This window comes from Dermacentor andersoni, chromosome 2, assembly GCF_023375885.2.
Source record: "Dermacentor andersoni chromosome 2, qqDerAnde1_hic_scaffold, whole genome shotgun sequence".
In the NCBI taxonomy this organism is placed as follows: Eukaryota; Metazoa; Arthropoda; class Arachnida; order Ixodida; family Ixodidae; genus Dermacentor; species Dermacentor andersoni.
The window spans coordinates 234313094-234448848 of record NC_092815.1 but is presented as its reverse complement, the minus strand read 5'-3'; the positions used below and the strand labels follow the sequence as shown (position 1 = coordinate 234448848).

Genomic DNA, 135755 nt, shown 5'->3' with positions numbered 1-135755 from the left:
TTTTATATTCTGCTTTCTCTAAATTCAAAGTTCAGTAAAGTTAACTTAGAAAGCTACGGTGAAGCCATTGCTTCAGCCTGTATGGTGCATAACAGCAGCAATCGCCAGCCTAACTGCTTGGGTTTACAGTGCCTTATTTGTATTGGATACCTTCTAAGTGCTGAGCTACTGGAAGATTGATTAAGGTGACCAACATGCTGAACCAGTAGTTTACTGAGTAAAATACATGGAGAAGGGTGGAAAGATAGGACAGAGAACAGGGGATGTATTCTGTGTCCATCTAGTGGAAATGTCCATTTCATCCGCTCCTGAAGTTCTGATTGGCTGGGCTGGCATATGCATGAGAAGGAGACATGCTCCCCCAGCTAATTTGCACTTCAGCAGAAGAGGATATGGACATATCCACTAGATGAATACTTACAAAGCTATTTAATAAAGTACTTCTGTAACCAACATGCCTGCTATGCCATCCTTGCTTTCAATGTCTGTCTTAGTAAAAGTGTGAAAGAACCAGGCTTGGTGCATGAAAAGTTTTCCTGAGGGTGTGTGCCTTGAAGCCCGTAGTGGTAATCACAGGAAACGGGGGTGGATCCAGAGTAGCACCAAAGGGCAAGCCTTCATCGAAACAAATATGGAGGGAAGTGACTGCATGCTCAAACTTGTCAGCTCACAAGTTTGCCAAGACCATGTGATATCAGAGGTTGATGAAGCCTACATGGTTAATGTATAACCGCTCAGGCCAAAATTATTTAGATACTTTTTATGAGGACTACATATTTACTGGAAATCTCAAAATAATTATGTTAGTGCAGAATACCTTCCACTAGTTGTGACGTCCTTGAAAGAATGAAAATGTTTGAGTTGTACTTGTGTGGTGCATGAAGTTACTTTAAAAAACAACAACTCAGCAATGGAAACAAAATGCAAAGAGTAGTATTCGAAATAAATTGCCACCTCTTTAGGGCTAGATGAATTCAAATAATAATAATAAGCAAATGAAGATTGGGCATACAAGATAGATGTTTCGGCTCCCACTTGAAAGCCTTGTTCACAAAGATTGTGAACAAAGCTCCAGTTGAACCAGTTCTTATTTTTCATTTTTATGGTTGGCATCTAATTTTAAACTACTTACCGTGCCTCTTTTGACCTAACGAGACAGGCTGCCATCAAACTCTTCACTACTTCAATGCAAATAATTGGAGGTTGGCAAATACATTTTTCTAATAGGAATAGTAGGTAACGAATAGTCAAACACTGATGCATACAGTTACAGCAGGCATATTTATCTTGGAATTCAGCACCATGCTTATATTGTCTAGTAAAAAAAGGACAGCTATCAAGGAAGATTAGGATTATTTTTAAGCAAAAGTAATTATACCTCATATACTTGAAGCAGATGTAGTGCTTCTGAAGAATCACGTCCAAACTGCACACACTAAAACATTAAGCTGGGATATTCAAAAAGACAAGTACATGTTTTGCTCGCCAAGTGACTTTTAGTGTGCTCAATTATGTAAAGTGTGCTATTATATGATTAATGTAATTTGCTAATGTAAAGAAAGAACAAGCCAGGATCTCTTGCTTCATATATATACGCTGAATCAAGAAGGTAATTAAGGAAGAAGAACACCAGAAATAAACACGAATATTTGTGTGCTTTCTGGCATAAAATAATTCTCATGTAAGCCACATAACATGCTTTCCAAAGCATCCCCTACCTTAACTTACAGCTGCATCACATGAAGGCGCTTTCTAAGAACACACATGCTTCATGATCATTCACTGTGTTAGTGACTCCCACTGAAGTAGACTGAGAACATATCTGGGCATTGCATTCAATAACTGATGTAAAGTGAAAAGACTGCTGCTTGTAGGTATGAATGAACCAAGTGAATAAGAAATATATGTTCTCAAACTTCTAGTAGTAAGTGTGGCAGCACTTAAGAAAAACATATTGCAACTAAAAATTCCAACACATGATGAAATAACTGAAATAGCTAGGGAGAGTTTAATAGACCAATAAACAGGAAACTGCAAACTCCCAACATTTCTGAATGCTTTTCTTCACATGTACTCACCTCATAAGTATGACTTCCCTTAATGCTCGAACCTCTGCCTTAATTTCATAATTCCCCATTCTGACTGCTTCACTCATGCTGATTGACATTTAGCACAAAGGTTGGTGAAAGTAGCTGAGCATGTGCATGTGTTGTGAGGCAAGCTGCCCACATCTGGTAGCCGCATGCCAATTTCTCAGAGTAGATGAAAGGGAAGCCTTGAGGGTAAGCCATAGAGAAGACCTTGGTTCAATGATAACTGAAAACACCAACATGGAAAATTTGTACTGCCCACAGAATCAGCAGAATTGACATATAGCTTGGAAAAACTGAAAAGATGCATTATAATATTTATGTTACACAGGTTCCTGTCAAGTTGAAGATTTTCACTGTCTAATAAATTTATAAGACAATACATGACCAGCAATACTGTATGGAACCTAAACAATTTTAATAAAGTCACCTAGAAGTCAGGATGGAGAAGTGACTGAATTGAGGATGCTAAAATGGATGAGGTGGAGGCAGATTGTGAAGACAGGTCTTAAAAAATTAACATTCAACACACACTTAAGTTGGCAAAGATTGGACTCCATGTTCAAGAAGAAATTGACTAAGATAATTTATTGGTATACATACATGAGAGAGCAGCAACAATACAGCAGAGATAACTGTCATTCAAGAGGAAAGGACGTCCGTCTAAAAATTAACATTTGATCAGAAGAATGGTTATGCATGGGCTTAGGCTCATGTACAATTATGTATGGTACGCATGATGTCAGAGCTGCATAGCATAAGGAACTGTGGCCTTACATGCCTCGATTATGAAATGATGTGGGCCAAGAGTGGAACAAGGATAGCATCAAGAGGGGGCCTCCTCCAAAATGAGAACGGTAGGGAAACGGGACGAGAGAGATTTTCTGCGCAACAGATACAGAGTCACATGAGTCAGTCATATGAGTCATAGTCATAGAAACCATGACCCAAGGAGCTGCACAACAAGGTATATAAATTCAAATCTCTATACAGTTAAACCTCAGTATAACGAAATTCTCGATATAACAAAGTATTTAACTTTTCATAACCTCTTCTCCATAGAACACCATGCATTTAGAGCATCAATATAAAGAAGTGTGTTTGTGTGCAATTTCAATATAAAGAAATATCGCTTCTGCCGCAGAGGAGTGCCAATTGAGACAATCAATGGTAACTTCCGCGGACGCAGATAGTCAAATGACTGAATTACAAGCGGCTGCTTGCAAACGCACCTCTCAAACTGCGTGCAGCGCGACAAGAACAACAGCTTGGAGCCGCATCATGTTCCGTATAAATTAAGTCCAAGTGCGATCAGATCCTATCGCGCCCCGCGCACTTGTGCTTTAGGTGCGAGTGAAAGTGTGCGAGGGTGAGACAAGAAAGATGGTGGCTTCATAAGTGCGGCTTCCCCACGCGAGCAATGGCAAAGTGGGGAAGGAAAGCGAGCTCGCGGTAACGCGATCAAGCGCGCGCGAGGGGGCGGAGTGGGGGGAGGGGGGGTAAGTTGGCGCGCGTCTCGGCCATGACTGCGAGTAGCTGTAAGCGCGGCTGAGCGCATACGCAGCCGCGCACCCTGCTCTAGAGGTAATCTGCTGCGTGTGGAAAGAGCGGGCATGCCAACACGGGGTGGCATCATGTAAGCTGTTTTCCGTACGTTTAGTATTGAAGGTTGCGCAATCTCGAGTTTTGATGACCCGTTGGAACGAGAAGCAGACGAAGCATTCGCTCCCAGCTGCCGGCGCTTTTCATGATAGCGTCGTCGCAGTGCGACCGGGCGACGCTTTGGGGGCGGAGTGCACGCGAAAGCATGGCGTCACTTAGTTCGTACCGCTGATGCGAAGATATCGCACGACCGGCTTTATTACTAAAGCCGGTCGTGAGATATCAACGTGGCATGAAACCGTATCATTCATCGCTGACTCCTAAATTCGTCAAAATAAAATGTTTTCTCATTCAAACTTGCTTTTTTTTATTGCCCAATAATTCGGAAAATTGCATGCCCCTTTCCATGCAACAAAAATCGATCGGCGACTGTACTCATTTGCATAACAGATCGAATTTCAATACAAGGAAATTTCTATATAACGAAGCGAATTGCCGATTTTACCTACTTTGTTATATCAAGGTTTGTATAACGAAATTTCCTGTTCTCTACACGGGGGTGGCAATGTGGGCTTGTTGGTTGATCATCATGGAACGGCATGTAGTGTAGCGCAGCAAAAACACGAACACAAGAAGAAATGAAACACAGACACAAGCGCCTAATTATGTCTGTGTTTTGCTTTTACTTGTGTCCTTGTTTTCGTTGCATTACACTACATGACATTCAATACTTTCACTGTCACATTCATGAGCACTGAAAACCTAGAATCAACTAATATCTTGTCTGATTTGCCAGAATTAAAAAGAAAAATGTGGGTATAGTAGGTCTAATTGAGTTCTGGTGATTTTAGTATCACTGACATATAGCTTTTAAGAATGTTTAATCGTTTCTTCCGTTAAGGCAGAGTACATGCTCAACTGCTACAATAAGTGTGAACGTAGGCAAAAACGACATTTTTGGCTCTTGCATCAATTTTATGGCATGTTGCGTGATCTGATCAAGTGGTTTCAATTTGACGAAATTCTCGATTTAACAAAATAAAACCTCACATCCCAATAAAATTAATAACTAGACTTACTGTACTTTATAACCAAAGTACTGTATAACTATAAGCAGCTACAGCTGCCATGAGTGGCGAGCAGAATTTAAAAGAAATTGCTTTAGTCAAAACACGCCGAGCGCTGCTGCTAAAGTACGCGCCACATGCATTGGGCAACTGCGGGAACCACGGTACCACACGCAGTTATTCAAAGCAGCACATAAAAGTGCCGCGGACTCAATTTGGTTAGTAAATGCATTCGGAACCAGTCTTTCGATTACTCAATTAATACCTGTGTCACACGGGCATATTTGGAAGGCCTTCCAGTCGACGGCCTTCGAAATGCCACAACTTTATCGACTCAAAGGAGTTGTCGCGCTGCTACACGGCACTTTCGAAAGGCCGTTGAGTGGTTCAGGCGTTTCTCGTAAAATTGCGTGGCGCTGCAGATTTTCACTTTCGTTTTCATGTCACGAAAAGTTAAGCAACACTAAAACCACTTAAAAGCACCATAATTTCTTTTATGTTTGTTTATACATTTAAAGAAATGTTTATACATTGCCACACATAGATGTTTAGTTTTTAAGTTGTTGAGTAGCGAAACTGCGGCAACGTTTGCGTCGCTGCATGTCGCTGTTGTCGAGAGCAACGTTACTAGATTGTTTTCAGTTGTCAAACTCCGCCGCGGAACCTGGCCCCTTTCTGTCGCGCCCGCGGGGCGGCGCGCGCGACACTGTCGGCCCGAAGGCGGGCGGTGCGAGCAACGTTTGTGCGGGCGGACAGAGACGCTGATGCGTGCAGCAACATGACACGTTTTGCTCGTGTTTCTTATTTGTGTGTCAGGAAAATGCTGCTAGTGTTGTGAGCAAACATGCCTGCAATGAAACAATGAAACGGCAATGAAACCAGAAAAACCACGAGAAACAAAGTGATAGCTAGGGAGGGTGCAGCGCCCTTCCTATCACTTTGTCAGTTTTTACTCCTGTTTTTTTGTTTGTGTTAATAAAACCTTGCAAGCATTCTACAACGAAATAGTGTACCAGACCACCGCCTTTCAACTTCGTGCGCATTTCCTGAGGGCTATAAACTTGTTAAACTAATCATTTCAGGTCATCAAAGATTTTTTGGAACTGCTAAACTTGACAGAACAGAACGCAGTTCAAAAGAACCTGAAGCTTTTTGCATCATAAGAAACGACAGAGTCGCTGCGAGTAACTCTGATGTCGAGTTTAAACATTGTCGATAATCTGCTGCGTCAAGGTTCGCTCTATGTTTTGACAGCCAAGTTAAATCAAGATCCATTGGAGGTACACTGTTCACATTTGTTGCGACTGCATTCACATTACACTGTTTGCTAGGAAATTCACCCACTCATGTTTTTTTCAGTGACACTTTGGACTAGTGCGTTCCTTCGGTGGAGGTGAGTCCCATCCAACTATAAACAACTTCACGCAGATATTCCGCCTTCTAAGCCTGTATACACCTGTTAAAAGCTTGTATACACCTGGCGCTACGTGGGAGTGTGGAAGGTGTGCCAGGCTCTGTGCTCGTCGGCGTCAACGACACAATCAAGCAGACCAGAGAAGCCTGCAAGTCAAAACATAGTCTTCGCAATGCCATTGAGGCGACGTTGATAAGTTGCGTGGAGCCAAGCAGCTCACCAGAACGTGCTCGCAATGAGCACATTTATGCTCGAGGAAACAGAGGACAATGCTGGTTATTATCTGTGTGGATATGTCATTCATAAAGTCAGAAAGGGCACACCATGTGATCTATGCATAGTGGACATAAGCTCTGAAATCCCAGCAGTTGGCTGCGACAGTTACTTAATTGAGTACAGAAGTCTCAAGCAAGGTTCCTTAAATTAAGTACCCGACGCCGAAGATGCTGGGCTTTATGATGACAGCTAACAGAAGTGTGTCAGCTTCCCTGGATGAGGCAGGCCTTTACGGAGAGAGATTTTGGAAGGTTTTAGATCATCTAGAGGGGTGCTACCCCCCTCTTCTTGGTTGTGCAGAGCATATGTCCGCGTTCACGTGCGAAGTACTGAATTTCTTCATTGTTATGCGGATCCATTTTTACTCCAGGGATACAAACTGTCAACTAGAAAGCAGTAGCTGTAGCAACCAAGAAAGCGCATCTTTTGTGAATATCGATGCAGCATGCTCAGATTCATCAATCCGGCGTTGTACCGGTCCTATTCTTTTTTTCATGCGTACATAAAACAACATGCCACAAACGAAAGGCTTCGCTCTCCTCTTCATTCACCTATTAGCTGCTTTTTATAGAGTGCACAATGTAAAAAGGCTATTCTTTGAATAGTTAGCGCCACGAAAAGCAGCAAAAAAAAAAAAAAAAAACTGGCATTGAGTCGGCGGCGCGCTGCTGCCTTGGGAAGCTTCCGTAGCCAACCGGGCCAACCGTGGCGGCAGCGCCACCTCGCGAGAGGAGACGGCAGAGGGTCACGTTCTCGCGCCGCTCCCAGGCGGAGTTTTACAACTGAAAAGTATCTAATAGCGGTGGTAGAGAGTATGTGCAGTTCGCACATATCAAGTGGCAAAAATACTTTATTGAATAATTAACAACACTCATATATAGTATTTTAGAGCATTTTGGTTTGATTTGTTCTTTCTAACCGATAGTACGAGCACACTGTGAACGAGAGGGCATGTTCGCACTGTTTCCGTTTCCGTTGCTCAAAGGCCATCGAGATTTCGATAGAGTTGTGGGGTGCTCCGTTGACTCGATAGACTATTGACTCGGCGGCCTTCGAAACCACCCGTGTAGCAGCTCGAACTTGACCTTTGAGTCAACTGACTATCGGTTGGAAGGCCTTCCACACACTCGCATAGCACGGCCACGTGGCAAACGCAGCCATGCGGACGCTTCACTATGCGCGGATCAGCTGGTTGCAATATTGGGGCACTCTATGGGTGCATGTTTAAAGCACAGCGTTTTTTGCCTATCGCGTGATCGTTGCGGGTGCTCCATGGCTGAGTGTATTGCATGGTACAGAATTGGCCCCAGTACCAAAAGTACACAGGTAGGGCGGTCCGTGCAGATGAAGCGTGAACGCGAGCTCAACATAACCACGTCGTCATTATTCTGTAGTGATTATTTATGCGAAAGCGTCAAATGGCCCATTGAGCAAAAAAGCCGGCGTCTGTCGTCTCAGCGAAACAGCACCTCAAATCCCATTGGCTGCGACCACGTCACGAGCGCGCCTCTATGAAACAGAGTGGGTGAAAGAGTACACCTGCTGTCGCTATAGTGCACCAGGTGTTGCGTGTGGGGAGAGGGCGTCGCCGCGACGCCACGTCATCCTTGCTCTCGCAAGCCGCCGCCCGGTCCGTATCTCCCCCCTCCATTGGGCTTAGCTGCTGCGCGTGCCTGCCGGCCTTGGTGGCCACTGCTGTTTCCTGGTCTCTGGTCGTGCGGCACGTCGGTGGCATGCAGTGTTGGCACCGCAGGCTGCTGCTGCTTGCTAGCTCGGGCCCAATGTAGCTCTAGGGTGCATCACTTGCAGCGTAACACTCGAAGGACTGCTCAGCAGCGTTCAATTGGGCATTAATGCTTTCGCAATCACAACTCAGATAAGACATGCTTAGCTGTGCTCATATGTTTTTCTTTAGTTGCCAAATGGATGCATCATTGTTCACCATTCACAGTCTTCAATCTGTCGTCATCATTGCATTGTCATTTCAAATTAGTTGTAATATCACGCCGGCGGATGCTGCCGCCTTCACACTGTGTAGTAGATACGCAGTCATTGCCATGCATGCACTCATCATCCCAAAGTCGTTATGCCTCAATCGTGATGGCTCTAGAATTGTCATCCCATCGTCGATCATGCCATCGTTGTCACCGCATCAGCATCATACTGTTGTCGGCATTTGACAGATGCATTACACAGATTAGCATTACCTTTTCAGCTTCTAGAACAGAATGCACGCGGTGATCTACCGCAGTAATATTATGAGAGACACTTGGGCGGAACAATTGCTGGCCTCAATCGCCAAGCCTCCCTGTAACATCATTTATTTCAATCTCCATAATAATCCTAAATTGTGTCACAAAACTTCTACAACAAATGTCAACATGGTTGCCATAAGACCTTGTCTCTCATGAAAAACACAACTATATTGTCATGTTCACTAACTTGATCTCCTCCACTGAACTTAGTTCTTGCGTTGAATGGATGCTTTTAGCATTTTAAATTCTGCTACTTTGTGCCACTGCCTCCTTCTCCTGAATAAGCTAACTTAATATTGATCCACATGCAATTACTCAAATTCACTGAATGCTTTCTTCATGACTAAACACAATTTGTATGTTAACAACTCCAATTCACAAATCTGTCTTTTGTCACTTCTGGCATGCCACAATGCTGAGTGTTTAGGCCCTTGATTTTTCTCATTTTAGATCTCGCAAAGAACTTAACGTAGAAAACTAAACTTTCTGTTGATGACTGTGTGTTTTGTCGTGAAACAACCAAACTCTGGCAGGTCCGTTTCTGTTCAAACAGACTAAACAAATGGCCCACTGAGTAAAAAAGCCAGCGTCTGTTGTCTCAGCAAAATGGAACCTCAAATCCCATTGGTTGTGACCACATTGCGAGCGTGCCTCTATGGAGCAGAGCGGGTGAAAGGGTACATCTGCCGTCGCTCTAGCGTGCCAGGTGTTGCGTGAGGGGAGAGGGCGCCGCCGCAATGCCACGTCATCCTTGCTGCAAGCCGGCGCCCAGTCCTGCAACTGCAAGCCGGCGCCCAGTCCACATCCCCCCCCCCCCCCCACTGGGCTTAGCTGCTGCACGTGCTCAGTGGGGCAATGTCTCCACTAATGTCTCTCCGGAGTGCCATCATTAGTTAAAAACCTAACATCAGTACCCTAGCAAAAAAAAACTGATAGAAATTTCTACAAGTCTCTTAGGAATATGTATAGGTTGTACGGGTCCTTCTAAGAGTGATATATATTCCTACCTGACCCATAGAACTCTTTACCAGACTGGGAGGCAGCAGATAGATCTCACTGTGCTGCCTACAAGACCAAATAGCATGATGTATCAGTCTTTTAAACCCAGATAGAGATCATCATATGACATAGAGGAATCTGATTGAGGCACTGATAAAGCATGTTAGAAATAGCACGCATGCCGATGCCCACACGCCTGAAGAGACGTTTTTAAAATGAACTGAATATACAACCCTGAATGCATTGCCTGCCACGTGAACAGATTAACAAACACAGTTGGGATATTAGAGTATCAAATAAAAATGAAGTGTGTAAACTGTGCAATTATCATAACTTTTTACAGCTTGTATGCAGATATATTATCCTAAACATGTTTCAACATAAATTAAAGCACACGTTTTCAAAGTACAGCAGCGTTACTTAGCCTGTGAAACTACATTGGGGAAGTTGCATGAGAAAAGTATCAGTCCATCTTTGCAGCAGGTGTGCTCCAGTTCTTTTAATACAAAATTACATTTACAAATTTTGCGAGACGGATGTGCAACATTTAATGCATATCCAAAACAGGATTACTGTCATCATCATCATCATCATTATATTTATGTCCACTGCAGGACGAAAGCCTCTACCTTCGATCTATAATTACCCCTGTCCTGCGCCAACCGATTCCAACTAGCACCCGCAAATTTCCTAATTTTGGCGCACCACCTAGACTTCTGCCATCCTCTACTGCACTTCCCTTCTCTTGGTACCCATTCTGTCACCCTAATGGTCCAACTGTTATCTAATCTGCGCATTACATGACCTGCCCAGCGCCATTTTTTTCTCTTAATGTCTATTAGAATATCATCTATACCCGTTTGCTCTCTTGTCCAAACTGCTCTCTTTCTGTCTCTTAAAGTTATACTTAGCATTCTTTGTTCCATCACTCTTTGCATGGTCCTTAACTTGTTCTCAAGCTTCTTGTCAGTCTCCAAATCTCTGCGCCATATGTCAGCACCCGTAAAATGCACTGATTGTATACTTTCCTTTTCAATGATAATGGTAAGCTCCCAGTCAGGAGCTCACAATGTCTGCCGTATGCGATCCAGCCCATTTTTATTTTTCTGTGAATTTCCTTCTCATGGTCAGGGTTTCCTGTGATTAGTTGACCTGGGTAGACGTACACCTTCACAGACTCTAGAGGCTGACTAGCGATCTTGAACTCTTGTTCCTCTGCCGGGTTATTTATCATTATCTTTGTCTTCTGCATATTAATCTCCCACTCTTACACTCGCCCTGTTAACCCTTTGACGGTTTTTTCCGTACATGTACGGCGGCGGTTTTCTGTCCCGCAAGGTCTTTGCCGTACGGGTACGGTTTCGACCCTCCGTTTGAAATTTCGCGCCATAATGACGATGCACGCTTACTGGGAGGTGCTGCCACCTCTTAGGTCTTACAAGAAGCGTTTGAAATTTGTGCTACCTTCTTGGGGAGATAAACAGAACTGACTTCAAGCTTCAGCGCGTCGCGCAGACTGCGGCCACACCCCTTTTGCGGTTTCGGTTTCGCCGCGTGATCGCAACGGAGGCGCGCGAAACGCAATTTTTCTCTTTGTCGGCACTCTCTTGCAAATGCTGTGGAAGTTGATTTCTATCTTGATTGGCGCTGCTCTTAGCTTGTTTATAACCGCCGCTCGCGAGGTATTCTCGCTCTCAGCGGCAACGCGCTTTCGCGGTTTCGGTTCCGCCGCAACGGAGGCGCGTGAAACGTGATTTTTATCTTTGTCGGCACGCTATCGCGGGGGTGGCGGAAGTTGATTTCTATCTTGATTGGCACGGCTCTTAGCTCGTTTATCACCGCCGCTCATGAGGTATTCTCGCTCTCTGCGGCTGCGCGGAGACTCGTGTTTCAAGGAGTACCACACTCTAAAATACTATTGAACATATTGCAGTTCTGAGTGATGCCGACACCAAAATACTGTTCCCTAATTTTTTTTACTATTTATTCCCGACTTTATACATCTTGTACATTCAATATCCGGAATAAAATAATTTGACCACCCGGGAAAGTTTTCTTCAAAATAATTCGACCCTCAAAGGGTTAAGGTCCTCAATCATTTGTTGTAACTCGTCCGCAGTGTTGCTGAATAGAACAATGTCATCGGCAAACCGAATGTTGCTGAGGTGTTCGCCGTTGATCCCTACTCCTAAACCTTCCTAGTTTAATAGCTTGAATACTTCTTCCAAGCACGCAGTGAATAGCATTGCAGAGAATGTGTCTACTTGTCTGGCTCCTTTCTTCATAGGTATCTTCCTACTGTTGTAATAAAGGTTATTTACAAAAGCAAAACAAAGCACTTTCAAGACTGTGGATACTAACTGTAGCTCTAACATGTCAGGCTGAGTTTGTAAATGCCATAAATTAGACACTACCAACGTGATTTCATTAAAGCTACTTTCTGGGCTAGTGGGTGCATACTTGATTTGAAAATTATGACAACGCTAATGCATCCATCCACAAAGGAACAAGGACAAGACACAAGCAACATGACTACAAACATGACTAGGGTTTATTTTACACTCCATTATCTAAAGAATAAGCAAGCAACTTCAGCCACATTTAAACAAACACATAGAACAACACAGACTGAAGTATCAACTTCACCATGCCCATTTGTGCTCACAGATGCTGTATAGAACACCAGGTCTAATTGGCACATGCTTTTATAATATTACAACTTCATATGAAGCTATTTTCTCTAGACTATGCACTTTTGCATTCATCCCAAAAGTGTTGTGATATGTGACAGAACACAAGTGAGCTTGAGCAAAAAGAACAAACTGGCATGGCACACTTACAGGAAGCAAGGAAACAGGACAAGCATCGCTATTGGTACAAGATCTACAGCAATATATCAGAACATGACAATACAGCAATATTATTTAAGCAAAAGTGAGTACAGATCTGAGAACTTATTCAAGTAAGAACATGGATTTACCATTTTTAAAACCACACATTCATGAACAAAAACAGCTAAACATCAGTGAACATATTGCAAAATCAGAAGACACAATTCTTCACTGGGTGCTAGTTCAACCACCGCACGTCGAAATGTGTAAAAGTAGTTTAACCTGTGTAGCCTTCAGCACGTGACAGCAAAGAAGACTATCAGAACAGGCTTCATATATAGTGCTTGGAGTCTTTGATTCAAACCGTAATACACTGTTAAAATAAAATTTCACAGTTTGCTTGTTTCATTCAGAAAAAAGATAGTGTCTTAGTCATGCCGCCACAGTTAACGGATTAACTTGCACCAGCTACATTGAGTCAAAGGAGAAAATAAAGTGAGGAAGACAGATGCACGGTGTGAAAATGATGCTGTTGTATCAAGTAGCATAACTGCTCACTTAACATTCAGCTGCTTTCCATGCCTCTGCATACAGAGTGAGAAGCTTTACCTCTTCACCATCTGCTAGTGAAGCACTGTTTGTTCACTGTGATCACCCACTCAAGGCAGTCACTTGGTTAAGTAGGGTCCTTTGCTACATGTAAGGACACCGACCTGAAACTGTGCATACGTCCTGTAAAATATTGTCATGTTTTGGCTACTGCAACTGTTCATCAGCAGCTGCGTCACTATACTGCCAACATGCAGACAATTCAATTCCCCAAGCACTTAATTAACAAGAGTACAATAATGAAGAGTGGCAAATTGGGCTAGCTGGTTCATTAGGAAAACAAGAAGCTATCGCAAGAAAAAATAAACACTCTAGAATTTTGATGGCTCTGGCTTGTTTAATATATTCAAACATCAAAAAGCTGATTATTACAGAACGCCATAAAGCATGGTGCACTGTTACCAACTGTTGTTTTTTAAAGCTATAACCTGTTATAACCAGACATTCATGTACCATGGCTAAAGACATACTGTTCATCGTTGCCATGTCTTGAACACGGGAATTAGTCTCTTTCATAAAGGTTTCGTATTGTCCATTCAAAAATATTGTTGTCTATTTCTATAAACACATAAAGGCGCATAACTTCGCTGGGTGTTACATAAGCTAGTGGCTCCTCTCTCCTGACGCAGACTGAAAGGTGCTTTGCATGGAGAATTTCAACAGGAAATAGTTTCTTGCATTTCAGAATTATACAAGAATTCGCGCCAGTAAGAATTCTACAAATGAGAGAAAACACACCTGAGAAGCTGACAAATGCACTGTTTTTAGTCTTTATAGTTCAAGTGTACTGGAGAGAGTGGAATGTTTATTGGTTGACGACCATTCGGTAATACAGTCGAACACGGATATATCGAACCCACATATATCGAATTATTAATTGTCTGTATCGAACTCGTAAATTATCCCCTTGAAAATTCTGTGTTAAAGTATAGCAATCCGTACGTTTATATCGAACGATATTGTTACCCGCCATTCGATATATAGAACGCCGCGCGATCTCGGCACTCGCTGCACCCGCGAGCTCCGCGCCTCCCACGAAATGCTCGGAAAATGTGAGAGCGAGAGGGAGGGAGGCTCGGACTGTACTCCCGCTGCGCACGCTCTCCGACTTGCGGAACTGCTTTTTTTTTTTTTCTCTCTCTCAATGTCTCTCATCCTTCCCCCGCGTAACCATAGTGATCGGCTCGGAAAAGAGGAAAGAAGGTGCCGGCGGCCTCCTCCTTTTGCCTTTTTTTTTCTTGTTGCTTTTTCACGAGTTTTGCTCAGCCAACCACAGCTCGTGCCTTTCGTACGTCGCTGTTGCCCTCGGAGGTGACCGGTGACCATCGCGAGCGGTTTGTTGGCGGAGGCTGCGCACGTGAATTCTTGTGTTTTGTGCGCGTTCTTGTGTTTCGTGTTCATTATTGTTTTGCGTGCGTCTCACGACACGTGTGACTGGATCGTGGTTAGCTGACGCGGAAGCAATGGCCACAGCAAGCACAAGCAGCGTCAAGAAGCGCAAGAACCTGGACTTTGCGACAAAGCTGAAAGCCATTCAGCGTGTTGAGGCGGGCGAGAAAAGTGCGACGGTGGTAGACGACTTCGGGATTCCTCGGAGCACTCTAAGCACCTTGTTAAAAAACAAGGCGGACATAAAGTCGAAAGCGGCGGAGCAACGAACGTCGGGAGCTTGTCGTGTGCGCGCTCCTGCCCACGAGAAAGTTGAAAAGGCCCTCTATGCGTGGTTTTTAGAGGTGCGGGCTAAAAACATTACGGTGGATGGCCCAATGCTAATGGCTAAAGCTAAATGGTTTGCCGCTGCACTCGGTGATGACAACTTCGCCGACAATACAGGGTGGCTGCAGAGGTTTAAGAACCGCCATAAGATAGTTGGCAAAACCATTTCTGGGGAAAGCGGAGCCGTCATCAGCCAGGATATCCAGCAGTGGATTTCGAACGAATGGCCGGAAATTTGCGCGAAGTTTGCACCCGCGGAAATCTTCAACGCCGACGAGACCGGGTTGTTTTGGCAGATGCTGCCAAGCAAGACGCTCGACGTCCGGGGCAGCACGTGTCACGGGGGCAAGATGAGCAAAGTCCGCGTGAGCGTTCTGCTCGCTGCAAACATGGATGGCTCTCAAAAGCTCCAGCCCTTTGTGATCGGCAAAGCAAGGGCACCGCGCTGCTTCAAAAACTGTAAGCAGCTCCCCGTTCGCTACGCCTTCAATAAGAAGGCGTGGATGACGCGTCAGCTGTTTATAGAATGGCTGCAAGCGTGGGACGCCGAACTGGGCAAGTCGGGGCGTCACGCTTGCCTTCTCGTCGACAATTGCTCGGCCCATCACACCACCTGCGAGCTCAAAAACATCGCGCTCAAGTTTCTGCCGGCAAACACAACAGCGAAGTTGCAGCCGCTCGACCAGGGCATCATTAAGTCGTTCAAAGTCGGCTACAGGAGGCGACTCATTGATAGGCTTTTGGTGAACCTCCGCATCGGCACCGAGCTTAAGGTTGACCTGCTGGGGGCCATTCAAATGATGACGAGCGCCTGGAGAGACGTGAAGCAGGATACCGTGGCCAACTGCTTCCGCAAGGCAGGCCTCGTGACGGCCAAACTTCCCGCAACCTGCGAAGACGGCGACAGCGACAACGAGTGCATGGACGACGCGTTTCGCGAGTTGTCGTCCCTTTTCCCGGCTGCCGTACCAGCCGAAGTGTCTGCTGACGATTTTGTGAACGTTGACAGCAATGTTCAGGTTGTTGCGAGCCTCGCCGACGAGGACATTGTAGCTGCAGTCGCAGGGACCCAGGCCGACAGCTCGAGTGGCGACGAAGATCGTCCGGACGAGGGGGCGGCTACACGCTCGTACTCCGCCGCTGAAGTGGCGGCCGCGTTCAGCTTGATTCGCCGTTGTTGCGGCGACATGGAAGGAACCGGGCTTTCGCACCTGAACAGCCTCGATAAGATCGAGGCTGGCGTCTTTAATTTCATTTGCAAGGCGAAGAAGCAGACCAACATAAGCGATTTTTTTTCATGCAAATAAAGCATTACGTTGCGTCGTGTGTGCGGAAATAGTTGTCATTCTTGAATGCGCCGATCGGTAGGTCATCGTCCGCCACAGGTAGTCTCTGGGCCTGTATTTTTTTATATCGAATTAATTCGTGATCCCCTTCGAGTTCGATATATCCGTGTTCGACTGTATTCAGTGACACTTGTTGAGTCACAGCCACGGTTGTGGACTACAGCCTGTTTTTCACTTTCATCCAAGTTCAGGCACAGCTTTCCAGTGCCTAACGAAAGTGTCTGCTGATCAGCTCCCCTCTCCTGTGCACCAAAAAAACTCACTGCTTCTGGTGAAAGATTTAAACTAGCTTTAGCTGCCTGTAACTTACAAGCAAGTACATAACCTTCCAATATTTGTAAAGGAACATCATTAGCTCCACTGACCAATTTCAGAAGTTCATTTCCGCCTTCAAATACAAATGAACAATGCGACCAATGAGGTCCTAATTTAGCCGCACTTTTAGGAAGATGCAGGATTTGGTGTACATTGTATGCCATTGCACCCAATCCATACAAAGACTGTGCTCTCACAACAAACTCCGAGAGAAGAGCAGATGATCTCATTATGGTCATCTGAAGTGACGGTGTCTAGTAGAAGTATATAGACACCCTCCACAAGCAAACTGGAATGTCTGACATACTTATCCGGCAAAAAGCTATGAAGGCATGGTAATGAATAATGAAGAACCCACCACTTCCATTCACTAGCTTTCCAGATTGTGAAGTCTGATAATCTTCGTGGTGTACGTGTGAACCAATTCGGTGGCTTGATTGCCAATAACCTCCTGTTTAAAAAGGCTAAACTTTGTTGTGAACCAATTTAAACATCTTTTCTCTTTTAAACGTGATCACATTTTTATTCTTCTAAGCTGTTGTATGGTGTATATTTGTTCCAACAATCTTTCCTTTCTGAATCCTGGGCTTCATATTTGATTTATATGTACTGTTTTTTGTGATAATATAAATGCATTATTTCTGACTCATTTTTTGGGCAAATGAGGAAGCTTGCTTCTCCTTGAAACACATTACACCTATACAACACACATAGATACTGATAGACTATAGATCTGGCAAACTAATATGAATACACTATTACACTAATAAAAAGAATACACTAGTAGACTTGTACAAGCAGAATAGCACAGATACGTCCAGAATAGAACTAAAAGTAATTTTATCAGTGTATCAGTTGTATTGTTTCATAATGCAATAGAAAAAAACTGATATAATTTTTATTAGGTTGCCCTATCAGATTTTTTGCTAGTGATCTTTCAGCGTAAATGCATATCAACTTTTTGACTAATGCTAATAACTGAACACATGGCTTTTTGTGCTGCAATTTTTCCTGGACTCCTGCTTCCCTTAAACTTATACTGTATAATATGCTTGCAAGATCAAAAAACTGGAGTATGCTTCATCAATCCGGGATATACCTACAAAAAACACAACTCTCATATTTAGTTGAAGCCATACAAAACCAACATGTAAATTTTATTGCAGCTGCTTATTCCCATACCGTAAGCTTACCAACAATTAAAGCTTGCCTTGATTGGCCAGGCTTGTCAACAAAAAAACTTACCCATTTATTTCACAAATTCTCAATTGAAACATATGTTATTACCTCCTTGTATCTCATTCAGAATGAACTACAACCTCAAGGTACAGGTGCCAACTTGCCAAACCAATCTTTACTATTCCTGTAAAAGGCAGCCTCAGAACACACACACGCACACACATATATATCAATGAGCTACAAGGAGGTAATAAAAACATGTTTCAATTGAGAACTTGTGAAATAAACAGGTAAGTTTTCTTGTTGCCTAGCCAATCAAGGCAACCTTTAATTGTGGTATGGTATGCTTGTGGTATGGGAATAAGCAGCTACAATAAAATGTACAGGTTGGTTTTGTATGACTTCAACTAAATATGAGAGTTGTGTTTTTGTAGGTATATCCCGGATTGATGAAGCATATATACTCCAGTTTTGATCTTACAAGCATATTATACAGTATAAGTTTAAGGGAAGCAGGAGTCCAAGAAAACTTGCAGCACAAAAAGCCATGTGTTCAGTTATTAGCATTACTCAAAAAGTTGATATGCATTTGCATTGGAAGATTATTAGTAATATGAATACCTATGTACAAGGTGCTTAATAAGAACAGAGTGTTTAATTTTGTAGGTAAATGTGTTAAAAAGACTAGTCATGATGTGAAAATCTCTTCATTTTACTTTCACCACCCCACCTTACCACCATTCTACCTTTACACACACACACACGTACGCACGCACACACACACACACACATATACCATGGCACCCATTCCGTAACTCTAATGCTCCATACGATAGAAAATACGATAGAAAATTGGGCAAGTTGTTGAAGCTTCATGGCAGCTACTGCATGACAGATGCCGACAAAAGTAATAGAACGGGACAGGATACAGCACTATCAAATGAAGTTTATTGAAAGAAAACAACAAATATATAACACACATCACGTGACCAACACCCGGCCCCCTAGCATATGCAGATACATACCAAAACAACCTTCACATCACTGAATGAACATGTTTTGACGGCAACACACATGTCACGGCTGATTAATCAATGTAAAAAAACAATTACTAAGGCACAATGCAACTCAGTGGCTTTACTTAAGATCTAACACGGCAACCTCGCTATCTTGCAGCGAGATGGATGGCTGGCTAACACTTAGTGAGCTTTTCTTTCTAATGTGATAAGCCTCCATTAATTCTTGTGAGAGCTTTTCACACGTGTGTGAACAGCAGAATAGTACTTTCAAAAACTGGATGACGCCCAATGCTTCAACAATGCACAGAAAGGTGTGGATGCGCAAAAACCCTTAAAGAAACTATGGTACTTCCTTAGTCGAATGTTTAAGCACCTTCCAGCCTGACTGATATATATTTTGTAGGCTTCAAGAAAAAGGAATCGAATAAACAACATTTCGTGCGCAAGAGACAAACTGTATGCTATATTTCACTTTGAAGTCCTCCCTGCTCAGACACCTGTTGTGAAGAATGTGCTTGTTTATTGCTTCATATATTCCCTTCAGCTTATATTTAAATGAAAACCCAATCCTCTCCTGGAACTTAGAAGCCACCTTTTTCTGCCTGTGCGACAATTAATAGAGGGGATAATGGCAACTTTGTTCCGCTCTTGCTCCTTAAGCTTCTTCCACCCTGGTTGCACCTTAAGTTCCTTAATTAACGTGTTTCAATATAAAAAAGCCACTGAAACTGAATAACCTGCCTCACTAAGCCTTGTCACCAGATTCCTTACACTTTCAAGGATAAGGTGAGGATAGCTCTTGGTTGGGGCATCTCTAATTGTGTGAGTGGCAATACTGTACTTAATAAGTTTTGAATGGCTAGACCTATAATCAAGAAGGGGCTTAGAAGTTCTCGACTGATATCCCCAGCATACGTGAACCCACATAAAAGTAAGCCTGATATAAGAAGTTGCAGCACATATTTTTTCTGGAACTTCTAAAGTGAAGTTGAAACCTTGCTATTGTTCTCTAAATAGCTTCAGTACTTCGATGACAGCTCTGCGAAAGTTATCATTTGCTCATGAAAAACAAATAATCATCCACGTATTTGAAAATTTTAAGAGCAAGCCCACTCAGGTTTTGATTATTTTCTGGTCAACATAACTTAAAATATTACTGAGCACTGGTGCAACACCAGAACCTATGCAGATGCCAGCATTCTGGACACATATTTTACCTTCCCACTAGACCAAAATTGACCTTAAATAGAAATCAAGAAGCTCCAGAAAGTTTGCAACAAGAATTTTACACCTTTCAGCAAATTCCAGCTAACCTGTTTGATTGTGTATGCAGTCCTTAACAAACTGCAAGAGACGCACCTGCGGCAAAGAATTGTATAGAACTTCTGCATCTATGCTAAAGCCTGCCCATTTTCCCAGATTATGCTCCTGCAGGAAGTGTACAACAGTCTGAGAGCTGGCAGCAAGGAATTGGTCGTTGATTCCCAGCCTGTCAAGGTGTGTCTGCAGAAATTCTGAAACATGAAGCCATGATTTATATTCCGACACAATGGTTCTGAAATGGATTCCCTAAGCTTGTGTGTTTTGCACTGAAGAAGGCGCATAAAAGAAGACCTTTTTCCACCTTAACATCATTTGAGACTGTTGTCAAACCAAACTGATTCAACTTCGTGACAGCTCAACATTTTATGTCAGCTATATTGGTATAAATTTCATTAAAATTTATGTCAGTGGCTGACACACCCTCCTCCGGAAAAGTGCTTTCCAACATGACAACACAATGTCCTTTTTTGTCTCCAAGAAACCTCCAAGTTTCTGCCCCATACGTTAGCACAGGAAGTTGCACCACGATAATGTGCTGGCCCACAGTGCCTTCATCGTCACCGACCACCTGGTTAAAGCAGGGGTGCCAACGATCCCCCAGCCCCCGTACAGCCCAGGCTTGGCTTCCCCCCCCCCCCCCCGACTTTTTTATGTTTCCATGCCTCAAAACACCCCTGAAAGGCAATCATTTTGGGACAGTGGACGTGATCAAAGCAGCTAGCACCACAGCATTAAAGGCCATTCTGGAGGAGTACTACCGCAACGCATTTGAGAGCTGGAAGTCTCACTGGGGCCGATGTATTGACGCAAAAGGAGAGTATTTGAAGATTTTTAAACTTTTTGTAACAACAAATTCAATAAATGATTTTTAATCGCCTTACTGACATTACTCTCAGGACAGACCCTGTACATGCACCTTGAAGGTATGTATGTGGAAAGCATTTCAACCTCTGCTTGCTTTTCTGGCATGGAATAAAATGGCCTTTTGTCTCTAAACCACTTACTTTTAAACTATTCCATTTGATTCATTTTTCTAACTTCTCCAGAGTTGCATTCACAACTTTCATAGTTAACCGGCTCCGTTTTCATTCTTGCTTCCTAAATTATGCCCTCCTGTCATGCATAATTTGGAAGGCCTTCTGTTAGCAATGGGTATTGTATTTCAAGACTATCAGTGCAATGTTGCATGAAGAAACCTATTCTTGGAGTGAATTATTGTTCAGCTTGATATCATGATACTGCTGCATGGTTGTTATTTAACTCTGCAAGAGAATGGTCCTGCCATCCTACCAAGAGTGCATTTCATGGGTATTACTCTCTTTCTTTTGACATTAGTTTATGAGGCTCACAGATAGGTATCTGTGTCAACAATAACACCTGACATCTAATATTGTGCAACATGCACTACATTTAATCAGATAAAAGTTGCATGTTTTGTCTCTTGGACCAGTCTGCTCAATGGTAGGAGGTCGACACCACAAATGAGAATGGTTGGCCAAGATCTGTGGTGTATGTCCCGTGTTATGCATCTGACAAGATTTCATGGTGGCAAGAAGACATATCAGACATGATGTGATCTTTCTAATTATTGTGCACAGAGTTATCAGCATGATAATATCCTTAATGCTATAAAGAGTACCTCCAGCAAGCAGTCTATATGCTTATGCCTTCTTGCTGCTTATGGCAACAAAATCCAACATCCTTTGAAACATGCTCACTTGCTGTCTGATGCACAAAATGAAGAACGCTGCCTTCTCTAAATTTATTAGCACCAAGAAAGCCACTCTGGAAGCAATTATATACATACACAGCAACACACACTAAAACCTACAAATGGGAGAAACACACAAACTAGGCTAACAATAAAAGAAACCTGACACCAAACACGCGTTACACGTTACTCAAGTATGCACATTCAACCTGAGTTAGAGAGATAGATGGTCGACTCCCGCACTCCTGTGCATGCATGTGGATATGTTAAACCTCAGCTACACTTTCTATATCATAACTATCCCCATGTTTGTGAAATCTGGTGTACAACCGCAAGAACAATGATGGCTTGACAGGTGGTTCACCTTCCACTGAGTTCTATAAGGAGGATGCATCAACTCTTCCAGCCAATGTACACATTACCACATGAAAGCAGCAGCTTATAAACAGCGCAACATCATACAGCACAAAGTATATATTTGCCACGTGTTATTAAACTTACATCATTAAAGTACATTAGAAATGGTGCTAAGGCTGGTGCACAATATATGCATATACTTTAAGCAATCAAATAATGCAGGAGCTTGGAATATGATTGACTATTCTCAGAACTGCTTTGATAATACAAAAGTCAAGGCTTTGTTTTTGGCATCACCCACTCCAATTCGTTTTCTTTTTTTTTTTTCAATTGAAGCTTTGGCAAGGTTTGTGCCATGCGCATCGACCGTGATTTTTCCTTGTTCGTGCACGGCCATGACCATAATACAAGAAAATCGCCCCAGTAACGCAGTGGTCCCTGCCTACTTTTTCATATACTTTACAGCAATACATTACGTATGCTTCACCGCATATCATAACTGTATTGCGACAAAGCTGATTTTATGGAGCTGACATTATGTAACGGACCTTTTGTTCTTCTGCTGCTCGCATGAGCATAAGCTCAAAAAACCACAAAATACAGACTTGGCTTGCTGCTAGTTGATTTCTAGCTAACATTACGAGACGTCCACGTTGTTTACAAAAAAATCGGTGAAGTTTCTTGCGCTCGGACGCGCTTCAAAAAGCAGCGTGACCACCTATAATTAAGGCAGTCATAAGCGGCAACGAAATCCACACAAGGTACATCAACTTCCACAAAGCTACTGGGCAACGCCATCAATAACTGGCACAGGGGCCACCCAGGAGCTGGCAAAAGCTGCGATGACATCCACACAAACCACGTCGCTTTCCACAAAGCTATTGGGCAACACGATCAGTCACAGGCACAGGTGAAGTCTGCAAAACACTACATGGGCAGAACCACTACGGCCATACTCTATCACTTCGCACAAGCTCTCACATTTAACGACATCAAACAGCTACAATCACTTCTCTACAGCCACGGACACAGGCGAAGACCGCACGGGCAGAACGGAAGCACCGATTCAGGGCTCTCGTAGCGTTCATCGCTTTAGCGCCACCTATTTAAAAATAGGCCGGCGTTGCGCGTACCCGGTGGTTCGAACGGGTGCGTTGCGTTCACCGGGTTGCTGTAACGCCCTCGCTGCGTTCACCCAAATAGCCAACTATAGCTGATTTAACTTGGCTCCCGTTGGATTTTTAAAAGGCGGCGGTAGTGCGCTTTGTATGTACATGCTTTGGACATTTCTTGTGAGCGTCTGTGAAACAGGGTGTTGTAACCTTTCTCTATGGTGAAACCTTTTCGACGTGTTTCTGCGTTGTATCTTCGATTTAAGTGGTCTTCGCTGCCGTGGTTAGCTTGTTTGGCTGGTTAGTACATGTGCAAACGGTCTTTGCCTATGACTGTGATGTTCTGGAGTTGTGGAAGGTCGTCGCCCCTATTTGATGTACTTGCGTTGTCGCGACATCATTCGAACACTATACCATAGAGAAAGAATGACTATATGATCAGAGCAGAAACAAGTGCTATAACCTCCCCTGGTGGTCGTGTAGGCGTCAGCTCTTGAAGTATTGGGCAATGCACAGAGGGAGCCAGTTTTATTTGCGGATGTGTGCTTGCACCAACTTTGACAAAACTCTGATCATTCGGGACCTATAAAAGCAGTGCTGTATTGTTTTTGTTCCCTGCTTAGTTCGCCTGTTTACATACTCGCCTGAATGTGTGCTGTTGTGATTTGTATGTTTTCCGCCGTCGGTCTGTACCAGATACCTCGCATTCAGCTGCTTATCGCCTGTGGTCGTTTTATAACTTTGCTGCAGAATTTGTCCTTAAGTCGAATAAACTAGGGAAGGAAATCGTGAAGCTTTACTCCCGAAAAGCGCTTGTACGTCCATAGAATTTACAGTTCAAATGCAACACATATCCTCATTTAAATTTTAGAAGAATATGATTTCATTAAATTTAAATTGCAGATAAACAGAATTCAATAAATTGAAGGTTTCTATATGCACCCCAAATAAGTTCTGCAAAGTGAAACGGTTTGTTACATTAAAGTTCAATATATGGAGGTCTAATTGTACAAAATTGATTGATATAGGGGTTGATTGGATACAGGGTGCGCATATTCACACGCCTGCTTCCTTAGTCAGTCGTTACGTGCCGGTCTATTTGGCAATAAACCAAGCAACAATGTTAATGTTTTTGAACTGTTCATATATCGGGAGCACACCAAGAAGGTGATCTAAAACCTCCAGACATATGGTGACTATCTGTTCCAAGTAATAATGTGTACAGTGGCATAGCAGAGTAAACAAACAAAAAAGCTGTCTTTTTAAGACAGTGCTACATTTTTTTTCCTAATTACAGCAGCCGTGCAAGGTGTTCTAGATCAGTTACAATATTTGAAAATTCATTGTGATTGGCCAGTCTGTTTCCCCTAGTGTTATAATGGTCTCATATTCTTGCAAAGTTAATCATATTACTCCTGTTTCCTTACTACATTGAACTCCTGAAATGTTTTATCCCGGCCACTGCTCCTCATCCACCATGCTTTTTCTGCTTAAAAGTTCTCAAAGCAATTATCTTGCTCTCCTCTCCCTATTATTCAGGCAGAAAAACAGACCCACATGGCCATCACAAACTAATTTTCACTTACACATGTCCTGATGTTCAAAACGTTGCAGTTGAGTTGAACTTATGCAGCAGTTCATTGAGCAGCTCTACAAGTAAGCTTATGCATTCCACTCATCTTTGTGTATTGGAGTTGGAGCAACAAACAGATTCACAGGAAGATGTAAATACAAGTCGAATAAGGAATGTTTTGGGCTGGAGCCAACGTTGTGACAAACTCATCTTTGTCAACTAGTCCTCTTGTTGAAACACTGGCTGCAGGCAGAGGCCTCCCTTGTTTAGCTGATGTTGATCACTTGTAGAACAATCACTATTGTAAAAATAAACAGGCTATAGAATAAATTTTATGTACAGTAAGGTTTCAACATTTTCTGTTAATAACCCAACAGAACAAGACCATTAAAAAATTTTCAAAGCTCAAAAAGGCTTGCATTCAAGTGTAATACTGCATGCATACAGAAAAGCAAACTATTCAGTCAGCTCTCCTCTTGAAGCTGTACTTCACTATCGCAGCAGGCTAGCAAGCACCAAGTATGAAAGAATAAAAAACGCATTTGCACTTCTCGTCTGACGAAATTTACTGAGCTTTTACAGAAATGAAAATCATTGAAAAGGAAGTGGGTATTTAGGTTGAGATATGAGCACGTAATCTGTAAGCCTCGTAAGCTTATGTCAAGTAAAACAACATAAAATCCAGAGAGATTGAGCTTTTTAAGTACACATTTTATAATAGGAACACCAACCTAGCTTCTTCAGGGTGATAAAAGCACTGTAGATCAAGGTTCTCTACGTAGTGGAAACATTGCTAAATCTGTTAAGATGTGAATGTGGGCAAGTTCGTAACAAATTTCTAACTTGCTAAAGCACATTACTGTCCTCATCGAACAAATAACTATAGTTTCTTGTACATGTGCCTTGATCACGTTCAGCACAACATTATGCCTTTTTATCTTTCTTTAATACATTCTGTAGCCCTTCAATGAATTCAAGATGCTAGAAACCATGTTGAACTACAAAGTGCTTGCCACTAGAAAAGACAAGAAGTCAGTTCCTGTGTTAGAAATATTTATTGGTTAGAGAAAGGCTAAAATTTAGTAGGAACATTAACCATGTTTTGAAGTTTTCATCCTACTCATTTTACGGTTGAAGCTAGCTTGCTTCTCAGGTTACTTGTGCTTATAATTAAAGCACAACAAACAGATGAATGGCTTGCCAGGGGATTATCCACAGAAAGTGGTCACTTTTCTCACTCTCACCGTAGTGTTTGGGCTACTGCTGGTACTGTTGGCCGCATAGCAGCCAGTGCAGTGCCACTGAGTGTGCCGACGTGCCAGTTTTTCTTAGCATGTGGACATTCCTCCCACGAGTTTCTTCGATGTTGTTTTGACGAGGGCCGAACAGTGAATGAGCCAGCTAGTTCATCTTGAAATTTTGTAATTGGCGTAGAGTTTCCTTCAAGCATGCTACGAATGTTCCACGCATTTATGATGGCACTTCCAATGAGCAACTCAACAGCTACCTTTCTGTACCACTTGAGTCCTTTTCTAAGGCAGTTGTGGTATAACGTCATTTGTTCACTATAGTCGACGCCATTTTTTGCTGCATTGCAATCGAGACCGGCCTGATGTTTCATGATTGGTGCGCCGTCCCTTGTTTTCTTCCCACTGTCCACCAAAGTTGCTTCATATTTGGCGACAGATGTGAGTATCAGAACAGGCCTCTTGTCCATCCACTTCAGTGCCTTCACTCCATTTTTGGACTGAAGTCCGGTAGCACTGCCATTTGCAACCTTTACTTCAGTGAGATCTTTTGGCAGCCCTTTCCTCACTGAGCGAACTGTGCCACGAATGAAAGTGTCTTCCTTTAGAAGGCGAAGAGTGAGTGGCAAGCTCATGTAGAAGTTGTCTACGTACAGCGGGCACACGACTTCCTTGTAATTTTGCAGGAGTTTCAAGCATACATCTTCGGCATGTCCGATGCCAACTGTTCAGTCACACTTTCCGGCATATACATCAACCTTTAGCCTGTAACCGTCTTTGGTACATGCCTTGAACAGCCTGACTCTGTAAGAACGAAAGTCTGCCTCGCCATGGCACTATTGTTTCATCTATCACAACCTCCTTTCCCGGCTCAAGCACAGTGGCAAAAATTTTGGTTCAATTTCTCTACCAGAGGATGGATCTTAAAGACATGATCCTGCAACTCTGCAACCAGTTAATTGTCCGCAAAATGCCGGAACCTCAAAAGTAGGGAAAAGGCGGCCACGGCTCATATTTTGACGAATGAGTTCAACACCATACAGGTTACTTTTTGCCCAGTAGTGACTCAGATAGGAAGATGGACAAGATTAATACAAATTGGTATTCCAACAAATGCTTTCATTTGTTGGAGATTGGTTTCCATCCAATTTTTCAACTTTGATTTAGATTTGGGAGTAGGAAGACAGAGGAGACCAATACAAATCAGTATTCGAATAAATGCTTTAATTTCTTGGGCATTGGTTTCCGTCCAATTTTTCAACCGTGATTTAGATTTGGGAGTAGGAAGACAGAGGAGACCAGTACAAATCAGTATTCGAATAAAGGCTTTAATTTGTTGGGCATTGGTTTCCGTCCAATTTTTCAACCGTGATTTAGATTTAGGAGTAGTTGACTTCAACACTTGTTGTGTGAACCTGTTTGTCTCATTGACCATCATTTGCCAAATGTCATCCGTAATAAACAGTGAACATAAAGATGGGGCATAACGGCTAGATGGCAACTGAATGATAGTGGGCGGCCTAGAGTGCGGTGTCACACTAGGCGAAGTGGTTGTTGCCGGTGTCCATTTCTCTAGAGATGGGCTGAGGGAAATGAGAGCATCGTATCCTGAATCATTCACCTCAGAATCATCAGTCAGGTCTGACTCTCCATTCGACATGCTGGCTGAGGTCTGTGATGGTTCGTAAACACTATCGTTGTCACTGATTTCACTGTCTGTCCACTGCTGAACATCTGACACTGAAGCACTTGACTCATCCGCTGGTGATCGCGAAGTTGCTGGTGCATTCTTCTGGCCCAAAACTAAGTTTGTTTCCTCTGCATTGTGCTTTTTTTTTTTTTTGCATCCGGAAGGGGCATGAGGATCTATCTATTAGACACGCTGAAAAGTTTGGGAGTAGCAAGAAAAATGCAGGTACTTATTCCAACGGCACGTATTTCAAAAACTGCGGCGAAAGTTTGCAAGAAACCCAACTGAGAAATGCGCCGTTACTCGACTCTCCGAAACAAACTAGCCACCCCGTGTCCAATGCAATAAAAATATATGTTAGTTGCAATTTCAAACCTCAGATGGCAACACAAGAGCGAGAATTCTTGCGTGTGGGTCACTGGAGTCACGCCGCACACAGCATAAAAACGTTTTCATTGAGTGCATCGTGGATTGCCAGTGGGTCATAGCATTTAACATCAGACAAGTAGTCTACTGGCTATCTATAACCTCACACAACAAAAATCGTACCTCTGAGTTCAAGTGTGATAATGTTATCGCAGCAGCAAGCAGATGAATGCCCATAACTTTGCTGCTGCGTAGGAGCACAGGCTGTGCTGTGATGTCATTCAGAGTGACACGTGACTTAGATTCAAGGCAGCATCAGTTATTTGTTGAATCTGTACGTTGCTTCAGTGGACTAATTAAAGTTTAGAGAAATAATGAAAAATACAACCCGAATGTCTGGGTGCTTTTGTTTTACTTCGCACTGTAGCAATATGAATTTCCATTTCGTCTCCTTTTTCCGACGTTTGCACGCCCGCAGAGAACGAAACTATACGTCATTGTCTACTGTGTTCCAGCATTGCGATCATGCTCCTTCATCCCCTCGCGTTTGCCTCAGTGCTGGGGCACTGACTTATACCGCTAATCACGTGTTCTCGTGTAGAGCGCGCATTATCGTCCGCTACAGGAAACGAGACAAGCGCAACAGCTCGCACGACACCGTCACCGGAAGTGTGCCGGTGACGGTGAAAAAAAGAAGACGGCAGGGTATACCCGCCGCGCGACCCCTCGGCTCCGGTATGGGAGAACGCAGTGAAGGAAATTCGCTTACACAGGCGAAACGGGGAAAGTCGAGAGAGTGTTTATATAGGCGGCGACGCTTGCCTCCTGAAATCATGTGTTCGCGGCACTTCAATAATTCTCTCTCTGCTGTTAATGAACCAATTTGAAAAATGCTTGCGGTAGAACACTTCTTAGAGGGCACGTAACAACTTTCAGCGTATAACCAAAATTTGTTATGTAGCCTGTGAGGGGCCCTTTAAAACAAACGCGGTAAAAATCGGGTGTACCGTGGGATGTTGTTACAGCTGCGTCGAGCTTCACAGCCCCCTACACAAGCATTGCTGTGAAGCCTGTGGCAGAAATAGAGTTTTATTAAATGAAAGGACTGCATAGAGCGCGCTCTCGTGTTGTGCTACGTGAATTAAATCATTCGTTTCCTGCCTGCACAAACGTCTGCATCTCGAGTAGATTTCGAGCACACCGTATAATAATGTGCAGTTCCGTCGTGCTTCGCAGCACTATACACAAGCACTGCCGTAAAGCTAGTGGCAAAAGCACGATGTCATGAAACCAGATCAATGCATATACCACGCTCTTTTGGTGCGCTGTGTGAATGGAAACATTGCTTGCCTGCCTGCACAAACGTTTGCATCTCGAGTTAATATCAAACAAACCATATAATATATGTGCAGTTTTGTCGAGCGCTTCACCGCACTGCATGCAAGCATTGCCGTAAAGCCTGTAGTATAAATAGGGTTTCATGAAGTCAAATGAATGCGCAAACCTCGCACTTGTGGTGTACAAGGTAAACAAAGAATTCGTTGCCATGTCTCCACAGTAGTTGGTCACGTTGATTTGTGTGAGCATATAGGTTCATGTGCCCCATCTACCTCTGTCATGAGAAAATAAGCAAGAATATCAGCTGCTATGTGTCGATGCATATGCTTTTTATTACAAGGTGTAGGAGCAGTACATCTTACTGCATGAGTAAGCCACTGATGGAAACAGTACGTTCCTTGAACATTGTAGCTATTTAATAGCCTAGGAAGCACGCTATATTGGAAGTTGCAATTTTTTTTCTGTTCGCGAAATTCAATAACTCAGTGCATTTTCTAAAAGCAAATTTCGGAATGATACGTGTGCTGCGTCAGTAAGTTAAGTAGGCAGCACATAATTAGGCTAAACCAGAGGAATATCTGCAGGTAGGGATTTATACAAATGTACAGAGTATTTTTAAAAAAAATGTTTTCTCAAATGTTTTCAGTGTGGATCCAGTTGCATATGCGCCCAGCGCTGATTTCCAGCGCTTAATTTTTGTTGAACCTTGATGTAACAAAGACGTAACACTCAGCACTCTACTTTGTTACATCAAAAATTTTTTTACAATGGAACACTGCATTCTACTATACGTGCCGCTCATGCGCCCCAAAATTTTGGCCCCTCTAAGGAATTCACTGTTTTAAGTCACTGTTCTCTAAGTTTCGTCCGAAACTTGAATAACGCTACTTCCAACACTCGTGAAACCAGCAGCCACGTCGGCTTGCGGCCTTTACACCGGCCGCAAATTACTTTAAAAAATGTGGCACGCGCGGGCCGTGTATATGCACTCTGCTGCGCGCGGACAGCCGTATGCACGGGCACGGCCGGGCAAGAGACGTCGCGCGCTCTCCTACCCTAGCGCGCGCTTGATCACGGGACGTGGACAGCGCGCATAAAGCTGCCATCCTTCTCGGCTCACCCTCGCACCCTTTCATTCGCAATTAACCCCAGCACGTGGGATGCAACGGGGCACTATAATTTTTGTCACACTTGGACTTTAAACCAAACATCAGGGCGATGGCGAAAATTCGCTTAGGGTGTCCAAAAATTGCTATCGCAATACTATGGAGAAAGGTATTATGGAAATTATCTGTGGATGGGTCGAAACCCCCTAATTTCCCAAACACGCACCCATCCACTGGCACGCTGCACACCACGGATCCCGCGCGGCACGCTGCATGATTAAGGCGTATCGTTCTTCTCTAGCTCTATGATCATTTCTGCAGTAGTCACTTGGCGAGAAGCTTAATTTCCAACCTATGCGCAAGTGTCATACCTGAATTTCGAAAGTACACGGACCATATATATGTTGGCAAAATAATCGGAACTCACTATTTAGACTCGCCAAAATTATACTTAGCTGCTCACTTGAACTCATAAGAATATACTACTCAGCCGAGCTCACTCGGGCTCAAACTCGCCAAAATACTGCTCAGCTGGGCTCACTCAGACTCATGGGATGATCTGAGGGAGTTGACTAATCAGTGAGTTTGCCAGCGTATGATGTGTGCTGAACCACAAACCTGGCTTTCTTGAATAAAAACAGTTGGTCGCTGCAGCATATGGATGCACATAAGTGTAATTCAGAGAGCATGGCATTGTAAAGGCTGCCACAGTTACCATGCCATGCTGCAGCTCATTTCAATCATGTCAAATGCAATACCCCTTCCAGCTTTTAGTCAGTCGATCAAATGTGATTGCTATTTATCTCATCACAACACCTCATTTTCCTGCCTAAGGCTTTGGGTGAATTTTCCTTGGCATCCATTTTGTTACTCTAACAGGTTACCAGTTATCTGTTGCCTATGCGAAACTTGAAGTTGTGCACATTTCATGTGGACTCTATGCCAAACTCGTAGTAATGCATGCGTTTTTGCAGTTAGGTCTAGAGTTACAGAATCGCATGTGGGAGTTACTTTAGTTAGCAACTGTAGCTTTGGAACAAACATGTGCATGAGAGGGTGCTTAAGTGTTACCTGTCAAGACTGGGAGCACCAAGGCAACTTGTGCAGTAAAGGCATGGGCAGTACGAGCCCACAGATTTTTTAAGTGTGGCTGAGGTGATGCGTCTAGACTTCACTATGAAGAGAGCCAAATAAAAGGTTGCATCATACCTATTCATACCTATCATCATACCTATTCTGGAGCCTTTTCTTGAGCTTTTCTAAAACATTAAGCTCAGCCTGTACACTTTATCACAGCATAATTATTACATGTGATATAAAACATTGTATTGTGCAGTTTCTCCAACTCTTCGTGAAGGCATCTATCCATAGATTAAACAGGAATAGGCTCAATGTTGACATATCTCCACAGTAGCATCTCCAGGACCTCGTACTGTCACATTGCATCACAGACATTATTTAAGTGAACTCCAAAAGTGAAGCTCTTCGTTAACATTGGCTAAAATTGTATCTTTATATAGCAAAGTGATCATGCATAAATCTGTATGTCATGACAGAACACTTCGTTTCTCACGGACTTTAGTTTACAATTGTTTTCAAGTTCAGGAAAATTGTGCAGTGGGCTAGTTGGTTCGACATACTTAACACTGTTGTGCGGAGTGAAGAAGGGACAGGACTTGAGTGAGGAAACAACACACGACACCTGAGCACAAACTATCAACTGGTGATTATCACAAGACAATGATTCTGCTGAAAAGTAGGAACCAAAGGAAAAGAGAAGTCGTGGAAGCATACAACCTCAAGGTGGACCCACAGGGCTCATGTGTCAGCCCGCCGTCTATTTCACTCAGCAATAAAGAGATTAGCATAATCGCTGACAATAGAGGGTGTAGGTAGACCGGGAAGAGGACTCCTGTGCATGCGTGTAGGCTTTATGTACGCTTCACTTGCAGAAAAGTAAACCAGTTCGTAGTTTGCGCTCAGGTGTCGTGTTGTTTTCTCGCTCAAATCCTGACCCTTCATCGCTCTGCGCAACAGTGTTAAGTTTTCACGTTGTTCACTATGTGATGTAGGAAGGGTAAAATTGATGGGAAATCGCAATATTCTCGGGCATATTGCGAAAAATATGGCCCAAGTCAAGTGTCATTTTAGGCTTCACTGTCCCCTTTTATAGGGCAAATAGTAATAGTTTGAATTCTATGGACGCTGGTTGCTTTTTCTGACTTAACCTAGGCGGTGCTCAGCTCTCAGTTGAAAGGAACAGGTAAACAGGAGGACTTGCCACATAAGCAGGAGGTAGCACTCCACACAGACTTAAGCTTAATATACTGCGTGCTTCCACAGCCCTAGAATTGTTCATCCAGGTCATCCAGGTTCATCCAGCAGGCTCACGATGTGGCCGTGAGGCTTGGCCTTCCGATCCCGACGTGGGAGCGGCCCGCTTAGTGATTAATTATCACTACTTGCAGGACCAAATAAAGTTTTCCTTCCTTCCTTCCTTCCACAGCCCTAGGGGGCTAGTCTGTAAGTGTTGACTAAGTGGACTGTCCATTCCAGTACACGCTGAATGAATAGAGCACGAGAGCCCACGGTGACGATTGCCGCTTGCTCTACCAGCTTATAGCTCTACCTAATCAGTGTGTGCTGAAATAGTCCACTTAGTGGATCCTCACAGAATCCTTCCCGACTGATGTTTGTGTTGGTAGGTTGCAAGCATTGCACTTTCTTTCCTTTCATGTGGGCAGTTCCCACATATGGATGTCATTTAACATATTGTATTCATATTGCCTTTGATCTATAAATTTCTTATTCATGCTTATAACCAGGCCTACCAGCTCTTGTCCTGCATATTTATATAGCCTTCTCATTTCTGCATCAACACTGCACATATTTATAGCAAATTGGAGTCATTCTCCATTATACCCTCAAGCACTTGAAGTAGACACTGCAATAACCCCAAGGGAGGGGGGACAGTAACGCAAAAACCTTATTGGGCTTGTAGTGCTGCTGAAGGATGCACACATACCATGTATGCTAATATTCTCAGCAGACATTCCAAAGTTTGTACGAGTTCGACTTTAGCTGGCTAAACTGAATGATTTATATTGAAGGCAATTCTTGCAACACTTCGTCAAACTGAATGAAACTGGACAGCACAATTAGCTGTGTTCATCTACCATTTATACGACTGCTGCCCCGAGCATTTTGCCTGTTACTTTGCCTTTCGTTTCTGTACTATCAAGTTCAAGTACACATGTACTTTATCACTGTACAAGTAGAATGGCTTCAAGGCTTTTCCTGGGCATTCAACAGTCACTATTTATTCCTATAAACCTTCCTGCATGTGAAGACAAAAAAAACTTATTAATTCATGCTGGAAGTATAAAAAGACAGGTATTTGCACAGAAAATATTTATTTTGAGCACCGAGGTTCTTGCTGATGTAGATATGGTGCTGGCTCCCTCCTTGCCCGAAGCATGTGCTTGCTGTACACAGCACCAGATGATGGCTTCCTAGGTCAAAAGATCAAATTGAAATAAGAGGCATTTTGTTTTAGCTCCGGAAAGAGAAAGCAGGATTGAGACATTAACATGTATAAAAAATACTTGCCTAAAGAAAAATTAATACACAAGCAAATTCACTAAAGAGGTTCACTTTCAAGAGCAAAAGTATGGTTACGATGAAAATTACAAGGACGCTTCACTGCTCATTGAGGTTTCGGTTCAGTAGTTGTTGAGCCACGAGAGTTAGCATGCTACATCTTGCATATTATGTTTTGTAGAAGAATATTGCACTTTGAACAATGTTGTGCCTATTTAAATGTACTGACAAGGAATGCTGAAACTCCAGGCTAGTTTGGTCTGCACAAGATATGATACAGACACTGTACTGCATTCATTTAGTGTTTTTGTCACTGATCTCATGCACAAAGGTCATTCACACCTATCCTACATGAAATGCAGTTTCTTTGAAGCTTCATCTAGTCCTTGAATTTGCTGCATGCTTATGTCTAAGGGAATTCGTTTGGTTCCTTTAAATGTAGTACATCTAAGCAACTGCTATCAAGTGCCCATAGTGTTCCCTTGCATGTACAAAACATTTTTGGCCCTTTCAATGCACAATACTCATTACATTTGACACTTGGGACTCGTGCAAGGCGCCATTTAGTATTGTATGCTTGTCCACATCTGATAATACCTTCATAGCTGGGTCATTCCCATGCCAAATGCCTTGGTTATTACTGTGACCATCTCACACTTTTCCTTTAGAATCTTCTTGTCCACTTTTAAGGAAGCATCCCACGACACAATGTCTCCATCCTAGTGGTGCTATGGAGTTAACTTATGTGCTAGTTGTAGCAGATGACGTCAACTGAAGGCCACTGAAGATAAAACTCTCTGCGAGAATTCCTTTTGCACAATAAATGCAAACAATACAGAATAGTCAAAATGTAGTTATCTGGCAAGACTGGCTGCATCCATCATCTTTGTTTGGTGCAATTCTGAGGTGGCTCCATGTTACAAGATGCTTGGCGATTATTGCCATGTGACTGTTCGGGACTCTATAAAACACAAGAATTGCCTTACTCCGGCCTTTCTCTTTGTGCAGCAGCCAACGTTATTATTCGTCCAATCGCACCGTGTACTGTTCGTGTGTCCATAGACTAAATTCTTCACCACATTGTTTTTGCGGTATTTCGTGAGTGACCCATGAACTCATCTTGGGGTGGGACTTCTTTGGCGTCTGCTTCTATCTCTTGTCGTCAGCGCCTCACACAACTGGATGCCACTGGCAATTCTTTTCCTAACCACGAAGAATGCATTCGTCTCGTCACCTCTTCCGATTACGTTCTTTGGCCACCTAGAGGAGAGATTATAGGTGTCAACTCCTGTAACATTGTGGATGGCGGCGTACTCATTCTACCCTATGACCATACCCTATCTCGAGCCATTCTGATTACTCCTGGCCTTATTCGCTTCTCTGAGGGGTCGGCATTGCTTACTGCAATAAACCAAACTCTCGAACCCCAACTGTTGCCTCGTGGATCAACTGTCACTTGAGCTGTTGACACTCATGTCGTTGCAATTGTCACGAAGACAGCTCAGTGTGTTCTTGCGTCTATTACCGTGCGCTGAACAAAATCGTGCGCAAAGATGTTTACCCTGTGTCATGGATGGATGATGCACTAGATTCACTCCACGGTGCTGAATAATTTTCTAGCCTTGACTTTAGACCAGGCTACTGGCAAATACCGATGTACAAATCCGACAAAGAAAAAACGACATTTGCTACCCCTGATGGGCTCTACGAGTTCAGTGCGATGCCTTTTGGACTCTGCAATGTGCCTGACACATTCGAACGCATGATCGATAAGTCTTGTGTGGCTTGAAATGGAAAACCTGTCTGTGCTATCTCGACGACATTGCGTTTTCAACCATGTTCTCACAACATTTGCAACGTCTTGATGAAGTCCTTGCCTCTCTTGCAAATGCTGGTTTGCAGCTCAACACACGCAACACACACACACACACACACACACACACACACACACACACACACACACACACACACACAAATGCAGTTTCGCCAGCAAGGCCATCAAAGTTCTGGGGCACATAGTCAGCAAAGAAGGTATTCGACCGGACCCCGAGAAGCTTACTGCCATCCTCGAATTTTGTGTCCACTGCGTCAAAAAGACATTCACAGTTTTCTTGGACTTGCTTCTTCCGGCACTTCATACGCAACTTCGCTACGCTTACGTCCCCGCTCCATCAACTCCTCGCCAGTAATGCGCCCTTTGTTTCGTCCGACGAATGTGAACATGCTTTCCTGCTTTTGCAACATGCCCTGACGTCAGACCCAGTACTGTGCCACTTTGATCCGACCACGCCCACCATCTTTCACACCGACGCTAGCAGTCAGTCTCGGTGCCATTCTACTGCAATGTGACAACACATTCCGCGAACGAGTAATTACTTATGCTAGTCGTGCACTAACCAGTGCAGAGAATTACTGCAGGAGTGCCTTGCTGTTGGGCAGTGCAAAAATTTCGCCCATATCTTCATGGCCGCCATTTCACAGTCGTTACCGACCATAACACACTGTGCTGGCTTTCATTGCTAAAGAATTTATCAGGTCACCTGGGTTGCTGTGTGCTTCACCTACAGGAGTACGATTTCAATGTCACCTACAGGGCTGCAAAGAAGCATCAAGACACCAATGCTCTCTCTTGCTACCCTCTGAAGAATCATGACGATTCACCATAACCTCTCCGTGATTCTGTACGTCCCGAGTCCTCTTCATTGGCTTTACCCATTGTAACCCTCGAATGGCTAAGACACGACAGCCCATCTGTCCTTGTGTCCCACCAACGCATCGACCCATACTGCTGAACTATTCTCCAACACATGGAAGATTCTTCGTCACCTCCAAACGCCTGACTTCGTCGACAACTTAATCAATTCAAGCTGCACAATGAGGTTTTACATCGCAACATTTATCACATCGATGGCAACAAATGGGTCGCGGTCATACCATGTTCTCTGCAATGTGAGGTGCTTGAAGCCTTTCACGATCATGCGACGACTGTTCATCTAGGCTACCACAAGACTTACAACAGAATATGAAGTCGCTGCACCCTGCGTTCATTGTCAAAGCCGCAAACGACCAACAGCTCCTTCTGGCTCTTTACAACCTCTGCCTTGTCCCGCTTCGCCTTTTGAAGTAGTTGGAATAGACTTGTACGGTCCTCTTCCCACGACCTTACATGGCAATCGTTGGATTATAACGGCCATAGACCATCCAACACGCTATGCGGAGACAGCATCTCTACAATCCGGGACTGCTGCTGAAGTCGCCGATTTCTTTCTACACAACATTATCTTACACCGCAGCGCTCCGCGCGTTCTCCTCAGTGACCGCAGCAGTCTTCCTCTCTTCTATCCTTACCGAAGTTCTGTGCGCCTCTAACACAATTCGCAAGACGACTTCCAGTTACCATCCGCAGACCAACAGCTTGACGGAGTGTTTTCACCATACCCTCTCTGACATGATTGCGATGTACATCCGCCCTGGCCACACGAACGGGGATGCAATCCTGCCGTTCATGACATTCGCCTATAACATGGCTACGCAACGTACTACTGGCTTTTAACATTCTTTCTTCATCTATGGCTGTTCACCAAGTTTCATTCTTGATGTATCATTCCTTTCGACTCCTGTACCCCCATCAGTTCCTTTCTTGGAACAGTTTGTGTCTCGCCTCGCGGAGTGCAGTCGCCTCGCCCCGCTTAACACAGGCGTCTCCCAGGACGCTCGCAAGTTTCGTTACGACTCGACCCACTGTGCTGTGACTGTTTCTCCTGGTGACGAAGTTCTTTGGACTCCTGTGTGCGTTCCTGGCTTATGCAAAAAATTTCTGGTGTTTTATTCGACTTTCCGCGGTCGTTGAGCAGACATCACCTGTCAATTACCATGTCAATGTGCATGTCTCCCGCTTAAAACCAAATACTTGACGCATTTTATAGTACTTACGCGCAGCCAGGCGGCCGCTTCCACAGCGAGAGAGAATTAGCATGGGCACAACACATGCCTGACTTTCAACTTCATCATCTGCACATCTTTTTCATCTGCATATATCATCACTAGCAGCACAGTTTAATCCTCGAGGTAGTAGTCCGAGCTTGGCTGGAATAAAGCGGTTCCTTACGATACATATATATATATATATATATATATTTCTTGCACTTCAAGAAACTTCGTTTGACCTCGAAGACTTGAGCACTGAAGTAACGGCGCTAAGTATATACAAGACCTCATAGTAGGAGACAGTTCAATTTCACAGCCTGAGTCCCCTTGCTGGTGTAATCTTCCTTCGTGTAATTGTCGCATACTTGGCTATCACTAACACTGCTTCGCCTTTCTGCAAAACTGCAGCCTCTTTTTTTTTTCTGCTAGTCCGAGCATAAGTGCTGCCGCACATGACTGCTGTCGATTCTGATTTCGAGTGAATCTGGCTTGGCCTCATTATGGTTACTGAGTGAATTATAGAGAGAGAGAAATAGAAGAGAGGAAAGGCAGAGAGGTTAACCAGACGCATGTCCGTTTTTCTACCCGGCACAGGAAAACGGGGTATAGGGATGAAGAGAGAGAGTGTTCCACAGCTATCATGCACTAAGATTTAAAAAAAAAAAAAAAAAAGTTCCGTTACTTGAAGAAAACCTAGTGCATATTGTTTCCAGTAAAGTGGAGTAGTAGCCAGTAATTCTTTCGTTACTGAGATTTAATTTGGTAATTACAATTATCTAACTCGAGAAGTACTCTCATAATTTTCAAAGTGTCAATGAGGCATTTGTTGGCATCCCAAAATGACATCTAACTGCAGTGTTTTCAGCGACATACTAATTGCGTACAATTTTACCGACTGGAAAATAACCTCACGAACTATGAAAAATACCATGTGAGTGAACTCTCACCCGCATCATAAAGCAGTGCCCTCAAATAAGCTGATTGAAAGTAACTGCATTGCCTATCGCAAACCCGAAGAGACAGCGCACCACCTTGATAATGGTACGGAAGGAGCCCCAACAGCAGGTTTCGCAGCTTCTCCTTTCTCTCTACGTCACACTTATCCCTCTCTCAAGGCCGACTGATAAATGATAACAAAAGCACCTTGATAACGCAGCCAAAGTGCAGCTCTGACCACCCACGAAATGTGAAGAGCAATGTAATAGGCACAGAATGTTTCAAAATCCAGACTTTGCTCGCACCGCATCGAAAGAGTGCGGGCGAAGTTATATTTCGCACCAGAAACTTGCTTCGGACCAAAGCCAATATAAAGTGAGCGTTTTATTTTTCATGAAAGTGTACACGTGCTGCAAAAACAGGTTCGTGTCAACAAATAAAAGCGAAATAAACACACTGGAAAGCGACCAACTTGTAGAGAAAAGGCAAAACCAATGCGTTCACGAAATTAAATATACCACTTCTATGAGCCGAACTGGCAATCAGAATGTCGGCACACACACACACACAGACAAAAAAAAAACTGTGTGCTCTTACTATCTATTAATTCGTAAGCTGCGTTGAACATCAGCCTAGAGGACGTGTTCAAATAGGTCTCCTTTTGCAGCTACGCAGTACTGTCTATTTTATCACACCTTTAGTGGCTTTCTTGATGACCGATGCCGGAATTCTATGGCAGACATCCGTTATCCTTACCTTGAACTAATGTGACGTCCGTCTAAGCTGACGTCCGGCACAATCTTTCACATAACCCCAAAGAAAGAAACTTAACGGAGAGGTCAGGTGACCTAGCCGGCCTCTTTACAGGCTCGTGCCTTCCAATCTATTTGAAAAGTAGCACCCAACCAGTTTCGTGCTCGGCTGCTGCTGCATGCAGGTGGCCCATCTTGCTGATACAGCAGAAGTGGAAGATGTGACAGCGGGACTTTACTGAGAAACTCATCAACCACTCCTTCAAGGATTTCGTTCACATAACGCTGTCCAGTCAGTGCGTGATTGAAGATGGTACTGATTATTGCACTGGCGTAAATTCCAAACCACACATTGAGCGACCACTGGTACTGGCGCCGATTGCACTGTACTTAATGTAGATTGGAGTCCCTCCAATAGTGTGCGTGAATGACAATGAATGTATATATGATGGCACCTGCACTGTTCTTTTGCGCAAACTCATCATGCCACAGGTTCTTAGTGTCAAGATGTAAAACTTACCAGACCCAGCTTATTGTCAGTTAACAATATACACTACAGAATTAACGTCTAAGGTGATCACTAAGATGAGTGCTAAAACCCCTTAATGCTTACATAGGACCAGAATTCACAAGTGGCTGTAATAGGGTTCCTGAAGCACTCTTGAGCACATGAACATAACTTCCAGCCGGGATATACACGTGCGATGGGAGACAATGACTCGTTACAAAGCCATACACAACACCCTTTCTCACAAAACCTTATAACACTAGTAAAATTTGTTGGCCAAGTTACGATTTATCCTACTTTGAAGCAAGCGCATAAAGAGAACATCCCAGCCTTCATCCACGATTAAATCACCAGTATTAAATGGACCCACCTTAAGGGTTATTTGGCAACAGCATGTGTATGTCCATGCTTGTATCGTTTATTGATTGTCCCGCTCTAGTAGAATGGACGACCACGCAGCCCGATCATGCACTTTGTAATGAAGCTTCTTTCTAGAAAATCACAAATACCGACCGCACACACAACCTTTGTCACATCTGCATAGAGCACTCGAGCGTTACGCTGCGGAGAAAGGTTACCAGAGAATGGCTGTTGACAGCGCAGCGATATTGCTATGTAAAGGCTCATATTACTATGTAAACAAACGCTGTTTCCCGCGCGTTTAATGACGCCGCAAAGCACTCATTTAGCGACTTCATTCACTACCGCCCTTAGTCGGCGGACGGCAGACCTGAACCATGTGTCAGGAATGTGCGTTTACATTGCGAGATAAATGATGAATACTCCTTATTTTCTCTAAACAAGTGCGCGCACATGCCGCACTTGGGTCATCTGCCATTTACACATTCTGCCGTGTAGCAGCACCGTAACCAGGTAATGTTACGTTTAAGTGATTGTGAAAAAGGCTCTTAGAAGTTTGAAGGAACCTAAGATAAACAGTGTCGTCTAATATGCGTTCTCGGCGCTAGTACACTGTAGCACTGGCTGATCGGTGCGGCGGTCCGCGGGATGCGTCACAAGGAAAATAAGCTGGTAAGGAACCTGGAAATGAAGTATCAGGCAGCCGAAAGCGTAGCTTTGCATAGTAGAGGCACATCGAATGGAAAAGTGAAGTACTTACGATAGCTTACGCTAGCACAAGCCCCAAAAAATAAACGATCCACATCTTTGACCAGTTGTTTGAGCGTAGCTCACCTTTGAGCTTGCCATTCTGCCGCCAAAACCAAAGACGGATGTGACATCACGGACGCGAAAAACAAAGAATGAATGCGACATCCCGGACGTGACGTTTGGGTGAACCTAACGCCTGCGTTCCGTCGACCGGGTGAACGCAGACACTTTCTTAAAAAATATACGGAGCCAAGCCAAACCATTATTTGGGCCACAATGGCGGCGTTGTTATGGTTTTGAGCGCTCACACGTGTTGCTCAGGTAGGTTTCGGGCCGTGGCAAAGGCGCTGAGTGGGCGGGTTTGCGTTAGTCACCGTGTCTTGTTGCGCTGTGTTACCTGCACCGTGCTCTGCCAGATGTTGCGCGAGCGCGCGCGCTCCGCGCGCGACACCACGCGCAGCGCGGCGTGGTTTCGCGAAAGATGTAAACAAGCGAGGAGGGTGGCCCAAAAGGCGGAGCATCGCCATGAGCAACGCCAAATTCCGGCTTCACTTTTGCTTCACAAAGAGTGACGTCAGGGCCTCTCCTTAGTTTCCTTCCTCCGTGCCTAGAATGTATGTACTGGCTAGTGTGCCGTGCACCCGCTCTTTTCGGATGGATAGATGGATGTTATGACTCATGAGCGTTCCCTTTGGAACGGGGCGGTGGGTCGCGCCACCAAGCTCCTGCTACTATGCTGCTCGATATCCTACCTAGGTTAACCAATGAAAAAAGAAAAAAAAACACTATAAACAACCACGTCCAAACTTTCTGATCCCCTATTGCGAACTGTGCTTTTGTACGTCTCCGTCTTTTGTCGTTTCCCTACTTTTCATCCACCAATCCTCCAATCGCCTCTTACTAGTGTCTATTACGGACCTGATTGCTTTACCACTGCTCCCGCTGAACCCAAGGGCTTCAAGGAGGCCCGTGGTGCCTAAATCGCCCGCTGGGTAGACGTCTTCACATTCTAATAAAATATGCTCCGTCGTTTCCCTAGCTTTACCGCAGCAAGCACATGCTTCTTCTTCCTCCTTATGTCTCGCTTTATAGGTGCGTGTTCTAAGGCATCCCGATCTCGCTTCGAAAAGTAATGAGCTTCCCTTTGAGTTATCATAAATGGTTTCCTTCCTGATTTCGTTTTTTCCTCGTTACTCATGGCAGGTTTCTTTTCCATTGCCGCCACCCATGAGATTAATTCAGCCTCTCTGACTTTCCGCTTGACCTTCCTTGTTGCTGTGTTGCCCACCCCACAGGCCGCATACTTGCTGGTAAGCTTCCTAGTTCTTTTCCTCCACTGTGAATCAATGTTTTGCCTGTACAGATACCTGAACACTCTCCCAGCCCATTAACTTTCTTCCATATTCCTCAGCCGTTCTTCATACTCAATTTTACGGCGAGCTTCCCCGACTTCACAACTAGTCCAGCCCATATCCCCCTGCAGAGCTTCATTTGCAGTCTTCCCGTGAGCGCCCAATGCGAAACCATTTATGATAACTCAAAGGGAAGCTCATTACTTTTCGAAGCGAAATCGGGATGCCTTAGAACACGCACCTATATAAAGCGAGATATAAGAAGGAAGAAGAAACGTGTGCTTGCTGCGGTAAAGCTAGGGAAACGACGGAGCATATTTTATTAGAATGTGAAGACGTCTACCCAGCGGTCGATTTAGGCACCACTGGCCTCCTTGAAGCCCTTGGGTTCAGCGGGAGCAGTGGTAAAGCAAACAGGTCCGCAATAGACATCAGTAAGAGGCGATTGGAGGATTGGTGGAAGAAAAGTAGGGAAACGACAAAAGACGGAGACGTACAAAAGCACAGTTCGCAATAGGGGATCAGAAAATTTGGACGTGGTAGTTCATAGTGGGTTTTTTTTTTTTTTTTTTCCATTGGTGAACCTAAGTAGGATATTAGGCAGCATAGTAGTAAGAGCTTGGTGGCGCAAGCCACCGCCCCGTTCCAAAGGGGACGCTCATAACATCCATCCATCCATCCATCCATCCTTTCACGTGACCTCTGGCCTGGATTTAAAATTTTTACCGGTATTTTCGAGTGCACGGCGGCACGGATTCATTCGTCCTTACACTCAGACTGGTTGCTTCTTTGTTTCTAAAACTAGTTTCTTGCGCTTCGATGGCTCGCGTTATTTAACTTGGGGTGAAGTTACGTGTTTGCAAGCGGACATGTAAGCCCGGAAGTTGGGTTTTGGTAAGCCCGGAAGTTGGGAGCTGGACTTTGCTGCGGCTCACAACGGCAATAACGACTCAAAACCTAATAATCTTTTGGTAAAATGAAATGAAAGTACAGAATTTAATGTATTAAACAGTTGCAAGTATGATGATTCACCCATATTTCGTACTTGTTGGTTCCAAATGTTCTTGCTGTTCAGTTTGGTTTACCGTAGAGCATTTATTTTGCAGTACGTAGTGAAGCGGTGCATCGTTCGTGCAGAAAAATAATGCATCAGTTCTAATAGCTTCATGACTTTCATGCATTTGCTTGTGGAACCAGCAGTGTGATCTCTTCTAGTGTATAAATGAACGCAGAAATGTTCTCATTTGTGATCTTAATAATACTTAAGCTGTTGACATGCATTGTAGTTAGGCAGACATCAATTTTATGGACAGTAGCAATATTTATTTAACACGCTGCTTAAGCACCCTAGAACAGACAGTGTACATTTGCATGTGTTCTGTAGTCGCAAACCATTACAATATATATGTCACACCTTTTTGCATTTCATATTGCAAAATTTTGCTTTTTCAATTTCTGATTCAGTCAAAATTTCTGTTCCAGACATGCTGCAATGAGGACGGCACCAGTATAAAGCAACACACTCCACGCACTAAAGAGAAGCTGCTGCCTGCTACAACAAGGTCATTGTGTGGACGTTGGCTACTACTACAAGGTAAACAACACATGGTTCAGAAATAAATATGCTTGTTATATGCTGTATTGGCTTGCTGTTTGCAGCAGATATGAATGTTTGTTCATATTTATGGTTCAGTATAATTGGTTCGAACATAAAAGAAAACACACATCAGTTTGGCTAATCTGTGCTGTATCTCATGTGTCACCGTTCTGCCCCAACAGAGTCTATGCCAAGCATATCTTGGTCATCACAGGAGCTCCTATCTGCGCCAACAGGAAGGGGCTGGAGCCGAATTTGCAAGGCTTTTACACCAAGAACAAAGAAGTACATGCAGAAGAATATGGATGAGATATCAAGTCTGCAGAGGACTGTGTCAAGACTGAAAAGAGCTTCAGCCACCATTCCACCAGCACGAACATTTGGCTGAGTCACCCAGGTAACTGAAAAAGGACTTTCTAGACATTCTTCGTCTTCAGATGCACCTTGTTACGTTTCGCCTACGACGCGCGGTATAGCCGGCGCGGATGCAACGGACGCCGGGGCTTCGTTCAAAGCGGCGGACATTTTGGCCCGTTCGGAGCTCCCGCAAAGCCTCCCCGCCAAGCGCGTCCAGGCGTGTTTCAGTGCCACGTGTCTTCGTGTGTGCGTGTGTGTGTGTGTGCCCACGCTTGTCAAAGCGCGGCAGCCGGAGAGAGGAGCTCCCCAAGTGTGAAGCGAGGAGGTCTGATCGGCGTCGGGTTGGCGGATGCGTCACTACACTCGTCTCAACCTGTCTCTCAGCGTGTCCGTGCCCAGTCACGTGCGCATCTGACGAGACGTTCCTCCTTGCCCTCAGCTGCGAGACTATAAAAGCAGCTGCCCCCCGGACGCCGAGGGAGGCTCCGATTTCCTCTGTCGAGTAACGTGCTCTCCCGTCTCTCCACTTCGGTCGACCTGACCGCCCGCTCTTTTGCGATGCTAGAATAAACAAGTTGTTCTGTTACCAGTCGACTCATGCTTTGCCGGGACCTTCGGATGCGTCCAGTTGTGCCCCAGGCCGCCAGGCCAACGCTACCCTTGGGGCTTGCGACCCATTTGCAACAACGGGCGTCAGCACTGAGGTTTCCAACACTCGTGCCAGCGCCGAGATTACAACAACTCGTGCCAGCGGTGCGATTTCCAACAGCTGGTTGCCAGCGGTGAGATCGCGACAACGGAGGCCAGCAGCGAAGGTATGCGGTTGACTGTATGCTGAGCAGCACAACGACCATCCGGGAGCAGTGCAACGAGCCCTGTGTGATGACTGGTTGCCTGCAGCGGAACGACTGCGCTGAATTCTTGGCTGCGAGGTTTGGTGAGTGCGGGACTTTCTTCTTCTGAGTTTTGCCAGGCTTTTGTTAGTGTCAGAAACAGAGCTGGTAATTGTGGTTGTCGTTGCTGCCGGGTTAGTTTGCGGCAAGACAATAGAAGGCAGTAGAGAAAGCAGCATTCAGAGCAGCCATGTATTTGAAGTCGTTGCGCAAACCGAAATTGCTGGAGCTTGCAAGAGAGTTGGGTCTGGATGTCTCAGACAAACTCAGAAAACCAGAACTGCTAAGGGCTATTCTTGAGTTAGAAGCTGAGGATGACGAGCTGTCGGAATGCCTTGAGACCATTGAGGAGAGGGAGACGGCAAAAAGACAGGAGCGCGAACGAAAAGAACAGAAAGAAAAAGAAGAGCGTGAACGTAAAGAACAGATAGAACGAGAGCAACAAGAGAAAGAAAGAGAGCGCGACCGTCAACACGCTTTGGAAATGAAGCGTCTCGAGTTAGAGATGGAACGCGCTCGTAATGGAAGTCAGGCACACGGTGCAGGAGAACGAGTATTGTTCAAAATGACTGACCTGATGCGGCCGTTTAAGCTTGGAGAGGACATTGGTTTGTTCCTGGTTAACTTTGAGCGAACGTGCGAGAAGCAGGGGTTCTCTCGGGAAACGTGGCCACAGCGCTTGCTCACTTTGTTACCCGGCGAGGCGGCCGACGTAGTCGCTCGCTTGGAGAGAGAGGAGGCAGAGGATTTCGACAAAGTGAAATCGAGTCTGCTAAAAAAGTACAGGCTGTCAGCGGAGGCGTTCCGTCGGAAGTGCCGGGAAAATGAGAAAGGCAGAAGTGAGTCGTATACAGAGTTTGCCTACAGGCTAATGTCAAACATGCAGGAGTGGCTCAAAGAAGAGAAAGCGTTTGGTGACCACGAGAAAGTTCTGCAGTGTTTCGGGCTGGAACAGTTTTATAGTCGGTTACCTGAGAACGTGCGGTACTGGGTCTTGGATAGGCCAGACGTTAGTACGGTGGCTAGAGCCGCTGAGCTAGCCGAAGAGTTTGTGACGCGTCGGGCTCGTGGAGCTAAGGACGGTCAAAAGGGTGAATTTGGCTCCAAGTTTGAGAGGCCGAAGTTCACGCCCATGAGAGCACAGGGGGACAGACGTAGTGCGGATGCGAGTGAAAGCACTCCGACCGAACGTAAGGAGATGGCGGCAACCGAAGCCGAACGCAGAAAGCGGTTCGAGACGAGGCAAGCGCGCGTTTGTTATACGTGCCAGAAGCCGGGTCACTTTTCGGCGCAGTGTCCAGAAACAAAAACAAAAGTCGTGTTTTTGTCATTATGCAGCTCTGACGAGAACATGAAGCTTCTCGAGCCTTACATGAGAGACCTCCTCGTGAACGGGAAAGAGTGCCGAGTGCTTCGCGATTCCGCAGCTACAATGGATGTAGTTCACCCCTCTTACGTAGAACCCGATATGTTCACGGGCGAGTGCGCATGGACCAAGCAAGCAGTGGAAGCTCATAGCGTGTGTCTGCCCGTAGCAAAAGTGCTTATTGAAGGACCTTTCGGAGCACTTGAGACGGAGGCCGCAGTGTCATCTATGCTGCCCCCCCAGTACCCGTACCTATTTTCGAACAGGTCCGATCACCTCCTGCGCGAGAAGGGGCTTTTGTTTGGTGAGGCTAGCGTTCAGGCCTTAACCAGATCAAAGGTTCGCGAGCTCGCTGCAAAGGCGGTAGTTGCGGGACCGACGTTGTCGAACAATGAGAAAGGGTCAGAGGCGCAGCAAGCTGATATTCAGAGCGCGTCCGAACTGAATAAAATTGAGCCTGTAGCGTTAAAGGCACCAGATACTGGAGAGGAAATTCCCGATGCGGGAAAGTTAGAAGAGCTATCTGCAGATTTGCTCATCGCGCCTACGTCAGATGGACTTAATAGGTTGCTAAAAGTCAGCCGGTCGGCTTTGATAGCCGAACAAAAGAAGGATGGCAGCCTAGAAAACATCCGCTGCATTGTCAAGGAAGGTATCGCCAAGAAAAATGCTCGCTTTGTGGAAAGAGGTGGAGTCCTGTACCGGAAGTATCTAGACCGCAGGGGAGTGGAGTTCGATCAGCTGATCGTGCCTCAGTGCTACCGTCAGGATCTGTTGCGCTTGTCGCATGGGGGTTCGTGGTCCGGACACCTAGGAGTTAAGAAAACTAAGGACCGTCTCTTGCAAGAGTACTATTGGCCAGGGTGTTTTCGGGACGCAGACCACTTTGTGAAGACATGTGACACCTGTCAGCGGGTGGGCAAACCAGGGGACAAATCGAGGGCGCCGTTGAAGTTGGTACCTATCATTACGGAGCCTTTTAGACGGCTCGTTATTGATACAGTGGGACCTCTGCCGGTAACAACCACGGGGTACAGACACATTTTGACTGTGATCTGCCCAGCGACAAAGTTCCCTGAAGCAGTGCCGCTTAAAGAACTCAGCTCAGTTGAGATAGTCAATGCACTACTGTCCATATTTGCGCGAGTTGGTTTTCCTGCGGAAATCCAATCAGATCAGGGCACAGTGTTTACTAGCGCTTTGACGACAGCCTTTCTCGAAAGGTTCGGGGTAAAGCTGTTACACAGCTCAGTGCACCACCCCCAGTCGAATTCCGTTGAGAAGCTCCACTCCGTCATGAAGCGCGTGTTGAGAGCATTGTGTTTTGAACATCAAACTGACTGGGAGCTGTGTCTGCCTGGGGTGATGTTTGCATTATGGACCGCGCCGCATGCGGCTACGGGGTTTTCGCCAGATGAGCTGGTGTACGGTCGCTCGCTGCGATCTCCGCTTCGCATGCTTCGAGACGGATCACTGCCCTCTCCAATGGCTGCAGACCATCTCTTCCACAAATGGCCGCCTCCTGCGCTGGAGCCTCGCTTTGCAACAACATTCCTTTGAGGTGCGTTACAAAAAGGGGAGTCTCAACGGTAACGCCGATGGCTTAAGTCGAAGCCCCTAACGTGGGAATCAGCCTCAAAATTGTTTGTTACTGATGTTTTTCTTCCTGAGGCAGGATTTTTAACATATTGCTTTTGTGTAGTGTTTCAAAGTGATGATGTGCTTTCTAGTGCAATTTTCCGATTTGTGGACGCGTTCTGAGTGCTGCTAAACTACTGTAAGGAACTAGGCAGTAGTATAAAAGGGGAAAGAGCCTGGCAGGGCTTAGTGAGGGTTGTGCCGTGCTTGCTGACTGAGCGGTTGAGTTTCGGCGTAGTTCTAACGCTTGCCGGGAACGAGAACAAAAATGTCAACTCTCCCGAAGTCACTTTGCAGTGTCCTGTGTGAACCTGAACGAGGCCTTCTCTGTGCGCTGCGCTCAAGAAACGCCGAAGGACGACCGACTTCGGTTATGAGCATCATCAAGCGACATCCCTCCGGACAGCGGATGCAGTCCCCTGACCATCGGGATCTCCTTCCCCCGGCGGGGCGGTCGGTTACGTTTCGCCTACGACGCGCGGTATAGCCGGCGCGGATGCAACGGACGCCGGGGCTTCGTTCAAAGCGGCGGACATTTTGGCCCGTTCGGACCCACGAAACACAGAACCTCTTAAAAACTTCTTGAAACGGCTACAAACGGCTATAGACGTCTTGGTCTATGACAAGACTGAAGATAGAATTTCTTCTAAACATAACCTCCGCACTTGGAATATGCTAGTATATATTCTATCTGCGGCAAAACCCACTACTGGTGTCACTAGAGTGTGTTTTGGTAAACACATTCAGAATGTCTAACTCAAGAACTTTTCTAGATCTTTTTGTCTAAAAGTGCATAAAATGCCAAACGACGTGTTAAAAGTGCGGTTACCGTCGGCCGTCGGCGTTAGCGAATAAAAGACGCCACAGACAAATCGAACTCGTTGGAAGCAACATAAGTTAATTGGCTTTGATATTAAATAATTTCGCATCAGAACTTCAACAATCAAGGGAGTGTTATTGTTTTCCATACGGGGCGCGCACACGACGCCAGGAAGCCATTCTATGCTCGCGCAGCAGGTATACTGATAGCAGCAGGAGCGAAACGCCGGCGTTGCACAGCGGTGTCACAGAGCCACCGCGCTGCGATCACTTCGGCGACACAATCCAAATTTGTCGGACATCTGATTCTGTGCTGGAAACACTGGGAGGCAGGAAGTTTGAAAAAACGGCCACTGCCGCTCCCAATGTCTCGGTCGTGGGTTCGTTATGCCACTTGTGCGTCATTCAAAGCCGTTCTGTACATTTATACTGGATATTAATTGGAGTCATTTAGCTGTGCTGATTCTGCTTGCCGTGTGTTTTGCATCAGTGCTTCGTGACATCGGCTGTATTGCGTGTTTTCGCCGACGGCTTACTACCACAATGGCGTGATCTGCGTTCGCCGCCTTCGTGTCTCGGTGCGTCTTTGTATACGTCGCACGTTCGGACAACACTTTTTCCGGTAAGTGAAATACATTGCACTTCGTTTTTCGTCAACAATGTGAATATTTTTAGGTGTTACCCGCGACAATTCTTGATATATGGGCTCTTCTGCCCTGCGAGTTTTCGTCATTACTTTTATGTGAGGGTTCATCTTGTGTTTAGCCGTTCAGCACTACCGCGCTCCACGACTTTCGCAACACCAGTCAGAACTTTGCCCTGCTTGTTAGTCTTTGTGGTTAACGTAGCACGAACCAACCGAAAGGAGTGCATTCGAAGACGACGCGCTGGCTGTAATGCTGAACCAGACTGAACTCGCCCTATTTTGTGTCTTTTTGTTCTTGCGTGTGCGCGCGTGTGTGTCAGTGACTGCAGTTTGTAGCGTTCCCACTTTATAGCAAAACAAAAATATAACGGCAATGTTTACTTCATCTATACAATTCCAAATTAAATCGTCTGCTGATGTACAAATTTCACTTGTGTTCTAAATAAGCAGCAAAACCTTTAACCTAGTAGGTGCTTCATCTGGGAGTGAAAACACGACAACTTGGCATTTATTAATGAATGACTGTGACTGGGTCACCTTATTTGTAATTGCAAATCTGCCTTTCAACTGACTTGATGCTATCTTATTTTGTTCCTTTCACTATATAGACGGCTGGACATCCTTCTTGTACCTTGGCGCTAGCTGGATGACGGGACCTCATCATGATAAGCCAATGTACTGTACCCTCTCTGGTCCTCCCAGTGCTTTTTATATGGGTTAAGGCCAGGTAGCGCTTCGTGGTAAAATAGCTAGTTGGTGTCTCACAAATGGGCATTTTTTTCTTTTTGCATTGGTCCATTATAAACTGCCACTATTATAACCAATTTCTCAGTGCCAGTGTACATACGCAGTTCTAGTAATAATTAGTTTCCCTAAGCCTTACAAAATGTACCTGTAGGTAGTCATTGCTATGTAAGAACTCAAAAATTAAGTCTGCTGTGTCATACAAGTATACCATACATAAGTAAAAATTTGCTACAGCAGTGTACATTACACCTTGCTTCCCTAATGCACAAATGTTTTCAAGCCAGTATTTGATTAGATTGGTATTCTAAATGTTTTCTGTGTGATTTAGTTTCTTTACGGGAATTTACTGTACAGCATCAGCAAGCAGTCTAATTTAAGATTTATGTGTGCTGTAAAAGGTGTGCTTTGCCGCTAGAATTGATAAAACATGGGTCGAGGCTTCCATACAAGGACAAACTTCAATTTCGCTCTACCACCATCAGCACTTGGCTGGCGCTTGCAAAATGAATCACATCAGGTAGCTTGTGCCAGACTGTTTTTAACCTTATTGTGAGGAGATCACAAAGTGATGTGTGGAGGCGCCTGCGTCTGAGATGTAGATTGCGCTGCAACATATGTGCATGTAGAACAGGCATGATGCTGAGGGTTCCAGCAGTTTGCTGAGGTGCTTTTAAAATTTTTTCATAACTGCAATTTTACCTGTGCTGTTTTTTATCACCTATTTCAATAATATCATTGGAGGTGTTATCAGAATTTAGCAATCTATTTGCCCTAGCCCATTAGCCTGCCACATTTGCCTTTTCACTAGGTGGGAAATTATTCAGCATGGACCATTACTTGAATACACCTTTTTGTGTGCAGTGGCTTCTCAATTGCGAGTCAACATAGATTCTCAGAATTACCTGAGGCTATAGATGCACTGATGAATTTGCTACCTATATGAATAACTTTACACTTTCTTGCGCAAACAGCATGTTAACACTTCCAAGACAGTGGGCAATGTTATCGTTTGATCACATCATGAGATACTTTCAATTTTGTATGACGCATCATCCAAGGTGTTGCATCATTTGTGTGAGGTATTGCCCTAATCCAATTAGGGTCACATGAAAATATATCAACAAAAGTGATTGATCCAGCTAGGAGTGTTGCTTTGGAAAAATACTTTATCACCAGTCCTCCTTTGCACGCTACCTGCTTACTGTGTACTGTGTCATGTTTAAGTTTGAAAGAAAGGCAACAGCTAGGCAGCGCAAAATGCCAAACTTGCTTTTAGTTCAACAATTTAAAACGCTATTTAACTTTTTAATTAAGTTAGTATCTCATTTACCTGCAGAGTGAATTACTGTTTTAAACTGATCATATTTTGCAGGAAGCTTCTCAGAATTGTGTGACAGGTTGATGAGTGGCTTTTTAGCCACAAAACAGCATAAAATAATTTAAAGGCTGACTCTGCTATGCAACTTAATGACTATATGCCAGGAACAAGGTCTCCGAGTTGTGGCGCTGGCTGACATTCCCAGGGTTCTACTAGAACACATAAATACCCAAGAAAGTGGATGGGAAAACGACGCCGCTGTAGCTCAATTGGTAGAGCATAGCACGCGAAATGCGAAGTTTGTGGGTTCGGTTACCACCTGCGGCAAGGTGTTTTTTCATCCACTTTAGTTTTCATTAATTTATCGTTTCTTTATTTCATTTATTAAGCACAAGTAATTTCCCCTATGTTGTCCTTGGTGTCAGTGTTTGTTGGCTTCTTATGATAGGAAATATACTAGTCATTTTAAACATCATCGCAAACATACCTTAAGATACCCGTAATTTAAGAGAAAGGAGTGCTTAAATTTATTTTTATTGTGAGCCAGACTTCTTACTTAGCACATATTACTAATTGAAGTTCCAATTTCAATATTCCCATTTCCTCCCTCACCTTTTTTCCCCTCTTCTGTGCAGGTATTGCTTGCCTATGTCTACAAGAACCGTCACGCGTGGCCTGTGACAGCAAGCTTTTGTGGGCAGCAAGTGCTCTCCTACGAAGGCTGGCCTACTCTGGCAGCGGCAGCAATCATCTTCAAGATTTATCCATGATCACCTTTGCTGCTATTTGTCACTCTTGTTGATTACACTTTCTGCATCTTTTCTAATTTATTAGGTAATAAAGTATGAGTATGTGACATGGCGTGAAGTTGATGTCTTGCTGCATTTTCGCGTGCAATCATCTTTTATGCATGAAAAGCTCATCATACAGTTTATGAAAAAAAATAACAGCATATTATGATTTATCTTTCAGTTCTGGTAACATGCAATGTACAAGGAATTCACTAATGGATGGTATGCCAAAGAACGGGCCATTATTTCTGCGTGATGCTGTGCAAGCATGTGGCGTTACTTACAAGAGGCACCCACAAAGTAAGTTACAATTTACATTTAAATGAAGCATGGACATCAGAAAAAATATATTTATATTCCTAGTTAGAGTGGTTCGCAGAGTTTTTCCAGATGTGTACTATCCATTATTTTTTAACTCATTGCAGCACAGTGTTCTGTTTCGTATACTGGTGTAAGGCTATTGTGCCCCCTGTAGCTGAAACCAGGATGTAATTTTTGCCTGAACTGCAGCATCACTGACAAAATGTTTCTTTGCTAGAACCTATTTCAATTTGGTGGAGACCCAGCAGGGCGAAGTTTTGTCAATAATGACGTGTTTCACGCAGAGATGTTCTTGTTTAGGTCAATGGGTGAACATCGGAATGATATCAGCATACAACACAGATCTTGTTTTATTTGCAAAATAATTCTGACAGGCGGCATTCAATTAATTGGTCTAATTAAAAAGCACTAATTGACCAATGAGACTGTACTACACCATTCCCATGGTTCACATCTGGAAAAACTACCTGTGCATCACTCTATCCGACAACATAAACTTTTTTTCTGATGTCCATGCCTCGTTTAAAATAAATTGTAACTGTGGGCAAACGTCGTGCTACTGTAACAGCTGCCGCAAAAATTTGAGGGAATGTCTAATAAAAGTCTTCAGTTGTTCTTGCCAAGCTGTCCATTAGCCAACTTTTAGCGTAACGTTAGCAGGGCTTACTGAAGTACTTCTAGACGTCCATGGCTACAAAATGTCTTGATCAAGACAGCTACTAGGCTTTTGAATTAGCCGTTCAAGACATCTTTTAGACATCAAATAGCTGCTTGCGTGTTTCGTGGGGAGCTCCCGCAAAGCCTCCCCGCCAAGCGCGTCCAGGCGTGTTTCAGTGCCACGTGTCTTCGTGTGTGCGTGTGTGCCCACGCTTGTCAAAGCGCGGCAGCCGGGGAGAGGAGCTCCCCAAGTGTGAAGCGAGGAGGTCTGATCGGCGCCGGGTTGGCGGATGCGTCACTACACTCGTCTCAACCTGTCTCTCAGCGTGTCCGTGCCCAGTCACGTGCGCATCTGACGAGACGTTCCTCCTTGCCCTCAGCTGCGAGACTATAAAAGCAGCTGCCCCCCGGACGCCGAGGGAGGCTCCGATTTCCTCTGTCGAGTAACGTGCTCTCCCGTCTCTCCACTTCGGTCGACCTGACCGCCCGCTCTTTTGCGATGCTAGAATAAACAAGTTGTTCTGTTACCAGTCGACTCATGCTTTGCCGGGACCTTCGGATGCGTCCAGTTGTGCCCCAGGCCGCCAGGCCAACGCTACCCTTGGGGCTTGCGACCCATTTGCAACAACGGGCGTCAGCACTGAGGTTTCCAACACTCGTGCCAGCGCCGAGGTTCAAACAACCTGCAACTTCTGACCAAGCATGGGCGACGCTGGCCAAAAGATCGAGTTCCGTCAGTTTGCCCTTAATCAGGTTCCTAGCCATGTCAATTCCATTTGTGCCAAGTGTAATTTTTCTTCTATAAATGCAAGCTTTTTCATTGCCCATTTTTATTATTAGAGATCATTCATCCTCATGCAAACAAAGGTCAACCGATTCTTCGCTGATACTTAATACCAGTCACTGTCTAGTAACCTAACATATCTGTAGCAGTATCTTCTAGTGTATGTTGACATGCACAATTCATCTCCTGAAATAGCTGATGCAGCATCGGCATGTGTCTTGCATTAATTTATGCACCATTTTACTTTTCTTGATGTTTTTAGCCTTCAATGCTTGCAGAGCAGAGTGGCTTCTCTCTTGAATGAAAGCTTTCTCATTTTCCATATTCCTAGTCTCGTTGATGATTGCTCTTCTTCCTCGATAGCCTGGGTCTTTGCGCAAGCTACACTGAAGTGATTGATTGCAGAATCTGGTTTTGCTACCCCACTTGGTTGTGGTAACTGTGTTACGTTTGTCGGATGTGGGGGCCTGGTCAGTTGCATTGGTAAGCAGTCCCTCGAGGTAAGCATTTGCTCCTACAGTCCGCAAAGTGACATAGACTCCCAGTGAACACACACCGCAACTGGTGCTCCCCGTTCGTACTGGCCTGCTGCAGCCATAGGCAAATTGTGCTTGTGGCCTACCTCGGCCATGATTTGCTCAAAACGGAGACCAGCATATGTGCTTACATGGTTTGAAGTGTATGAAGTTGATAGCCGTATGGGTGGAAAGGCCCACAAGAATGGCATGCCGAAAGTGATGCCTACAAAAACGACTTGTCCACATTGAGACAAAGTGGGACACAAAGTGTGAGCCACACATTAGCGGCCTTCGAAAGAAAATAAATGTGCAGGTTGGAAAGGAGTTAACGCTAAAATGCCGGGTAGTCCATGTCGCTGTGTTGGTTGCGGCAGCAGATGCCTGCATCACCTGATTGCTTCGCAATGGAAGTTGCTCATCTTCAACGGCAACTGTTGGTTCGAACAGGTGCGAGGCTCTGTCCAATCTGTTTGTACCGCTGGTTCTCGCTCGTTACCAGACCACCACATGCGACAAAGGCAAGCATTACGCCTGTAAGATGGTTCATAGCCAATGTATTGTCTGAGCCTCATGCGGTGACTGATTGCTGTTTAATTTTGCTGTTATGTCACTTGGTTACGGTCACATTGTTATGTTTTTCGAATATTGCGGCCTGGTCGGTTGCACTGGGAAGCAGTCTCTCGAAGTAAGCATTCGCTCCTGCAGCCTGCACAGCGACATAGACTCCCAATTTTCATTCACCGTGATTCGTGCTCCTCGTTCGCCCTTTCCTGCTGCAGCAATGGGCTAATTGTGCCTCTGGCCTTTCTTGGCCCCGATTAGGCATGAACGGAGACCAGCATACGTGCTTACATAATCCGATGCGTGAAGTTGATAGCCAGATGGTTGGAAAGGCCCGCAAAAGTAGCTGATGAAGGCGATGCCCACGATAGCGACTTGTCCATATTGAGACAATGTGAGACACCAAGTGTAAGCCACACATTAGCGGCCCCCGAAAGAAAAGAAACGTGCAGGTTGGAAAGGAGTGAACGGCTAAAATCCGGGGTAGTCCATGTTGCTGTGTAGGCTGCGGCAGCAGATGCCTGCGTCACCCTTGCTTCGCAATTCAATTTGGGCATTTTTAACGGCGACTGTCGCTGCGAACAGGTGGCACACTCTGTCCAATCTGCTTGGCCGCTGCTTGTCGCTCGTTAACCTGACCACCACGTGCGACGACGATGGTGAGCCGTTTACGAGCTCGCGTCAATGATTCCAGCGTATCTCGACATGCAAATTTTATTTCTGCTATTGCACGAGAATGTACACTGCTTGTCTTCTGCCAATAAAGTCGCACGTTCTGTACACTCACTTGTGGCTTGTTTGTATGGGCGTCAGTAGAGGCTCTTGGCAATTAGAACGCACCAGCTATGCGGCAGCGAAGGCATTGAGGCATGCTCCATAGCCGGCAGGGCAAGCACGGCGCGTACCAGGGTACGCGACCGACAAAAAACGGCCATATTAGATTGTGCACTTCCACTTCCGGATTGAGCTACGTCATCTGGCGTCCACCTAAGTTTCATGCGCTGCCGCTGCTTATTTTCGAACCACTGCGGAAGGTACAGTTTCCCTTCTCTAAGTTGGTTCTTTATTCTATGGTGACTCGTTAGAGATTTCCGAGCACTAATCTATCTCTTCAGCTTTACTTACTATTTGCAACTTAGGAGGGTGATGATCTGAGCTAGTTGGTTCTCCATTTTAGACTGTGTGGTGCAGTGTGAAGCAGGACAGGGGACACAGGAAAAAACGAGGACAAAACGCTTACTGCAGACTCAAATTTTATTGTCTGATACAAGGTGTCATATAGAAGAAACAGAGGGGAAACGACGTCAAAATATATATGTAAAAAACAAACAATAAAGATGAAAAACATTATAACGATGCCATCACCGCTCACTGTTCGCACTGCCATTGTCCAAGAATGCCAACTGATGGCTTACTTATGCACGGGCATACTTCACGTGGCATGCTAGCTGATTCAATGATGATGCGCATTCGATCGCCCATATGGGTGAAGATTACTTTTGTTTTTCCAAACAGAGGGGTACATCCGCATGTGCTGCAATGCAGGGCTTCCTTTCCATTCTTAACATTATTTGCATGTTCATGCAGATGATCGTTTGGACACCTGCCTTTCTGACCAATGTAGCATGCGCCACATTTCAAGGGGATTCCGTATGCAACGCTCAGCACGCGATCCACGTAACGGTTGCGGTGCTTGACTTCACACGGCTTTTTCTTTCTTGATAGGGCTGCTTTTCTTCGATATCAAACAAAGCTTGCATGGGGCAGAAAACACTACACGTACACCAACCCGCTCACCAACTTTTTAAGTCGATGGGAGATTTGATGCTTGTATGGAATCACCCCAACCTTACATTCCTTTTCTGTGGGCTGCTTTTCGGTGACCATGGCTTCTCTGTTAGGTTTTCTTCTTTTTCTGTGGATTGCCTTAGCTACTGAGACGAGTAATCCATCAAGATAGCCCAGGGCTTTCAGGTGTTTAGTCTGTGGTGGCAGGACTGGTCTAATGCATTAGAGAAGCAGGCCTGAACAACAGACCTCTTTGCCAGTTTACTGTGTGCTGTTGAAAAGGGCAGGAGTGGCTTGTGCGCTCGGGGTTCATATGTCCAGCAAACATGATCATTAGAACACACAAGCTTGAGGTCGAGGAAACGAAGGGAATCATCTTGTGGCATTTCATGTGTTAAGACCAGGGCGGATAGACATTCTTATACCATCCAGTTGTGATGAAGTGGAGAACTCCAAGGCACCACACTGTAAAACTACCAATAAGTCGTCCATATATCTGAAGATTCTGAGAACCTTAGTTCCTTCTAATTGTTGCTGCAAAGCTCTGTCTGATTTTGCCAAAAACAGGTCACTCAACAAATGCACAACACAATGGACACTCCTTTGTTCTGAAGATATATTTCGTCATTGCATTCCACGTATATGGATTCAAAGTAAAACTACACCAGAGTGAGGAAATTTCCTGTGCTTAACCCTGCTCGGTCTTGAAAGTCAACCTTACCGAAATCTTCAATGCATTCGCCGATGCATTCCAACAGCCTACTGTGTGGGAACGAGTAATAAAGGTCCTTAATGTCGATCGAGAATGCAACAAGCTTACCACATTCATTAAGCTTAAGAAAATTAATCAAAAACAGGTTCTCTGTGGATAATGACTACAGATTTTGTTGCAGGAACAGCCCCACTTCTTTCTACCATGCTCCTCTTTCTGAAACGATGATGCGGAAGAGAAAACCAGATTTTCTAGTTTTTGCCGAAAAGAACATCTCTGAACCCGCGTTCTTGCTTTTCTTGATTTGTTTTTCCAAGGCATGTAATTCTAAATCCTGGCAAATTTGCTTCGCCCTAGCCTTCACTTTCAATAAATTCACACCAGTACGAGTGAAATACTGAGCTAATGGCATTCCGAAATTTTCTTATTTTTTATGTCATTTTCCCTCAGTTTTTTTCTATATAACACCTCGTATCAGACATTAAAATTTCAGTTGGCAGTAAGCGCTTGTCGTTTTTTCCTGTGTCCCTTGTGCCGCTTTGCACTGCTCCACACAGTTTACTATTTGCCTTTAGTGTCGCTTACAACACAAAGGCTTAGAATATGTGGTATAATTTAGATGTAGTACCTATGCAGGCATGAATATGACAAGACACTTCTTGAATTGTAAACAGAGTGATGCAGCTGCTGGAGCAGCCAGCATTTCCATAATGATGATTTTCTTCCCATTGTGTGCCACATGTGCACCTACATGTGGTCCAGCTTCAAAGTCCAACGCTCAAAAGTAACTGACACTAGCATTCCAATTTACGAACCAGTATAGCAGCATGCAGCTAACTTGGGAGCGACTAGTGATGTGTTGTCGTGTTTAGTAACGTGCGAGCAATGGCCAGGCTGCTTTCTAAGATGAGATGGTGATGCTAACAAGCGATGCAACAGGAAAAAAAAGTGAAGACTGTTTTGCCATTCCAGCAATATACATGCACCCTTACATCTTCCACTGTCTGCTTTCTTTGGATGTGGAGCGCCTTTAACCTAAAAAGATAACACACTGACCCATTAAGGAGTGCAGCGGGTCACTAAGGAAGTCTATATTCTGGGTTGGCCATTTATACTGCTATCGCTTCATGATACACATGCCACATCGATGGAAAGCAGACGACAGAATGCACAGGGTTTGATGTGCTTTGTTGGAATGGCAGAACCATCTCCACTTGCTCCTTGACTGTGTTACTCGTTATCACTAGCTCAACCAGGAGAGCACACCAGCCACAACTTGATATTCATATCGAACATATTACATAAATACACAGGCGTACCCTTTACAGAGTGACACACATGCTTCACAGGTTCATTGCGCACAGCCTTAACTTGCAGACTTTGAAGTCAAAACAGCACAAAAACATGGGATGAAGCAAAAAGACTGACAACACAGTGTTGACCTGTGCCTAATGTTTATTGAGCATTGTGTAGAGAATATACATTTACACTGATAAGTGGGCTAGACAAGTGTAAGGGCAATCTGCACATGCGATTCCATATAAAATGCCACTAACCTAGCTGTGCACTTCGAGATAGTACATCCAAAAGTTTGGCCTCTTTATATCAAACAGATTAATTTAAGTTGTGCTAACCCATCTTGTGCCTTTATTTGTTATCCTATATGCTTAGTATACGCCATTCATTCTCTGGTTTTTAGACTGTCATAGAATGTTTATGTTATCCTTAATGAAGTGCACATGATAACAAAGAAGAACATAGCATGTGTTTGCATCCCTTCAGTAAATCTGTTCAACAAATTGGCCACATTTTTTTACTTCGAATTCAATCTAATCCCCTTCTCAAAATCGCCATTGCCTTGTGTTGCCCTTCTTTCCAATCCTGTTTGATAAGGTACCGACCATTTCTCAGCTTTGGTCAAGTTCTCAGAGTGCATCCTCTCGCCGATGTTTACCAATTGTGGTACGCAGGTGCGCGTCAACCGTGTTACCAGACCCGCCAGACAGGCTGGTTAGTCTGTCCTCGTGTGTCATGCGGGGAGCTTTTGTCTGCCCCCTTGTGTGGCGATTCCCCGAAAGTGCACATGTAGTTTCAGCATGTTTCGAGGTGGTTTACCTTAGTCCCGAGAAAAGTTGCTGCGCAACAGTGAAAGTCGTTCGGGGACGAACAGACGAGGAGGCAGTGTGGGACGGATGCAGTCATCGGAAGGTAAGAGCCCAGTGAGTGTCCCCATTGGCCGAACGTGATGAAACTTGTACAGGCTGCCGATTGGACGAAAATGACGAGACCTGTACTGGCTCGACGATTGGCTGAAAGCGATATGACCCCGACGGACTGAAGGGCTTATAAGCCAGTGAACCATTGGAAAGGGAGAAACGTTCAGAGACATGCTTCTTGCCGCGGGCCACAGCGCACGATTTGCTGCCGGCCAATGATGACTTCTCTTTTATTTTACTTGTTTCTAAGTCCTGTACTTAAAGTAAATAAATCTTTCATTCTTAAAGTCCACCTTACCGTCGGCCAGCTCCTGCACTCAATGGATGCATACTTCACATGTAGCACGCAATAAATATCAACTGCAGGTCGTTGCTCTGTTCATCTTGTTTCGTGTCATACTTTTACGCTGTTTTTGCTCCAAGATGCACCAGATAGCCCACTTTAACACCTTATTTCTAATGTTTAAAATACTTGTTTAGATTGACTCTTCTCTACTTAGCCCAGCATGACATACAATCATAATTGTTCAGTTAAAAGGGTGTGAGAACCTTGAATGTTGCTCACAAATTTCAACATCTGCACAACTCAGTACAAGTGAAGCACAGTTAAGTGGGCTTCCAATATCTGAAACTAGTTGTGAATTTTCTGCCAATGTATTATTTTCTTTACTCAGCTGTTTGCTCTTGTACTGCAGCATGCGGTTGCTAGATCAGCACTGACTACTATTCCACTACATAAACAATGCTGTCACCTTTACACTTTAGGCACCATAAAGGAAGATGCTGCACCCTGCTTGAAACTTGACTTCCACTAATTGGACCCCGACAGGACCAATGAAACTGATCGAATTATCTGGCGAAAAAATGTCGCAGTCACAGCCAACAGGTGAAGCATCAATTGTAATGGCAAATTAGTAGACAGCTATACGAAGTAAGGATAGTAGCTTTATCGGCCATATAAATTCGCAAACATTCGCTTACTAACTAAATTAACAAGCGTGGTGCCAAGTGCACACAGACATAAACACATGTCACTCGATGATTGCGGACACTCGCTCAGGAGAGGCAGCAGCAGCAAGCGAATTGACCTTTGTGCTGTCTCTCGGTTTAATGTGAACTAAGCAGCAACAACACAGCGTACAAGAAGCTACGAGCCCGCAGTGCAGCTAGACTAATCTGTCTCCATTACAGATTCCTTTCAAGATAGGACTCACGTGGCAGTGCTCAGCCAAGTTATAAGCAGCTGCCGCTGGAGTAAAACTCCCCCGTCCAGTTGCCTTGCACACAGTGAAAGACAGCGTGTATCCTCCCCCCCCCCCCCCCTTCCTCGTCCGAGATCAAGCCACCGCCCTTGGCTCACCCTCCCGCCCTTTCAGTCCCACCTACAGCATGCAGTGTGGGACCATGATGTTATCACAATTAAGACTATGTACAGAACATCACGCTGACAGTAGAAATGCACCTGGAAGTGTCCATATAGTTACTATCATAATAAAATGCCAAAACGCACCTCTGATTCATCTAGCAGTATTGGCCCAATTCTAACGCCCCAGAATCAAACGCGCACCCACTTTCTATGTGCCCAAAGTGTAAAACAAACATAAAAATGACATTCAAGCTCCTAAATAAAGCCAACACCAAATGCACACCTAACCTTTTATCAAGTAATATAGGCAAGGTTATAATATGCATTACACAATGGCAATTGGTTTCCTAAATCGCCGCATTTCATCATGCAGTAAAGCACACGAATGCCGCAAAGCATTTTTTTTTGTGTGTGTGTGTGTGTGTGTGTGTGTGAGTGCATCCATCTGCACCGCATACCAATTTTAGGCCCAATTTTCTAGAGAAGGAAAGGTGCATGCGAGAATGGGGTAAATACCATAGACAGACATTGTGAGCTAAGGCTGAAAATAGGTGTTTTCAATGATGCATGGCATGTGTTGAATGCATTTACTTTCCTCTAAGCTCCGTCGAGACTGATGCTGCCGCTATAAGGTGTTGCTACTGGGGTTACTAGGGATAAGGCGGGTGTGTGCTGATAGGTCAAGTTTCAATTATCTGGCAAAGGCCAATTTTAGGATCGAACTAACGAAAGATTGGGCCAGTGAAACGAGTGGGCGCTGGCCAGGACCTTCGGCCTGGATGGAATTTCAATGAAGCAGAGTCGAATTAACAGAATTCTATTGTATTTTATTATGCAGTTTCTGGTCCATCAAATGTCTATATAATATGTACAAATATAAGTAATCATGTAATGTACCTCCCTTGGCAAATTTCGGTAAAAGAAGTATACAAAATAATCTATTAGAAGAGTTAAGTGCTGGGCTAGTTGGTGATTCATACTGAAAAGATTTTGCGCCAAAAAACAACAAACACAAGAAAGACGACGACACCACGGGCGCTACTTCAACTGTTTAATGAGGGTGAAAGCACTCGACATATATAGCCCTCCACAACACCGCGCATGCGTACAAGGCAACATGGAGTACAAGGTTTTATCAGAGTAGGCGTGATAGAAACTTCAGCTCAGCATCGTAAAGAAAAACCGACGTATCACTAACACAGTTCGGACCCGCTTTCTTGATGTAGAAGGCTTCCAATGTTTCACGTGATCTCTGATGCTTGCCTCTACCCAAAATCCTCGCATCGCGGAACCGTGGTAAACAATTGGCGCAAGCCCTGCAGTGATCCACAAGTCGCTCACCTTCATTATTCTTTATAGCTTTTGCATGTTCCCTAAGTCGGTCGTTGACACAACGCCCCGTCTGTCCAATGTAGGATTTCCCGCAGGACAGAGGAATTTCATATACCACGTTTGTGGCACACTTTACGAAACGCTGACCATGTTTCTTCTGACAGCCAGGCATTTGGCTTTCGCAAGTTATGCGACGGCTTAGCTGGGCAAGCTTTTGGGGAGGGGAGAACACCACCGGTACATTATACCGGTTAGCCACTTTTTTCAGGCTGTGCGTGACTTTATGGATGTATGGGACCACTATAGGCCACTCTTTTTTCTTCGGCTCTACCCTACTTACCCCAGCCTTCAACTTCTTCAAAAGCGTTTCTGCCACAGGGACCAAGACCGACTCAGGGAAGCCAGCTGCAACGAGCCTGCCCAATTGGTTGTCAAAACTTGCTTGCATCTCATGGACACACGACTTCCGGAGCGAAGACTCTAGGCAGAGGTTCGCAATGCCTCTTTTCACTACCTTTGAGTGGGCCGAATTATACGGCAAGAGCCCTTTTTGCGCAAGAGGGGAGTAAGCCCAACAAATGTGCCCATCTGAAAACTTTAACTGTAAATCTAAAAACTGGAGCAAACCATTATGCGGTAACTCATAAGTAAAACAAAGCCCTTTCCCCAGGTTTCTAAAATCATCTAAAACACTGCTCACTGTAGCCTCATTCGAAACGGAGCTCTGCTTGTTTAAAACCACTAAAAAGTCGTCAATGCAGCGAAATACTTTAAGGACTTTGTCATTAATAAAATGATTAAAACTATCGTGTAAAGAGCGATCGATAGATGGTAAAAAGATATTGCAAAGTATAGGGGCTATGCAAGAGCCTATGCATATGCCTTTCTTCTGCAGGTAAGGTTGCTCGTCAAACAAGATAAAAGTACTTCGGAGATAAAATTCTAAAAGGACTAAAAAGTTATCAACAGTGACAACAGTGATGATTTGTTGTTTTTTGGCGCAAAATCTTTTCAGTACAAAATAATCATTAGCAAAATTCGTAGTTGTTTGTTAAGTATATCAAGAAGCAGCACTTATTTCTTTCTCTCTGACTCATGCACTATGACTGTGCTGTACTATGTAAGGGTTAATGAATAATAAGCAATAAGGAAGACCTGACTAGTATTCCTCAATTATTTGTTCAGGTATCACTTGACTAATACAATTTTTTTTCCCTGTTTCATAATACTCTCGAAGACACTCTACATTACACATGATTTTTATGTGTAATGACAAATGTGAAAAAGGGAGCAACAGTTACAAAATCCCTTGCACCGCCGTATCGAAGCATCTACGTGTCTCCGCACTGTTCAGTGGCTCCCGAGAGACCTTCAGCTTTTCTGCACAGTCCCGGCACATCTTGAGTGTCCAGGTGCAAGCGGGCACCACCCTCTGCTGGCACCATGGTGGTCTTGTTGCTCATTGCAGCTGCTTGCTGAGCCACCTCCTCAATGCTCCGCAGCTTGGCTCGTAGTTGTTCTCGCAAAACATCTTGTCGGGCCAGCTCTTCCTTAAGGGCCTGCTGTCGTGCAGTCTCCTGAGTGTACACACAGAATTTATAGCAGTATTTGCGGAAAAAAGAAATTCACCCAGAAAATACATAAACAAAATAGCACTGTTTCTAGATATTACCATGATGTTCATGGACTATCTAGCATTCTGGCATTACTTGCAGACATCATTTAATCAGTGCTAAATTTTTTTCTCTAAGCATTCAAAAGTTATAAAAATGGTATAGCTGCATCCTGCCTCAAGTCCCTTGAGTAAGTCATGTGCGCAGAATGAACATTGGCAGAACAGAATGAACCAGCGAGATCGTGCATTTAATTACAAGCATGTTTCTCTATCGTTGCCACTACCTGTGGATGTGGGAAAAGGGTACTACTACACCACATCATCTAGTTCATGCAAAGGTCGCACCAAGCAAACAGCGCAAGGAGAACATAGTGTCACGAGCATACCTTACATTCACTCTTTGTCACAGACTTAAAAAAAGTAAGCAGTCAATCTGAGGTCAACATGTTTACAGTTGGCAGTAAGCTACGAAAGATATGCACCTCCATGCAGAACATTTGAAGTCAACATGAAAACTTGACAGGTGTTATGAAGGCACACAAAGAAGTTTATAGTATGCCATATCAGAGAAGTGTATAAAATTACATTTAGTTGCAATGAACGAGAAGAAGAATGGGATTGAGATCTGAGAGACTCAATTTTTTGTTTATCGCAACAATATGAAGTGACAAAGGTCCACGGAAGCCATAGCAGACGTTAATTGGTATGTTTAAATTAAATGTATAAACAATAAAGTGAAGTGAAATAAAAGTGGCTGAAAAGAAATCTTGCCAAAGCTAGGGGTCAAACACACATCCTTCACATTGCACACGCGATGCTCTTATCAATTAAGCTATTGGGGCACCATCCTGCGCCCATTTTATTCGGTGCTTGTGTACGACATTAGCCCTGGACATACAGAATGTAGCCTCAAAAACCTATCGAGTGAGTCGTTGACTGGCAGAATGCTGTCTGACCACCAGTACACTGTCACAGATGTCATGACAGTGTAATGCAATCCCAATTTCAAAGACAGAAACGTTCCATGCTGTCACAGGAATGAAGAAGTGCATCTTACAGTCAAAGCATGCCATATAAATAATTGTGGTAGCATGAGCGTAAGTCAGCCTTCGATTATCTTCTGTAGAGAACTGTCATGCCTTTCAAGAGTGAACATATGGCGTCCATGGTTGACAGCTCAGTGCTGCCTTCCCTGGGGCACGTGCAAACATTTTTTCTTGTTGTCCTTCACATCCACTACAGTGCGGCCTTTTAGTTCATAGCAGGCATTTATGCCACCCTTTTCATTCATCTTGTGTCCACATTTTCCACTGCTGCCTTTTTAAAATCACGTCTAAAACAACATTCTTCGGGATGCCGTGAAACAAACCACTGCTGTCAATGATAAGGAAGCTTTTTCCTTCATTACCCACAAAAAATAAAAGCTAAGGTATCAAGACACTTTTGAAGTAACAATTTCCTTCAAAAAATTGAATTTTTCTTTTAATTTTATGGTTTTATGCAATCAAATGTACTCCTCTACCTATCGCCAAAAGAATATTGGCTCTACCTTATGCCGTTCAAAAGTTACGGGCTAATTTGCAGTATATACCGTAATTTGTGGAACTTAAACTGACAGATTTCAGTTGTACATTTCTTACCTTTATATTCTAGATCGATAATATGCAAGTATAATTTTCTCGCAAACATCAATTATATGATGTGAAAAACGTAATAGTTTACAATATTTCGGTAATATATTGCTTAACGGGCCCCTCACTAGGTCTGGCCATTTTGAGCTGACAAGCACAGAGAACACAATGCACGATAACGATCATCTGGAAAGTATTACATCGCTACGCGCCATGGAAAGGCCTGAAATTTCAAGCCGAACACCATTTTCCCTTCTCCTCGTGGTCACCTTGATCCAAGCCAGAGGATGATGTACACATGCTAGTGCGCCTACGTACATATGTTTGAGCTCTGACATCCCTCATGGAGACACTTCAAGAATTATTCAAGGCAACATCTGTTATTTGAGAAATATGTTGCTTGAACAGATGAATTAAAGCTTAGCGAAATAATAAAATATACAAACTAAATGTCTTCATGTTTTTGTTTTACTTTGCATCGCAGCAAGAGAGATGTACTTCCGTTTCGTCTGCTTGTTCCAACGTCGCGTATGCAGACGCCGAAACAGTCATTTTCTAGCGTGTTCCAGCATGGGATCATGCTCTGTGATTCGCTTATGTCTGTCTCAGTATTCGTGTAGCACTGACTCATACCGCTAGTCAGGTGTCCTCGTGCACAGCGCGCAAAATTGTGCGCTGCGCGAAACGAGACAATCACAACAGCTCGAGCACGACGTTGTCAGTGGAAGTGCACTGCACCACAAAAAGCGAGGTGAACAAAAGTATGAAGGCGGGGCTCGTGACGTGCGCGTCGCGCAATCCTCGAGCTCCGGTATAAGAAAACGCAGAGAAGGAATTTCGCTTGCACAGGCTAGACGAGGCAAGTGGAGAGAGCGTATGTTTGCAGTAAAGCTCGCCTCTTGAAATCATGGGTTCGTGGCACTGAAATATTTCTATCTAGGCATTAATGAGCCGATTTGAAAAATTTTTGCGGCAGAACGCTCCCTGGAGGACACGTAACAACTTCCAGCGTATAACCGAAGTTTGCCGTGTGGCCTGGTGAGGGGCCCTTTAAATTTCACATAAGAAGGCACTTCACTGGCCTGATCTGGCAATAGCCGTAGGAACAGTCCACATTTCAGAAGCGCCAGCAATCAGAGCATATGGAAGCATTTACTGGTGAGCAGTTGAGATAAGCAAGAGATGGTTTAGAGCATCGATGGGGGGAAAAGGAAGAAAGAGATGGACAGAACCAGAATCGTTACAGGCACAGGTAGCTAAAATTTGTATATAGGTTTAGTGAAGAAAGAAAAAAATCAAGGAAAGACAGGCAATACGCTAGACTGTGGTAGATGTAAAACCTGTTTAGATCAAGTAGGCTAGGTGAATATTTGTTGCATACCCTCCCCCCTGCCCCATATATCTGCCACTTTCACAGCAGGAACCACACAACTTTAGATGCATTCCAGGAAATTTAATTGAGCTCCACTTTCTTTTCATGAAGGCATCTTGTCAGATATCTGATTGAGCAAAGCAGCCCGGAAAGAAATATGAGGTTATAAATGGGTAAAACACGACGAGGAGGATGCTCAAGAAGAGGCTTGTTACATCTCTAAAGAGTATTAGTCCTCGGGCGCTTTGCTTTATTCCTATCATTCAACTTATAATTCTCATTCTCGTTTTTCTTGAAACGAAAATTTGACAATTTTTCCACTGCAATATCATTTATGGACCTTTACTCGAGGAAAATTTTCTAAGGAAACTTGGCAAGCTGTCTTATTATGTATCAAGGTAAGTGATCAACTAGGATTATTAAATTCCACTCATTTTATATTATTGCCAGTTTTCTCAAAGTATTGCTTTGTCAAAAGGCAGTTTTTCTTTGTGTTTTCAGTTTTTTTTCTCGATAATTCCACAAATATGCATCACATGTTTTTTATTCTGGTTTATTGCACAGCTCATAGGTAGTCCTTAATTAACTCTAAAGCATCTTGGGATAGAGCAATTGGTTTCAAAGGTACCAATGCTCGAGTGCTGGACAATTTATTTATTGGCACCTTTTAAAGAAAGCAATCGAAATAAAAAATGACATTTTTTTAGAACATTAAATGCATAAATAGCATTAAAACAGTCTTTTTGACAAGGGACACCAATACCATAATTTTATCTACTACATAAAAATTTTGTGTCTCCTCGTACGTTAAATGAAGAAGGCTTAGCAAGCAATAGACCACCAACAAACACAAAGCTAATAACTAAATTGGATTGGCTTGACTCTTCAAATGCAATGACCTTGTGGATAGACAAAGTCCAAGAGGCTTAGCCAGAAATGAAATTTGTGGCTTTTAAGCACTTCGTGAAGACTAAAGGCTTTCAAGGCCATTCAACCCTTTCAGGGTAAATTTCTCTCGCCACATGTGACCACCCAGGGTCGATATTTTTTATTGCAGATTCCAATTCTGAGGGACCTATGTTGAAAAAAATTTACCGTAATTTTTCTAGGGTGACCGTAAAGTGAAAAAAAATATTTCACGTTGGTATATATGTACTGTTTATTCATGAATAACAATAAAGAAAGCAAATGAACTTGTAGGAATTAAAAAATTAATGCATTGTTATACATATAGTTCAAGGCTTAGAAAATGTGCACACGAGAATATTCCGCAAGTGTCAAATGTTCCTGCTCTTACACTAACATTTACGTTCATAGTGTAATCAAACTGCGTAGGTGAATGCACTCAAGAAAACTCTGTGGCTGTGCGCCTGTCAGAAATGCAATACGTGTGACAAACTTCCGCTAATCTTCATGCTATTGCCAACCAGAGGCGATTTGTTTTCGCGAGTATCAAAAAAAAAGAAGATGTGGAAAAGCATGCACGGCGGCATTCTTCCTATGCGCACCCTTGTGAGCACTAAACGAGCGAGAAACAGGTGGTCACCCTTTGAGCGATTAGTAACGAGATAGCCATAAGTTTTGCAAGCGCAAGAAGCCGAAACCGCCCGCGGAGCAAAACCTGTACTGACGCCCACCCACGCAGGCGCCAATAAAACAAACCATGCAACGAAAACTGAAAGGGAGGTGCAAGAAAAAAATTCTCTGTATTCCCATATAGTCGCAGCATATGCCAGAAAAGAAAAAAGGAAATTGGCACGCTCTTTAAATGTACAGACGACGCCGTAAGTATACGGCATCGCCCATTTTGGACATGTTTGTGGTGCCTTATACTGTATTTACGTCATTGGCCTTGAAAGGGTTCAATGAAACCAGGACTGCTGCGAACCCCACAAACACTTGCACACAGACAGAGCACATCACCACATTGTTTACCTAGGCATGACAAAAGGCAAGAGGTGTGGCTGAATCAACGTGGTAAGAGATAGCTGGAGGAAAGGCAATGGCTTAGTGCACAAGTCAGTAAACTGCGAAGCGCAAGGTGGAGAACAATGTATATTTGGCCTGCAACTGGGGGTGGAGCATGGAAATGCCTATGTGCAGGGATTCCAATGTGCATAGTGCCCCTACCTATCTATTAGCGTTACACAACAGCCCTTCATGACGCACCCACAGCCCAGCAGCAGTGATCAACCGTCAAGCTTGAGCTTCCTTCAACACTTGTGCCTTGCTTCGTCAGTTTGCCCTCTTTCATCGCTGTAGATGTGAGGACATTACACGCTATAAGTTGCCTACCCGAGTTGACGTAATGGTGAAATATGGTGAAGTAGGTTTACACGTCACACGAGCTCACATTCACTCAAAAGTACAATCTGCTTTTCAAGAAAAATCATTTCTCCATTAGCATTAGTGCTTTAGTGCAAAAGCAAAATAATTTCTCCATTAGCATTAGTGCTTTAGTGCCTTCCAGTTTTCTTTTTTTAAATGAAAATAAAATAAAGATGTTTTGCGTGTGAACTACAAAGAGCTAGGTAGTTCCAATATGCGACACTGCTTCTGCTCCATGCAGAGTGCTACAACAGCAGTCCATCACCCAGAGTGATGAATCCAAGTACCTTAACAGCAGATGTAGAAATATGCATGTTGTTGAAAGATGTACCATGATGCCATAAAGTATGGTAACGTACGGTTGAACTTGAATTTTATTTTTGTATCTATACAACGTGCACATGACAGGGGCACAGACAAAAAGCCATAAAATCGGCCTGACTAGGTCCGTGTCCCTTGTTGGTTTCTTTTGGCATCACATAGCAATGCGTGCATAAATACAAGATGAACAGATGTATTGGAAAAACAATATAAATATAAACAATGTGTGGATAAATGGGACTATTTGTACAAAGTTACTTTTGCACAGCGGCGAAAAATTGACATGAATGCTGAAATTGTAATTGTCATACAAGTTACGAAAAACAGGAATAGGAAAACAACAAAATGCAGACAACATAAATCACTTTTCATTTACGGGTAAAATTCACAGAAATACAAAACTAAATAAGTCACTGTGCAATTACAGCTTAGAATGCCTGTACATCAGAACAAAACACAAAGAAGAGCACTAAGCATACACGTGAATGACAATATGAGTAGCAAGTTTGGCACCTAATTGAAATAATCAGTATGGCGATTAATGAAGAGAGTTTAGAGATGGTAGTTCATGGTGCAGCATTTGATTCCCATAGTTAGTTCTTGAGTGTGGAATATGCCAAGTTTCTCTGTGACGTATACGGAAACTGCTTGTATTTAATGTTAGCCTTGACATGTGCACGAGAAAATTAGTGCTACCGTTCTGTTAAAAAGCATTTTGGCAAAATTTTATTGTAGACCGATTTTATCGGCGTTATATCTAATTGACAAAAAAGAGGATCAGTATGTACATCAAATGAAGAGCTTGAAATTGCATGGATGGCTTTCTTTTGCAATAAATATAGAATGTTTACATTATTGTAAGTCTTGTTGCCCCATACGAGGTGACAATAGTTAACATGAGATAAAAAAAGAGAATTATAAAGTAGGAGCTTCACTCTTAATGGTAAAAGGAAGCGTAATCTTATTAGTATTCCAACAACTCGTGCAAGTTTTTTAGCAATAATGTTAACATGGTCATTCCACAGCATATTCTCTTGGAATATGACACCTAAGGTTTTAACCGATAGTAAAATGTCTATGAAAGAAGCACCTATTCTTAGATGTCCGTCAATGCTATGCCTTTTGTTTTTTGGCTGAAAAAGCACGCCTTTTGTTTTGGTAGTATTAATAGTTAATGAGTTGAGTTGAATAAACTCCACTGGTTTCTTTGGGCTAGTGTATCATTAGCAACACACAGCAATTCTTTCACGTCCTTAGAAGTTATGAATAAACTAGTGTCATCGGCATAGATAACAGATTGTGCGCCAGTATTGATATTAGCTATCTCATTTATATACAGGTTAAACAATACTGGTCCTAGTACGCTTCCTTGAGGAACTCCAGAGAATATAGGCAAATCTTTTGAACAGTTGTTACCTACGACAACGGTCTGATACCTGTACTGCAAATAACTTCTAATTAAGTTCAGGAAAGTTCCCCTAAAGCCATAAATGTCAGTTTTGTTAGTAGAGTATTGTGACTAAGGGTGTCAAAAGCCTTCGAAAAATCAATAAATATACCGAGAGTAACTACATTGTCTTCAAAGCCTCGCAAAATTATCTCTTTTTGCATCAGTAAAGCTATTTCTGTTAAACAACCTTTTCTAAACCCATACTGGTAATCTGTATTTACATTGTGCTTTTTACAAAAAGGGGTCACTCTTGTATTAATCAATTTCTCGAGACATTTAGAAAAAATAGGCAGGATAGATATTGGCCTATAATTTGAAAGCTCGTTTCTGTTGCCAAATTTGAAAAGTGCTGTTACCTTTGCTATCTGCATGCGCCGAGGAAATATACCATTTGCCAATGAAAGATTGTACACGTGCTCCAAGACAGGACAGACTAGGTCTAGAACATGCTTAGCTGGGCGAATCTGCAAATCATCAATATCGCAACTTTTGCTATTTGGAAGGCTAAGAAACGTGCTGTTGATTTCATGAGTGTCATTGGGGCTTAGGAATGCACTTTCGACGACTTTTGGTTTTACATATTCTGTGCAACGAGGATCGTAGAAACTATTCACCAGCGATACAAAATGATTGTTAAAAGCGTCAGCCAATGCCATGCCTGACGTCGGCTGATTATTTATTTCTAACTCTGCTGCATTCTCTGGCTGATTGTTTACACGAAGTAAACCGTTTAGTTTTTTTCCAGGTGATATTGGTTCGCATTATTGTTTCTTCATTAAATAATTTCTCGAAATATTGCGATTTTGCTACCTTCGAGTACCATTAACGTTATTCCAGAATTTTTTGAACTCGGCTAAATCTTTGCATTCCTTGTGCCTAGGAATTGCTTGAAAAGAGCATCTTTTTGTTTGATCAACTTCAACCTACTGTCGGTAATCCAAGGTTTCCTTGCTTTTTTCGCTTTTGTTGTTTTGCCTTTAGATGACTTTCTGTAAGCGCTCTGAAAAAAGGATAAAAACAACTCGTCCGCTTTGCCACAGTCTTTTTCGTTATACACGTCTTGCCAGTTTATGCGCAATATTTCGTTGTGAAATTTCTCAAGCGTGAATGGGTTAATATCCTGAAATGTGAAGTGTTGATCTTTAGAAAGATGCGAGGGCAACACAGGTGAATTAACAAGTAGAAAAACAGGCAAGTGGTCACTGACGTGAGCAGTGATGACGCCTGATTCAATGCCTTGTGTGTCAAAATTTGCAATGAAAACATCGAGTAAACTTTGGCAGTCACCTTGAATACGAGTAGGAGCAATAATTGTATTAATGCAAGCATTTGATTGAAGTACCCGCAATGTGTCTCTGTGAAGTGGGCTATTGTGTAACATGTTAATATCAATATCACCACCCAAAACTAAACTGTAGTCGTTATCGTTAACCCAGGATAGCGAATTGTCAATGTATTTAAGAAAATTAACCACATTCCCTCCCGGTGGGCGATATACCACAGAAAGAATGCTGTGACCATGAAGAACAGTCAAAATTTCAAAGTCGGCAGTAATTTGAGTAAAGTCTTTCAACAATTCACAACGCAAGTTAGTCCTAGTAAGCAACAAAACACCGCCGCCCTTTTTATTGCACCAATTCAGATAATGAGAGACATAGTCTGATATTTGCAGCGCTTCTTCGTTGCGATACCATGTTTCGCACATCATGACAATGTCGAATAAAAAAAAACAAAAAAAGACAGCAATGCATTGAGATCATCGTCCTTATTGCGTGCAGATTGCGTGTTTAAATGTAAAAAGGATGTGCACTAATTTCTCTTAGAAAATATTTTACCAACGTCGGTTGGTGTGAACAGTCTTTCAGCCATGTTTAACCCTTTCGCTGTCACGTACGTACCGGTACGTCATCGCGCTTCCCCCCCACAGTGTCACTGACGTACCGGTACGTTCTCTATCGCGCGTTCAAAATTTCGCGCCTGAGCCCTAAGCTGGCACTCCCGGACTTGGCCACGCCATCTGTTGACTCTTCCTACAAGTTCGTATTTTCGCCCCGACCTGTGTTAGTACACGTATCGAAGAGTACGGTGCGACTGCCACGCCCCCCTCTCCTTTTGCCGAGTGGCGCGGTGGCTCCGCGTTCGCTGGATCATGCGTTGCGTGCGTGTGGTTATGGGTTCAAGGGTTGTTGTTTTTATTTTTCTTCTGTTGGTGTGTCTGCTACGGCGCGTCAAGTTCAGGCGCACGCGCCGCCGTTGCCTCTCCGAAAAGGGTGACTCGATTGCTGCTTTCGCTCTCTCGCCGCACCCTCGCTTTCGACTTGCAGCAGTAAACGTAAAGCCCTTCGAACTTTGTTTTAGCCTTTTTCCATCTCCCTCTTCTTGATCACACAACGTCCCATTTATCTCCGTTGTGCGGGCGACTGAAAGCGCATCCTCCCTGCACGCGGTTACTTTCGGATAGCTGAGCGGCGCGAGACCTTCGTCTGCTCATTGGAGCGGTGGCTCTTACGATTCAGAATACGAGCCAAGCTCGGATTTGGACTCGGACAGCGTCCAATGCGACGAAGAGATGAGTTCCGCATCGTCAGATTCGGATGTTGAACGGATGTTATAGTCAGGCTGATGATGATGATGATGTTTCCTAATAACAGCTGCAGAACATTGAAATGTGCATATTGCATTGACTATGTTATTTGTATACCAATCATAATCAAAAATAAATTGCTATGTTCATTCCCTGTTATGCTCGTTCCCTGAAACTAAGCCGACACTGGAGGTGCGTCACGGCCAGAAAGGTCCGACAGCGAAAGGGTTAACTGCTGCAGTAAGGACGACGTCTGATGCACACTTGCAAGCGCTTACTCCATTTTATCAAGGTTTTGAACTGCAGATATGCGTAGCGCCCGTGACGTGTCAGTTTCCTGCGCGAAAATTTTACCATCTCAAGTCCGTGCGTACTTCCACCGTTTGTCTTTCTTTCGCGCAACAACTTGCCCAAGAAGCTTCTTTAGTGTTGGGCACAGGTGCTCATTTACGAAAATAGAAGCATGACCAGATTGACCGAGATCAGTGGCAGATATAAGCTTTTTTCGCGCCTTTTCAATGAGCCCATCACACTTTGAACGCAAACGAAACTGAAAGACAATATTCGGACAGCCACCGTCTTTCCGCGGCACATGGTGACAAACATTGACATCTGTGTCACAGATAGGCTCATTGACCAGGCTGCCGAGCTTCGCTACTACTGCAAAAAGATTTTCATTTTCAGTGAATGGCACACCTTTAATTTCAACGCTTCTATTTCCTGAGTACTGTTCCTGGGTTGTCACCCTCTCCTCAAGGCCAGACACTTGCTAAGCAGTGTTTTCCTTCTTTAAAGAAGCTTTTCCTTTTTCAATTGCAGCACACTGTCTTGTCATTGCATCAAACTGGTTGCTGAAGAAATCAATAGAATGCTTCATATCTTTGAATTCCTTTCGGAGTTCTTTTTCAATAGCACTTCACATGTCACACATTTCTTGCCGAATGTCTTTTAGGAACTTGGCTAGTTTAGGCATCACTTTAGTACCGGACATTTACACTTCACATTTGGCAGCAGCGACGGAGTAAGTAAGAAAAGGAAACATACAAGATTCTGCACAAACCTGTGTGTAGGATGATCAAAGTAAGTAAATATGTCAGCTCCGCCCCCACTGCTGCCAAAGTGCCGGTCAGGTAGAAGATGCAGGTCCCTTATAGCCAGGGGCAGTGCCAGTCGAAGGTCACGGGGCGCTGATTTCACTCGAAAAGCTACGTCAGCCGTAACTGTGTATGCCACCCAACCGAAGACGGTATGATGTGGCAAAATGGGAACAATCCTGCGCAGACGCAGCCGTGAAGCCCCCAAGTGGCAGGCGACATTGTTGTGCCTCGAGGCAAAACCTGTGTGTAGGACGATCAAAGTAAGTAAATATGCCGGCTCCGCCGCCACTGCTGCCAAAGTGCCGGTCAGGTAGAAGATGCAGGTCCCTTATAGCCAGGCGCAGTGCTAGTCGAAGGTCACGGGGCGCTGATTTCACTCGAAAAGTTACGTCAGCCGTAACTGTGTATGCCACCCAACCGAAGACGGTATGATGTGGCAAAATGGGAACAATCCTGCGCAGACGCAGCCGTGAAGCCCCCAAGTGGCAGTCGACATTGTTGTGCCTCGAGGCAAAACCTGTGTGTAGGACGATCAAAGTAAGTAAATATGCCGACTCCGCCGCCACTGCTGCCAAAGTGCCGGTCAGGTAGAAGATGCAGGTCCTTTATAGCCAGGGGCAGTGCCAGTTCAAGGTCACGGGGCGCTGATTTCACTAGAAAAGCTACGTCAGCCGTAAGTGCATATCCCACCAAACCCGAAGATGGTATGATGTGGCAAAATGGGAACAATCCTGCACAGACGCAGCCGAGAAGCCCCCAAGTGGCAGTCGACATTGTTGCGCCTCGAGGCAAAACCTGTGTGTAGGACGATCAAAGTAAGTAAATATGCCGGCTCCGCCGCCACTGCTGCCAAAGTGCCGGTCAGGTAGAAGATGCTGGTCCTTTATAGCCAGGGGCAGTGCCAGTTCAAGGTCACGGGGCTCTGATTTCACTAGAAAAGCTACGTCAGCCGTAAGTGCATATCCCACCAAACCAAAGACTGTATGATGTGGCAAAATGGGAACAATCCTGCGCAGACGCAGCCGTGAAGCCCCCAAGTGGCAGTCGACATTGTTGCGCCTCGAGGCAAAACCTGTGTGTAGGACGATCAAAGTAAGTAAATATGCCGGCTCCGCCGCCACTGCTGCCAAAGTGCCGGTCAGGTAGAAGATGCTGGTCCTTTATAGCCAGGGGCAGTGCCAGTTCAAGGTCACGGGGCTCTGATTTCACTAGAAAAGCTACGTCAGCCGTAAGTGCATATCCCAGCAAACCGAAGACTGTATGATGTGGCAAAATGGGAACAATCCTGCGCAGACGCAGCCGAGAAGCCCCCAAGTGGCAGTCAACATTGTTGCGCCTCGAGGCAAAACCTGTGCGCAGGACGATCAAAGTAAGTAAATATGCCCGCTCCGCCGCCACTGCTGCCAAAGTGCCGGTCAGGTAGAAGATGCAGGTCCTTTATAGCCAGGGGCAGTGCCAGTCGAAGGTCACAGGGCGCTGATTTCACTCTGAAAGCTACGTCAGCCGTAAGTGCGTATGCCACCCAACCGAAGACGGTATGATGTGGCAAAATGGGAACAATCCTGCGCAGATGCAGCCGTGAAGCCCCCAAGTGGCAGTCGACATTGTTGTGCCTCGAGGCAAAACCTGTGCGTAGGACGATCAAAGTAAGTAAATATGCCGGCTCCGCCGCCACTGCTGCCAAAGTGCCGGTCAGGTAGAAGATGCAGGTCCTTTATGGCCAGGGGCAGTGCTAGTCGAAGGTCACGGGGCGCTGATTTCACTCGAAAAGTTACGTCAGCCGTAAGTGCATATCCCACCAAACCGAAGACGGTATGATGTGGCAAAATGGGAACAATCCTGCGCAGACGCAGCCTAGAAGCCCTCAAGTGGCAGTCGACATTGTTGCGCCTCGAGGCAAAACCTGTGCGCAGGACGATCAAAGTAAGTAAATATGCCGGCTCCGCCGCCACTGCTGCCAAAGTGCCGGTCAGGTAGAAGATGCAGGTCCTTTATAGCCAGGGGCAGTGCCAGTTCAAGGTCACGGGGCGCTGATTTCACTACAAAAGCTACGTCAGCCGTAAGTGCATATCCCACCAAACCGAAGACGGTATGATGTGGCAAAATGGGAACAATCCTGCGCAGACGCAGCCGAGAAGCCCCTAAGTGGCAGTCGACATTGTTGCGCCTCGAGGCAAAACCTGTGTGTAGGACGATCAAAGTAAGTAAATATGCCGGCTCCGCCGCCACTGCTGCCAAAGTGCCGGTCAGGTAGAAGATGCAGGTCCCTTATAGCCAGGGGCAGTGCCAGCCGAAGGTCACGGGGCGCTGATTTCACTCGAAAAGCTACGTCAGCCGTAACTGTGTATGCCACCCAACCGAAGACGGTATGATGTGGCAAAATGGGAACAATCCTGCGCAGACGCAGCCGTGAAGCCCCCAAGTGGCAGTCGACATTGTTGTGCCTCGAGGCAAAACCTGTGTGTAGGACGATCAAAGTAAGTAAATATGCCGGCTCCGCCGCCACTGCTGCCAAAGTGCCAGTCAGGTAGAAGATGCAGGTCCTTTATAGCCAGGGGCAGTGCCAGTTCAAGGTCACGGGGCGCTGATTTCACTAGAAAAGCTACGTCAGCCGTAAGTGCATATCCCACCAAACCGAAGACGGTATGATGTGGCAAAATGGGAACAATCCTGCGCAGACGCAGCCGAGAAGCCCCTAAGTGGCAGTCGACATTGTTGCGCCTCGAGGCAAAACCTGTGTGTAGGACGATCAAAGTAAGTAAATATGCCGGCTCCGCCGCCACTGCTGCCAAAGTGCCGGTCAGGTAGAAGATGCAGGTCCCTTATAGCCAGGGGCAGTGCCAGCCGAAGGTCACGGGGTGCTGATTTCACTCGAAAAGCTACGTCAGCCGTAACTGTGTATGCCACCCAACCGAAGACGGTATGATGTGGCAAAATGGGAACAATCCTGCGCAGACGCAGCCGTGAAGCCCCCAAGTGGCAGTCGACATTGTTGTGCCTCGAGGCAAAACCTGTGTGTAGGACGATCAAAGTAAGTAAATATGCCGGCTCCGCCGCCACTGCTGCCAAAGTGCCAGTCAGGTAGAAGATGCAGGTCCTTTATAGCCAGGGGCAGTGCCAGTCGAAGGTCACGGGGCGCTGATTTCACTCAAAAAGCTACGTCAGCCGTAAGTGCATATCCCACCAAACCGAAGACGGTATGATGTGGCAAAATGGGAACAATCCTGCGCAGACGCAGCCGTGAAGCCCCCAAGTGGCAGTCGACATTGTTGCGCCTTGAGGCAAAACCTGTGTGTAGGACGATCAAAGTAAGTAAATATGCCGGCTCCGCCGCCACTGCTGCCAAAGTGCCGGTCAGGTAGAAGATGCAGGTCCTTTATAGCCAAGGGCAGTGCCAGTCGAAGGTCACAGGGCGCTGATTTCACTCTGAAAGCTACGTCAGCCCTAAGTGCGTATGCCACCCAACCGAAGATAGACATTTAGACATTATTTATTTCATCATAAATTTGTACATCAACATAAGCAAACAACTGTTGGGCCCATAGCCAAGGCTAGTGTGGGCCCATGTGGTACACATGCGTTTGTGCTGCGGCGATCAGGACAGTGATGAACAAATGCGTATTGATTATACATAATTGTACAGGATGAGAAAAAAGAGGAAAAAAGGAAAACATACATCAGTGCAACAATAGAATAGTATTACTGAAAAAATATCACCACAAAGACAAAGCAACATTCTTAACTAATTTTTAAGAGATATAATCTTTTTATGGAAAATAAAAAGTTACTGGCACTCTTCACTTCTATTGGTAAGGTGTTCCATATCTTTGTACCATGATACTGAATTATACTTTGACCATATGTGTTTCGGGTAACTGGTAAATTGAAATTTATGTTAGTGGCGTGTCTAGTATTTCGTGTAGGAATCACAAATATACTAAACGACAATGAGTGATTGCGACATATTATGTTATTCAATAAAATAGCAACTTTCATTTCGGAGGATAGGGTAAAGGGAAGTACTTTCAACCTGCAAAATAAATGACTGCTGGATTCAAATGGACTAGAAAACGTCATTATCCGCACCACTCTCTTTTGTAAGCACGAAATTGGATCCAAATATGTTTTAAATGTGGACGACCATGATTCGCAACAGTATGTCATATGACAATGAAAGAGAGAAAAGTAGATTATTTTCAGTACCGAAATATCGAAGCATGCCCTCGCCTTTAAGAGCCCATAACACGCTGACGCTAGCTTCGAACATACGTTATCAATGTGTGGTTTCCAGTTTAAACTACTGTCTAGTGTCACGCCGAGATATTTAATTGTGTTCACCTGCTCCAGAATGCTATTATCAAGATATATTTTCAGAGGTGCACTGTTAACATGACTATGCCTAGAATGAAAAATCATGTAGTGAGTTTTAGCTTTGTTGAGTGTAAGGGTTTTTTTTATAGGATTATTATAGGGTTATGTATGATGTGGCAAAACGGGAAAAATCCCATGCAGATGCAGCCGTGAAGCCCCCCAAGTGGCAGTCAACGTCGTTGTGCCTCGAGGCAGGCAAAACCTGTGTGTGGGACGATCAAAGTAAGTAAATATGTCGGCGTGCTGTACCACGGTTACAGCACGTGGTCCCGACCCACTTGCAGAAGCGTAACCAACCAGCCCTAGCCACATAATGGACTACATCCCTGATGTTATTACACTACACGTGTCTGACAACGCACTTGGAGAGCTACAGCAGCAGTGAGTGAGCCAAGCGATCACACAATGCCTATACTAGTCAGTTACAACCTAAAAACTACAAACAAATATTGTCTGCCTGCAAAAGTGTACTGCACATGCCTGCGTGCCTCCGTGCTACAAAAAGTGTAGTTCCTGACAAACGTGAGTATTTTCCAACTATGGGAATATGTGTTACACTGCTACATTACAAATGAATGTCACAAATGTCACAATGTTACAAAAGGTCAAAAAAAAATTCACAAAGCTAATGTAAGTCAGTTGTGAATGCACAGAGTTCAGTCAATAAAGCTATAGTATATGTGTTGCTTAAAGGAATCCTGAAATTATTTTCACAATTTTGTGCAAACGTAACGAGTCATTAGGGTAGGTCCTTCTGATCATTAAGTGAGACATCTAAGCGTTCCGCATAAAGCATGTAATTAATTATAGAGTTTTAAGAATGTGCATCGTTAACCAATCGCAACAGTGCCGCTCTTGGGAGTTTTCAGCCGTCCCATTACCTGCTTTGTAGAGACGTCAGTCGAGCGAGCTATTAGATTGGCTAACCAAGTTGCATCATTGGGAATGTTTGAGACATGCTGCCTTAAACTCATTTTTAATAGCACTCATATGCATAGTAATTTATGTGCCCTTAAAAATAAGCAAACAAATGTAATAATCCTAGGCGTTCCTTGCAGCTCATCTGCTATTGCTCTGGCAATGGGGCAGCACGAAGGGGTTTTCACATGAAGATAGTAGCAGCAATGTCTTCTTTGGGAGCAGGAACGTGAATGGTACCAGCGCTGCATTATGCCAGACTTGCCCTGCAGGTATGTACAAGGAGTTAAGTGCAGCGACTACATGGTGTAGTAGACGACAGCGCTGCCCGTCAAGGTCAACATCAACTGAACTTCACCTTTCACGCTAATAGCATTTGCTGGACCTACCAGCCACGAAGTAACAAACCTGTGCTGCCATATCATTCCGCGCACTCAAAACTTGTAAAAAGAGCTATTGTCAGCACGTGTTTCCAAAATTTCTCTCCGAAAATCGTGCACACACATGATGATAAACAGTTTTAAACAGCAGTCAAAGAGGCTGACTAATCCTGGTTACCCAACGCATTTTCAAGTGTCTGTTGCCGAGAAGCTTCTCTGGCAACTAAAATCAGAAATACAATGTCATCCGAATCCGGTGCTTGGTGAACAGAAGCATTTTGTTGTATTGCCTTGCATGCATAAGATTTCCCACAATCTGAAAAGAATTGGACAATGGGCGAATGCAACCGTCGTATTCTCGGCCTTGAAGAAACTTGCCACAATGTGCAAGACAGGAAAAGCTGACAAAAGTGCGAGAATGCATGGTCAAGCATCAGAAACCTTACGTCACTTGCGATGAAGGTGTCATGTACCGAATTCCCTTGTCATGCGGGAACCACTATATCGGACAAACCGGTGGGTGCTTGAACAAACACCTTATGGAACATGCTCGCAATATCAGGTATGGGCGAAGGGAAATACTTGCTGATCACATCCTCTCCTGTTAGTCAAAGACGTACAAGCCGTTCCTTGATAAATGTGTTGTCATAGGAAGGAGCAAAGACAGGGTAACTCGAGAAATCATTGAAGCTGAAAAGATAAACAGAGCAGGACGCACATGTGTGAGCACATCTTCTATTTTCCTCTGTGATAAAGAGCTAGCGTTTCCGAGACACTGATACCGGTTGTATAAGCGATAGGTTTTTCTTCGGGCTTATAAAAGTTATGTATGTAAAAATATAATTTGTTGGAAGTTAGCGCTCATACTGTTAGTGTGTGTTTGAATTTTTACTGTCCCGTACTCTGCACGCTATTCAGTGCTATTCAAATCATGCACCAACAAGCCCAAAAAGCTACGCTGCTGAACATCAACTACTTAGTCAACATAGTGGTCACCTGCAGCTTTGAAGAGAAAGGTGCTTTCAGCAGTAACCACAGGTTCTGCATTTGTCAGAGCCAAGTTTTCTAGATAATTTGCCAAGAATGATAGCTGAGAAACGCCCTAACAAGCCAATATAAAAAAAATTGCAAAGGAGATTGCCTGTACTTTATCACGTGTCAAAACATCCATCAGAAAGCCGCAATTTTGAGTTAGACTTTGGTGTAGTGACTCCAAGTGGTTGAGCCACCATTTTGGTACAGCATTTTGCTATCTATATATTTCAAAAAATCTTGCTTGAATGCTTAAAAAAATTTTGAAACTTCTGAATCAGACAATGATTGGCTGCATGTGTAAATGTCTCTTAATATTTATAAGGAAATAAGAGTGAGACGACCTGTTTAGTCTGCCTTTTAATGAACTTCCTCTTCTTCTCTTCCTGCACCCCAAGTCTCGGTCGTCGTCTTTTTCTTATCTTCACGGAGATTCCGCTTCAGGCACTTCACAATATTGTAAATATTGTGAGCGTAACACATGCTTGACTTTCAACTTCATCTCCACATATCCTCATCCATTGTACATCTTCATCTGTATATATCATCAGCAGCAGCACAGCTTGATCCTTGTGGTAGTAGCATGAGCTCGGCTGGAATAAAGCAGTTCCTTAGAAGTGGTGGACAGTGCTTTTCAAGGAGTTAAGTGCCTGTCACAAGTTCTCACTGGAGCTCCGCTCGGGTCGCCGCATAACACCTCCGGCCATACTCGCTTCATCGAATCCGAGCACTCCGAGGCCACTGCTCCACAGAAGCCTTCGCCTTCCGTCGTGACCATCAACAGTCACCAGCGCGACCCCCAAATCTTCACTGGTGTATGCGGGCATGACATGAGGACTGGCTCAAAAACTACGACCTTGTCAGCGACTTCAACAAGTGAGACAGTTCACAGAAGTTACGGAACGTCCCGGTCTACCTGTCCGATGTCGCAAAAACCTGGTTTTGGAACCATGAGCCCGATCTTTCCGACTGGGTGACGTTCACGCAACAGCTTCGGCAGATTTTCGGTGCCCCAGCTGTTCGTGCTGGAGCCATGAAGAAGCAGCTTGGTGAGCGCATCAAATTCGCTGGGGAATTGTACAGCTCATACGCTGAGGATGTGCTTGCATTGTGCAAGCGTGTGAATGCCACTATGTCCCAGAGTAACCAAATATGCCACATTATTAAAGGCATAAGCACTGTTGCCTTCAATGCCCTTGCTACGCTAAATTCTGCTACCATCCAGGATGTGATAACTACTTGCTAGCGACTTGAGGAGCACCAGTCCCTTTGGCTATGCACCGATACCTCCAACGTTCATCTCCCTTCAACCATAGACTTGCGAATGCTTATCCGCGGCATTGTCTGTAAAGAGCTTCATGGGCGATGCTCTTCCTGCACTCCACAAAGTACCATCCCTTCTCCACTGACTGCCTTGCGTGGCATCATTCGGCAGGAGATCACGTCTGCATCACGTCTACCGTGCTCCGACGGCCCCTGCACTCATCAGGTACCAACATATGCCGATGTTGCGGTGCTCTCTCCAGCCATCATCGCCCCTTCGCCTACACCAGGAGACCACCCTCCAGTGGCTTTGTTGTCCCTTCCAGTGCATGTACAGCGTCACTACGCTCCACGTCCTGCTAGGCCCACTTGCTACTACTGTGGCTATCGAGGAAACATCTCCCGATTTTGTCGAAGGCGTCAATAAGATGTGCAACGTGGCTACGCTCCCAAGGATCGTACAAGCGCCCATCCAACATTGGGCTATCAGCGCACATCTTACTGCTCCTTTTATCACCAGTCAGTGTCAGTATTTCAACAGTGCCACCTGAGTCAGGGTCGCTGCCAAGTAATGCCTCTTCTACACCATTGTTGGCAACCATGAGCCCTGACCTAACACCTGCCCAAAGTCAAGATCTCCTCCCATTATTGAACAAACACCATTCCTTGTTCGACATCAATTCACCCGTCCTCCGTATGACTACCGCCGCTAATCACCAAATACCGATTGGTGGCTCCCGCATTGTTCAGCGGCACCCATATTGCGTGTCTATTACAGAGTGCAAGATCATCGAGGAAAACATATCAGCCATGCTTAGACGAAATGTAGGTCCTTCCTCGAGTCCCTGGTCTTCCCCAGTTGTTCTAGTGCAGAAGAAAGACAGCTCAGTGAGTTTTTGCATTGATTACCATGCGCTGAACAAAATCCCGCATGAAGATGTTTACCCCCTGCCATGGATTGACAATGCACTAGATTTGCTCCATGGTGACGAATATTTTTCTAGCCTTGACCTTAGATCAGGCTACTGGCAAATACCGATGTCCTAATCTGACGAAGAAAAATGGCGTTTGCTACCTTTGATGGACTCTGAGTTCAGTGTGATGCCTTTTGGACTCCGCAACGTGCCCACCACCTTCAAATGCACGACCGATAACGTCTTGCGTGGTTTGAAATGGCAAACCTGTTTGTGCTATCTCGACGACATTGTAGTGTTTTCGACCACGTTCTCACAACATTTGCAACGTCTTGAAGTCCTTGCCTGTCTAGAAAACCCTGGCCTACAGCTCAATAAAAAAAAAGTGCAGTTTCGCCAGCAAGACCATCAAAGTTCTGGGGCACATATTCAGCAAAGAAGGTATTTGACCGGACCTTGAGAAGCTTGCCGCCGTCCTCGAATTTTGCGGTCTACTGCGTCAAAAAGAACTGTGCAGTTTGTTTTGGACTTGCTTTTTAGTTCTGGCGCTTCATACGCAACTTCGCTGAGCTTGCGTCCCCACTCCATCAACTCCTCGCCAGTAATGCGCCCTTCATTTGGTCCGACGAATGTGAACATGCTTTCCTGGCTTTGAAACATGCCCTTACGTCAGACCCAGTACTGTGCCACTCCGATCCGAGCACGCCCACCATCCTTCACACTGACGCTAGCAGTCATGGTCTCGGTGCCATTCTCCTGCAACGTAATAACACCTTCCGCGAACGAGTAATTGCTTATGCTAGTCGTACACTAACCACTGCAGAGAAGACTTACACTACTGTATAACCAAGCAGAAGTGCCTGGCTGTTGTTTGGGCAGTGCGAAAATTTTGCTTAGATCTTCACGGCTGCTATTTCACAGTCGTTACCGACCATAATGCACTGTGCTGGCTTTCATCGCTAAAGAATTTATCAGGTCGCCTGGGTCGCTGGGTGCTTCACCTACAGGAGTACGATTTCGATGTCACCTACAGGGCTGGAAAGAAGCTTCAAGACGCCGCTGCTCTATCTCGCTACCCTCTGCTGAATCATGACGATTCACCATCGCCTCTCCGTACTAGCATACGTTCCGAGTCCTCTTCATCAGCTTTACCCATCACTACTGTCGGTTGGCTAAGACCCGACAGTCCATCTGTCCTCGTGTCCCACCAACATATCAACCCATACTGCCGAACTATTCTCCAACGCATGGAAGGTTCTTCGTCACCTCCAAACGCCCGACTTCGTCGAACACTTAATTCAAGCTGCACAATGGGGCTTTACATCGCTACATTAATCGCCTCACAATGGCTACAAATGAGTCCTGGTCATACCATGTTCTCCGCAACGTGAGGTGCTCGAAGCCTTTCACAATCATCTGATGGCCGGTCATCTAGGCTACCCCAAGACTTACGACAGAATACGAAGTCGCTGCTCCTGGCCTGGCCTGTCTTCAACCGTTGTGAACTACGTTGCATCCTGCGTTCATTGTCGTAGCCACAAATGCCTGACAACAGCTCCTTCTGGCTCTTTACAACCTCTACCTTGTCCCGCTTCGCCTTTCGAAGTAGTTGGAACATACATTCTCCTCAGTGACCACGGCAGAGTCTTCCTCTCTTCTATCCTTACCAAAGTTCTGTGCACCTCTAACACAATTCACAAGACGACTTCCAGTTACCATCCGCAGACCAACAGCTTGATGGAGCGTTTTCATCGTACCCTCTCTGACATGATTGTGATGTACATCTGCCCAGACCACACGAACTGGGATGCAATCCTGCCGTTCATGACATTCGCCTATAACGTAGCTACGCAACGTAACATCGGTTTTTCACATTTTTTCCTTGCTTATGCCGTTCACCAAGTTTCGTTCTTGATGTATCTTCTTTCGACTCCTGTACTCCCATAAGCTCCTTTCTCAGAGCAATTTGTGTCTTGCCTCGCGGACTGTTGTCACCTTGCCCGCCTTACCACCAGCATATCCTAGGACACTCGCAAGTTTCGTTACGACATGACCCACCGTGCTGTGACTTTTTCTCCTGGCGATGAAGTTCTTCTTTGGACTCCTGTGCGCATTCCCGGCTTATGCGAAAAATTTATCATGCATTTTATTGGACCTCACATAGTCATTGAACAGACATCAGCTTTCAATTACCGCGTCTCGCCCCTTAGAGCGCTGCCCGATTCCCGTTTCCGTGGGACAGAGATAGTGCATGTCTCTCGCTTAAAACCACATACCACATTTCATAATACTTCCGCACGGCCAGGCGGCCACTTCCACAGCGAGAGGGAATTAGTGTGAGCGCAACATATGCCTGACTTTCAATTTCACCATCTTCACATATCATCATCCAATGTACATTTTCTTCATCTGTATATATCATCACCAGCAGCACAGCTTGATCCTCGTGTTAGTAGACGAGCGCGGCTGGAATAAAGCGGTTTCTTACAATATCACTGCATTCTGAGCAAACGCAGGCAATGAAAAAAAAGAGAGCGGTGTAGTAGTAATGTCTCTGCCTTCCACGTAGAAAGTGTGGGTTCGATTCACAATGGATGTTCTTTCTTGAATGCTAATGGCATTCTTTGCCTACTTCAGCTGTTTTGAGCCTGTCCATCAGTCCGTCCATCCGTCCATCTATCTATACTCTTACGCCGACTCAGTGTCTGAAGTTTGTTACCTGCTTGGGCCGCTTGCTAGTTATGTGCTCTTGGTCGTGATGCCATCATGGTTGTTCCATTGCATCATTCCAGCTGCATGATTTTACTCTCGTCATGCCATCGTTGTCATGCCTTCTATGCTTACCCAATGGCCCAAGTTGTCTAATAGCTTGGGCCAGTAAGTATGGGCTCCTGGTTGTGACGCCGTTGTAGCCGTTCCAGCTTTGTCATCCAACACTCGTCTTGTCGTTGTAATAGTCGTCGCACAGTCGTCATGATTCATTGCCACACTGCCATAGCGATTTTATCATGGTCATAATCATCATCATTCCAGCTTTGTGATCTGACTCTTGTCATGCTCTCATCATCACACCTTCTACTTTGACCCAGTGGTCCAATAGCTTGGGTCAGTAGGTATGTGTTCAGGGTCAAGATGCTGTCATGGTCATTGCACCATCACCATTCCAGCTTTGCCATCCGACTCTTGCCATGCCCTCGTCTTCACAACGTCGTAGTCGTCATGCTGTCAATTTATCTTTGACATCACTTCTGTAACGTCATCCCATCATCACGCCACCTTCGTTTCTCTATCAACGTGAATCTTTCTTCATCACTGATTTGTAATCATACTGTCATCATTAAACAATGATTATGGCGCCTTAGTCATGTCATGATCAGACCATCGTCGTGATGCTGTCATGGTTGTGCCATCATCATCACTTTAATCTCGTCATATCACCGTCAAGCAATCTTCGCCATACAGGTTTCATGATACAGTCATCATACACTTGTCATCCCATTGTCCTCATGCTGTTGTCTTGCCATCGTCCCTGCAACATTGTCATACCGCTGTTGTCATGCCATCATCATCATGTTGTCATTTCATCATCGTCGTCACTTCAGTATTGTCACCTCATTGTCATCATGCCATCGTCCTCATACCATCTTCGCTGATAAATTGGTGCATTCCTTGTTTGCATTCCATTGTAATCATGATGCCGTCATTCAATCGTGATTTTGCTGTTATTGTCATGCCATCGTCGTCCTTGTGTCACGGTCACACAGACACTATCATGCAACCCTTGTCATACCATCATCATCATGCCGTCTTGGTCATGTGATCGTTAATTTTGTTTCTTCATCCGGCAGCTGTCATACCGTCTATGTCACACCTTCATCGTCATCTCATTGTCGTCATGCTGTCGTCATTATATGCCTTCGTCGTTCCATAAATATCATCACTTTTTCCTCATTCCATCATCACTGCATCAGTCTCATTCAGTCATTGCGGTGATGCTACTGGCCCAACCCATTTCGGAGCAGCTTATGGAGCAGCCAAAAATGCATTTCGGAGCATTAAAATTTACTTTCAGTGCAGGTTTACGAAAGTGATTGCAAACTATATTATATTAGGCTTTTACATTGACAATGCACACAAAAGCAGTAAGTTGTCACTTGTTCATAAATTCAAAGAGTAAAAATGACCCCCCCCCCTTCTTTTTATCACAGTCCTTGCTGTGGACTGCAATGGGCGGTGGTGTCCTCAGATGTGCTTAAAGCATGGAAGCACTTGGACGTGCTACATGCAGAATTCAGAAGCATTTCAATAACATTCAGGGTGATCTTGCTCCTATAAATGTATTCTTTAGGATGGAGCACTCTTTTGAGAAAAGTCACTGCCAGTGGCATGAAATATTTACTTATTTTTCCCTGTGCTGTGATTCACTGACAACCATTTACACGAAATACTGCGATGGCCGACACTATTGGAGCAGTTCACTTTTGCTCGTCATGCAGCTCGATGTGCACCGCATCCCGTCGCAAGGTGCACACATATGCGCATGACCTTTAACTTTGCACTGCAACGCTGTCAGATTAGGCTGCGATCAGTGAATTCAGTTTAGTGCTTTCTGACTACACGCGAACTTTCCCCATTCTGTCAAGTAAGCGCAAAAGCAACTTTGCGAAAGTGTTTGCTGCCATTGCCAGCCTGTCACTCGTAGCCTGAATCTCGGCTTCCGAACACCAGTTCAGCCCGCGATCTCACGCCCAATCAACCAAGTGGTTTACTGGTTCGAACAAAGTGGAGGTCATTTCACCGCAATGACCTGCCTGCCACTGTGTCAGCTGGCAGCGGATTTTGTCAGGGCCGTATACAATACAGCAAGGTTTAGCCGGCGGCGCTTCGTCATTACCCAATGGTGAAAGTTGCTGTTTGGTGCCGAGTCGACCAAGTTCTCGGCAGCAGCTGTACGCCATTCTTACGCCGTGAAATCGCCACTCCAAGAAAAACGGCGGACAGACGACAAATTGAAGAGCGGTAAAGTTGTTCATGGCTGCCATGTGCACGCCAATGTGTGCGTTATGTTCGAAAAGTTGAGCGAGACTCCACACAGCGTCCGAAACTTTAGTCACCATTTTACATTGGTCATACAGAAGCACGTGGTCTGGCTCAGCGCCAACGCAATTGCTTGCTGCTGCCAGAAACTCGAGGTTGTCCCGTTGCCTGAGTAACCCTCATGCATCGGGTTGGAAGGTATTGAATATAGATAGCAACCCACGGGAGAAAGATCAGTAGAATCCCTTGACTCGGCCCACCGCGACGCGCAGCCGTTGGTCAAGGCGACGCTACTTTACATTGTGCGGTAAAACAGCACTCAAGGACATAGTTCCTTCTTTTTTTTTTTGAAAGCATGAGAAACCCTTTTGGTGCAGAGTGGGCGCAGATTTCTCACATTTTGCTCAAATTTAGAAGGATGTAGCAGAAGTTGCCTCTCAGGGCAGTTCGGCGCAATTGGCGCAGCAATAGTATCACTGTCATTGTCATGCTTCCATGCTCATGGGAGTGGAGGCACGGGCGTGAAAGCCATTGGCAAGCGAGTGCCATAGCAAAGTGGGATGACATCAGAGTATGTGGTATACAGCTGAGACAACGGAAGTCTCAGCGAGTTTCAGCGAGGAAGTCTCACCATTACAAGTGTCAAATAAGCAGTACTTCAGAAATAAGGTCTGTCAGCACATTGTCCGACTGCTATTTTCATTACCGTCGAATGACGTGATCAGACGAGTTCTGCCATAATATGTTTTTGTTTTGCTTTCCTCCTCAATTTCTTTCTTTCTTTTTATTCTAGAGCATTGAAAGTTTCACAAATGGATAATTTCACCACATTCACAAGTTGGAAGCAGTGCTTTCTTTTTTCTGCTGACGGCTACAACTAAATCTTACAAGTGCAATATAGAAACAATCATATTAAATATTTTCATGTTATTAAGTGATTATCCAAGTGAATACCAAAAACAGCTACGTTATAGTGTATACATTGCATGTAGGCTCACAGCAATGCAGTGAACTCCCACGGCAGCATCCGTCTGTTTTCGCTTAACGTAGAATTAAAAAAAAAGATAGCCACCGAACATTGTGCGTAGTGTCGCTGTGTCTCCATGCAGACTGCGCACAGTTTGTCCTTAAACTTGGCGTCATGTATGTAGCACAGGCGTAGGGTAAAAAACTGCCTAGGAAAGAGATGTGGGAACATGCTCATTTCAAATCAACCGCAAGTAGACAACACTTGCATCACCGCTTGAAGGAGGCAGGATATGGTGATGGCTGCATGGTGCAAAAGCTTAGGGGAAATGCCACGGCTTGCAGGGAGGGTCACATTTAACCACTTGAACTGGTGTTATTACAGCACACTGATACAGAATTCTTGAGAGGTACCCTTTGTGCCTAGGTGTACGACAAAAGCCATTTTAGGGACCCTCAAATGGCACCTTCCACAGATGGCAAACTTGGAGTTTAGGAAAAACGAAAGCAAATTTCAAAGGCAATGCTTTTCAAAACTATTCATCATAATCATCATCAGCCTGTTTCACGTCCACTGCAGGCCGAAGGCCTCTCCCTGCAATCTCCAATTACCCCTGTCCTCCGCCAACCGGTTCCAACTAGCACCCGCAAATTTCCTCATTTCGTCGCACCACCTTGTCTTCTGCCATCCTCTACGGCACTTCCCTTCTCTTGGTACCCATTCTGTCACCCTAATGGTCCAACATGACCAGCCCAGCACCATTTTTTTTCTCTTAATGTCTATTAGAATATTGTCTATACCCATTTGCTCTCTGATCCAAACTGCTCTCTTTCTATCTCTTAAAGTTATGCCCAGCATTCTTTGTTCCATCACTCTTTGCACGGTCCTTAACTTGTTCTCAAGCTTCTTTGTCAGTATCCAAGTCTCTGCCCCAAATGTCAGCACCGATAAAATGCGCCGATTGTATACTTTCTTTTTCAATGATAACGGTAAGCTCTCAGTCAGGAGCTCACAATGTCTGCCGTATGCGACTCAACCCATTTTTATTCTTCTGTGAATTTCCTTCTCATGGTCATGGTTCCCTGTGGTTAGTTGATCAAGGTAAACGTACTCTAGAGGCTGACTTGAGATCTTGAATTCTTGTTATCTTGCCCGGTTATTTATCATTATCTTTGTCTTCTGCATATTAATCTTCAACCCGTCTTACACTCTCCCTGTTAAGGTCCTCAACCATTTGTTGTAACTCTTCCGCAGTGTTGCTGAATAGAACAATGTCGTCAGCAAACCGAAGGTTGCCGAGGTATTCGCCGTCGATCCTTACTCCTAAACCTTCCCAGTTTAATAGCTTGAATACTTCTTCCAAACATGCAGTAAATGGCATTGCAGAAATTGTGCTTCCTTGTCTGACCCCTTTCTTTATAGGTATCTTCCTACTTTTCTTGTGTAGAATTAAGGTGGCTGTGGAATCTCTGTAGATATTTTGCAGGGTATTTACGTAAGCAGTTTGTACTCCTTGATTACGCAATGCCTCTATGACTTGCTGGTGTCTCTACTGAATCAAATGCTTTTTCGTAATCTATGAAAGCCATATAGAGAGGCTTACTGTACTCTGCGGATTTCTCGATAACCTGATTAATGACATGGATGTGATCCATTGTAGAGTATCCCTTCCTGAAGCCCGCCTGTTCCCTTGGCTGACTAAAGTCCAGTGTTGCCCTCATTCTATTGGAGATTATTTTGGTAAGTATTTTATATAATACTGGGAGTAAGCTAATGGGCCTATAATTTTTCAGTTCTTTAACATCTCCCTTTTTATGAATTAGTATAAGGTTTGCATACGTCCAGTTTTCTGGGACCCTTGCAGTCGATAGACACTTGGTGCCTTGCCTCCCACCTCAATTGCTGCCTCTGAAGCCAACCTAGTTACAGTTTCATTCATTAGCTCTATGTCATCATCTCTCTGTTCTAAGGCTGCATATTTGCTTGCAAGTACCAGCCTGAATTTGTCTGCTTTTACCCTTACTGCCCCTAGCTTGACCTGTTTCTTCTTGACCAATTTCGCTCTTTCTTCAAATTGAGGTGAATTGTAGCCCTCACTAACCTATGATCCCTGCACTTTACCCTACCTATCACTTGTACATCCTGGACTATGCTGGGATCGGCAGAAAGTATGAAATCAATTTAATTTCTCGTTTCACCATTAGGGTTTTTTCAGGTCCACTTTCTGTTGTTATGCTTCCTGAAAAAGGTGTTCATTATTCGAAGCTTATTTCTCTCTGCGAATTCTAGCAGCATCTCTCCTCTAGCTTTCCTAGAATTGATGCCGTAGTTGCCAAGTGCTTGTTCTCCAGCCTGCTTTTTCCCCACTTTTGCATGGAAGTGCGAAAATAGTATAAATTTCTTCCTTTCTTTGCAGTTTGTCGCTGTGATTATAGCATATTACAACAAATGATCACAGCTGATAATGTTTGAGATACGAGTTCTTAGATTTGGTACGGTTTGAAGATTGCATCGACTTTATCGATGTTACCAGTGGGAAAAAAATAGTATAATTCACGCATCCCGTACAGCATTTCTTTTCGCTTTATTTGAAAAGTATGCGTTGAGATTTTGAATTCAGACTTCTAATTTCTCATCCAAAACCTCAGCTTCGTAGCTTCAGTACCTTCCCGCAAAAATGGGCAAAAGGACGACAAGAATTCTAAATATTGCTTAATTTCAATCGCATTATTAGGAAAACTAATAAAGGTACATGAATGAAATTTTGCGCCCTAAATGGAAATTCCTTGAACTCTACTAACGTATCCAAAATTTAGCTTCCATGAGTGTGTAGTTGGCGGGCTGTTTACAACAGAAGTTGCAATATTTGGCAATCTTCAAAAGCAAATTATCCAAAAAGTAAAAATTCAACATTAATTTGCTGTGTCTAGGAAAGAGATAAATATGTACTAAAGCTACAGAGAAGCTGCAATGCAGTAAATGCAGTGGTTTCTTCTAAATATGGTCACAATTGGGACAGAGTTCGCAAAAACTATGTATCTCATGCTTGTTCTTGAACATCTATTTCTAAATCACATTAATCAATTTCTTTATATTACATATAGTTGGAATCTACAAGAATGAAGCTTTTTTATGGTATATACAACAACTTTATATCCTAAGCAGAAGAGCCACCACGGTTGCTCCAAAAGTACTAAAAACAGGGGGGGGTTCGTGCAGCCGGAGTGGGACCGCCACCTTAAGGTCCCCAACAAGAAGGTACGACTCTGGTAGTTGTTTTAGAAGTGATCCTAAGTCAATAAAAGTAACATTTAGGTGTGGTTCAAGACATACAGAACATACTGTGATTGTTTAGAACAAAGCACAGTGACTTCGACAGCTTCATATTTGGTTTTAAGCTTCACTTTGCGAGTTGCAACATCTATGCCCACTATAATCGTGGCACCTCCAGAGAGCTTACCTGCTTGCTCTCAGTCGCACCAAAATACTTTGTACTTCTTTAAAATGTTCTTGAGCGACCACAAAAGAAAGAAGGTTTGGGCCACACTCATAGCAGAAATTTCCCAGCCAGTGCCACAAATGCGCCTGTGGAGGTGGGGCCGCCTCCCCAACCTGGAGCACCACGCCGGAGGTGTGCTTGTACCTATATTACCAGCAGGCACCCGGCGGCAGCCCTTGCCTCCCACAGACACAGCGAATACTCTTCAATGAGGCTGTCTGTGGTTGGATAAAGGCGCGTTCACAGCGGCGGGAAAACGCGCAACGCAGAATGTTTTCCGTGCGCCGCTTCCCGCACAAACCGGTTTTTCTCCCGCAGACAGGCTGCTGTGCCGTCCCGCAGAGCGATGGGTGCGGTAGCTATTTTTCCCGCACCGCTGACGAGAACAGCCAATGGGGGCCGACCGTGAACCGTGATGTCGGTCCCAGTTCAGTGACCCCGTTGGCGGAGGCTGCGCGCGTGCTGCGGGACACTCGGCGGTTTCTTTGCCAGCATGAACATGCGACTTCAGGCGACGGTGCAGAAGCAGCGAACAAGCAAGTATAGGTACATTTACCGTAGCCAACAGCTCATCGTTCGAACCAGCCATCCTCGTGACAAAAAGGGCGACGGGAGGAGAGGTAGCAGACGATCAAGACGACGACGCTGGAAAAGAGCGCGCTTTCCAGTCTTCTCTGGTGTCACGTGACTATCCCCTTCTCTCTCTGCTCGTTAGGGTCCTCCCTCAATGCCTCCTCTCTCGACATTCCAAGACAACCGCAGTGAGAAAACACGCGCAGTGTGAGCGTCATTCCGAGGAGCTTCGAGGCAGCGTCGACGTTGACGCTGTGCCGCTGCGAGAAGTCTCCCGCTAGTGTGAGTGCGCCTTTAGAGGCACCCAAAGACCGTGCATGAAATCTCTATAGAACCTTCTCACAGTGATCCCGAGGGCGCCACCATGTTTTATCGCGTGGTGAGGCATCCATTGATTGCCTCAGCTGCTCCATATTTACAACGGATGTGCACGACGCCCCGGTGCGGTTCAGCAAACGCCTCTTTTGGCAGATATTGTAAACGGTGTATGGGTGAACGACACAAAGCTTTGGCCATAGCTTCAGAGTACGATGTAAGCGCTCTCGGAGCTCATTATGCCTTGTCCAAATGCCGCACGCAGCGCATATGGTGCTTGTTCTAAAAGCAGCACTAGAAATGTATTCCAAGCTGTCGAAACTTTCCATTTATGAGTCAAATCAGGATCAGTGCATTTTGCTCTTCTTTCTTTATCTGGCAAACACTTCAAGGCAGTGGCTTGTCATTTTTCTGACTCAGTAAAGTTCCTTGGTGCGGTCACTATGGGATTGTTTATTTCCTGCCCAATCACTCGCGGGTGTGCTCAGTTCTGATAGATTTGTTCTTGCTGCGCACAAGGCTTGGTACAAAGATGTGTACTTTGTAATACAGATGTATTCCAACATTTGTGTTGTCAAGCTGGAACCGCATGGCGACGCGGTTCCAAAACGCGACGCGACAGCACCCGTCAGAAAAAAACAGAGCGGTGCTTTCACGCCACGTTTTCCGAATTGCCAGACAACCTAAATCCCAACGACATGAATTGTATCTTTTACTGCATATTTTATATGCCCTTAAACTTACAGAACATTACAATAAAACAGTCCTTGGGTAATTAGACCGACATTTTTTTCGAAGTGTATTTATCAAGCTTCATTGCAAACAGCAAGATTGTAGAATTGTGTGCGAAACTGCGACTATGTACCTTCCGCATCGCGGTTGCATGTGTTTCCGTCGACACGTGCGCCAGTTCTGCAGAGAAAAAAAAAATGCGCAGAGAGCAGGGCCATCTGGTGGCAAAACCAAAAAACCAAAATGCCATGTGACCAAACACCACGTGACTTACCCGAACTCTTATTGGCGGACGCACTGCGCGATGCGTTTTTGTTTTTCTACTCCGAGCAGCAGCACACGGCGGCACGATTTCGTGATGGAACATGCTGGGCATGCGTCAAAATGATGCACACGTCCCACCATCCGCGTGTCAATCGCACCTGAAATCGTGCCATGCGGTTCCGCCTACACAGAGTAGCCACCGTCACCCTTGCTTCGATGCCTTGATTCAAGTATACGCCCACGAGTAATTTCTTGATATGTTGGCGATAGAGTGGGCCTAAGTTTGCATGCGAGTTGGGGTGGTTGGGTACAGATAACGTGGAAGAAGCTTAATTTGCCAGGATGCGCCGCTACTGCCTTTGTCACTGTGTAACCAGCGTTTCTCACTAATTCTGACGTTCTGGGGTGAAAGTCTTTTCTTTGGAGATTAGCAATACTAAGCTGGCAGATGAGTGCTTTTTCTTTATCCTTGAGGAAAGCCATGCATCATGAAGACCTGGCAATACAGGCAGTCCCTATGTAGCAGCGATCTGTGGTCTCGGTCACACAAGTTCATTCCATTCCTTGATACGCCAGTCACTATTTTTGCAGCCAATTACGGCACATGTCTTCCCTCTACTGTGCATTTTGCAGCATGAATGGAGCACACTGCGTTAACGAACACCCGGTTGGATTTCAGACAGCCGATCGCACAGTAACAGGGCGGAAGCATTAACGGTTTTGTGTTCCTGCGCTTTTGTCGAGGCAACAAGGCGGCGAACCACCGAAAGTCCCATCTCGTACCTCTTCAGCAAACCTGTTCGCGAGAAGGGTCTGCTGGGTCCCCTTTAGAGGTGCGAAACCCCACAAGGAGCCGAGCACCAGACCAGGAGACATCTCTGCCCACTGGAAGAAAAAAAACGGTGGGTTTCCTGCAGCACTGGGATTTCAACTCAGTGCCTCCCGCACGTGAGGGGGACGCTCTACCGCCAGGCCACCATTGTGGTGCCTAGGTTGGAATCGGAGGGCCCCTCTTACCACTGGCGAAAAGTGGCACAGAAAAGGCATCGCACAAAATCGCAGCCCTGTTATGTTGCCAGGGATTGAATATTCGGTGCAAGCATTGGTTGTAGTTTCATCTATCTGTGGTGACAGCCCCACAATGGTCGAGATGCGGACTAATCCGATCATAGGCAAGCATATATGTGCGCAGCAGCATGTTCGCAAATTCGGCAAAGACCAGTTTTAGGACCTAAGTAACGAATGTTTGGGCCCATATAAATGCAGGGGCGTTTGCCGGGACCGTCGGCCGGGATCGAATTGCAACGAAAAATCTAAACTGGAGAAGAACTAACAGAATTTTACTCTACTGTAATAAGACATTGTCATCATCATCATCATCATCATCATCAGCCTGATTACGCCCACTGCAGGGCAAAGGCCTCTCCCATACTTCTCCAACTACCCCGGTCATGTACTAATTGTGGCCATGTTGACCCTCCAAACTTCCTAATCTCATCTGCCCACCTAACTTTCTGTCGCCCCCTGCTACGCTTCCCTTCCCTCGGAATCCAGTCCGTAACCCTTAATGACCATCGGTTATCTTCCCTCCTCATTACATGTCCTGCCCATGCCCATTTCTTTTTCTTGATTTCAACTAAGATGTCATTAACGCGCGTTTGTTCCCTCACCCAATCTGCTCTTTTCTTATCCCTTGACGTTACACCTATCATTTTTCTTTCCATAGCTCGTTGCGTCGTCCTCAATTTAAGTAGAACCCTTTTCGTAAGCCTCCAGGTTTCTGCCCCGTACGTGAGTACTGGTAAGACACAGCTGTTATACACTTTTCTCTTGAGGGATAATGGCAACCTGCTGTTCATGATCTGCGAATGCCTGCCAAACGCACCCCAGCCCATTCTTATTCTTCTGATTATTTCACTCTCATGATCTGGATCAGCAGTCACTACCTGTCCTAAGTAGATGTATTCTCTTACCACTTCCAGTGCCTCGCTACCTATCGTAAACTGCTGTTCCCTTCCGAGACTGTTAAACATTACTTTAGTTTTCTGCAGATTCATTTTTAGTCCCACCCTTCTGCTCTGCCTCTCCAGATCAGTGAGCATGCATTGCAGTTGGTCCCCTGAGTTACTAAGCAAGGCAATATCATCAGCGAAGCGCAAGTTACTAAGGTATTCTCCATTTACTCTTATCCCCAATTCTTCCCAATCCAGGTCTCTGAATACCTCCTGTAAACACGCTGTGAATAGCATTGGAGAGATCGTATCTCCCTGCCTGACGCCTTTCTTTATTGGGATTTTGTTGCTTTCTTTATGGAGGAGTACAGTGGCTGTGGAGCCGCTATAGATATCTTTCAGTATTTTTACATACGGCTCGTCTACACCCTGATTCCGCAATGCCTCCATGACTGCTGAGGTTTCGACTGAATCAAACGCTTTCTCGTAATCAATGAAAGCTATATATAATGGTTGGTTATATTCCGCACATTTCTCTATCACCTGATTGATAGTGTGAATATGATCTATTGTTGAGTAGCCTTTACGGAATCCTGCCTGGTCCTTTGGTTGACGGAAGTCTAAGGTGTTCCGGATTCTATTTGCAATTACCTTAGTAAATACTTTGTAGGCAACGGACAGTAAGCTGATCGGTCTATAATTTTTCAAGTCTTTGGCGTCGCCTTTCTTATGGATTAGGATTATGTTAGCGTTCTTCCAAGATTCCGGTACGCTCGAGGTCTTGAGGCATTGCGTATAGAGGCTGGCCAGTTTTTCTAGAAAAATCTGCCCACCATCCTTCAGCAAATCTGCTGTTACCTGATCCTCCCCAGCTGCCTTCCCCCTTTGCATAGCTCCCAAGGCTTTCTTTACTTCTTCCGGCGTTACTTCTGGGATATCGAATTCCTCTAGATTATTCTCTCTTCCATTATCATCGTGGGTGCCACTCGTACTGTATAAATCTCTATAGAACTCCTCAGCCACTTGAACTATCTCATCCATATTAGTAATGATATTGCCGGCTTTGTCTCTTAACGCATACATCTGATTCTTGCCAATTCCTAGTTTCTTCTTCACTGCTTTTAGGCTTCCTCCGTTCCTGAGAGCTTGTTCAATTCTATCCATGTTATACTTCCTTATGTCAGCTGTCTTACGCTTGTTGATTAACTTCGAAAGTTCTGCCAGTTCTATTCTAGCTGTAGGGTTAGAGGCTTTCATACATTGGCGTTTCTTGATCAGATCTTTCGTCTCCTGCGATAGCTTACTGGTATCCTGTCTAACGGAGTTACCACCGACTTCTATTGCACACTCCTTAATGATGCCCACAAGATTGTCGTTCATTGCTTCAACACTAAGATCCTCTTCGTGGCTTAAAGCCGAATACCTGTTCTGTAGCTTGATCTGGAATTCCTCTATTTTCCCTCTTAGCGCTAACTCATTGATCGGCTTCTTATGTACCAGTTTCCTCCGTTCCCTCCTCAGGTCTAGGCTAATTCGAGTTCTTACCATCCTGTGGTCACTGCAGCGCACCTTGCCGAGCACGTCCACATCTTGTATGATGCCAGGGTTAGCGCAGAATATGAAATCTATTTCATTTCTAGTCTCGCCGTTCGGGCTCCTCCATGTCCACTTTCGGTTATTCCGCTTGCGGAAGAAGGTATTCATTATCCTCATATTATTCTGTTCTGCAAACTCTACTAATACCTCCCCCCTGCTATTCCTAGTGCCTATGCCATATTCCCCCACTGCCTTGTCTCCAGCATGCTTCTTGCCTACCTTGGCATTGAAATCGCCCATCAGTATAGTGTATTTTGTTTTCACTCTACCCATCGCCGATTCCACGTCTTCGTAGAAGCTTTCGACTTCCTGGTCATCATGACTGGATGTAGGGGCGTAGACCTGTACAACCTTCATTTTGTACCTCTTATTAAGTTTCACAACAAGACATGCCACCCTCTCGTTAATGCTATAGAATTCCTGTATGTTACCAGCTATATTCTTATTAATCAGGAATCCGACTCCTAGTTCTCGTCTCTCCGCTAAGCCCCGGTAGCACAGGACGTGCCCGCTCCTTAACACTGTATATGCTTCTTTTGGCCTCCTAACTTCACTGAGCCCTATTATATCCCATTTACTGCCCTCTAATTCTTCCAATAGCACTGCTAGACTCGCCTCACTAGATAATGTTCTTGCGTTAAACGTTGCCAGGTTCATATTCCAATGGCGGCCTGTCCGGAGCCAGGGATTCTTAGCACCCTCTGCAGCGTCGCAGGTCTGACCGCCGCCGTGGTCAGTTGCTTCGCAGCTGCTGGGGACTGAGGGCCGGGGTTTGATTGTTGTGTTCATATAGGAGGTTGTGGCCAAGTACTGCACCAGGGTGGCCAATCCTGCTCTGGTGAGGGAGTGTGTTACCGGTTCTGGTCACCGGCATCAGGCCACACTCCAGGCCTGTTTATGCAATTTTATCAACACGCGGATTTTTTTTTTTTTTTTTTTAATCCGGTGGAAAATTGCGCGGCACCGGGATTCGAACCACGGACCTCTTGCACGCGAGGCGGGTGTTCTACCTCTACGCCACCGCTGCATATAAGACATTGTGCGCAACGGCTATTGCTTGAAAATAGTCTTGGCTGTGCTCACACTTGGGAAGCGAAAAGAGAGTGGAAACGTCGATGCGGGTAGAAAATAAGATGTCCACATTTGTTTTGCCACAGCCACTGCCACTCTCGCCAAATCTACCTCCGCGTGGTGGCGCTTGTCACCACGCCATTTTAAGCAATATGTTCATTCATTGATCTATTGGTCATACATAGGAGTAATTGCATACCTCTGATTGCGTGCAACTTCACCTGCACTGATTTTACCTATGCATATAACAGACAAATAAATAGTTTTAGTTTACAATAAACAGATTGCACATTACATTCATATACATACAATCATTACAGCTTGAGGTCGGAGGTCTGATCTCGGCCATGGCAACTGTATTTCAATGGGGACCAAATGCAGAAATGCCTGTGTACTTAGATTTAGGTCACAATGAAGAATTCCAGGTAGTCAAAACTAATCAGAAGTGCTGTACTATGATGTGCCTCATAATGAAATTGCAGTTTTGCCACATAAAATGATAGAATTCAATTTTCTAATTTATCATACTTTTAATTGTATCGAATGCACAATATCACCATTGTTTTACAGTGTTATTGATGCTGCCCGAGTGTGTTGTAGAGTCCCCTTATTGCACTGAGCCTGTTCTTTTTCCTGTCAATGACACTGGGACAATGAGGCACACGTGGTGTTCCCCACATGAAGGTACCAGGTGTGCACTGTTACTGAGAAAAAACACACATGCCATAATTGATTGCAATTATTGTTGTGGCAACATTGTACCCTAAAGGGAGTAAAACATTCAAGCATAGAAATGACTGAAAGCCAGGTGTGCAAAGACGTACACAGGCAGGAACTTAAGGGCATCACAAATACCAACTATCAACTGAAAGGATGCACAGCAGTGGAAAGAGAAGGAAAACACAAAGACTATCTTCTCCTTTTTCTGTTACTGTGCACCCATTCATTTGAAAGTTGGCATCGGTGATACCCTTAAGTTCCTGCCTGTGTACGTCTTTGTAACCCAGTTTAGAAACAGGAATCCCAGCGAACTTGCTTAAAGGGACCCTAAAACGATTTTGCCAATTTTGTACAAACATATTGAGTCGTTAGAGTAGGTCCTTCTGATCATTAATTGACGCATCTAAGTGCTCTGCGTAAGGTGTGTAACTTATTAAAAGGTTTTAAAAATGTACATTGCTGCCGATCACAGCACACTGCTCGGCAGAATTTTCAGCCGCCCCTACCCATATGCCGTAAATCACCCAATTGACTTCAGTAGGGCAAGCTATTCGAATTGCTGCCCAGGGCGCGTCATCTATAATTTTTCCACCTTTATGGTGAAAAAATGATGGTTGTAACAGTTGGAATGTTAGTTCATCTGTTTCTATAAAAAGAAAGTAACAGAAGAGAATGCACAAGAACAATTTCTCACTACACTTAAGCATCTCCGGCACACAGCAACCTTTGTCTGCTTGTGTTACAACATGCTCCATTTTGGCAAGAGCTCTGCGGTCAGAGTCGGTCTCAGTCTTTTCGCGAGCACTATGATTCGACTTTGTTGCGTTATGGACTGCAAATGTAGCGACTGGCAATATGTTAAGCTGCGACATCGTGTCCCTCTGCAAGGCAGCAGACGAGCAGACTGGCTGCAGTGCATCGGACTGCCACTATCTGATGGGCACCAGGATTTGTGCGTTTGTAGGCGTCACTTTACACCGGAAGATTACTAACGCAATAGAATTTCGCGAGTCCAGTATTAGGGTAAACGCAAGTGCAAATGTGAATGGTCTGCACAGTGCAGCCACCTCGTGGCAGAGCTCAACCACACACAGTAGTAGTAATGAAATGTATTCTTCTTTGCTGCTGGCATAAATTTTTTGCAGGAGTGTAATCGTTAACACATTGTTTTTGTAAATGTTTAAAATGTTTTACACTTGGTTAGAGCAATATTAGCACTTTGTTTGGTGGCTCTGCGCCAACAGGTGGCTGGACCGTGCAGACCGATCAGGCCGCTCACGTACATCTACGCTGAAGTTCCTTCATCAGCTTGAGTTTATGCCTCCAGCCATCCGTCAAAACGGCCAGCTTGCCTGTGGTTACAGGAATAGTACCAGGCACGTGCAGCGCTGCGACAGAATGCTCACAACACACGCTGCTTTGATATCTCTCGCTTGGGATCGGCTGCCAAGCAGCTGGCAGAGAGTTTGGAGAGGCTTTGCACGCTAGCCCGCTAGCTCCTAGAGAACCGGAAGTCGACGACACGATGTGCCGCCATGACGCAGAGCCAGTGAAGGCAGAGCTTAGCCCTGATCACTCGGTGAAGGAGTTGAGGAGAAAATGCATGACTATGGAGGAGGGTAACTTGTAATCATCCCTAGCTCTCTTAATATGAGACGTTTCACACAAATTGTGGTGCAAATTATTTACTATAGCTGTACCCTACACACTTACAAAATTTGTCCCAACCGTTTCAGGGACCCTTTCACATTTCACTGTTCTATCGAAATATAATGGCTAACTTGCGACTGCTCGGAGGGGACCACTGCTTAGAGAATAGCAAATGCACCTTCGCAATCACACAGGAGCTGTTTTCATTTTTGTTTCCAGGAAGTGGGCCTTGTGTAACTGCCGCAGTGATCAAGTGCAAATGTTGCCGGAATAGAATGAGTATGGATGGCCATCCGGCGATGCAATGCCAGAAGTGTGGTTGTAGGCCAGTGTATCATGACTGCAATGTATTATGAGAGTGTGCTGATGGGCTTATTAAGGAGATCATCAAAGCCTTCGTCATTCTACGCAAACAGAACCAAGTACACATTGTTCGCAGTCGAATAGAGCAGCCACCAGTAATTTTGTTGTTGATGCCATTCAACATATTAATTGCAATTAGATATTAGAATTAGATTGACAGATATTTTTTTTAATTGCTGCTCCAAATGGCACGCTGTCAATGAAGAATTCATATGAAATTTGAAGAAACTTAAAACTGCCATGTTTCCAGCCAGGTACTCTTGCCCCATTATTTTTTCCGGCTGATAAAGAAAACACACAAGAAAATAAAAAATACCATGTGACTAACCATCTGCCTGCATCAAAAAGCAGCACCCTCAAACACACTGCACAAGAACCAGTGAGCGCACTATTTCCACAATGCATCAACTGCCAGTTATCAGCACTCGTTTATTATGAACACCAAGGCACTGCGTTGTCACGGGGAGGGCATGCCAGCTCTTGCACTAACTGCTATGGCTCTTGTTTGAAAAATTAAACAATTTTACAGCGAAGCTGTTTATGGCTAGGATCTGGAAAAAGATATGTCCGAGATGTTGACAAAAACAAATCATCATGTGAGCTGATCTTGATGATAGTGCAGAAAGGATCAAAGCTCAATGGCACATGCCCCTGTGGGATCGCGGACCTGTAACATGCCCTTGAACTACCTTTGTCATACGTAGGACCCAAACAGGTCCCAGACACAAAGGTAAGAACAGATGCTTTTGAAAAAAATGTTTTATACAACTTTTTCAAAAAAGACTGCTCAAACACTCTCCGCACCAACCGCGCAAAACGTGCTAGTGCCACTGCTCGCGCGTTCATTGTTGTCTTCTTCCACAACTGCCTCCGTTGTGCAAAAAATTATCATCCGCGATGGCTAAAGCGTTGCCGTCTTCCACAGCTGGCTTCGTTGCCGCTCATCTTTCCAGCATAGAATATCACTTCTCTTCGGTCGCTGTAAGGCCGCGTTTACGGGGTTTGAGCCATTCATTGTCTTATGTGGCGGACACATTAAATAACAGAGGTGATCTGGGAAGGTGAGGGCGTACCTATGTAGCCATGATGACCACAGATTAGGACAATAAATATGTTCGTACCTTTGTTCAAAATTCCAAGTCACCTCTGTATCGTATGCTAAACCGCTTCGCTGGTCATCCACCTTCACAGAGTGGAATGGCTCACAATTTTTTTTTATTATTAATTAAGTTTACATTATGGGGTTTAGCATCTCTAAACTGCACAGTGTGCTATAAGGGACGCCGTAGTGAAGGGCTCCGGATTGATTTGACCAGCTGGGGTTCTTAAATGTGCACCTCAGGCACGGCACAATAGCATTTTTGTATTCCACCTTCATTACGCTCTGGCTGCCACGGCCGAGATCAAACCCACGACTTCGTGCTTACCAGTGCCACGCGAGCGCCACTGAGCCATCACGGTGAATTTAGGCCAGTCTTCCCTGTGCAATAAATCAATTGCTAGACAGCACCATGTTTGTGCAAGCAATCTAGATAATGTGGTTGCATTGCCTTACCTGAGCAATGCGCCTGTGCAGCGACCCGAGCTGTGCCCTAAGGGAGGACACGCTCGGTCTCCTCTCGTCGGGCAACTGCCGATGCACGTCATCTTCAGGGAGCAGCACATGCGATGGCACGTGTGTGATGTTGGACTGCACGAACTCCTGCATAAGCAGTTCAGGGGAGGCTTGTGTGATGTCAATGTAAGAGCTCCAGGCATGGTCACAGCAAAGGGAGATGGCGGGACATTCCAGTTTAGTGCACTAGTGCAAGAGTTGCCACCAAGGGAGGGTACACAGCAGGAGCTTGTCACTAGATGACGCACCAATGCAGTTCGCTCAATGTTCGCACACCCTGTCGGAATTTTGACACCAACAGTACTGCTCATAGATTTTTAACAAACAGAATGCACATTGGCAAAGAAAGCTTCACATGCAAGTGATTTCATAGGAGATGAAACAAAAGTTTATAGCCTTCAGAATTGCAGAATCATCAAGCAAACAGCCAAAGACAAAAGTGCAGAGGCACTTGCTCGTAAAAAAAATGCACTGAAATGTGTGCATGCTGCTAATCTCAGATCACATTTGCACTTGCTTTATCTTTTGCTCACACAGAAAATGGTAAAGATCCAAATATATTTCTTCATTTGAAGGACTAATTTATTTCCAGCTTGTCATGAACGCTTGTTAAGTCAGTTTCTCCTTGCCACAGTTATCTTCAAAAGGAACACAATTGGTGTACGTCAAGAAAAATGAATTCAAATTTCACTAGCATCAGTTTGTCTTCAGCTACCACTTCCAAATGCATAATAGACATTGCCCAATGCTTTGACTTGTGAAAGCATCAAGCAAGTAGTACCCCCATTACTGATACCAGAATGATGCATGTGGGTCTTACTTGAAAGCAGTAGCAGCACTTAACCCTTTCAAGGTCAATTATTTGTGTAAAGAATCAATGTTTTGCAATATATATCGGACAAGAAGCAGCGAAACCATTCTTATATATGTGTGTTAGCAATGCTAATAACATGATTTGTTGACTTTCAGCCACAAGTAAATATAGCTCTCCCTTATACATATTTCACAAATGTCTGCATGTTGTGTCACACTGAGATTAGACCGCTGGTGTTTGGAGCCTGCTACCTAAGGCCTATCACCTGCAATGGATGGCACAAAAATGGTCTTCAAATCACCAGCGGTTATATTTTTAAAAAATTATGAGGTTTTACGTGCCAAAACCACTTTCTGATTATGAGGCACCCCGTAGTGGGGGACTCCAGAAATTTGGACTACCTGGGGTTCTTTAAGTGTGCACCTAAATCTAAGCACGCAGGTGTTTTCGCATTTCGCTCCTATCAAAATGCGGCCGCCGTGGCCGGGATATGATTCCGCGACCTCATGTTTAGCAGCCCAACGGCATAGCCACAAAGCAACCACAATGGGTACAGTCATATCTTGTACCATTATGATTGTGCAAAATATCTTAGTCTGAAGAACCACATGCTGCTTAGTTGATTTGTTGGCAGTTCACAAGAAGAAACTTCGATTTATTACCAAAAACGCAAGTGAGAATGTTTTCTTCGTTTTCCCAGTTTGTCGTTCAGACGTACGACATATTTTCGCATTATTGACAAGAAGAAAGAAATGCAGACAAGAAAGGGTTCCAAATTAAGTGAAGTGACGAGTGCCACTAACAACATGAAGAGCTTTGGTTCCAAGAAACTACTACAAACTTTCAGCCCTATTGACTACAGATGTAAAATGGGGAACAGTGCTGTACAATTTAAGGAGTCGATAAAGAAATGTAAAGTGTCGCATAATTTGACTGGCTGAAAGCCACTATGAATGCTGCTGAATGTCACAATCTCCTCAAAAGATCAAAGCTGAAAAGAATACCATCAGCAATGCTACCTGTGCTTTCTTCATTTTATCGCTTCCTTTTTCTTTCAAATGCTCGCCACCTTGCACAAGTTACTGCGTCGCCTCATTAGCACGGTACCCACCTCTAATTTGTCAGCATTCTTGTTAAATTCAGTGACCATTTCTTGAAAGATGGACTCCACACTTGCTTCTAGCTCATCAGGAGGAATGCGGCCGGATGCCTGGAGAGCAAGCGAAACAATCTTGTGGATTAACCTGGCGCTATGGCTCAGCACAATGCTGCCAGCTGCAGTGGTCAGAAATGAGCGGGCACAGTACTTTTACACTGGCACAACATCACACCTAACATTACACATGTCTGAAGATCCCACCTAATGGCAACAAGAAACATGTACCTACATTGACATGTCCTGCTGAGCAGAGGCCTGCTAATGAGACAGACAACAATTGCCTGAGTGAAAATTTTTTTTTCTAAAAGCACGAAATTATTATTTGGACTTGTATGGAAGTTCACAGAGGCGAACATATTGTGCTCTCATTTTGCAACGTGCAGTTACATATTTCACTGCATTCTGAGAAAAAACTCAGCTCATATTGCTGTAGGTCTAGTCCCGGTGTGCCGTTGTACATAGAGTGCATGGGCTTGGGCCCCTCACATTTACCAAGACCAGGAGGTAATTCACATGTGAGACACATTTCTGTCATGGGTGGGTGCCACTACTGTTACACTAGAATGGTACCAGCCGCCGAGGCATATGTCGTTAATGATTAGTGAGCAACAGTAGCTGTACTGCATTTGAATATGAAAGAAAGTGCAGTTTAGCCAATTTGTCTTATTTTCCAACTGAAGAACTTGCAAATGGACTCATTTGTTTCAAACATCAAGTAATTTGAGTTGCTTATTATGCTTTGCACTGTCATTTATCAGCCTCCTGGCCTGGAGGAAGAATATTTAAGAGTTGAAACTCCAGTCAGCATGGGCGACCTGATAACGTCACAAAAATATGTGCTGACAGGGTGCATGCAGTGGCAGCACCTTGCGGCGTGTCAAGCAAGCCGCAGTGAAAAAAAAAATGCAGATGCCTAAGCATGCAGCTCAGGCGCGCTCCCTTCAGCGGCACCCGTGTCTTCCGCTCAAAGCGATGACGAGCAGACGACACGGACGTTTGCTTCAGCAGGCATGCTGTAACATTGTATTTGTGCACCCTCAAGGCAAACAGCAACATTTTTTATCGGTATCTGTTAGAGGGCCGTAATACTAACCGCGCTGCTAGGCGCAAATTCCCTTCTGAATTTGCTAGACTAAGATGCGACCGCAGGTGTTTCGCTGAAAGCTGCAAAAGCACGTACAAGTCTTGCAGGAAAAAAGTGAGCATCTTTAGGGCTCCGAATGATCCTGAACGTCTGCAAGCACGGGCTGCGGCGATTCCTGGGGACGGCCGTCAGCTCACATTGAGAGATTACGTCTGCGAGAAGCACTTCACGAGTAACATGATGAGACAGGATAACTACTTCACGATTATGTTGCGCTTAGTGTAACACTGACGATTTGTCCTGGCCCAAAGTATGATCGCATGTCGTCACCTTGTCATGTCTTTTTATACCTCCCCCCCCATGCCATATCTCCTTGTACGTAAGCGCCTTCTTCAACAGTATTAAACAGTTGGTAGTTTGCGCTACGTACGTCCACGTCCTTCACTTAAATCATCAGTGTAACACTAAGTGCAACATAATCATGACTGTCCACCAACTACCCCCTTCATTGCTTTACTAACGGGATAAATACTATGGTGAGCTTAGAGGCAAGATAATCCTGGACCACCCGAAAAAAACCTTGACTGCATCCAGAGGCTGTTCCCTGCATCTTTCTTTCGTCTCCAGCATATGTGACATCCCTGAAAAAGAAGCGGACTCCCCGGGAAGCATCATCGAATATCAGTCATGCTCCGTTAAAAGATCAAGAATGAGTGTATACAACAAGTCAAGAACATGAACGACGGTGAATGAAAGCGGTGTTCACACAGTGTGTGAGGACAATGAGCTTGAGGAAAATCAACTTAGTGACATACTCGAAGAGATTAAGGGCATATTTGCCTTTAATGAATACCAGCAGCCATCGCGTGGGCGTCAAACAATAGGGCCTCGTACAACTGGAAATTACAGATCGCCTTATTATAGTGGTCATCGAAAGGAATGCATGTTACTTTTTTACTCTCCTCAAATGGCTGAAGCGTAGCACCAATTGCTGTCCAGGTTACCAGCACTAAAGAAGCGTGCGTGAGTGCCCTCAATAGAATCTTGTGGCAGGCAAGCAGCTGAACGCGAGCAACACATGCGACCGGTTGCCTTGGCGACCAAAACAGCGGACCTTTTCTGGTTGCCGCAAAGAGCGGAGTTTCCACTCCTAAAGGTTTCTTGCTCCGTGCCTCCTGGTTAGCTCAGATAGCAGACAGACTGACCCAGAAAGGCAGCAGTGCCAGGTTCAAGCCCCAGAACAGGACAAATTTTCACTGAAATGAGATGTTTACTTTTCAAGAACACTAGAAAGGGTCGCTTTGAAGCATTCTGCTGCAGCCAAGTGGATGGTAGCTTTTTTTTGTGTGTGTATGTGTGCATAAAGTGCTCTCGTGCTACATTTTTCTCAACTTCACAAGATTCGAACTTCTGATGACTTTTGATAACTACAAGATAAATTTATGCTCGCTAAATGCCATGGTGAGCAGATATCAACTGCACTTAGATTATCGAAGACCATAAGAAGCAATCTCTCACCTTGTCCTGTAATGCAGTCTTGAGGTCATCCAGACATTTCTCTGTATAGTCAAACCAGATATCATAGACTAGAAAAAAAAAAGGAAAGAAAAAGAGCTACACCTTCTGCTGACACCAAGCACATAAAACCACATGCCGACTAGGCCACTCATTAGGTCAGGTGCCACACCAGGTTGTCGGACGAAATAATCAAGTGGGCACTACCCAAAATTACAATGCATGCTGAAAATGCTTACGATGAGGCATATTAGTCAAATGCTGCATGTGATCTGGCAACAGATCTACTGGCGGTTCTTTGGCCTTATCGTGAGGTGCTGGTTTCACAGATTAGCACATCCACTACACTTCAGCACCACAGAAATTGATGAAGGATTAGAAATAAGCACAGCACACACTGAACTTCCGATTGAAGTATGATCGGACAGGTCAGACATGCAAATGTGATGACGCTGTAATTCACACAGTCTTTCACCATAAACTAACACCAAAGGCAGGGCACTCTACAGGTTCTGCCTCTTAAGTGAAAAATTTATCTGTGATGGGCCCCTCATTGAGTGCCATCGTAGCAGGTACGGCCTTGCCCACTATTCGAAACATTTTCCAGACAATTGAAATATAAATACAAATTATTAGTAAGTAACAAAGGACTTGCAAAGGACACTCCATGCAAACAGCACTCTTGGAACAAGGGGTGCAGGCTACTTTGAAATTGAAAATGGGGAGTGTGCACACATGTTTGTGCAATTTATCATGCAAAGCAGCATGTCAAGATATTTGCCATAGCAATGACGCAAGACTGTGGCCAAAAGCCCCACAACCCTTAGTTTGACAACTTAGAAAACTGCTCTCAGAAAACTGCACAATCACTCTGACCTCTCTTGATCTGGCCCCGTTTTTTTTTTGTTTTCTTGTTCTGCTTACTGTAGGTGCCAGCACAATATCAGCAGACCACACTGCTACATGGTATAGTACTCCATCTCCCCTTTCTCCCATGTTTTCAGGAATTAGAATAAAATGCCTGAGTTACTGACAGGTATAAGCGATTCCACTCTTTTGAGGAATGCCTCACACACGCAACGATGTGACTTTGTACTGTACACGGTGAAAATGTAGCACTAAAATAATAAGTACAACACAATAGATATTACGACACAAGTACTTACTTACAAATGATAACTTAATCCTGCAATGAATGTTCTCCATACTTTACATTTATTCCGTTTTCAGTGCTTTATTTGTCATATGTGTAACTCTGCTGCTTTGCGATTTTGTGTTCTATGTTCTGAACATTTTATGTTCACTCATACTTTTTTCTATAAGATATTCATCACTCTGAGCATATTATAAATTTTCATGCATGTGTATGCATGAAACAAAGATATGCTCGAAGTGGTAGCGCTGAACTTAGCGTCACAAGATGGTCGCTGCGCAAGCTGATGCCTCGTGGCCGGTGTGCTTTTATTTCTTGAATTTCATTATTTTCTTTTTTTTTTTCCACATTGCAACAATGTGTCATTATTAATTACACTTTGGTGGCGCCTCTAGCACACAAAAGGAGCTGGGGGGATCACAGCTAGAATCCGAAATGGTCCACAGGTTTTGGGCTTGCCAACGCCTCCATGTGCCAGGGGTGTAACCACTGCACACAATCGCAACTATGTTCCATTTTGAAAGAAGCAGTTTTAATATACATACGCACCAACACACCACTATGTGAAAGTAACCACTGTGCAATAGTGAATGGCACTGTTCAACAACAGGATCAAAACATTCCTGTTTGAAAGCAATCTTACCATGTTTTTGCTGGCTTTCCAAAAATGACAATTCGCACTTATTTAGCATCACAGATGGTTGGCTAACACACATCTTTTCATTTTGCAATATGAAATGGCTCTATGATTTTTCTAGTTAGTTGATCCCTATGGTTCAAAAGAATCGTGGTTTCACTCAAAAGCAGCAAGTGACCACATTTTCAATGATGCTCTATTTTATGTGAATGAATGTCCCTCTTAAGTGACCTTTTGTGTTGCGACAACTGTGTGTTCATAAAGCGACATGATAGGATGGCTTTCAAATAGGAATGTTTTGTTCCTGTTATCTAGTTAAATAGTGCCATTCACTGTTGCACGGTGTTGCGCTCGTGCATACATACATATTACCGTTGCTTTCTCGAAATAAAACGTAGGTACGAGTGCAGCGGTTGTCTTGTCGGTTCATTCTGCTTCTTTATGTCATGTTGCAGTGCAGTGCCTCACTTGTTAACATGATTGGTCACCAACTCGCTCAACTGTCGACATTTCATTTTTTTGGCATCATGTGGTTGTGTCTAACAAAAATTCGAGCTTTTATTTTCCCCTTCTTCCCTTTGATGCACGGGTATAAGCAGACAAGGTGAAAAGATACGACTGATGGATGGATGGATGGATGGATGGATGGATGGATGGATGGATGGATGTTTTGAGCGTCCCCTTTGGAACGGGGCGGTGGCTTGCGCCACCAAGCTCTTGCTACTATGCTGCCTAATATCCTACCTAGGTTAACCAATGAAAAAACAAAAAAAAAACCACTATGAACTACCACGTCCAAATTTTCTGATACCCTATTGCGAACTGTGCTTTTGTACGTCTCCGTCTTTTGTCGTTTCCCTACTTTTCTTCCACCAATCCTCCAATCGCCTCTTACTGATGTCTATTGCGGACCTGTTTGCTTTACCACTGCTCCCGCTGAACCCAAGGGCTTCAAGGAGGCCAGTGGTGCCTAAATCGACCGCTGGATAGACGTCTTCACATTCTAATAAAATATGCTCCGTCGTTTCCCTGGCTTTATCGCAGCAAGCACATGCTTCTTCCTTCTTATATCTCGCTTTATAGGTGCATGTTCTAAGGCATCCCGATCTCGCTTCGAAAAGTAATGACCTTCCCTTTGAGTTATCATAAATGGTTTCTTTCCTAATTTCATTTTTTCCCCTTAAGTAGTTACTCATGGCAGGTTTCTTTTCCATTGCCGCCACCCATGAGATTAATTCAGCCTCTCTGACTTTCCGCTTGACCTTCTTTGTTGCTGTGTTGCCCACCCCACAGGCCGCATACTTGCTGGTAAGCTTCCTAGTTCTTTTCCTCCACTGTGAATCAATGTTTTGCCTGTACAGATACCTGAACACTCTCCCTACCCAATTACTTTCCTCCATATTCCTCAGCAGTTCTTCATACTCAATTTTACTGCGAGCTTCCCTCACTTCAAAACTAGTCCAGCCCATATCCCCTTGCACAGCTTCATTTGTAGTCTTCCCGTGAGCGCCCAATGCGAGGCGACCCACTGACCTTTGGTTCCCGTCGAGTCCTGATTGTACCCCTGATTTAAAGCAAACAACCGCACTTCCAAAAGCAAGTCCTGGAACCATTACCCCTTTCCACATACCTCGGAGGACCTCGTACCTATTGTATCCCCATACCGCTCTGTGCTTCATTATGGCTGCATTTCTCTTCCCCTTGACTGTTATGGTTCTTTTCTAAGTTTCCATATACCCATTGCCTTCGTTTATCCATATACCAAGGTATTTATATTCTGTTACCCGAGGTATTTCTTGGCCCTGTATCTCCACTGTCTGTTCACTGTTTTCATTGAATACCATAACACCTGATTTTCTAACACTAAATTTCAAACCTAAATTGTTGCCTTCCTGTCCACAGATATTAGGCAGACGTTGCAAATCACTTTGCTTCTCAGCGAGCAACACAATGTCGTCCGCATAAAATAAACCTGGGAGTTGCTGCTCTATTACTGTACTGCCTGTTTGTATAAGAGATTAAACCCGATGTTACTTCCTTCTAGCGCCCTCTCCATCCTCACCATGTACATCATAAACAGCAGCGGGGATAAAGGGCACCCCTGCCTCAGTCCCTTGTTGATATGAACTTTCTCCACGCTCCTCATCCCTTCCCATTCAACGCAAACGGTATTGTCTAGGTAAATCTCTCAAAAGCTGTAGACAATCGTTACCTAAGCCTTCCCCTTCCAGAATATCCCACAAAATGTTGCGGTCTACGTTGTCGTAGGCTCCTGTAATGTCCAAAAAGGCCACATACAACGGTCTGCTTTCTGCTTTTGATATTTCAATACACTGAGTAAGAACAAACAAGTTATCATCCAAACGCCTACCTATTCTAAAGCCATTCTGAAGCTCTCCCAAAATGCCATTATTCTCTGCCCATGCTTGAAGCTTTAATTTGATTGCCTGCATTGCTAGCCTGTATATTACCGATGTAATGGTCAACGGTCTATACGAGTGAATTCTGTCTTTCTCCCCCTTACCTTTGTAAATTAAATTCATTCTACTTTGTCGCCAACTTTCTGGTATTCGTCTATCTTTTAAAGTTTTTTCCACTGCTTTCACCAGAGCTTCCTTACATTTTGGTCCCAGTTCATTTATCAGCCTAACGGGAACCTCGTCTAGCCCTGTGGCTGTGCGCTTAGGAATTTTCTCTTCCGCTTTCTTCCAGTTTAAATTTGTAAGCACTAGCTCCTTTCCCCCTTGGGTCTCTTTCATGCTCTTTTTTTCTTCAAATAGAACCTTGTCCTTGCCTTGGAAAGGTTAAGCTGTTACTTTTTGGACGTAATTTATTGCTGCTTCTCCTTCCAATCTGTTTTCATCTTCGTCTAGGATATGTTGTTGTATTGTTGTTGCCTTCCTGCCTAATAATTTTATGTGATTCCAAAATATTCTAGGTGCGGCCTTCTTTTTCTCACGTATTTCTGACAACCAACGTTCACTTTCACCTTTTAATTTTGCTTGCACCAGTATTTGAACCATAGACTTTCTCTCCCGGTATAATTCCCATTTACTGGTTACTTCATCCTGTGGCAACTACGCCTTCTTTGCCTGCCTGTGCTCTCGAGATGCTTTCTGTCGTTCGGTGATGGCTTCTCGTATGTCCTTGTTCCACCAGCTTTTCGGTTTCTTTTTTCCTTTCCAATGAACATGTTGTTTCTCTTTCCGCATTTCTGTCGTTACTACACTTAGAAGCTCACCATATTCCCACCCCTTACTTGGCGACTTGCCAATTTCTTCCTCCACTCTAGTGACTATATTTGCTATTTGTTCAGCGTTCAAATTTGGACTGGCCATTTTGCTTTCGTTGCTCTCTTTCCCAACTACATATCCCATTTTCAAAATGATGCGTTTATGGTCACTCCCTATGCTGCTAAACCCTTCCTCATCGATGACCATTTCTCTCAACTTATCATGAATTCCTTCTGTCATCAGACAGTAATCAATGGTCGATTGCCGGTTTCCCACTTCTCACGTGATCTGTCCTTCTCACTTAGGCCCTGTATTCACGATCACGAGGTTATGTTGCTCGCAAAGGTCTAGCATTGACTTCCCGTTATTGTCGGTATAGCCATCTAAATCCTGTATGTGGGCATTCATGTGACCTAATAGGACAATCTCAGCACCCTTCCCGAAACCCTTAATATCAGCGCTTATGCATTCCACTAACTCTTTATTCTTCTCTGTGCAATTTTTTCCGGTCCACAAATGCGTAACTCCCAGCCAAGTTTCTTTCCCACTCATTGTACCTGATAACCAAAGATGCTGATGACATTGTGAATTTACTCTTTTCCATTTGGCTCCCTGATGGATGAGCATTCCGACTCCCCCTCCCTTTCTTTCCGACTTAGTTCTGTTGCACCCTTCCCATACAAAATTCTCAATAACTGGCGGCTCTTCTGAGTCTCTAAGGTGCGTTTCTGTAACCGCATACACCCCTATTTGTTCTCTATGTAACTGCTCCTCAATCTCTGCCCACTTTTCCTTTCTTCTGCCGCCCTGCATGTTTATGTAGCCTATTGCATGGCGAGCTCTTGTTCTTGCTTTCCTCCTTTTCCTGTTATCGACGGCGATGCTCTTCTGATGTTCCCCTAGGGGACCTTCTTTATTACTACCTACTCTGGCCTCCTGAGCGCCCGCGGGCCCCCTAAAAAAGCAAGAGCGCGACCCCCAAGTCGCCAGCCCACTTCTCGTACTAGCCTGTAATTGAAGTGGATCCCATCTCGTTTAAAACCACCACAACTTCTCACTTCCCTGTTTACTTCGACAACCTCGAAGCCTTTCTCTCGGCTCATTTTCCATATTGCCTCATTGGCAGCCATTACGGCTCTTTGTACGTGACTGTCACGCACAGGCACCTCCGGCACCGTGCAAACCACGATCTGCACCTGAGGGGATAGCTCGCGCAAGTCGTCCACCCCCTTCGCCAAGCGCTGGGCTAGTCCTGGCCCTTTCCTGTTCAGGACGTCATTTAGCCCACCTGCTACTACGACAAGGTTGCGCACGTGGGCATTTTCCGTGGTGAGCTTTTCTTTTGCTCACTCCATGACAGAACCCAGTGTCTGCCCTGGAAATGTCCCTACCGCCACTCTTTTGTCGCCTTTCACCCTCTCCACAATTGCTTTTGAGCACCCAGCCATGTTTGAGTCGCCAGCGATAATCACCCTTTCACTCTCTCCTACCTCTCCCTGCTTCCCGGCTTCCTGTGGCTGCAGCGTCGCCTCACTCGGGGCGTGTTGCACTGCTTCGCTATAGCTACGCCGATTCACCGGCGGCGACCTGGCGACCGCTTGCTTTGGCTCCCTGCCTCCCACTTCGCCCTCGCTTTGGTGTCCTGACCCGACATTATCCGCTGCCCGAGTCTCAAGAGCGTCGAGCCGCCTTTGCAGTTCGGCGCTCCTTCCTTTCGCCTCTCCAAGCTCGGCCACAGTCCTCACCAACTGCGCGGCCTGGGCCGCCTCCACCTTGACGAAATTTTCAACCTTCGCCTGCAGTGCTACCCGCTTCTCCTGCTCCTCCCTCAGGTTTGCATTAAGCTCTTCAAACTTAGCCGCCCAATTTCCTTCCAGTTTTTGGACGGCTTCCCTGACGCCCTCGCACGACCTGCACGTGAAGCTAGACCCCACCGCGTCTGCTAAATTCTGGAATTTAGACTCATCGAGGAAGCACCAGCGCAGGCACTCGTCGCACTGCACTTGCTCCCCGTCCCCCGCGGCCTTCACGTTTTTCGATTTCATCGCTAGGCCTACGTCCTGTTGGAACCTCAGTGCTGACGCCCGTTATTGCAAATGGGTCGCAAGCCCCAAGGGTAGCGTTGGCCTGGCGGCCTGGGGCACTGGAAGCATCCGAAGGTCCCGGCAAAGCATGAGTCAACTGGTAACAGAACAACTTGTTTATTCTAACATCGCAAAAGAGCGGCCGGTCAGGTCGACCGAAGTGGAGAGACGGGAGTGCACGTTACTCAACAGAAGAAATCGGAGCCTCTCTCTTGGCGTCCGGGGGCAGCTGCTCTTATACTCTCGGAGTTGAGGGCAAGAGGAAGGCCTCGTGACGAGACCACGTGACGCTGGGCCCGGACAGGCTGAGAGACATGTTGAGACGAGTGTAGTGACGCATCGCCGAGCTGGCGCCTGTCAGACCTCCTCGCTTCACACTTGGGGAGCTCCTCTCCCCGGCTGCCGCGCTTTGACAAGCGTGGGCACACACACACACACGCACACACGAAGACACGTGGCACTGAAACACGCCTGGACGCGCTTGGCGGGGAGGCTTTGCGGGAGCTCCGAACGGGCCAAAATGTCCGCCGCTTAGAACGAAGCCCCGGCGTCCGTTGCATCCGCGCCGGCTATTCCGCGCGTCGTAGGCGAAACGTAACAGTCCCTAGGCCCAACGAGCAAGTTCGCCAAATCACTCACGCAAACCCGACCTCGACCGCTATCCCAAACAAAAACAAAGAATTATCACTCCCTACTCCATGTAAGAATCCGAAGAGCTAGCTGGAAGAAATACCCCCTAGGCCTAACGGGGGAGCCGCCAGAGCTAGACAAAGCCGGTACGTTTCCTACTCCTACCAAAAATTCAAAATTTGCGCCCCTACTCCATGCAAAAGAAAACACCATGCAAAAGAAAACACGAGGCTGAAGCCTCGTCCACAGGAGCGTCCGCGAGGCACGACCAACCACCACGGTTCACCACGACAGTCTCGGCGTTGGCTGCCGCCATCGTCAGAACGCTCATTTTGTCAAAAATACGAACTAGAAGAGACGGGCGTATGCAGGACGATTTGCCGGTTTTACCAACAAAACAAGGAGGGTGGGAGCTTTCACACAGATTTGCAGCACGCGGAACGGGAACTAAGTATCAGATTCAACTTTGATAAGCTCAGTAAGCAATCGTTGCAAAAGCAACGACTTTATCGCATCGTGAGCAATTGCTCCACGCCTTCACATCATAAGCTCCGGCCCAGTACGATCATACACCTTTCGCGACGCCACTATCAAAGAAAACTACGCAATAATCTTCGGCTGCAAGTTGTACGACGGCGCCCGCAAACAAACTGCATCGGCTGCAGCGTTTTGAGCAAATGTTACCACCTTACCACAGCTAAAAAATTGTGGGGTTTTACGTGCCAAAAACACCTTACCTCTGCCAACAATACTCTTGGGCGAGACGCCAAAATGCTGGACAGCGTAGCTGTCATCCGTCATGCTTTCGGTCGAAGGGAGGGCCAGCGTTCGTCCGAGCAGTACAATCGCTACTCTGAAATGCTGGGCGACCAGCTACAGCTTAGAACTTAAGCTAGGGCCGTAAACGAGCGAGCTGCTGCAAAATACGCGCGCTTCGTAATGATGTCCTAGTTAGGGTGGCTAGAATTGGGAGGTGTGAAGACCGCGGCGCCGCCGCCATTGCCTAGGGAGGCGCCGCTGCGCGTTCCTCCCACTGGGGGAAAATATGGCGCTTCCGTCGGGGGCGCGGGTAGGGTGGCTAGCGCGGGGGCGCCGTGAGCTTGTCAGACAAGTCTCGTAGGCCACGGTGCAGTGCAGCTGCGTTTTTCTCGTGTTTCCTAAGTTTTTCTTTAAAGTAGGTGGTGTGAGCTGCTGTCGCTATGCCTTGACACCCTGTGAACATATTGCAACGACATGGAAGGTCGACAGCAGTGCCTTGACATTGAAAGTTGCACCCAAGTTGACATATTCACACATATACCCTAATGGATTTGAAAAGATGCGGGTAAATCAGGCCTTCAATATTTTCAACAGTGCAGTTGTGCACGCCATAGACTTACACAAAGAAAAAATTGAGCAACAGTACTCAAATCTGGAGCCAACAAGGGTGTTCACTGACGTGATGACTCAAACAATTGAAGCCATGACATCACGGTTTCCAGCTGAAGCTTTGAGGTATGCACACAGCAATTGTGCTCACTTTCGTGTGCCGGTGGTAAATGCTTTTCGTGTTGTTTCAGACGTGGCAGTGCTCAAGAAACTGCATTTAACAGCATGCTGGCATTTCTGGATCAGCGGGAGGCCCATGCCAAAGGGCTCGGCTTCTTATGCAAGGGCACATCAGAAGGTCTGCGTGTGACCATACATTCCACTAAAGACCTCTTGACGTATCTAACTGAGAAGGTTGGGTTCGGGTTCTTGATGACTTCCCGCCTCAGTCAGGACTGCTTCGAGCGTTCATTTCGTATTGTGAGACAGTCCAGCGGAGCCAATGATCACCCCACTCCTGCGCAGTTCATCATTATAATGAAGTATGCAAGCTTATGCATTTCAGTCTGGGGGGACATGGGGGGGGGGCTTCTGTATCCCTCAGTTTCTCTATACAACCTTTCAGACACTTGAGGACAGGTTCACTCGTGCATATAGCACTACGCGACTGCACGCAAAAGTTGTCAAGAATTTATTACTTCTAGCAGCCAATGTGCCACAGATTGGCTGCAGGAAGCATTCCGCTGATCAGGTTCGGTGTCTATAGGTTTTATATCATAACACGTATTCACTTTTTCCTCAAAGGCGTAAATCAGTGTGTCATTCACAACAAAGCCAAGAAGGTTAAGCCCTGTGTTTTGTACAAATGTGATATTATGCAATAAATGTGTTATTTCCAATAAACATGTATTAAGTCGCAAGCGCTTTGTACTTTCTAGAATTTCTTCACCACAATGCTGATATATTGCATGACCTTCCTCAATTTAAAGTAATGTTACAATCCCAAATATGTGACTTATGTGCAGGCGACACATTCAAGGGTATTCCAATGCGCTGGCCTTGCGCGGCGATTCCTATGAACTATACTTTCGGCAAGGCATAAGCGCGCTAATCTCGGCAAGAGGTGGTCGCAAAAACCGTTGCTGTGTCCGCTGCGTAGTCGGTGCTCGCTGTTTCCATGTGGAATAAGAGCAGCGAAACATTAAATTCTCTCAGCATCTACAATGTAGAGAAAAAAGTCTGGTCAGATTCTAACGCATTCAAACGCTAAAACTAAGCGCTACCAAATCATTTTCCCACCCGGAGGTATGCAGACGCCGCGAGAAACTACGGCGCCCTAAACGGCGCCCCGGCCGGCAGCGCCGTCACGCGGCAGGAACGCGTTTTGGGGCCAGCTTCCGGAGGCCGGTTTTCACACCTCCCTATTCTAGCCACCCTATCCTAGTGACACAACCGGAAAGGGGTGCGCGTGGATGGATGGATGGAAGGTAGGAGCGTCCCCTTTGAAACGGGGCGATGGCAGTTGCCACCATACTCAGATTTTTATTTTGCCTTTTATTTTTATCTGTGTTGTGTGTTATTGAATTTCTCGATTTTCTTTAAATACGTCTTCCTACCCTTTTAACCTTATGTCACCTCTCTGCTTTTGAGCCACCAATCCTCCAATCGCCTTTTGCTAATTTCCACCGCACCTTTATTTACAGGACTATCATTATCTCTGAACCCTAGGGCCTCAGGAAGGGTGACTGTGGCCGCATCGACATCGGGGTTGATACCATCACATTTTAGTATGAGGTACATTTTAGTATGAGATTTTAGTATGCGTGCCTCTTTCCGTTGGCGCCACCAGGTGTCGCCACTGCAACCTTTTCTAGCAGACCGGTTGCTCTCATATTCGCTGCTTTTGAGGCGGTCCGTGTTATTAAGCGTTTTTTACGGACATGCTGCGCGCAGCCTGGCTTTAACAGCACCTAAAACATCTAAAACACTGTCTGCGTGCAACTCAAGAAGACTAAAAGAAACTATGAAGTCTTTGTCCAAGTTGATCATAAACTTGTACATAGTGGAGGCAGGATATGACAAACCAGCGTTGTCTTTCATATGGTAAACTCTGCAAGCCTCAAATTTCCTGCTGCCCATTTTGTGATCAGTAGCAAGTTTAGGCAGGCTTCACAGCCTGTCTTTAAAATGCACTTTCTCGCCACAACCAGCGATATAGAAAATTAGGTGGCTGTCTGTCACTGGATGCTGGAGTCCCAAATACCACAGCAGCAGGCTGCAACCTCGAGTTAAAACATGTGAAAGGTCATGAAAGTCACTTTCAGGCATTATTCCTTGGCAGATGATGCGGCTCTAAGAGTCTTGTAGCAAATGGTTCGCAGCGGCAAGGGAGCGTACAACTATGTCTTGGCACAACGCACCTCTAAAGTACAGTTGAGCAGACACTTCGTCTTCATGCCCACTGAAATGCAGAATTTTTCATGCAATATCTCGAGCCTTTCTTGCTTTTGTACCTACGTTGTCGCAAAAACTACGGCTGAGTCGTTGCCACAGTTAAAGTGGCACCAGAGCTTGAGGGAACATTCACTACTTGGAGCGAGCTAATTGCGAATGGTTCATTCTCCGCAAACTGTCCGTTTTCATCTTACGCAGTCTCTACCAGCATCTCGCGAAGTGGTTGGCGGAGCTGACAATCTCCCGCTCTTTCTTCATTTCGTGCGGTCCGTGCGCTCTTACGTGGCTTCGTGCTTACCATCGGTGCACTTTCTGCGGCTGGCCTCTTCCTTTCTGGCCTCTCTTCAACAGGTGCGACAGAAAGGAAGGACGTGCAGTCGGGCAGAAGGGTAGGCACCGCGCCAGGCGCCAGCGACAGCTTCCCACGTGGAAGTCGCATTTCGGTGCTATTGATGATGTGGACGTAATCCCTCCAAATGTTTCGAGGCTCAAAGTGGCGATCACATACCGCTGAACATAAAAAATTGTAACAGCGCAAACACATGCAACCACAAAGTATAACAAGGACGAGAAACAAACACGCAATTTTTATGTCAAATATGCACCAACTCGCCCAGAAAGAAGCTTTAATGCAATACCGCTCAAGATACAGTGAGATGCTTGTCTGCTGTTCGCAGATTGCGCTCTCCTATTTCTTCCGAAGTTAATTTTCCGTTGGTGCGGCGAACAATGACGCTTTCGGAGCGCCCTGATAATCGCTGTGGCAGCCCGGAGCGTAACAATGGGTGTCCGTCTTTCTTTTTGGCATCGAACCTCCTGTGCTGCCGTAGATGCAGGGATACGCCTTCTTTTTTCAAATCATCCACTGTTTTTCACAAGCATGGCCACGTTGAACGTAACACGGCTCGGAAAACACACGTACGGAGCAAACAGCCGCAGAGCGTGCCTGAGCCGGCTCGACCGCGCGCCAGCAGCTAGAAAAAAGCACAGCAGCGCCAACGACGGCGGCTACTGGCATTTGCTTCAGCCGGCGCATTGTCCCTCCCTCTTGCTAGCGCCACTAGGACATTATTCTAGTATACTATAATAGCTATAGTGCCTAGAATATATGTACTGGCTAGTGTGCGTGCACCCGCTCTTTTCGGATGGATGGATGGATGTTATGACTCATGAGCGTTCCCTTTGGAACGGGGCGGTGGGTCGCGCCACCAAGCTCTTGCTACTATGCTGCCCGATATCCTACCTAGGAGCCGAATCTTATAACGGTTCGGTTGGGGAACCGTTCCTTTAGCCTCATCTGATTGGCCAAAATTTTGATTACGTCACAGGTCGTCAGAGGCAGCGGGGTGGTATCGCAATTTTTGAATACGTCACGCATCTGTCAATCATCTTCAAAGCGAACCGGTCGTAGGAACCGGCGAAGGGGTGGTCCGCTTTGGGTTCCGTTGCTGTGGCTTGGCTGTGGGCTTGCGGCCCTGGCCGCGCGCGCCGGTCGCGCGACCCCGGAGACACGCGGGCGTAGCGCGCGCGTGCGTTGGTTGCTTCGGAGGCTATTACTTGCCTTCGTCGTCTGCTTGGCGTTGCTCTTTTAGTATGAACGACGGTTGAAAGTGCGATACGCGTTCGAAGAAATGACGGATAATGAGTTTCACCGTCCCTGCCCGCTTTCTAAGTAGACCTTTTGCAGGCTACGCTATTAAATGGAGGAGACTCGGGTGCAAGCGTACCAGTGGTCATTCCACGCAGAGGAAAGAATATTGCGCGCTGCGGTTCATCGCCACCGGCCTGCAGCTCCCAGAGGTCGGTCGGACGTGAAGTATTCATCGGAATGACCTAGATCTCTGCTGCCGACACTGTCCACAAAGTTGCTCTCGTACTTACTGTGTTGGCCGGTAGAACGGCTGAGTCAGCTTTCCCGTGACCTCCGCTTCAAAGCCAGTGCCAAGGGGATATTTGCAAGGTGAGATTGAATTCCCCGTGCTATCGCCAGCGTAGATAGCTCGCAGATCGCCGCTCAGCAATCAGAAGGGTTCAAACTAGGCTGTTTCAACGCTTCCTTCGTTCGGCTGATAAAAACTATACAGTCAGGATGGGAAGATATTGAGGAGATCTCTTATTTGGCTGCCCTTCTTTTTCTAGTTCGGGAGTGCAACACTTTGTTCCTCAATTTCACGGCACAGTGCGCACCGTCAGCACCACACTCTTGGATTTTACTTCGCGCAGGCAATGCAGGGCCCGTGTATCGCAATGTTTGATTTCAAGTTCCATTGCTTATCACGCGACGCGCCGTGGGGCAGATAGCAGGGATAACGGCAGCGCGGCGGCGAGTGAGTCATGTCCGAGCCGATGATGAAGGGCGATAGAAGAAGTAAAATTGATATAGTCGGCTAGTAAAAGTGTCCCTAAGAACCAGTTCACGGTTTTGTCGCACTCGCTACTTAAAAGTGCTGGCATTGCGTTCCTGTTGCGTGCATCGTGCGAGCTCCTGGTAGCAGACGACATAGCGTTGCGCTCTGGTATAGCAAGCGTAATGTATTTACGCTTGCTATACCGCCTGTCGGCTGAAATCACTTCTGCATTGCGTGAACGCCAGGCGCCACACGTTTATACTTCAGAACTTGGCGTATAGTATTTCATTTATATTTTACATTTATTTAGCAAGCAGAAACATTCTGCAATTCCTCGATTAGCGCGTCATATAATGACGTACACTTCAGAGGTGGCACCCTCTCATCTATTGGTCGCGTCCTCCCCTTCTTCCACCACCGGCATGGGAGTGGCACATTTAGTGACGCAAGCGGCGAAGCGAACGGTTCGTATTCCGAACCGTTATAAGATTCGGCCCTAGGTTAACCAATGAAAAAAAAAAAACACTATAAACAACCACGTCCAAACTTTCTGATCCCCTATTGCGAACTGTGCTTTTGTACGTCTCCGTCTTTTGTCGTTTCCCTACTTTTCATCCACCAATCCTCCAATCGCCTCTTACTAGTGTCTATTGCGGACCTGATTGCTTTACCACTGCTCCCGCTGAACCCAAGAGCTTCAAGCCTTTAGGCACTACGGGCCGTAGTGCCTAAATCGCCCGCTGGGTAGACGTCTTCCCATTCTAATAAAATATTCTCCGTCGTTTCCCTAGCTTTACCGCAGCAAGCACATGCTTCTTCTTCCTTCTTATATCTCGCTTTATAGGTGCGTGTTCTAAGGCTGCGGTCGGCAGGCAGCCACGTGGCGCGCGATCAACTCCGGAAATTGGCACTTGGCCGAGCCACCCGGGACAAAGCAGTTCTACGAAGCCCTCTGACGTCGGCACTGAAAGCTGGGCGGTACCGAAAACTGCGGATGACCGGCGGCCACGTGGCGCGCGATCAACTCAGGAAATTAGTACTTGGCCGCGCCACCCGAGACGGAGCTCAGTTCTACGAAGCCCTCGGTCGTCGACTCCGGAGCTTTTGTGTGTATGGGTTCGAATGTGTGTGCCTTTGTGTATGTGAGCCATAGTGCGGGGCGGCGGCGAGTTTACAATGCTTGGACGAACCTTCCCGACCATTCCTGCTCCGACACACCCCATCCTCCAAATCGGCACACCTCATCCTCCAAGCTGGCACACCTCACCCTCCAAGTCGGCACACCCCATCCTCCAAAAGGGCGGGTCATCTTGAATGACGTCGAACTATGACGTCGAGCAAGGGCTTATAAGCAGCGTTTGCCGGCTGCTAGAGAGTGCTCGTGTCGTGATCGTTGTCGGGAGCTGAGTGCTCTGTCATACTAGAAATGTACTAGTGAGCTGTGTGCTCGTAAACTGTTTGCTGTATGTTAGTCTTGCGGGCTCCATATGGGAGTCGCGCTAGTCAGCCAATGTATGTCCTGTTTTAAATGTAAATCCTGCAATTAAATCCTGCTCGCCCAGTCCTGTCGTCCCAAGTTCATCTCTACAGCTACGACCGCCAAATCTGATAACTGGTGGCAGCGGTGGGATCAGCCTACGGCTCCTAAAGCCCCTACATCCACGCGTCACCGCCGACCAGGTTAAGTACCGCCAACCTGCCCTCCTCCTCCACGCTCCTCTCCCACTCACCCCTTCAGCTTCCGGCGTCAAGCGGAACTTACGTAGCTTCAGCTTCCTGTTCCGAGTGGAAGTGACCCTATGTTTTTTTAGCGTTGTTTACTTTCGCGTCTACGGAGAGGCTTTAATTGCACCAGCTGCGGTTGAAACTGTTAATGCGATTCCATCCAAGAACCACCGCCTACTGTAATCGGCGATCTGGTCGTGTTCGCTGGTTCGCGTCAACCTGCGACAAGTTGTGCCACGAGAGCCAACGTACAGTGGAATGTAGTGCCTGGGTGCTTGGAGACCGCTCCCGTTTTTCGTGCATTTGGAAAACAGCGACCGCAAACTACTACTTCAGCGGAATACAACAGCTTGTCCCCTTTGAATTCTTCTTGTTTTGAAGCATACATCCCCTCCAGCCAGCACGTATGGAGGGACTTTAGTGAAGGAGTTCGCGACGCCAACTTGTACGGCAGACGCATAGAGTTTATGCTGTTGATTCTGAGGTTGAACTTGTCTCGTACGGCAGATCGAAGGTAACGAACGTCCCAAGTGCGTGCACTGCGTGAAGAACTGCAATGACGTGAAGCTATGAAATATAACAAGTTCAAATTTGCGTGGAGGGCATTCAGTGACATGGTGAAAACAAGTGTGCTTTTCTTGTGCGATATGAGTGGAGGTGCGCAGTGAATTGGTGCGTGCGCGCGTGTTGTAACGCGTGCAAAGGTGTACGGCGAATTGTGTTAGTGTTGTGACGCGAGCAGATGTGTACGGCGAATTATGTTCGTGTGTTGTGCCCCAGCCCATGGCTCTCCGCACTTTGTCAGAGAAAGGGGCGACAGGCAAAGCGTGCGGGCGCAGCGTACGCAAACAAGCATGTAGATGCACACGAATGACGCTTGGTGGAATGGCTAGAGCGAGCTACTCAAATTAGCACCACCGGTTGCCAAGCACGGGCGTCTCACCATCGTCTGCAATCACAGTGGAAATTCTCGCAGCGCAACTCCAGGAAGCGTGAACGCCGGAACCGGAAATCGTAAAACCGGACATGCCGGAACCGGAAATGCCGGAACCGGATTTGGTGTGAGGGGAAAAGGCGGTTGTCGCTACTTAAGAAAGCGGCGGTGGCGCGTGGATGGAGGGGCTTTAACGGCTCCTAGACCAGCCTGCGGCTTCTAGATCCGACTACGGCTCCTAGATCGGCCTACGACTCGGAGACAGCAACGGCAGCTGACGGACGTTGGCACATGGTGACCGACCGGCATCCTGATCAAGTTGGAGGCGACTTGAGATTGGCCACCTCTTGCAACTGACCGGATACGGCGGGGAAGGACTGGTGATATGGTGCTGCCTCAGTGGGTAAGCGTTTGGTTTTGGCTGTAAGATTTACCAGGCTTCAATTTCTCTGTGTTTTTGGATTTGATTCGCTGGGATCTTTTACTAGTATTTTGATTTGCGTGGGTATCGCAGCAAGTATTGTGTGACAGCAGAGCCAAAGCTTAAAGCAGCGACCATGGTCCTAATGTGTTTGACGAGAGCTGACCTGTTGTGGTTGTGTGAGGAGATCGAGGTAAACGTAGATGAGAACTTGAAGGAATCAGAGATTCCTAAAACCATTCTAGAAAGTAACAATGATTTGAAATTCATAGAACAAATGGGTAAACGAATTCTAAGAAAAAGGCAGGAGCAGGAATCAATTAAGCAAGAATGCCAAGAGCGCGAGCGAAAACGCCAAGAGCGTGAGCGAAAATGCCAAGAGCGTGAGCGAAAACAGCAGGAGGTTGTAAAAGAAATTGCAGCAGTAAAGAAACAGATACAGGATTTGCAGCAGCTAAACGCAGGAAGTCAACAGCGGCTTGAGAAATCTGTAGGCTGGACGCAGCAAAAGTGTGAGGAAGTAGATTGCAGATTTTCGTCGAAAGCCGAGGAAAGTAGTAGTACCTGTGAGAGTAGCAGCACGTTCACAAGTGAATTCGAAGTGCTAGCAGCTAACGAAGCCTTAGTGGCAGCAGAGGCCGTTAAAGGCCAGAGTGAGAGCGACGAGGTGCTGTGCCAACAGATGACTATAGAGACAGCTAGGCCAGCTGCGAACAAATTGGCACAGTTACCGCGCGTGTGCGTCGCATCTCATGGTAGCGAGGTCGTTAGCGAGGTACAGAATACTACGGACTTGACAGACGCGAGCACCCATGTCAGGTCAGATCTGCGTGCAGAAGTGAAGTGCGAGCTGGACGATGCAGTTGAGAATAGTTCTCGGGGTGGCGAACTCCGTAGCTCACGAGAGAACAACTGCATTGTTCAGGGATCGGTGCGGCTCTCCGCCAGTCTAGATAGCCTAGATAGGGATGATTCAGTTGTTAATCATTCGGACTGTGCGCGTGAGACAGCGATCGATACCGACGGGCTGTGTGCAGATGCACAGCGTGAGCTGGGCAATGTAGTAGAGGGCAGTTCGCAAGAGTGCGAGTTGTCTAACTCGAGTAAAGCCTGCTGCATTGTTCCAGAGTCGGTTGGGCTGTCCGCCAGTCGAGGCAAAGTGAGAGTAGATTTAAATGTAAATCACTCAGACTGTGCGGGTAAGAGACCGATCCGGGCCGACGAAATGTGTACCGGCCAGCACGAGGCACGAGAAGGCGACATGAAAGTGAGTGCGAAGAGAAAGCGCCGTAAAAAGAAGCGCGGTAAAGACCGAAAGACGGTAACTAATGTGGCGCCGCCAAAGATGGCGAGAGACCCAAGAGGGCAGGGCGCGAGGAAAAAGGTGCGGCCGTCACTGACGATGTTGACGCATCGAAAACGTTTGAGCCACCGGTCAAAGGGGGACCGAGAAGCTTGTTCTGCACGGACGCGGACAAAGGGCACGGGGCAGTCAAATTCCTCGTCGTTCCGTCGTTCTCTTCGAAGCTCAGCGTGCAGTACAAAGAAGCGCAAGGTGGCAAGACGAGACCAGGTGGGGAGTAGCGACGCGGTCAGTCGAGGTCATGTTGAAAGCGGGGCGCGAGGACGCAAATGGGCAGGAGACCATAACGTCTTGGGGGAGCTGATAGTGAGTCAGCCCTTTTGTTGTTCCTCGGCAGCCAGAGTAGCTTTCAAACCGCGGCCACCTCGGGTCCGACTCAAAGTATGAGTCAGACGAAAGCGTTTGGAAAGGGAGACCAAGAGCCCTTCCGTAGAAACATGTTGTTTTGTTAGATTTTTTGAGCATCGGAGAATTTTCGCGAATTGAGACTGGGATTTCTTTCAATGTGTAAGGTTTGAGCTTTGTTTGTGTTTTCGTTAGAGAAGCTCCGAGATTTGAAAGATGCGTTTTATCTAAACCTGTAGTCTCGCGATATGTTCATTAATAAGTATATAGGCTTTCTTTTTTTGTGTATGCGTGAGTAACCTGAAGGTCAAGGTTATCGTTGAGAGGCCTATCGTAACGCGCGTGTGTGTTATTTAACCTTCTTTCTTTTTAGGTGTTTTTGATTTTTCTAAGGTTAAGCGCGTAGATTTTCAGTAAGTGCGTGATTTGCACTGAGAAGAGCTCTTAGGTCCATTAGCGCGTGTCCTGTGTGGACGGAAGGAAGCAGAACGTTTATGACTGGGTTGCTCGGGTGTGTCGAAGGCAGCCGTATTCTGACTTCTCTAGTACGCGTGCGAAGAGCTAGTTAGTAGAAGACACATTTGTTCGAAGGTTCCTCTGTGTTGCGTAAGTTACGCAAATTTGGTTGTTTATTTAAGGAACGTGTCCTGTGTGGACTAAAGGAACAAATGTGAGTCAGCGTGATGAAAACTTTGTATGATGCAAGCACGTGTTCGGAATAGGGACCTCAAACTTAGCGCGTCTGTGATGACGTACCTGTGGAGTTGGCCAGACGGTTCAGTGGCAGCCGTACATGAGATAAGTACGCCACTGTGATAGGGTAGGAACAGGCTGTTCGCGAAGTTATGCTGCTGAAGTTATGATTGAGTATTGGTGTTCGAAGGGCTTCGGTTTAATTCTGCGTAAACCTTTACTCTTGTGCAGCGCGACGGTCGGGTTTGGTCGAACTCAGGAACGTGAACGCTCGCTTTGGCGGCACGAAATTTTAGGGCAAAATTTGGGATTCCCAGTTGAGTGACTTGCATGGAAATTGTGATAGGAGGCCTGGTGGGTTAGCAGCTAATTCCGGGCGTTTGAACGCTGAGCGGTATTGTGTTGCCGGGTCGACTCTTCTGTGTCAGTTGTTGTAGGATGGTTGAAGGCATTCCAAGTACGCAGGGGTTGCAGAGAGCAAAGCCATCGTCTTGCTCGCCAGCCATTCTCTTCCTGCCCAGCGGTTGCCTGCACTGGCCAGGCGAGATTTTCCGGGCCATGGAGGAGCTGTTAAGAATGGCCATACGGGGTGGCAACGTGCCAGCTTTCAGCCCGCTGCACGTGTTCCAAGCCCACCAGTCGGGGCGCCCTTCCGAGAGCTGCGGTCGGCAGGCAGCCACGTGGCGCGCGATCAACTCCGGAAATTGGCACTTGGCCGAGCCACCCGGGACAAAGCAGTTCTACGAAGCCCTCTGACGTCGGCACTGAAAGCTGGGCGGTACCGAAAACTGCGGATGACCGGCGGCCACGTGGCGCGCGATCAACTCAGGAAATTAGTACTTGGCCGCGCCACCCGAGACGGAGCTCAGTTCTACGAAGCCCTCGGTCGTCGACTCCGGAGCTTTTGTGTGTATGGGTTCGAATGTGTGTGCCTTTGTGTATGTGAGCCATAGTGCGGGGCGGCGGCGAGTTTACAATGCTTGGACGAACCTTCCCGACCATTCCTGCTCCGACACACCCCATCCTCCAAATCGGCACACCTCATCCTCCAAGCTGGCACACCTCACCCTCCAAGTCGGCACACCCCATCCTCCAAAAGGGCGGGCCATCTTGAATGACGCCGAACTATGACGTCGAGCAAGGGCTTATAAGCAGCGTTTGCCGGCTGCTAGAGAGTGCTCGTGTCGTGATCGTTGTCGGGAGCTGAGTGCTCTGTCATACTAGAAATGTACTAGTGAGCTGTGTGCTCGTAAACTGTTTGCTGTATGTTAGTCTTGCGGGCTCCATATGGGAGTCGCGCTAGTCAGCCAATGTATCTCCTGTTTTAAAATGTAAATCCTGCAATTAAATCCTGCTCGCCCAGTCCTGTCGTCCCAAGTTCATCTCTACAGCTACGACCACCAAATCTGATAACGGCGAGCTTCCCTGACTTCACAACTAGTCCAGCCCATATCCCCCTGCAGAGCTTCATTTGCAGTCTTCCCGTGAGCGCCCAATGCGAGGCGACCCACTGACCTTTGGTTCCCGTCGAGTCCTGATTGTACCCCTGATTTAAAGCAAACAACCGCATTTCCAAAAGTAAGTCCTGGAACCATTACCCCTTTCCACATACCTCGGAGGACCTCGTACATATTGTATCCCCTTTTCAATGGACGAGCGTGGCGCCGCCTGCAATGAATGCCCACGATGGCCGCCAGAGGTCGCTGCCACACGGGTGGGGGCCCGCGAGCGCTCAGGAGGTCCGAGTAGGTAGTAATGAAGAAGGTCCCCTGGGGGAGCATCAGAAGAGCATCGCCGTCGATAACAGAAAAAGGAGGAAAGCAAAAACAAGAGCTCGCCGTGCAATAAGCTACATAAACATGCAGCGCGGCAGAAGAAAGGAAAAGTGGGCAGAAATTGAGGAGCAGTTAATAGAGAACAAATAGGGGTGTATGCGGTTACAGAAACGCACCTTAGAGGCTCAGAAGAGCCGCAGGTTATTGGGAATTATGTATGGGAAGGGTGCAACAGAACTAAGTCGGAAAGAAAGGGAGGGCGAGTCGGAATGCTCATCCATCAGGGAGCCAAATGGAAAAGAGTAAATTCACAATGTCAAGAGCATCTTTGGTTATCAAGTACAGTGAGTGGGAAAGAAACTTGGCTGGGAGTTACGCATTTGTGGACCGGAAAAAATTGCACAGAGAAGAATAAAGAGTTAGTGGAATGCATAAGCGCTGATATTAAGGGTTTCGGGAAGGGTGCTGAGATTGTCCTATTAGGTCACATGAATGTCCACATACAGGATTTAGATGGCTATACCGACAATAACGGGAAGTCAATGCTAGACCTTTGCGAGCAACATAACCTCGTGATCGTGAATACAGGGCCTAAGTGAGAAGGACAGATCACGTGAGAAGTGGGAAACCGGCAATCGACCATTGATTACTGTCTGATGACAGAAGGAATTCATGATAAGTTGAGAGAAATGGTCATCGATGAGGAAGGGTTTAGCAGCATAGGGAGTGACCATAAACGCATCATTTTGAAAATGGGATATGTAGTTGGGAAAGAGAGCAACGAAAGCAAAATGGCCAGTCCAAATTTGAACGCTGAACAAATAGCAAATATAGTCACTAGAGTGGAGGAAGAAATTGGCAAGTCGCCAAGTAAGGGGTGGGAATATGGTGAGCTTCTAAGTGTAGTAACGACAGAAATGCGGAAAGAGAAACAACATGTTCATTGGAAAGGAAAAAAGAAACCGAAAAGCTGGTGGAACAAGGACATACGAGAAGCCATCACCGAACGACAGAAAGCATCTCGAGAGCACAGGCAGGCAAAGAAGGCGCAGTTGCCACAGGATTAAGTAATCAGTAAATGGGAAATACACCGGGAGAAAAAGTCCATGGTTCAAATACTGGTGCAAGCAAAATTAAAAGGTGAAAGTGAACGTTGGTTGTCAGAAATACGTGAGAAAAAGAAGGCCGCACCTAGAATATTTTGGAACCACATAAAATTATTAGGCAGGAAGTCAACAACAATACAACATATCCTAGACGAAGATGAAAACAGACTGGAAGGAGAAGCGGCAACAAATTACATCCAAAAAGTAACAGCCGAATCTTTCCAAGAGAAGGACGAGGTTGTATTTGAAGAAAAAAAAGAGCATGAAAGAGACGCAAGTGGAAAAGGAGCTGGTGCTGACAAATTTAGACTGGAGGAAAGCGGAAGAGAAAATTCCTAAGCGCACAGCCACAGGGCTAGACGAGGTTCCCGTTAGGCTGATAAATGAACTGGGACCAAAATGTAAGGAAGCTCTGGTGAAAGCAGTGGAAAAAACTTTAAAAGATAGACGAATACCAGAAAGTTGGCGACAAAGTAGAATGAATTTAATTTACAACGGTAAGGGGGAGAAAGACAGAATTCACTCGTATAGACCGTTGACCATTACATCGGTAATATACAGGCTAGCAATGCAGGCAATCAAATTAAAGCTTCAAGCATGGGCAGAGAATAATGGCATTTTGGGAGAGCTTCAGAATGGCTTTAGAATAGGTAGGCGTTTGGATGATAACTTGTTTGTTCTTACTCAGTGTATTGAAATATCAAAAGCAGAAAGCAGACCGTTGTATGTGGCCTTTTTGGACATTACAGGAGCCTACGACAACGTAGACCGCAACATTTTGTGGGATATTCTGGAAGGGGAAGGCTTAGGTAACGATTGTCTACAGCTTTTGAGAGATTTACCTAGACAATACCGTTTGCGTTGAATGGGAAGGGATGAGGAGCGTGGAGAAAGTTCATATCAACAAGGGACTGAGGCAGGGGTGCCCTTTATCCCCGCTGCTGTTTATGATGTACATGGTGAGGATGGAGAGGGCGCTAGAAGGAAGTAACATCGGGTTTAATCTCTTATACAAACAGGCAGTACAGTAATAGAGCAGCAACTCCCAGGTTTATTTTATGCGGACGACATTGTGTTGCTCGCTGAGAAGCAAAGTGATTTGCAACGTCTGCCTAATATCTGTGGGCAGGAAGGCAACAATTTAGGTTTGAAATTTAGTGTTAGAAAATCAGGTGTTATGGTATTCAATGAAAACAGTGAACAGACAGTGGAGATACAGGGCCAAGAAATACCTCGGGTAACAGAATATAAATACCTTGGTATATGGATAAACGAAGGCAATGGGTATATGGAAACTTAGAAAAGAACCATAACAGTCAAGGGGAAGAGAAATGCAGCCATAATGAAGCACAGAGCGCTATGGGGATACACAAGGTACGAGGTCCTCCGAGGTATGTGGAAAGGGGTAATGGTTCCAGGACTTACTTTTGGAAATGCGGTTGTTTACTTTAAATCAGGGGTACAATCAGGACTCGACGGGAACCAAAAGTCAGTGGGTCGCCTCGCCTTGGGCGCTCACGGGAAGACTACAAATGAAGCTGTGCAGGGGGATATGGGCTGGACTAGTTTTGAAGTGAGGGAAGCTCGCAGTAAAATTGAGTATGAAGAACGGCTGAGGAATATGGAAGAAAGTAAATGGGCTGGGAGAGTTTTCAGGTATCGGTACATGCAAAAAATTCATTCACAGTGGAGGAAAAGAACTAGGAAGCTTACCAGCAAGTATGCGGCCTGTGGGGTGGGCAACACAGCAACAAAGAAGGTCAAGCGGAAAGTCAGAGAGGCTGAATTAATCTCATGGGTGGCGGCAATGGAAAAGAAACCTGCCATGAGTAACTACTTAAGAGGAAAAAACGAAATCAGGAAAGAAACCACTTATGATAACTCAAAGGGAAGCTCATTACTTTTCGAAGCGAGATCGGGATGCCTTAGAACACGCACCTATAAAGCGAGATATAAGAAGGAAGAAGAAGCATGTGCTTGCTGCGGTGAAGCTAGGGAAACGACGGAGCATATTTTATTAGAATGTGAAGACGTCTACCCAGCGGTCGATTTAGGCACCACTGGCCTCCTTGAAGCCCTTGGGTTCAGCGGGAGCAGTGGTAAAGCAAACAGTTCCGCAATAGAGATTAGTAAGAGGCGACTGGAGGATTGGTGGAGGAGAAGTAGGGAAATGACAAAAGACGGAGACGTACAAAAGCACAGTTCGCAATAGGGGATCAGAAAATTTGGACGTGGTAGTTCATAGTGTTTTTTTTTTTCATTGGTTAACCTAGGTAGGATATTAGGCAGCATAGTAGCAAGAGCCTGGTGCCGCAACCCACCGCCCCGTTCCAAAGGGGACGCTCATAACATCCATCCACCCATCCAGTGCCACACGGATTGCTCGCGGCCGTCTTTGGTTCGAGTACAGTAGATGGAGGTTGGATTGCTCGCGGACGCTCCTGCGCTCGAAGCTTCAGAGACTTCGTTGGTAGCTAAGTGCTCCATAGAGTTTCCTACAAAAAAGTAATTTTTGTAGGAAATTCTATGAAGTGCTCTTTTATCTTTATTAGCTAGTGTTTTGAAGTGTTTCCTTATGCATGGAGTAAGGGCGCCAATTTTGAATTCTTGGTAAGAGTAGTAAACGTACCGGCTTTGTCTAGGTCTGGCGGCTCCCCCGTTAGGCCTAGGTGGTAGGAGGGACCTATTTGATAGGCTTATTTAATTCTTTCAGCTAGCCCTTCGGATTCTTACATGGGGTAGGGAGTGATCATTTTCTATTTTCGTTTGAGATAGCGGTGGAGTCGGCTTTGTTTGAGATATTTGGCGAACTTGCTCGTTGGGCTTAGGGACGTAGGCCTAGCGATGAAATCGAAGAACGTGAAGGCCGCGGGGGACGGCGAGCAAGTGCAGTGCGACGAGTGTCTGCGATGGTGCTTCCTCGACGAGACTAAATTCTAGAATTTAGCAGACGCGGAGGGGTCTAGCTCCACGTGCAGGTCGTGCGAGGGTGTCCGGGAAGCCGTCCAAAAACTGGAAGGGAATTGGGCCGCTAAGTTCGCAGAGCTTAAGGCTGACCTGAGGGAGGAGCAGGAGAAGCGGGTAACACTGCAGGCGAAAGTTGACAATTTCGTCAAGGTGGAGGGGGCCCAGGCCGCGCAGTTAGTAAGGACCGTTGCCGAGCTTGAGGAAGAGCAAGAAAGGAGCGCCGATCTGGAAAGGCGGCTCGATGCGCTTGAGACGCGGGCAGCGGAGAATGTCGGGTCAGGACAACAAAGCGGTGGCAAAAACTCAGAAGGTAGGGTAGACCCTACAGGCGAAGTGGGAGGCAGGGAGCCAAAGCAAGCGGTCGTCAGCTCGCCGCCGGTGAATCGGCGTAGTTATAGTGAAGCAGCGCAACACGCCCCGAGTGAAGCGATGCTGCAGCCACAGGGGTGCCAACGAGCGCGAGTAGAGGAGGGGAACAAGCTAACCCCAAGGAATGAGCTCATAGCTAATGATAAGAGGCAGCATAATGTGGAAGTTAGGATGGAGGGAGGGAATGCCATAGTGCTTATCGGTGGGGATTGGTGGGGAGGAGGTGCAAAAGAGCTATAATGGAGCGTGCAAAAGGTGCTAAGCGGGTAGCAGTCGGGACGTTCCCAGGCAAGACAATGGACGCGGTACTGAGAAACAAAAAGCGAGCTTTCTGAGAATGTTGCAGAGCGCAATTTGGTAGTGGTAGCGGTGGGGCTAAACGATGTCTTGAATGGTGAAGCCGCAATAGTAGTTGAAAGATTAGCGGAGGGAGTTGACGATTTAAGGGCGATAGCACAGCAAGTCCAGATCGTGGTAAGAACAGTGCCGGAGGTGCAAGGACGGAACGGAGAAATTGCCAAGGACGTTGTGGCTGTTAATCGTGAGATAAGAAAACTAAGCCAGGAGAAAGGATCTGAAGTGGCAGACATAAACAGAGAAGTGCATAGAGCAGGCTTTGGCGGAGGCTTTACACGCGATGGCATCCACTTTAATGGAAGGCTAGGAGCCGAGATCGGCTGGCGCCTGGCAGGTCGAGCAGTAGCTTCTTTAGGGGGTCCGCTGCGCCTCAGGGCGTAGGGATAGATAGAAACAGTGTAGAAAGTGCAACAATAGAGGCCGACGCCAATAAGACGGCCACTAGGAGGTCCAGGAAGAAAACTACAAAAAATAAATTTAACACCAGGATCGGGTACA

General features: G+C 45.5%; 1 protein-coding gene and 2 long non-coding RNA genes across 4 annotated transcripts; 1 reads left to right on the top strand and 2 right to left on the bottom strand.

Moving 5' to 3' along the window:
• Positions 1–24890: 24890 nt before the first annotated feature.
• Positions 24891–29693, bottom strand: LOC140216231 (uncharacterized). Its single transcript, XR_011892931.1, has 2 exons — positions 28281–29693; positions 24891–25092 (listed from the first exon to the last, which is right to left on the bottom strand). It is a non-coding gene; the product is annotated as an uncharacterized lncRNA (long non-coding RNA).
• Positions 29694–49155: 19462 nt separating this feature from the next.
• On the top strand, positions 49156–52965 carry LOC129387045 (uncharacterized). The gene is made up of 2 exons (XR_008614359.2): positions 49156–50018; positions 50651–52965. It is a non-coding gene; the product is annotated as an uncharacterized lncRNA (long non-coding RNA).
• A 9662-nt stretch (positions 52966–62627) lies between these two features.
• On the bottom strand, positions 62628–118094 carry LOC126539946 (protein MIS12 homolog). Of its 2 annotated transcripts, none has more exons than XM_050186769.3 (5): positions 117830–118075; positions 109359–109426; positions 106709–106807; positions 104724–104870; positions 62628–64730 (listed from the first exon to the last, which is right to left on the bottom strand). In XM_050186769.3, the coding sequence occupies exons 1-5, from the start codon at positions 117891–117893 to the stop codon at positions 64485–64487; spliced, it is 624 nt and encodes a 207-aa protein (XP_050042726.1). In that variant the 5' UTR covers positions 117894–118075; the 3' UTR covers positions 62628–64484. The 2 variants fall into 2 exon arrangements, with proteins under 2 accessions (XP_050042726.1, XP_054931702.1); XM_055075727.2 differs by lacking the exon at positions 62628–64730 and adding an exon at positions 80730–81106 and having other exon boundaries at positions 117830–118094.
• Between the last annotated feature and the right edge of the window lie 17661 nt (positions 118095–135755).

Bases quoted from the DNA above. Each gene is read 5' to 3' on its own strand.
- LOC126539946 (XM_050186769.3), bottom strand. From the start codon at position 117,893: ATGACGGATGACAGCTACGCTGTCCAGCATTTTGGCGTCTCGCCCAAG. The intron at 104,871-106,708 runs GTGGGTACCGTG...CTGCTTATGCAG, and splicing joins AGAATGCTGACAAATTAGAG to GAGTTCGTGCAGTCCAACAT. The intron at 64,731-104,723 runs GTAAGGCAATGC...GTGTACACTCAG, and splicing joins TGCACAGGCGCATTGCTCAG to GAGACTGCACGACAGCAGGC.